Here is a 124,651-nt window from a genome sequence, read left to right on the forward strand (position 1 = left end):
ATCTTGACTTTTTGTTGAAGGGCGTGTCCGTGGCGGCCTGGCAAAGTGTGATGTTTCACCATGAAACAGGAAGCTGTTGTAATTCAGACATACATAGTCCGATCTGCCCCCAACTTCACACGTTTCATAAGGGTCCCGGCCTGAACACATCAACATGGCATAATTCAGTATCAGTCATAGCGCCACCTAGAGGAAGCAGGAAATACCACCTTTTATGCTGTGATTTACTGCTCTTGGAGATTTGATTATATCAACATCATATTTCATCTGTCTAATCTCAAGACCTTGTGTGATGATAAATAGCAACGACCTTGACTTTTCGTTAAAGGGCGTGTCCGTCGCGGCCTCGCAAAATATCGCTAAATGAATCCCATTTTTGACAGCCTAAACGAGCTCAAAAAGTCATGAAACCTTGCACACGTGTCAAAAGTGGCGAATATTTTCATGTGATATAGGCTTCAGAACTTGGGGTGTTAAAATGGCTCTATAGCGCCACCTACAAAAATTCAATAGAGCAGCCCCCCCCCCGCTACGTTAATCGCACAGATACGAAATGCGGTAGGATCATGTATCACCCCAAGACCTACAAAAAAGTATCTTGGAGCAAAGCTCTAAACCCCACAGGAAGTCAGCCATTTTGAATTTTCTCTGTAATTTGAGTGCAAATTTTGCCATTTCTGGCCTTCGTATTTTAACAAACTCCTCCTAGAAATTTAATCAGATAATCATCATATTTGGTGAGTGTCATCTAAAGGGCTTTGCAATGCTAAATTGCGGAGATCTTGACATTTCAATGGAGGGTGTGTATGTGGCGGCTTGCCAAATTTCTGTTTCTCAATGAAACAGGAAGTTGTTCTAACTCAGGTTTAAAATGTCCAATCTGACCCACGCTTCACAAGTTTGATAATTGTCCTGTCCTGAACACATCAACATGGCAATATTCAGTAAAAGTTATAGCGCCACCTGCTGGAAGCAGGAAATGACATGTTTTACACTGTGATTTACTGCTCATTGAAATGTATTCAGATCATCATCATATTTGGTCAGTCTGAACTTAGGGACTTCACAATGATACATTAAATTGTGAAGATCTTGACATTTCGTTAAAGGGGCGTGTCCGTTGTGGCCTATCAAAGTTTGATTTTTCGCCATGAGAAAGCTGTTGTAACTCAGACATGCAATGTCCGACCTGTCACAGACATCATACATTTGACAAGGGTCCTGGCCTCAACACATCAATGTTACAACAATCAATTACAATCATAGCGCCACCTGCTGCATAAAGAAGTAGTGGCACTTCAAAGTTCCTTTGAATATCCACCTATATTTATCCACGGAAATTTCAATCCCCCTGGTTTATTGCTTTACTAAGGCCATAGAGTGGCGGTGCACATGAGTTGCGAGGGCCCTTCCATCACTGCTTGCAGTTTTAATTAGGGCCCGAGCACACCAGGGTGTGAGGACCCTATTGTTTTTGCTCCGTTTATTATTCTTCTTCTTCTTCTTCTTCTTCTTCTTCTCCGAAATGGATCACATTTTTGAATGCCTAAACATACCCGAAAACTCATGAAAATTTGCACACGCGTCAGAAGTGGCGAAAATTTACATGTAGTATATGCGTCAGAAGTGGGCGTGTAAAAATGGCTCGATAGCGCCACCTGCAAAATTTCAAGAGAACAGCCCCCCCACTACGAAAAACTTACAGATACGAAATTTGGTAGGATCATCTATTACTCCAAGACCTACAAAAAAGTCTTTTGGAGCTAAGCTCTAAACCCCACAGGAAGTCAGCCATTTTGAATTTTCTCTGTCATTTTTTGACATTTCCAAGCGTCGTACTTTAACGAACTCCTCCTAGAGATTTAATCCGATCATCATCATATTTGGTCAGTATCATCTAAAGGCCTTTGCGATGCTAAATTGCGGAGCTTTTGACTTTTCATTGGAGGGCGTGTCCGTGGCGGCCTGGCAAAGTGTAATGTTTCGCCATGAAACAGGAAGCTGATGTAATTCAGGCATACATTGTCCGATCTGCCCCTGACTTCACACGTTTGATAAGGGTCCAGGCCTGAACACATCAACATGGCATAATTCAGTAACACTCATAGCGCCACCTAGAGGCAGCAGGAAATACCATGTTTGACGCTGTGACTTACTGCTCTTAGGTATTTAACCATATCAACATCATATTTCACCAGTGTAATCTCAAGACCTTGTGTGATGATAAAAAGCAACGACCTTGACTTTTCATTAAAGGGCGTGTCCGTGGCGGCCTGGCAAAGTATCGCTATCTGAATCGCATTTTGACAGGCTAAACAAGCTCAAAAAGTCATAAATCGTTGCACACACGTCAGAAGTGGCAAAAATTTACATGTGGCATAGGCGCCAGAAGTGGGTGTGCAGAAATGGCTCGATAGCGCCACCTGCAAAATTTCAAGAGAACAGCCCCGCCGCTACGAAAATCCTACAGATACAAAATTTGGTAGGGTCATATATCACCCCAAGACCTACAAAAAAGTCTCTTGGAGCGAAGCTCTAAACCCCACAGGAAGTCGGCCATTTTGAATTTTTGCTGTGATTTCTGTGCAAATTTTGTAATTTCCAGGCTTCGTACTTTAACGAACTCCTCCTAGAGATTTTGTCAGATCGTCATCATATTTGGTCAATCTCATCTAAAGACCTTTGCGATGTTAAATTGCGGAGCTTTTGACTTTTCGTTGGAAGGTGTGTCCGTGGCGGCCTGACAAAGTTCAGCGTTTTCGCCATGAAACAGGAAGTTGTTATAACTAAGGCATACAATGTCCAATCTGCCCCACACTTCACATGTTTGATAAGAGTCTTGGCCTGAACACATTTTAATGCCAATATTCAGCTTCAGTCCTAGCGCCACCTAGAGGTAGCAGGAAATGCCTTGTTTTACGCTGTGATTCACTGTTCTCAGAGATTTAATCAAATCATTATCATATCAGGTGAGACTGATCTTAAGCCCTTTGCGATGATCAATTGCGAAGATCTTGACTTTTCGTTGAAGGGCGTGTCCGTGGCGGCCTCGCAAAGAGTGATGTTTCGCCATGAGAAAGCTGTTGTAACTCAGGCATGCAATGTCCGACCTGTCACAGACATCATACGTTTGACAAGGGTCCTGGCCTCAACACATCAATGTTACAACAATCAAATACAATCATAGCGCCACCTGCTGCACAAAGGAGGTGTGGCACTTCAAAGTTCCTTTGAATATCCGCATATATTTACCCACTGAAATTTCAATCCCCCTGGTTCATTGCTTTACTAAGGCCATAGAGTGGCGGTGCACATGCGTGCGAGGGCCCTTCCATCACTGCTTGCAGTTTTAATTAGGGCCCGAGCACACCAGGGTGTGAGGACCCTATTGTTTTTGCTCCGTTTATTATTCTTCTTCTTCTTCTTCTTCTTCTTCTTCTCCGAAATGGATCGCATTTTTGAGGGCCTAAACATACCCGAAAACTCATGATAATTTGCACACGCGTCAGAAGTGGCGAAAATTTACATGTAGTATAGGCGTCAGAAGTGGGCGTGTAAAAATGGCTCGATAGCGCCACCTGCAAAATTTCAAGAGAACAGCCCCCCCACTACGAAAAACTTACAGATACGAAATTTGGTAGGATCATCTATTACTCCAAGACCTACAAAAAAGTCTCTTGGAGCTAAGCTCTAAACCCCACAGGAAGTCAGCCATTTTGAATTTTCTCTGTCATTTTTTGACATTTCCAAGCGTCGTACTTTAACGAACTCCTCCTAGAGATTTAATCCGATCATCATCATATTTGGTCAGTATCATCTAAAGGCCTTTGCGATGCTAAATTGCGGAGCTTTTGACTTTTCATTGGAGGGCGTGTCCGTGGCGGCCTGGCAAAGTGTAATGTTTCGCCATGAAACAGGAAGCTGATGTAATTCAGGCATACATTGTCCGATCTGCCCCTGACTTCACACGTTTGATAAGGGTCCAGGCCTGAACACACCAACATGGCATAATTCAGTAACACTCATAGCGCCACCTAGAGGCAGCAGGAAATACCATGTTTGACGCTGTGACTTACTGCTCTTAGGTATTTAACCATATCAACATCATATTTCACCAGTGTAATCTCAAGACCTTGTGTGATGATAAAAAGCAACGACCTTGACTTTTCATTAAAGGGCGTGTCCGTGGCGGCCTGGCAAAGTATCGCTAATTGAATCGCATTTTGACAGGCTAAACAAGCTCAAAAAGTCATAAAACGTTGCACACACGTCAGAAGTGGCAAAAATTTACATGTGGCATAGGCGCCAGAAGTGGGCGTGCAGAAATGGCTCGATAGCGCCACCTGCAATATTTCAAGAGAACAGCCCCGCCGCTACGAAAATCCTACAGAAACGAAATTTGGTAGGGTCATATATCACCCCAAGACCTACAAAAAAGTCTTTTGGAGCGAAGCTCTAAACCTCACAGGAAGTCAGCCATTTTGAATTTTTGCTGTGATTTCTGTGCAAATTTTGTCATTTCCAGGCTTCGTACTTTAACGAACTCCTCCTAGAGATTTTGTCAGATCGTCATCATATTTGGTCAATCTCATCTAAAGGCCTTTGCGATGTTAAATTGCGGAGCTTTTGACTTTTCGTTGGAAGGTGTGTCCGTGGCGGCCTGACAAAGTTCAGCGTTTTCGCCATGAAACCGGAAGTCGTTATAACTAAGGCATACAATGTCCAATCTACCCCACACTTCACATGTTTGATAAGAGTCTTGGCCTGAACACATTTCAATGCCAATATTCAGCTTCAGTCCTAGCGCCACCTAGAGGTAGCAGTAAATGCCTTGTTTTACGCTGTGATTCACTGTTCTCAGAGATTTAATCAAATCATTATCATATCAGGTGAGACTGATCTTAAGCCCTTTGCGATGATAAATTGCGAAGATCTTGACTTTTCGTTGAAGGGCGTGTCCGTGGCGGCCTCGCAGAGTGATGTTTCGCCATGAGAAAGCTGTTGTAACTCAGGCATGCAATGTCCGACCTGTCACAGACATCATACGTTTGACAAGGGTCCTGGCCTCAACACATCAATGTTACAACAATCAAATACAATCATAGCGCCACCTGCTGCACAAAGGAGGTGTGGCACTTCAAAGTTCCTTTGAATATCCGCCTATATTTACCCACTGAAATTTCAATCCCCCTGGTTCATTGCTTTACTAAGGCCATAGAGTGGCGGTGCACATGCGTGCGAGGGCCCTTCCATCACTGCTTGCAGTTTTAATTATTATTTATTCTTCTTCTTCTCCAAAGTGAATCGCATTTTTGAGGGGCGAAACATGCTCGAAAACTCATGAAATTTTGCACACATGTCAGAAGTGGCGAAAATTTACATGTGGTATAGGCGCCAGAAGTGGGCGTGTAAAAATGGCTCGATAGCGCCACCTGCAAAATTTCAAGAGAACAGCCCCCCCCCCGCTACGAAAAACGTACAGATACGAAATTTGGTAGGATCATCTATCACCCCAAGACCTACAAAAAAGTCTCTTGGAGCGAAGCTCTAAACCCAACAGGAAGTCCGCCATTTTGATTTTTTGCCTTGATTTTTGTGCAAATTTGGTCATTTCCAGGCTTCATACTTTAACGAACTCCTACTACAGATTTAATCCGATCATCGTCATATTTGGTCAATCTCTTGTAAAGGCCTTTGCGATGTTAAATTGCGGAGATCTTGACTTTTCGTTGGAGGGTGTGTCCGTGGCGGCCTGACAAATTTCTGCATTTTCGCCATGAAACAGGAAGTGGCTCTAACTCAGGCATACAATGTCCAATCTGCCCCACGCTTCACATGTTTGATAAGAGTCTTGGCCTGAACACATTTCAATGCCAATATTCAACTTCACTCATAGCGCCACCTAGAGGTAGGAGGAAATACCATGTTTTACGCTGTGATTTACTGCTCTTAGAGATTTAATCAAATCATCATCATATTCGGTCTGACTGATGTTAAGCCCTTTGCGATGATAAATTGCGAAGATCTTGACTTTTTGTTGAAGGGCGTGTCCGTGGCGGCCTGGCAAAGTGTGATGTTTCACCATGAAACAGGAAGCTGTTGTAATTCAGACATACATAGTCCGATCTGCCCCCAACTTCACACGTTTCATAAGGGTCCCGGCCTGAACACATCAACATGGCATAATTCAGTATCAGTCATAGCACCACCTAGAGGCAGCAGGAAATACCACCTTTTATGCTGTGACTTACTGCTCTTAGAGATTTAACCATATCAACATCATATTTCATCAGTCTAATCTCAAGACCTTGTGTGATGATAAATAGCAACGACCTTGACTTTTCGTTAAAGGGCGTGTCCGTCGCGGCCTCGCAAAATATCGCTAAATGAATCCCATTTTTGACAGCCTAAACGAGCTCAAAAAGTCATGAAACCTTGCACACGTGTCAAAAGTGGCGAATATTTTCATGTGATATAGGCTTCAGAACTTGGGGTGTTAAAATGGCTCTATAGCGCCACCTACAAAAATTCAGTAGAGCAGCCCCCCCCGTTACGTTAATCGCACAGATACGAAATGCGGTAGGATCATGTATCACCCCAAGACCTACAAAAAAGTCTCTTGGAGCAAAGCTCTAAACCCCACAGGAAGTCAGCCATTTTGAATTTTCTCTGTAATTTGAGTGCAAATTTTGCCATTTCTGGCCTTCGTATTTTAACAAACTCCTCCTATAAATTTAATCAGATAATCATCATATTTGGTGAGTGTCATCTAAAGGGCTTTGCAATGCTAAATTGCGGAGATCTTGACATTTCAATGGAGGGTGTGTATGTGGCGGCTTGCCAAATTTCTGTTTCTCAATGAAACAGGAAGTTGTTCTAACTCAGGTTTAAAATGTCCAATCTGACCCACGCTTCACAAGTTTGATAATTGTCCTGTCCTGAACACATCAACATGGCAATATTCAGTAAAAGTTATAGCGCCACCTGCTGGAAGCAGGAAATGACACGTTTTACACTGTGATTTACTGCTCATTGAAATGTATTCAGATCATCATCATATTTGGTCAGTCTGAACTTAGGGACTTCACAATGATAAATTGTGAAGATCTTGACATTTCGTTTGAGGGGCGTGTCCGTTGTGGCCTATCAAAGTTTGATTTTTCGCCATGAGAAAGCTGTTGTAACTCAGACATGCAATGTCCGACCTGTCACAGACATCATACATTTGACAAGGGTCCTGGCCTCAACACATCAATGTTACAACAATCAATTACAATCATAGCGCCACCTGCTGCATAAAGAAGTAGTGGCACTTCAAAGTTCCTTTGAATATCCACCTATATTTATCCACGGAAATTTCAATCCCCCTGGTTTATTGCTTTACTAAGGCCATAGAGTGGCGGTGCACATAAGTGCGAGGGCCCTTCCATCACTGCTTGCAGTTTTAATTAGGGCCCGAGCACACCAGGGTGTGAGGACCCTATTGTTTTTGCTCCGTTTATTATTAGGGCCCGAGCACACCAGGGTGTGAGGACCCTATTGTTTTTGCTCCGTTTATTAGGGCCCGAGCACACCAGGGTGTGAGGACCCTATTGTTTTTGCTCCGTTTATTCTTCTTCTTCTTCTTCTTCTTCTTCTTCTTCTTCTTCTTCTCCGAAATGGATCGCATTTTTGAGGGCCTAAACATACCCGAAAACTCATGAAAATTTGCACACGCGTCAGAAGTGGCGAAAATTTACATGTAGTATAGGTGTCAGAAGTGGGCGTGTAAAAATGGCTCGATAGCGCCACCTGCAAAATTTCAAGAGAACAGCCCCCCCACTACGAAAAACTTACAGATACGAAATTTGGTAGGATCATCTATTACTCCAAGACCTACAAAAAAGTCTCTTGGAGCTAAGCTCTAAACCCCACAGGAAGTCAGCCATTTTGAATTTTCTCTGTCATTTTTTGACATTTCCAAGCGTCGTCCTTTAACGAACTCCTCCTAGAGATTTAATCCGATCATCATCATATTTGGTCAGTATCATCTAAAGGCCTTTGCGATGCTAAATTGCGAAGCTTTTGACTTTTCATTGGAGGGCGTGTCCGTGGCGGCCTGGCAAAGTGTAATGTTTCGCCATGAAACAGGAAGCTGATGTAATTCAGGCATACATTGTCCGATCTGCCCCTGACTTCACACGTTTGATAAGGGTCCAGGCCTGAACACATCAACATGGCATAATTCAGTAACACTCATAGCGCCACCTAGAGGCAGCAGGAAATACCATGTTTGACGCTGTGACTTACTGCTCTTAGGTATTTAACCATATCAACATCATATTTCACCAGTGTAATCTCAAGACCTTGTGTGATGATAAAAAGCAACGACCTTGACTTTTCATTAAAGGGCGTGTCCGTGGCGGCCTGGCAAAGTATCGCTAATTGAATCGCATTTTGACAGCCTAAACAAGCTCAAAAAGTTATAAAACGTTGCACACACGTCAGAAGTGGCAAAAATTTACATGTGGCATAGGCACCAGAAGTGGGCGTGCAGAAATGGCTCGATAGCGCCACCTGCAAAATTTCAAGAGAACAGCCCCGCCGCTACGAAAATCCTACAGAAACGAAATTTGGTAGGGTCATATATCACCCCAAGACCTACAAAAAAGTCTCTTGGAGCGAAGCTCTAAACCTCACAGGAAGTCAGCCATTTTGAATTTTTGCTGTGATTTCTGTGCAAATTTTGTCATTTCCAGGCTTCGTACTTTAACGAACTCCTCCTAGAGATTTTGTCAGATCGTCATCATATTCGGTCAATCTCATCTAAACGCCTTTGCGATGTTAAATTGCGGAGCTTTTGACTTTTCGTTGGAAGGTGTGTCCGTGGCGGCCTGACAAATTTCAGCGTTTTCGCCATGAAACAGGAAGTTGTTATAACTAAGGCATACAATGTCCAATCTGCCCCACACTTCACATGTTTGATAAGAGTCTTGGCCTGAACACATTTCAATGCCAATATTCAGCTTCAGTCCTAGCAACACCTAGAGGTAGCAGGAAATGCCTTGTTTTACGCTGTGATTCACTGTTCTCAGAGATTTAATCAAATCATTATCATATCAGGTGAGATTGATCTTAAGCCATTTGCGATGATAAATTGTGAAGATCTTGACTTTTCGTTGAAGGGCGTGTCCGTGGCGGCCTCGCAAAGAGTGATGTTTCTCCATGAGAAAGCTGTTGTAACACAGGCATGCAATGTCCGACCTGTCACAGACATCATACGTTTGACAAGGGTCCTGGCCTCAACACATCAATGTTACAACAATCAAATACAATCATAGCGCCACCTGCTGCACAAAGGAGGTGTGGCATTTCAAAGTTCCTTTGAATATCCGCCTATATTTACCCACTGAAATTTCAATCCCCCTGGTTCATTGCTTTACTAAGGCCATAGAGTGGCGGTGCACATGCGTGCGAGGGCCCTTCCATCACTGCTTGCAGTTTTAATTAGGGCCCGAGCACACCAGGGTGTGAGGACCCTATTGTTTTTGCTCCGTTTATTCTTCTTCTTCTTCTTCTTCTTCTTCTTCTTCTTCTTCTTCTTCTTCTCCGAAATGGATCGCATTTTTGAGGGCCTAAACATACCCGAAAACTCATGAAAATTTGCACACGCGTCAGAAGTGGCGAAAATTTACATGTAGTATAGGCGTCAGAAGTGGGCGTGTAAAAATGGCTCGATAGCGCCACCTGCAAAATTTCAAGAGAACAGCCCCCCCACTACGAAAAACTTACAGATACGAAATTTGGTAGGATCATCTATTATTCCAAGACCTACAAAAAAGTCTCTTGGAGCTAAGCTCTAAACCCCACAGGAAGTCAGCCATTTTGAATTTTCTCTGTCATTTTTTGACATTTCCAAGCGTCGTACTTTAACGAACTCCTCCTAGAGATTTAATCCGATCATCATCATATTTGGTCAGTATCATCTAAAGGCCTTTGCAATGCTAAATTGCGGAGCTTTTGACTTTTCATTGGAGGGCGTGTCCGTGGCGGCCTGGCAAAGTGTAATGTTTCGCCATGAAACAGGAAGCTGATGTAATTCAGGCATACATTGTCCGATCTGCCCCTGACTTCACACGTTTGATAAGGGTCCAGGCCTGAACACATCAACATGGCATAATTCAGTAACACTCATAGCGCCACCTAGAGGCAGCAGGAAATACCATGTTTGACGCTGTGACTTACTGCTCTTAGGTATTTAACCATATCAACATCATATTTCACCAGTGTAATCTCAAGACCTTGTGTGATGATAAAAAGCAACGACCTTGACTTTTCATTAAAGGGCGTGTCCGTGGCGGCCTGGCAAAGTATCGCTAATTGAATCGCATTTTGACAGGCTAAACAAGCTCAAAAAGTCATAAAACGTTGCACACACGTCAGAAGTGGCAAAAATTTACATGTGGCATAGGCGCCAGAAGTGGGCGTGCAGAAATGGCTCGATAGCGCCACCTGCAAAATTTCAAGAGAACAGCCCCGCCGCTACGAAAATCCTACAGAAACGAAATTTGGTAGGGTCATATATCACCCCAAGACCTACAAAAAAGTCTCTTGGAGCGAAGCTCTAAACCTCACAGGAAGTCAGCCATTTTTAATTTTTGCTGTGATTTCTGTGCACATTTTGTCATTTCCAGGCTTCGTACTTTAACGAACTCCTCCTAGAGATTTTGTCAGATCGTCATCATATTTGGTCAATCTCATCTAAAGGCCTTTGCGATGTTAAATTGCGGAGCTTTTGACTTTTCGTTGGAAGGTGTGTCCGTGGCGGCCTGACAAAGTTCAGCGTTTTCGCCATGAAACAGGAAGTTGTTATAACTAAGGCATACAATGTCCAATCTACCCCACACTTCACATGTTTGATAAGAGTCTTGGCCTGAACACATTTCAATGCCAATATTCAGCTTCAGTCCTAGCGCCACCTAGAGGTAGCAGTAAATGCCTTGTTTTACGCTGTGATTCACTGTTCTCAGAGATTTAATCAAATCATTATCATATCAGGTGAGACTGATCTTAAGCCCTTTGCGATGATAAATTGCGAAGATCTTGACTTTTCGTTGAAGGGCGTGTCCGTGGCGGCCTTGCAAAGAGTGATGTTTCTCCATGAGAAAGCTGTTGTAACTCAGGCATGTCCGACCTGTCACAGACATCATACGTTTGACAAGGGTCCTGGCCTCAACACATCAATGTTACAACAATCAAATACAATCATAGCGCCACCTGCTGCACAAAGGAGGTGTGGCACTTCAAAGTTCCTTTAAATATCCGCTTATATTTACCCACTGAAATTTCAATCCCCCTGGTTCATTGCTTTACTAAGGCCATAGAGTGGCGGTGCACATGCGTGCGAGGGCCCTTCCATCACTGCTTGCAGTTTTAATTATTCTTCTTCTTCTTCTTCTTCTTCTTCTTCTTCTTCTTCTTCTCCGAAATGGATCGCATTTTTGAGGGCCTAAACATACCCGAAAACTCATGAAAATTTGCACACGCGTCAGAAGTGGCGAAAATTTACATGTAGTATAGGCGTCAGAAGTGGGCGTGTAGAAATGGCTCAATAGCGCCACCTGCAAAATTTCAAGAGAACAGCCCCCCTACTACGAAAAACGTACAGACACGAAATTTGGTAGGGTCATCTATTACTCCAAGACCTACAAAAAAGTCTCTTGGAGCTAAGCTCTAAACCCCACAGGAAGTCAGCCATTTTGAATTTTCTCTGTCATTTTTTGACATTTCCAAGCGTCGTACTTTAACGAACTCCTCCTAGAGATTTAATCCGATCATCATCATATTTGGTCAGTATCATCTAAAGGCCTTTGCGATGCTAAATTGCGGAGCTTTTGACTTTTCATTGGAGGGCGTGTCCGTGGCGGCCTGGCAAAGTGTAATGTTTCGCCATGAAACAGGAAGCTGATGTAATTCAGGCATACATTGTCCGATCCGCCCCTGACTTCACACGTTTGATAAGGGTCCAGGCCTGAACACATCAACATGGCATAATTCAGTAACACTCATAGCGCCACCTAGAGGCAGCAGGAAATACCATGTTTGATGCTGTGACTTACTGCTCTTAGGTATTTAACCATATCAACATCATATTTCACCAGTGTAATCTCAAGACCTTGTGTGATGATAAAAAGCAACGACCTTGACTTTTCATTAAAGGGCGTGTCCGTGGCGGCCTGGCAAAGTATCGCTAAATGAATCGCATTTTGACAGGCTAAACAAGCTCAAAAAGTCATAAAACGTTGCACACACGTCAGAAGTGGCAAAAATTTACATGTGGCATAGGCGCCAGAAGTGGGCGTGCAGAAATGGCTCGATAGCGCCACCTGCAAAATTTCAAGAGAACAGCCCCGCCGCTACGAAAATCCTACAGATACGAAATTTGGTAGGGTCATATGTCACCCCAAGACCTACAAAAAAGTCTCTTGGAGCGAAGCTCTAAACCTCACAGGAAGTCAGCCATTTTGAATTTTTGCTGTGATTTCTGTGCAAATTTTGTCATTTCCAGGCTTCGTACTTTAACGAACTCCTCCTAGAGATTTTGTTAGATCGTCATCATATTTGGTCAATCTCATCTAAAGGCCTTTGCGATGTTAAATTGCGGAGCTTTTGACTTTTCGTTGGAAGGTGTGTCCGTGGCGGCCTGACAAAGTTCAGCGTTTTCGCCATGAAACAGGAAGTTGTTATAACTAAGGCATACAATGTCCAATCTGCCCCACACTTCACATGTTTGATAAGGGTCTTGGCCTAAACACATTTCAATGCCAATATTCAGCCTCAGTCCTAGCGCCACCTAGAGGTAGCAGGAAATGCCTTGTTTTACACTGTGATTCACTGTTCTCAGAGATTTAATCAAATCATTATCATATCAAGTGAGACTGATCTTAAGCCCTTTGCGATGATAAATTGCGAAGATCTTGACTTTTCGTTGAAGGGCGTGTCCGTGGCGGCCTCGCAAAGAGTGATGTTTCGCCATGAGAAAGCTGTTGTAACTCAGGCATGCAATGTCCGACCTGTCACAGACATCATACGTTTGACAAGGGTCCTGGCCTCAACACATCAATGTTACAACAATCAATTACAATATAGCGCCACCTGCTGCACAAAGGAGGTGTGGCACATCAAAGTTCCTTTGAATACCCGCCTATATTTACCCACTGAAATTTCAATCCCCCTGGTTCATTGCTTTACTAAGGCCATAGAGTGGCGGTGCACATGCGTGCGAGGGCCCTTCCATCACTGCTTGCAGTTTTAATTAGGGCCCGAGCACACCAGGGTGTGAGGACCCTATTGTTTTTGCTCCGTTTATTCTTCTTCTTCTTCTTCTTCTTCTTCTTCTTCTTCTTCTTCTTCTCCGAAATGGATCACATTTTTGAGGGCCTAAACATACCCGAAAACTCATGAAAATTTGCACACGCGTCAGAAGTGGCGAAAATTTACATGTAGTATAGGCGTCAGAAGTGCGCGTGTAAAAATGGCTCGATAGCGCCACCTGCAAAATTTCAAGAGAACAGCCCCCCCACTACGAAAAACTTACAGATACGAAATTTGGTAGGATCATCTATTACTCCAAGACCTACAAAAAAGTCTCTTGGAGCTAAGCTCTAAACCCCACAGGAAGTCAGCCATTTTGAATTTTCTCTGTCATTTTTTGACATTTCCAAGCGTCGTACTTTAACGAACTCCTCCTAGAGATTTAATCCGATCATCATCATATTTGGTCAGTATCATCTAAAGGCCTTTGCGATGCTAAATTGCGGAGCTTTTGACTTTTCATTGGAGGGCGTGTCTGTGGCGGCCTGGCAAAGTGTAATGTTTCGCCATGAAACAGGAAGCTGATGTAATTCAGGCATACATTGTCCGATCTGCCCCTGACTTCACACGTTTGATAAGGGTCCAGGCCTGAACACATCAACATGGCATAATTCAGTAACACTCATAGCGCCACCTAGAGGCAGCAGGAAATACCATGTTTGACGCTGTGACTTACTGCTCTTAGGTATTTAACCATATCAACATCATATTTCACCAGTGTAATCTCAAGACCTTGTGTGATGATAAAAAGCAACGACCTTGACTTTTCATTAAAGGGCGTGTCCGTGGCGGCCTGGCAAAGTATCGCTAATTGAATCGCATTTTGACAGGCTAAACAAGCTCAAAAAGTCATAAAACGTTGCACACACGTCAGAAGTGGCAAAAATTTACATGTGGCATAGGCGCCAGAAGTGGGCGTGCAGAAATGGCTCGATAGCGCCACCTGCAAAATTTCAAGAGAACAGCCCCGCCGCTACGAAAATCCTACAGAAACGAAATTTGGTAGGGTCATATATCACCCCAAGACCTACAAAAAAGTCTCTTGGAGCGAAGCTCTAAACCTCACAGGAAGTCAGCCATTTTTAATTTTTGCTGTGATTTCTGTGCACATTTTGTCATTTCCAGGCTTCGTACTTTAACGAACTCCTCCTAGAGATTTTGTCAGATCGTCATCATATTTGGTCAATCTCATCTAAAGGCCTTTGCGATGTTAAATTGCGGAGCTTTTGACTTTTCGTTGGAAGGTGTGTCCGTGGCGGCCTGACAAAGTTCAGCGTTTTCGCCATGAAACAGGAAGTTGTTATAACTAAGGCATACAATGTCCAATCTACCCCACACTTCACATGTTTGATAAGAGTCTTGGCCTGAACACATTTCAATGCCAATATTCAGCTTCAGTCCTAGCGCCACCTAGAGGTAGCAGTAAATGCCTTGTTTTACGCTGTGATTCACTGTTCTCAGAGATTTAATCAAATCATTATCATATCAGGTGAGACTGATCTTAAGCCCTTTGCGATGATAAATTGCGAAGATCTTGACTTTTCGTTGAAGGGCGTGTCCGTGGCGGCCTTGCAAAGAGTGATGTTTCTCCATGAGAAAGCTGTTGTAACTCAGGCATGTCCGACCTGTCACAGACATCATACGTTTGACAAGGGTCCTGGCCTCAACACATCAATGTTACAACAATCAAATACAATCATAGCGCCACCTGCTGCACAAAGGAGGTGTGGCACTTCAAAGTTCCTTTAAATATCCGCTTATATTTACCCACTGAAATTTCAATCCCCCTGGTTCATTGCTTTACTAAGGCCATAGAGTGGCGGTGCACATGCGTGCGAGGGCCCTTCCATCACTGCTTGCAGTTTTAATTATTCTTCTTCTTCTTCTTCTTCTTCTTCTTCTTCTTCTTCTTCTCCGAAATGGATCGCATTTTTGAGGGCCTAAACATACCCGAAAACTCATGAAAATTTGCACACGCGTCAGAAGTGGCGAAAATTTACATGTAGTATAGGCGTCAGAAGTGGGCGTGTAGAAATGGCTCAATAGCGCCACCTGCAAAATTTCAAGAGAACAGCCCCCCTACTACGAAAAACGTACAGACACGAAATTTGGTAGGGTCATCTATTACTCCAAGACCTACAAAAAAGTCTCTTGGAGCTAAGCTCTAAACCCCACAGGAAGTCAGCCATTTTGAATTTTCTCTGTCATTTTTTGACATTTCCAAGCGTCGTACTTTAACGAACTCCTCCTAGAGATTTAATCCGATCATCATCATATTTGGTCAGTATCATCTAAAGGCCTTTGCGATGCTAAATTGCGGAGCTTTTGACTTTTCATTGGAGGGCGTGTCCGTGGCGGCCTGGCAAAGTGTAATGTTTCGCCATGAAACAGGAAGCTGATGTAATTCAGGCATACATTGTCCGATCCGCCCCTGACTTCACACGTTTGATAAGGGTCCAGGCCTGAACACATCAACATGGCATAATTCAGTAACACTCATAGCGCCACCTAGAGGCAGCAGGAAATACCATGTTTGATGCTGTGACTTACTGCTCTTAGGTATTTAACCATATCAACATCATATTTCACCAGTGTAATCTCAAGACCTTGTGTGATGATAAAAAGCAACGACCTTGACTTTTCATTAAAGGGCGTGTCCGTGGCGGCCTGGCAAAGTATCGCTAAATGAATCGCATTTTGACAGGCTAAACAAGCTCAAAAAGTCATAAAACGTTGCACACACGTCAGAAGTGGCAAAAATTTACATGTGGCATAGGCGCCAGAAGTGGGCGTGCAGAAATGGCTCGATAGCGCCACCTGCAAAATTTCAAGAGAACAGCCCCGCCGCTACGAAAATCCTACAGATACGAAATTTGGTAGGGTCATATGTCACCCCAAGACCTACAAAAAAGTCTCTTGGAGCGAAGCTCTAAACCTCACAGGAAGTCAGCCATTTTGAATTTTTGCTGTGATTTCTGTGCAAATTTTGTCATTTCCAGGCTTCGTACTTTAACGAACTCCTCCTAGAGATTTTGTTAGATCGTCATCATATTTGGTCAATCTCATCTAAAGGCCTTTGCGATGTTAAATTGCGGAGCTTTTGACTTTTCGTTGGAAGGTGTGTCCGTGGCGGCCTGACAAAGTTCAGCGTTTTCGCCATGAAACAGGAAGTTGTTATAACTAAGGCATACAATGTCCAATCTGCCCCACACTTCACATGTTTGATAAGGGTCTTGGCCTAAACACATTTCAATGCCAATATTCAGCCTCAGTCCTAGCGCCACCTAGAGGTAGCAGGAAATGCCTTGTTTTACACTGTGATTCACTGTTCTCAGAGATTTAATCAAATCATTATCATATCAAGTGAGACTGATCTTAAGCCCTTTGCGATGATAAATTGCGAAGATCTTGACTTTTCGTTGAAGGGCGTGTCCGTGGCGGCCTCGCAAAGAGTGATGTTTCGCCATGAGAAAGCTGTTGTAACTCAGGCATGCAATGTCCGACCTGTCACAGACATCATACGTTTGACAAGGGTCCTGGCCTCAACACATCAATGTTACAACAATCAATTACAATATAGCGCCACCTGCTGCACAAAGGAGGTGTGGCACATCAAAGTTCCTTTGAATACCCGCCTATATTTACCCACTGAAATTTCAATCCCCCTGGTTCATTGCTTTACTAAGGCCATAGAGTGGCGGTGCACATGCGTGCGAGGGCCCTTCCATCACTGCTTGCAGTTTTAATTAGGGCCCGAGCACACCAGGGTGTGAGGACCCTATTGTTTTTGCTCCGTTTATTATTCTTCTTCTTCTTCTTCTTCTTCTTCTTCTTCTTCTTCTCCGAAATGGATCACATTTTTGAGGGCCTAAACATACCCGAAAACTCATGAAAATTTGCACACGCGTCAGAAGTGGCGAAAATTTACATGTAGTATAGGCGTCAGAAGTGCGCGTGTAAAAATGGCTCGATAGCGCCACCTGCAAAATTTCAAGAGAACAGCCCCCCCACTACGAAAAACTTACAGATACGAAATTTGGTAGGATCATCTATTACTCCAAGACCTACAAAAAAGTCTCTTGGAGCTAAGCTCTAAACCCCACAGGAAGTCAGCCATTTTGAATTTTCTCTGTCATTTTTTGACATTTCCAAGCGTCGTACTTTAACGAACTCCTCCTAGAGATTTAATCCGATCATCATCATATTTGGTCAGTATCATCTAAAGGCCTTTGCGATGCTAAATTGCGGAGCTTTTGACTTTTCATTGGAGGGCGTGTCCGTGGCGGCCTGGCAAAGTGTAATGTTTCGCCATGAAACAGGAAGCTGATGTAATTCAGGCATACATTGTCCGATCCGCCCCTGACTTCACACGTTTGATAAGGGTCCAGGCCTGAACACATCAACATGGCATAATTCAGTAACACTCATAGCGCCACCTAGAGGCAGCAGGAAATACCATGTTTGATGCTGTGACTTACTGCTCTTAGGTATTTAACCATATCAACATCATATTTCACCAGTGTAATCTCAAGACCTTGTGTGATGATAAAAAGCAACGACCTTGACTTTTCATTAAAGGGCGTGTCCGTGGCGGCCTGGCAAAGTATCGCTAAATGAATCGCATTTTGACAGGCTAAACAAGCTCAAAAAGTCATAAAACGTTGCACACACGTCAGAAGTGGCAAAAATGTACATGTGGCATAGGCGCCAGAAGTGGGCGTGCAGAAATGGCTCGATAGCGCCACCTGCAAAATTTCAAGAGAACAGCCCCGCCGCTACGAAAATCCTACAGATACGAAATTTGGTAGGGTCATATGTCACCCCAAGACCTACAAAAAAGTCTCTTGGAGCGAAGCTCTAAACCCCACAGGAAGTCGGCCATTTTGAATTTTTGCTTTGATTTCTGTGCAAATTTTGTCATTTCCAGGCTTCGTACTTTAACGAACTCCTCCTACAGATTTTATCAGATCGTCATCATATTTGGTCAATCTCATCTAAAGGCCTTTGCGATGTTAAATTGCGGAGCTTTTGACTTTTCGTTGGAGGGTGTGCCCGTGGCGGCCTGACAAAATTCAGCATTTTCGCCATGAAACAGGAAGTTGTTATAACTAAGGCATACAATGTCCAATCTGCCCCACACTTCACATGTTTGATAAGAGTCTTGGCCTGAACACACTTCAATGCCAATATTCAGCTTCAGTCCTAGCGCCACCTAGAGGTAGCAGGAAATGCCTTGTTATACGCTGTGATTTACTGTTCTCAGAGATTTAATCAAATCATTATCATATCAGGTGAGACTGATCTTAAGCCCTTTGCGATGATAAATTGCGAAGATCTTGACTTTTCGTTGAAGGGCGTGTCCGTGGCGGCCTCGCAAAGAGTGATGTTTCGCCATGAGAAAGCTGTTGTAACTCAGGCATGCAATGTCCGACCTGTCACAGACATCATACGTTTGACAAGGGTCCTGGCCTCAACACATCAATGTTACAACAATCAATTACAATCATAGCGCCACCTGCTGCACAAAGGAGGTGTGGCACTTCAAAGTTCCTTTGAATATCCGCATATATTTACCCACTGAAATTTCAATCCCCCTGGTTCATTGCTTTACTAAGGCCATAGAGTGGCGGTGCACATGCGTGCGAGGGCCCTTCCATCACTGCTTGCAGTTTTAATTCTTCTTCTTCTTCTTCTTCTTCTTCTTCTTCTTCTTCTCCGAAATGGATCGCATTTTTGAGGGCCTAAACATACCCGAAAACTCATGAAAATTTGCACACGCGTCCGAAGTGGCGAAAATTTACATGTAGTATAGGCGTCAGAAGTGGGCGTGTAGAAATGGCTCAATAGCTCCACCTGCAAAATTTCAAGAGAACAGCCCCCCTACTACGAAAAACGTACAGACACGAAATTTGGTAGGGTCATCTATTACTCCAAGACCTACAAAAAAGTCTATCGGAGCTAAGCTCTAAACCCCACAGGAAGTCAGCCATTTTGAATTTTCTCTGTCATTTTTTGACATTTCCAAGCGTCGTACTTTAACGAACTCCTCCTAGAGATTTAATCCGATCATCATCATATTTGGTCAGTATCATCTAAAGGCCTTTGCGATGCTAAATTGCGGAGCTTTTGACTTTTCATTGGAGGGCGTGTCCGTGGCGGCCTGGCAAAGTGTAATGTTTCGCCATGAAACAGGAAGCTGATGTAATTCAGGCATACATTGTCCGATCCGCCCCTGACTTCACACGTTTGATAAGGGTCCAGGCCTGAACACATCAACATGGCATAATTCAGTAACACTCATAGCGCCACCTAGAGGCAGCAGGAAATACCATGTTTGATGCTGTGACTTACTGCTCTTAGGTATTTAACCATATCAACATCATATTTCACCAGTGTAATCTCAAGACCTTGTGTGATGATAAAAAGCAACGACCTTGACTTTTCATTAAAGGGCGTGTCCGTGGCGGCCTGGCAAAGTATCGCTAAATGAATCGCATTTTGACAGGCTAAACAAGCTCAAAAAGTCATAAAACGTTGCACACACGTCAGAAGTGGCAAAAATTTACATGTGGCATAGGCGCCAGAAGTGGGCGTGCAGAAATGGCTCGATAGCGCCACCTGCAAAATTTCAAGAGAACAGCCCCGCCGCTACGAAAATCCTACAGATACGAAATTTGGTAGGGTCATATGTCACCCCAAGACCTACAAAAAAGTCTCTTGGAGCAAAGCTCTAAACCTCACAGGAAGTCAGCCATTTTGAATTTTTGCTGTGATTTCTGTGCAAATTTTGTCATTTCCAGGCTTCGTACTTTAACGAACTCCTCCTAGAGATTTTGTTAGATCGTCATCATATTTGGTCAATCTCATCTAAAGGCCTTTGCGATGTTAAATTGCGGAGCATTTGACTTTTCGTTGGAAGGTGTGTCCGTGGCGGCCTGACAAAATTCAGCGTTTTCGCCATGAAACAGGAAGTTGTTATAACTAAGGCATACAATGTCCAATCCACCCCACACTTCACATGTTTGATAAGGGTCTTGGCCTAAACACATTTCAATGCCAATATTCAGCTTCAGTCCTAGCGCCACCTAGAGGTAGCAGGAAATGCCTTGTTTTACGCTGTGATTCACTGTTCTCAGAGATTTAATCAAATCATTATCGTATCAAGTGAGACTGATCTTAAGCCCTTTGCGATGATAAATTGCGAAGATCTTGACTTTTCGTTGAAGGGCGTGTCCGTGGCGGCCTCGCAAAGAGTGATGTTTCGCCATGAGAAAGCTGTTGTAACTCAGGCATGCAATGTCCGACCTGTCACAGACATCATACGTTTGACAAGGGTCCTGGCCTCAACACATCAATGTTACAACAATCAATTACAATCATAGCACCACCTGCTGCACAAAGGAGGTGTGGCACTTCAAAGTTCCTTTGAAAATCCGCCTATATTTACCCACTGAAATTTCAATCCCCCTGGTTCATTGCTTTACTAAGGCCATAGAGTGCCGGTGCACATGCGTGCGAGGGCCCTTCCATCACTGCTTGCAGTTTTAATTAGGGCCCGAGCACACCGGGGTGCGAGGACCCTATTGTTTTTGCTCGGTTTATTATTATTATTATTATTATTATTATTTATTCTTCTTCTTCTCCAAAGTGAATCGCATTTTTGAGGGGCGAAACATGCTCGAAAACTCATGAAATTTTGCACACATGTCAGAAGTGGCGAAAATTTACATGTGGTATAGGCGCCAGAAGTGGGCGTGTAAAAATGGCTCGATAGCGCCACCTGCAAAATTTCAAGAGAACAGCCCCCCCGCTACGAAAAACGTACAGATACGAAATTTGGTAGGATCATCTATCACCCCAAGACCTACAAAAAAGTCTCTTGGAGCGAAGCTCTAAACCCAACAGGAAGTCCGCCATTTTGATTTTTTGCCTTGATTTTTGTGCAAATTTGGTCATTTCCAGGCTTCATACTTTAACGAACTCCTACTACAGATGTAATCCGATCATCGTCATATTTGGTCAATCTCTTGTAAAGGCCTTTGCGATGTTAAATTGCGGAGATCTTGACTTTTCGTTGGAGGGTGTGTCCGTGGCGGCCTGACAAATTTCGGCTTTTTCGCCATGAAGCAGGAAGTGGCTCTAACTCAGGCATACAATGTCCAATCTGCCCCACACTTCATACGTTTGATAAGGGTCTTGGCCTGAACACATTTCAATGCCAATATTCAGCTTCACTCATAGCGCCACCTAGAGGTAGGAGGAAATACCATGTTTTACGCTGTGATTTACTGCTCTTAGAGATTTAATCAAATCATCATCATATTTGGTCTGACTGATGTTAAGCCCTTTGCTGTGATAAATTGCAAAGATCTTGACTTTTCGTTGAAGGGCGTGTCCATGACGGCCTGCCAAAGTGTGATGTTTCGCCATGAAACAGAAAGCTGTTGTAATTCAGACATACATGGTCCGATCTGCCCCCAACTTCACACGTTTGATAAAGGTCTCGGCCTGAACACATCAACATGGCATAATTCAGTAACAGTCATAGCGCCACCTAGAGGCAGAAGGAAATACCATCTTTTATGCTGTGAATTACTGCTCTTGGAGATTTGATTATATCAACATCATATTTCATCAGTCTAATCTCAAGACCTTGTGTGATGATAAATAGCGAAGACCTTGACTTTTCGTTAAAGGGCGTGTCTGTGGCGGCCTCGCAAAATATTGTTAAATGAATCGCATTTTTGACAGCCTAAACGAGCTCAAAAAGTCATGAAACGTTGCACACATGTCAAAGGTGGCAAAAATTTACATGTGGCATAGGCGCCATGAGTGGGCGTGTAGAAATGGCTCAATAGCGCCACCTGCAAAATTTCAAGAGAACAGCCCTGCCACTAAGAAAAACCTACAGATACGAAATTTGGTAGGGTCATCTATCACCCCAAGACCTACAAAAAAGTCTCTTGGAGCGAAGCTCTAAACCCCACAGGAAGTCGGCCATTTTGATTTTTCGCTGTGATTTCTGTGAAAATTTTGTCATTTCCAGGCTTCGTACTTTAACAAACTCCTCCTAGAGATTTTATCAGATCGTCATCATATTTGGTCAATCTCATCCAAAGGCCTTTGCGATGTTAAATTGCCGAGCTTTTGACTTTTCGTTGGAGGGTGTGTCCGTGGCGGTCTGACAAAGTTCAGCATTTTCTCCATGAAACAGGAAGTTGTTATAACTAAGGCATACAATGTCCAATCTGCCACACACTTCACATGTTTGATAAGGGTCTTGGCCTGAACACATTTCAATGCCAATATTCAGCTTCAGTCATAGCGCCACCTAGTGGTAGCAGGAAATACCATGTTTTACGCTGTGATTTACTGTTCTTGGAGATTTAATCAAATCATCATCATATTTGGTCAGACTGATGTTAAGCCCTTTGCGGTGATAAGTTGCGAAGATCTTGATTTTTCGTTGAAGGGCGTGTCCGTGGCGGCCTGGCAAAGTGTGATGTTTTGACATGAAACAGGAAGCTGTTGTAATTCAGGCATACATTGTTCAATCTGCTCCAGACTTCACACGTTTGTTAAGGGTCCCGGACTTAACACGTCAATATAACAATAATCAGGTACAGTCATAGCGCCACCTACTGCACACAGGCGTTGTGGCACATCAATTTTCCTTTAAATATCCACCTATATTTACCCACTTTAATTCATATCCCCCTGGTTCACTGCTTTACTAATGCCATAGGGTAGCGGTGCACATGCGTGCGAGGGCCCTCCCATCGCTGCTTGCAGCTTTAATTATTATTTATTCTTCTTCTTCTCCAAAGTGAATCGCATTTTTGAGGGGCGAAACATGCTCGAAAACTCATGAAATTTTGCACACATGTCAGAAGTGGCGAAAATTTACATGTGGTATAGGCGCCAGAAGTGGGCGTGTAAAAATGGCTCGATAGCGCCACCTGCAAAATTTCAAGAGAACAGCCCCCCCGCTACGAAAAACGTACAGATACGAAATTTGGTAGGATCATCTATCACCCCAAGACCTACAAAAAAGTCTCTTGGAGCGAAGCTCTAAACCCAACAGGAAGTCCGCCATTTTGATTTTTTGCCTTGATTTTTGTGCAAATTTGGTCATTTCCAGGCTTCATACTTTAACGAACTCCTACTACAGATTTAATCCGATCATCGTCATATTTGGTCAATCTCTTGTAAAGGCCTTTGCGATGTTAAATTGCGGAGATCTTGACTTTTCGTTGGAGGGTGTGTCCGTGGCGGTCTGACAAAGTTCAGCATTTTCTCCATGAAACAGGAAGTTGTTATAACTAAGGCATACAATGTCCAATCTGCCACACACTTCACATGTTTGATAAGAGTCTTGGCCTGAACACATTTCAATGCCAATATTCAGCTTCAGTCATAGCGCCACCTAGTGGTAGCAGGAAATACCATGTTTTACGCTGTGATTTACTGTTCTTGGAGATTTAATCAAATCATCATCATATTTGGTCAGACTGATGTTAAGCCCTTTGCGGTGATAAGTTGCGAAGATCTTGATTTTTCGTTGAAGGGCGTGTCCGTGGCGGCCTGGCAAAGTGTGATGTTTTGACATGAAACAGGAAGCTGTTGTAATTCAGGCATACATTGTTCAATCTGCTCCAGACTTCACACGTTTGTTAAGGGTCCCGGACTAAACACGTCAATATAACAATAATCAGGTACAGTCATAGCGCCACCTACTGCACACAGGCGTTGTGGCACATCAATTTTCCTTTAAATATCCACCTATATTTACCCACTTTAATTCATATCCCCCTGGTTCACTGCTTTACTAATGCCATAGGGTAGCGGTGCACATGCGTGCGAGGGCCCTCCCATCGCTGCTTGCAGCTTTAATTAGGGCCCGAGCACACTAGGGTGTGAGGACCCTATTGTTTTTGCTCCGTTTATTATTATTAGGGCCCGAGCACCGAGGAGCAGGCCAGAATGGCCTGCACCGAAAGTTGCGAAGCCCTATTGTTTTTGCTCGAATTTATTATTTTTTTTTTGTTTGTTTTTATTTTTTTTATTTTTATTTTTTTTAACACTTTTGGACTTTTTGGGGGCCTTAACATACTCGAAAACTCTTGAAATTTGGCACAGACGTCAGAGTCGTCCGTCATCGCAGAAATCCAAAGGCTGGAACACGGGCGTGGCACAGGGGCTCTGTAGCGCCCCCTGTAATGCAAAAAAAAACATTGATGCACAGATCGGGCAAAAATGTACGCACATGTACGGGACTTTGTACGCTTATAGATCTCATCGACCCGAACAACTTTCGCCCTCTAACATTTAAGCTCCGCCCAACAGGAAGTCGGCTATTTTGTATTGTTTCAAAAATGCATGCGGTGAACTTTTAAATACTCCTCCTAGGGGATACGTGCAAATGACACCAAACGTGGTGATCATGATGCCGAGACATTGTACTTGCTAAATTGCGAAGGGATTTTTGATATCTTGAACGGTTCTGCCATGGCGAGGCAACAAATTTATGGCGAAATCAGAGAAACAGGAAGTGTCTAATATCTAAGGCAAAAAATATCTTATTGTAATGCCATACGGGTAGTTTGTTCGTCTGAAGATTCCGATCGCATCGATGTGCCTATTGTGACTCCCGGGTATAGCGCCACCACCAGGCGCCAGGAAGTATGTCAGTCATGAACTTTTAAATACTTCTCCTAGGGAATTCATACGATTGACACCAAACGTGGTGAACATGATGCTGAGACATTGGACTTGCTAAATTGCGAAGGGATTTTTGATATCTCAAACGGTGTTGCCATGGCGAGGCGACAAATTTATGGCGAATTCAATGAAACAGGAAGTGTCTAATATCTAAAGCAAAAAATGTCTTATTGGGATGAAACGCAGTGTGTATGTTCGGCCAAGGATTCCGATCCCATCGATCTGCCTATTTTGAGTCTCGGGTATAGCGCCACCAACAGGCACCAGGAAGTGTGGCAGTCACAAAAGGTGGATTTCTTGACAGTTGCATGTGGTGAACTTTTAAATACTCCTCCTAGGATTTTCATGCGATTGACACCAAAAGTGGTCAACATGATGCTGAGACATTGTAGATGATAAATTGCGAAGGGATTTTTGATATCTCTAACGCTGTTCCCATGGCAACACGTCAAACTTTACTTTCATTTTCAGGCATATTTAAGCTCTTGGCGTGCACTTTGGGTGCCTTAACATGCTCGAAAACACCGGGAATTTGGCACAGATGTAAAAGTCACGTGCCACTAGGCTCATGCAAAGGCTGGAATATGGGCGTGGCAAGGGAGCTCTGTAGCGCCTCCTGTAATGCAAAAACAAACATTGGGGCACAGATCGGGCAAACATGTACGCACATGTACGAGAGTTGGTATGCATATAGATCTCATCGACCCAAACAACTTTTGCACTCAAACATTTTAGCTCCGCCCAACAGGAAGTCGGCTATTTTGGATTGTTTCAAAAATGCATGCGGTGAACTTTTAAATACTCCTCAAAGAGGATTCATGCGAATGACACCTAACGTGGTGAACATGATGCCGAGACCTTGTAGATGATAAATTGCGAAGGGATTTTTGATATCTCGAACGGATCTGCCATGGTGAGGCGACAAATTTATGGCGAATTCAGAGAAACAGGAAGTGTCTAATATCTAAGGCAAAAAATGTCTTATTGTGATGACACGCGGGGTGTTTGTTCATCTGAAGATTCCGATCGCAGCGATGTGCCTATTGTGACTCCCGGGAATAGCGCCACCACCAGGCGCCAGGAAGTGTGTAGGTCACAAAGGTGAATTTTTTTGTCAGTTCCATGCGATGTTCTTTTAAATACTCCTTCTAGGATTTTCATGCGATTGAGACGAGAAGTGGTCAACATGATGCCGAGACATTGTAGATGATAAATTGCGAAGGGATTTTTGATATCTCAAACGCCGTTCCAATGGCAATGCTGCAAACTTCACTTTTATTTCAGGCATATTTAAGGCTCTTGACTCGTTTAGATTAACATTAATGTTGACACACACATCAGAGTTTTCGGCTGTTAAGTGTGCACAAAAAGGTCAGACATAGGCGTGTCTCTTAAGTGGCTCACTAGCGCCCCCCTTTTGTCTAAAGTCTGGGGTTTCTTTTAGCTACAGTCCCCAAATGGCTCAGTAACAACATTAAATAGCCCACTGATATTTACCCACTTGATGCCCTTGCCCACCGTGCATCGTTTTCTCGGACGCACCGTGTAGCGGTAAAAAAAACGTGCGAGGGCCCGCCATTGCTGCTTGCAGCTATATTTATTCTTCTTCTTCTTCTTCTTCTCCGAAATGGATCGCATTTTTGAGGGCCTAAACATACCCGAAAACTCATGAAAATTTGCACACGCGTCAGAAGTGGCGAAAATTTACATGTAGTATAGGCGTCAGAAGTGGGCGTGTAAAAATGGCTCGATAGCGCCACCTGCAAAATTTCAAGAGAACAGCCCCCCCACTACGAAAAACTTACAGATACGAAATTTGGTAGGATCATCTATTACTCCAAGACCTACAAAAAAGTCTCTTGGAGCTAAGCTGTAAACCCCACAGGAAGTCAGCCATTTTGAATTTTCTCTGTCATTTTTTGACATTTCCAAGCGTCGTACTTTAACGAACTCCTCCTAGAGATTTAATCCGATCATCATCATATTTGGTCAGTATCATCTAAAGGCCTTTGCGATGCTAAATTGCGGAGCTTTTGACTTTTCATTGGAGGGCGTGTCCGTGGCGGCCTGGCAAAGTGTAATGTTTCGCCATGAAACAGGAAGCTGATGTAATTCAGGCATACATTGTCCGATCTGCCCCTGACTTCACACGTTTGATAAGGGTCCAGGCCTGAACACATCAACATGGCATAATTCAGTAACACTCATAGCGCCACCTAGAGGCAGCAGGAAATACCATTTTTGACGCTGTGACTTACTGCTCTTAGGTATTTAACCATATCAACATCATATTTCACCAGTGTAATCTCAAGACCTTGTGTGATGATAAAAAGCAACGACCTTGACTTTTCATTAAAGGGCGTGTCCGTGGCGGCCTGGCAAAGTATCGCTAAATGAATCGCATTTTGACAGGCTAAACAAGCTCAAAAAGTCATAAAACGTTGCACACACGTCAGAAGTGGCAAAAATTTACATGTGGCATAGGCGCCAGAAGTGGGCGTGCAGAAATGGCTCGATAGCGCCACCTGCAAAATTTCAGGAGAACAGCCCCGCCGCTACGAAAATCCTACAGAAACGAAATTTGGTAGGGTCATATATCACCCCAAGACCTACAAAAAAGTCTCTTGGAGCAAAGCTCTAAACCTCACAGGAAGTCAGCCATTTTTAATTTTTGCTGTGATTTCTGTGCAAATTTTGTCATTTCCAGGCTTCGTACTTTAACGAACTCCTCCTAGAGATTTTGTCAGATCGTCATCATATTTGGTCAATCTCATCTAAAGGCCTTTGCGATGTTAAATTGCGGAGCTTTTGACTTTTTGTTGGAAGGTGTGTCCGTGGCGGCCTGACAAAGTTCAGCGTTTTCGCCATGAAACAAGAAGTTGTTATAACTAAGGCATACAATGTCCAATCTGCCCCACACTTCACATGTTTGATAAGAGTCTTGGCCTGAACACATTTCAATGCCAATATTCAGCTTCAGTCCTAGCGCCACCTAGAGGTAGCAGTAAATGCCTTGTTTTACGCTGTGATTCACTGTTCTCAGAGATTTAATCAAATCATTATCATATCAGGTGAGACTGATCTTAAGCCCTTTGCGATGATAAATTGCGAAGATCTTGACTTTTCGTTGAAGGGTGTGTCCGTGGCGGCCTCGCAAAGAGTGATGTTTCTCCATGAGAAAGCTGTTGTAACTCAGGCATGCAATGTCCGACCTGTCACAGACATCATACGTTTGACAAGGGTCCTGGCCTCAACACATCAATGTTACAACAATCAAATACAATCATAGCGCCACCTGCTGCACAAAGGAGGTGTGGCACTTCAAAGTTCCTTTGAATATCCGCCTATATTTACCCACTGAAATTTCAATCCCCCTGGTTCATTGCTTTACTAAGGCCATAGAGTGGCAGTGCACATGCGTGCGAGGGCCCTTCCATCACTGCTTGCAGTTTTAATTATTATTTATTCTTCTTCTTCTCCAAAGTGAATCGCATTTTTGAGGGGCGAAACATGCTCGAAAACTCATGAAATTTTGCACACATGTCAGGAGTGGCGAAAATTTACATGTGGCATAGGCGCCAGAAGTGGGCGTGTAGAAATGGCTCGATAGCGCCACCTGCAAAATTTCAAGAGAACAGCCCCCCCACTACGAAAAACGTACAGATACGAAATTTGGTAGGATCATCTATCACCCCAAGACCTACAAAAAAGTCTCTTGGAGCGAAGCTCTAAACCCAACAGGAAGTCGGCTATTTTGAATTTTTGACTTGATTTTTGTGCAAATTTGGTCATTTCCAGGCTTCATACTTTAACGAACTCCTCCTACAGATTTAATCCGATCATCGTCATATTTGGACAATCTTATCTAAAGTCCTTTGCGATGTTAAATTGCGGAGATCTTGACTTTTCGTTGGAGGGTGTGTCCGTGGCGGCCTGACAAATTTCTGCATTTTCGCCATGAAACAGGAAGTGGCTCTAACTCAGGCATACAATGTCCAATCTGCCCCACGCTTCATACGTTTGATAAGGGTCTTGACCTGAACACATTTCAATGCCAATATACAGCTTCAGTCATAGCGCCACCTAGAGGTAGCAGGAAATGCCATGTTTTACGCTGTGATTTACTGCTCTTAGAGATTTAATCAAATCATCATCATATCTGGTCAGACTGATCTTAAGTCCTTTGCGATAATAAATTGCAAAGATCTTGACTTTTCGTTGAAGGGCGTGTCCGTGGCAGCCTGGCAAAGTGTGATGTTTACCATGAAACAGGAAGCTGTTGTAATTCAGACATACATACTCCGATCTGCCCCCAACTTCACACGTTTCATAAGGGTCCCGGCCTGAACACATCAACATGGCATAATTCAGTATCAGTCATAGCGCCACCTAGAGGAAGCAGGAAATACCACCTTTTATGCTGTGACTTACTACTCTTAGAGATTTAACCATATCAACATCATATTTCATCAGTCTAATCTCAAGACCTTGTGTGATGATAAATAGCCACGACCTTGACTTTTCGTTAAAGGGCGTGTCCGTTGCGGCCTCGCAAAGTATCGCTAAATGAATCCCATTTTTGACAGCCTAAACGAGCTCAAAAAGTCATGAAACGTTCCACACGTGTCAAAAGTGGCGAATATTTTCATGTGATATAGGCTTCAGAACTTGGGGTGTTAAAATGGCTCTATAGCGCCACCTACAAAAATAAAATAGAGCAGCCCCCCCGCTACGTTAATCGCACAAATACGAAATGCAGTAGGATCATGTATCACCCCAAGACCTACAAAAAAGTCTCTTGGAGCAAAGCTCTAAACCCCACAGGAAGTCAGCCATTTTGAATTTTCTCTGTAATTTGAGTGCAACTTTTGCCATTTCTGGCCTTCGTATTTTAACAAACTCCTCCTATAAATTTAATCAGATAATCATCATATTTGGTGAGTGTCATCTAAAGGGCTTTGCAATGCTAAATTGCGGAGATCTTGACATTTCAATGGAGCGTGTGTATGTGGCGGCTTGCCAAATTTCTGTTTCTCAATGAAACAGGAAGTTGTTCTAACTCAGGTTTAAAATGTCCAATCTGACCCACGCTTCACAAGTTTGATAATTGTCCTGTCCTGAACACATCAACATGGCAATATTCAGTAAAAGTTATAGCGCCACCTGCTGGAAGCAGGAAATGACATGTTTTACACTGTGATTTACGGCTCATTGAAATGTATTCAGATCATCATCATATTTGGTCAGTCTGAACTTAGGAACTTCACAATGATAAATTGGTAAGATCTTGACATTTCGTTAAAGGGGCGTGTCCGTTGTGGCCTGTCAAAGTTTGATTTTTCGCGATGAGAAAGCTGTTGTAACTCAGACATGCAATGTCCGACCTGTCACAGACATCATACGTTTGACAAGGGTCCTGGCCTCAACACATCAATGTTACAACAATCAATTACAATCATAGCGCCACCTGCTGCATAAAGGAGTAGTGGCACTTCAAAGTTCCTTTGAATATCCACCTATATTTATCCACGGAAATTTCAATCCCCCTGGTTTATTGCTTTACTAAGGCCATCGGGTGGCGGTGCACATGCGTGCGAGGGCCCTTCCATCACTGCTTGCAGTTTTAATTATTATTATTATTTTTTTTTTCTTTTTCTTCTCCGACTTCAGCGGGACTTTAGAGGGCCTAAACATACTCGAAAACTCATGAAATTTTGCAGAGATGTCAAGAGTGATGAAAATTTACATGTGGTGTAGGCTTTGGAATTAGGCGTGGGAAAATGGCTCTATAGCGCCACCTACAAATTTTCAACGAAGCAGCCCTCGGACTGTGTTTGACGTACAATTACGAAATTCGGTACCCTTCTGTAGCATGACAAGACCTACAAAAAAGTATCTTGGAGTGAAGCCGTAAATCAAACAGGAAGTCAGCTATTCAGAGTTATTTTTGTGATTTGGGCGCAGTTTTTGTCATTTCCAGGCGTCATACTTTAACTAACTCCTCCTACAGTTTTCGTCGGATCATCTTCATATTTGGTGATTCTCATCTTAAGGCCTTTGTGATGCTAAATTGCGAAGGATTTGACTCTACATAAAAATTTGTGTTGGTTCTGGCCCGACAAAGTTTGATGTTTTCCAATGAAACAGGAAGTTGCTGGAACTCATGCATACAATGTCCGATCTGTCCCAAATTTCACATGATTGCTAAGAGTCCTGACCTGAACACATCTACATAACAATTTTCATTTATAGCCATAGCGCCACCAGCTGGCAACCTGAAGGAACATGTTTTAGCGCCACTTTCAAATATTGAATGAAGCAGCCCTTGGACTGTGTTTAACTTACAATTACGAATTTCGGTATGCTCATGTATTATTACAAGCCCTACAAAAAAGTCTCATAGAGCAATGCCCTACACCAAACAGGAAGTCAGCTATTTTGAATTATTTCTCAGATTTTGGCTCAGTTTTTCTCATTTCCAGCAGTCATACTTTAACTAACTCCTCCTACAGTTTTCGTCGGATCATCATCATATTTGGTGATTGTCATCTTAAGGCCTTTGTGATGCTAAATTGCAAAGGATTTGATTCTATATTAAAATTTGTGTCTGTTTCGGCCAGCCAAAGTTTGATGTTTCGCTATGAAACAGGTTGCTGGAACTCAGGCATACAGTGTCCGATCTGTCCCAAACTTCACATGATTAATAAGAGTCCTGACCTGAACACATCTACATGTCAATAGTCACTTATGGTTATAGCGCCACCAACTGGCAACAGGAAGTGACATGTTTACACTGATTATGCAATGTCCGATCTTTCCCTAACTTTACATGATTAATAAGAGTCGTGGACTGAACACATCTACATGTCAATAGTCACTTATTGTTATAGCGCCACCAGCTGGCAACAGGAAGTGACATGTTTACAATGATTATGCAATGTCTGATCTGTCCCGAACTTCACATGATTAATAAGAGTCCTGGACTGAACACATCTACATGTCAATAGTCACTTATGGTCATAGCGCCACCAGCTGGCAACAGGAAGTGACATGTTTACACTGATTATGCAATGTCCGATCTTTCCCTAACTTCACATGATTAATAAGAGTCCTGGACTGAACACATCTACATGTCAATAGTGTTGGGCAAGTTACTGAAAATTAGTAATTAGTTACAGTTACTAGTTACTTCTTTTAAAAGTAACTGAATTACTCTACCAGTTACTGTATATCAAAAGTAATTAGTTACTTGTATGTCTGCTTTTTAAATGTAAATATGAACAGTACAGAACAGTCAAACTATAAAATGATATGGATGGGCTATTTTACACGTAAGACTCTAATATATCACATACTGTAGGAGCCTATTTTGCTTTAGATTCATCCTTTGAATATTTTTGTTAGAAATTATCTTAATATGTAAACTTAGTTTATTTATGTATATCATTTAGACCATTTAGACAAATATTCTGCATGTTTACAAAAATATATAATGTGTTAAAATTGTGTAGTGTCTTTAAAAACTTGGAGACAATTGTGTCAACATGTCATATTTTCTAAAATAAATTATAATTTTTCTGATTTCATATTTATTTTAATAAGTTAGAAACGTCTCCGCTGTGTCCTGCTAACAGGCGCGATGCGCGTGCACCAGTTGAGGCAAATTATGGGTCCTCCGAAGGTTAGACCGTCTCATTTCAGTTCTATTTGCGAACTTCTGAGCGCCTTGAAAGGCCGAGTGCTCACCTTTTATCACATGCTTAGTAGGGTGCAGCCCTTGAATTGGAACACAGCTTGTGAAGCTTGCCGCAGGGACTGCGCTCTTTGGTCATATATTGTTTGATTTCTGTTGGATTTAAATGATACACAGGATTAAAGGAAGATATTTAATCAGAAAACGGAGTAGGCTACGTGGATTGTTTTGTCGGACGGACACAGAGCGAGTGGATTGTTTTGTCAGATGGACACAGAGCGAGTGGATTTTTTGTTCGGATACGGAGAGACTGAAACTAAAACTAAAAGCGAGCTCACACATACTATGGAGTTTTAACACGGGTGTACACCGCCGTGTGAATATTTTAGTGGAAACAACAATCGCGGATCGTTCTCTTCCATGAAGCCGATGTAAACATCTAAGAATATATGAACATTTCTTAGATTTATTACCTTTGTGGACTACAAATGCAAGTTGATGTCATACTGCGATTGCTTGGTGAAGATAATTTACAAACATGAACCTGGATGGATTATGACTTGCGCACAATTTTTAAACAAAGGTATGTTGTCCCGTTTAGATTTTTCATGTTCATTCTATATGCACTGTCAGCTATGATGAAGTGTAATGAATCATTGCGCCGCCAATTACGGTCCTGCGACATCAGATATGTCTTGTCTATTTTTTACAAAATAGAGTAACGCGAGTAACGAACTCATTTAAATTTCAGTAAATGTAATTGCGTTATTTGATAAAAAAATACTTCGTTACATGCTCGTTACTGCTAAAAGTAGTGGAGTTACAGAAACGCGTTACTTTGTCACTATGATGCCAATAGTCAGTTATGGTCATAGCGCCACCAGCTGGTAACAGGAAGTAACATGTTTACAATGATAACGCAATGTCGGATTTGTCCCAAACTTCACATGATTGATAAGAGTCCTGGACAGAACACATCTACGTGCCAATATTTACATGTAGTCACTCATACACACACACACACACTTGCTCACTCACTCTCTCTCTCTCTCTCATGCTATCTTACACGATGCTACCTCGCTGTCATTTGTAATTAGCAACAGGAAATGTGGCACATTATACTACACTTTTAAATGGTTCACCTATGTTTACATGCTTAAATGCCTATTTACTACTGTTCCCTTTAATTCTTCTCATGCCACGGCGTGGCGGTGTCATGTGTGCGAGGGCCCTTCCATCACTGCTTGCAGTTTTAATTCCCTCTTGTTCCTGTGTTGCTCGCCCCCCCTGTTTGTTGCCATGGACATTCATTTATACTTAATGTGTTCCTGAATCTTTTGGGTTCTTAATAATCTCTAAAAACTGCAGTTGGACCCGCTTACCTTGTCTTGCCTCACCGTGACAGAATGATTGACCATTTATGGATCCAGCAGTTGCCCTAGTTACTCTACGTCAAGGTAACTGATCCTTAGAGGACCACACCATAGACTTTTTTAATATTGTTCACCTCAACAACTACCCCGATTTCGCACTGCCGCATCTGAGTCAGTTTCCAAGATGGCTGCAGCCTCTGAGTCAGTTTCCAAGATGGCTCCCACATCTGAGTCAGTTTCCAAGATGGCTGCCACATCTGAGTCAGTTTCCAGGATGGCTGCCACATCTGAGTCAGTTTCCAGGATGGCTGCCACATCTGAGTCAGTTTCCAAGATGGCTGCCACATCTGAGTCAGTTTCCAAGATGGCTGCCACATCTGAGTCAGTTTTAAAGATGGCTGCCGCATCAGAGTCAGTTTCCAAGATGGATTCTTATTATTGTATAACAACTTAATTAAAGCAGGGACAATGACCAGGGGTTATGACTACCACTCTGATAGCCCACACATGGTACAACTACATAACAACTAGTTTAGGTTAAATAATTAATCTGACCATACAATAACCAGAGGTTTTAAGTAAAGGAATTTAACAATATCTCTCCATGCGACTGTCCCAAGTCGAAGGCTCTTTCACATGCAGCCTCCAATGGGGCCTTTCTTTTCCCTGAAACCAAGGATTCATATATGGATCCTTCACAGCCTTGGTGTGACGTCTGGGTATTTTAAAATAAAAAATTAGAACTGAAGTTAAATAAAAGTGTATATTTTGCAAATTAAAGGTCCTTGTCACTGTTTTATTATTATAAATTATGTTTTAGTGTTGTGAATATAATTGCTGCAATATTGTGCATGTGGCATTTTGTATATTTCTAAGGTTGTTAAATTTAACATACTGTTTAGTAGTTTAATCTGCTAAAGTAGTGTTTAATGTTCATTTATGTTGGCGATTTAGAAGAGTTTGCTATGTTTTAGTTTTGTGGTTACCATTGTTCAGAAGTGTAGTGCCACACTCACATGAATCATATTTTCTGTTTCTGTTACTTGTGAACAAAAATAAATAGTAAATATTACTTATGGCAAAACAGTAGTTTTAAGTATAGTGTACTTAAATATTAAATACAATAAAATAAAAACTTTTAAGTTTGGATTAATTGTAATTTATAAAGGTTTAATGGTTTGGTTTACTTAAACACAAAAGTCCACAAATGTTTTGAGTTTTCTGAATTTTTCAGGTTTTGCAGTCTACCATGAAGTCCTTAGGTGCAAAGGTGTACTTTTTAAAGGGCACTGGACCATTTTGGACATTTTTTTCTGACAGTGTATAATCCTTTATATTGCACGCTACTCCTAAAGATGGTCAAAAACTACATGCTGCTTACCCATTACCAACACATCTGTGCCTCAATACACTTGACCTCTATGGGGTGATTTCCCAGACTGGGTATAAATTAGCTAGGACAAGGTCGAAAAGGCCTACATTTTCATGTTCATTCCCTAATCAAACCCACAACCTTTGATAGGCTAATGCAATGCTACCAATTTAGGCATTTATTGTGGTTTAGATAAGTGGTTCTTAACGTTATTCCTGGAGGTCCACTGCTCTGCACATTTTGTATGCCTTCCTTATTTAACACACATGCTACAAATCATCAGCTCATTATATCTCTATGAACTGAACTGATTGTGTCAGATGAGAGAAACATCTTCAGGAATGGAGTTGAGAACCACTGGTTTAGATAATAGGCTACATTTAAAAACATGATCTCAGTAAGTTCTCAATTAGGACTACATTTTGAGGTTTGTTTCTGCTTAATATTTTTTGTCTCTAATACAAGAGTGTGAATGACCTTACCATTGTATTGTTAGGGTGTGAGTCAACACATCCTGTTCAAATAAAGACAATCAAACACACACATCGGTTTTGACTCTAATGTTCTCAAAATGTTTAAATTTTGATGTTTTCTTTAAATTAGGTGATCTTCTAAGTGTTGCTTGCTAGGGCAGAAATGTTTCTATTAGTTTGGCTTTATGAGGTTGCAATGTGTTGGACCACACATTTTGCACTATGCCATGTGTGAAAGGCCTAAAACTTTTTCTGTCATTTCTGACTTTTGACTCACAAACTGTTTCTGTTCTGTCTTTATTTTTGCCTTTAAAGAACTTACTCTCATTTCCTTTATGACCCATGAACAGCGTTTATGTGCTATGAGGAGTTAAAATTATGCTTTAATTGTTTATATCAAACACAAGCTTTACTGGACATGTGGTGTTAGGTCTTTTATTCACATTGCAGTAAAAGTGAACGTTGATAAATTGTAAATGCATCACAATGTATTTGTGCTACTGACAAAAATAAGACCTCAAATTCTTCAACATCTTCAGCAGAAATGTGCTGTTCCTATTCTCAGTAATTGTGGTAATTTTGGTAGATGATAATGAAAAACAAACTTGAGACCGTAAGCAGCAACCATTTTGGAATTTTTTTTCTGACAGTGTATAATCCCTTATATTGCACGCTACTCCTAAAGATGGTCAAAAACTATATAATGCTTACCCATTACCAACACATCTGTGCCTCACTAGAACTCTATGGGGTGATTTCCCAGACTGGGTATAAATTAACTAGGACAAGGCCGAAAAGGCCTACATTTTCATGTTTGTTCCCTAGGAATCAAACCCACAACATACAAATGAGAGAAAAATAGAAACCAGAACAATGTGCTATTTTAATAATACATTGTGTGACAATGCTGAACTTCCTTTATCCAGGATTTGCTTTATATTCCTATATTATTATACTATAGATTTTACCTATTATGTACACTTAGGATGCTATAGAGACCGATGTGAACATATAAAGTAAATTAAAGGCAGGGTGCATGATCTCTGAAAACCAATGTTGACATTTGAAATCACCTAAACAAACACGCCCCTATCCCAATAGAATCTGGGCCTTCTTTTGATAGACCACGCATACACAATCCTGCGTTCAGCCCCGACAAAATGTTGCATAACGTTTTTTAAACAGAAACGGGGATGCTTTGAACACACTGTTCTGATGATGCAAGAGTTGCAACTCATTAATGAATTGCGTAAAAACAGAAACAAAGAAAGAATGCAATGGCGCGCGATGCGCAATGTACGAGTGTTATGGGCTGGTCAGACAAAAATAGTGTGAGGTATAATAATGTATTGGTCCAAAAATTACGTCAGCCCCACCAGGAAATTGTCCGGTCTGCCAGATGGCCAGTCTGACCCTAAAAATACATAACGCACCGGCCCAACTAGACCACGGCCCACCGGGAATCTCCCGGTAGTCCCGATGGCCTGTATGCCTGCCATCCAGAATGAAAGAGAACATTCCAACTTAGACCCAATGTGCAAGCTGTCTCTTTATTACCGCGTGGTTTATTTACATGTTGCTCCTGATTGGACTGCAGTTTTGACACACCCACCAAACAAGAGAAAACATATCTCAAACCCCATTGCACACCAGTGCACGCCGTTTCCAGGAAACGTGACGTACAACCCAGAAACCGTAGCAAAACGTTGCGCACCGGTTTGAACTTGAACGTGCCCCAGGCAACCATGTTGGTTAGTAGACACGCCCCTTACTGCTGATTGGCTACAAGTGTGTTTTTGTAGTCAGCCCGACTACCTTTTCAAAGTGTTTTTCAAAAATCATGCACCCCGCCTTTAAAAATACACAGCACAACAACAAGAAAACTATTGTAAAGCTAATACTGTAAAAATAATGCAGCAGGAAATTAAAACAACTTGTTTGCGAGTCAATTCAAGCTACTATTTTGAGGTTTTGGCTTGTAAAAAGTTGACATATAAACTTATAGAAAACTTAATTAAGGGAACATAAAATACATATGTTGATGATTTTACAAAAAAAAAAAATGCATATTTTTAACAGCATATAGGATGTGATTTTGATCTTAGTAAGAGAAATGATGTCATGCATGTGCCAGAAAGGAAGTTTTTTACTAAAGCTCCTCACATCTTCTGCATATCAGCTTAGACACTGTTTGAGGACACACTAATGTAAGTGACAAGATTTTTTTTACACTTTCTATGTAATCAAGGCCCATATTCATAAAAATTCTTAGTGTAAAGAGTTGCTCTTAGTGAAAAAATCTGAGAAAATTATTTTAGGCATTTCCCCTTAGAATAAATGAGAAAATTGTAAAGATAAAAGTTACTCACAACGCATCTTAAGCCTTATAAGAGCTATTAAGGTCAAAAAGTGTTAGGAGTAGGACTTTCAGAAGGCTTAAGAGTTTCCTTAGTAAAAGAGCAAATGGATGAAAGACGAAATGTGTTGCAGACATTGGATGACAGTGAGTTAATAAGACGCTACAGATTAGATTGTGCAGTGGTGTTTATGACTGATTTTATTAGACATGCTAACATCTACGCCACAGTGCCAGAAATAAAAGTAATCATTACATTAAAATATTTGGCAACTGTAAAAAATGCATCTATGCAGTAGTGTTAATTTTAAACAATTTTAAACAACTATTATTGATATATAATGCATTGTTTGTTTTGGTACAATGTAGCCATTTAATTGCTAAAATCCCCTTACAGCAGGTGCTCCATTCTGACGTAAAGATGGTGGTCTTCCCGAGCAGTTTATTTGCATTCGTTCTCTGCCTAAGAGGTTAGTAAAATAAAAGTATTTATCTTTTAACTTTAATATTATTTATATTATTTATTATTATTATTATTGAGACAAGTAAGTTATTATTTATTATATAAAACTATTATGTGTACAAGTAATGACTGAGACGCATGTCTGGACCTACAGTACGACATGACAAAGTCTGCCAAAAAGAAAATGTTTAAATGTGATGGTTTCATCAGTTAACCAATACGACTGGCAATGTGTGAAAAAGCAATATTGTTCCTGTAATATATTTAGTAGATTGGGGATTGGGGGAAGAAAAAGAGCCAATTATGATTTTGTCGGAGCTATTAATGAAATAGAAATGAGAATATATATTTTTATATTTCAGTATAATATTTTTAACATCATTTAAAAATTAATTTAAACCATATTTAAAAACCATAAAGCCACACTCTCTTACTAATTTCAAAGAATTGCAGTATCCTTGTTTGCCGGCAGGTCTCCCTCAAGCACAAACACAAAACTCTGCCTAATTGGAAAAGTACTGAAAAAAGTGGACTTTGGAGAAAGTGTCTAATGCATAAATGTAAATGTGAATTTCTTTTCAGCATCATCTGCTGGTGTTGACTCTTGGAATGCTGAAATACCAAATTCAGTAGTGGGTCTGTCTGGATCATGTGTGGTGATCCCTTGTAAGTTCAACTACCCATCAGATAGAAAGTCATACTACCAATTTACAGGAATCTGGTACACAGATAAATATGACATAATCTATCACAAAGAGACTAACAAAATCATCAGCAAATTCAGGGGTCGCACAACTCTTCTTGGTGATCTGCATCAGAAAGACTGCACTTTGAAAATCAACTCTTTACATCACAGCGATGGTGGAACGTACATGTTTCGCATCGAGATCAAAGATTTAGACAAGGCCACATTCTTGAAGAATAAAGTTTCTATTTCAGTGAAAGGTATGAGTTTCTGAGGATATTCATGAATAAAATGTTCACCCCAATATTCAAAATCACATTCAGATGAGCTTTAGGATATCTGCTTAAACTTTAAACATTAAAAATATTCAATCTGATTCACCAGATTTACCTGAACAACCCACCATATCGGTGAAGGAGGAAGTGATGTCACAAAGAAAAGCGACTGCTACTTGTATCGTGTCACATTCCTGCTCGTCTGACCCGCCCCGTCTCACCTGGAGCCATGAAGGCACTCTCACGAGTCTCTCTCATCCACAAGATCACGGTCAATGGAGATTAACATCATCTCTGACCTTCACACCCTCCAGAGAAGATCATAATAAACCTCTCATCTGCTCTGCAGACTTCAGTGGTGGGAATAAAGTGACCAGCAGCAAAACACTCAAAGTTAAATGTAAGCTTGAGAAAAAAAGGATAGGTCTTAGTTATATTAGTTTTTACAAACATATCCAAAAACATTACTGATTTGCAAATCAATTAAAACAATGGCACTGATATCATTGATTTATCAATGGAAGATATGTTACAGCTGTTTTTAGTTAAGACGGCTCAAACTTGCATTTTAGTCAGGGACTAGGATTAAGCCTAAATCCTACATTTTCTCAGACATGAAAATATCCAAATAAATGATTCTTCTATGACATTGCTGTAAAGAGGCACCCTATTTTTAAGTGTTTACTCACAGTAATGTTTGGCAATTTTACACAATGGGATACTCAGAAAGTTGGTGATGTAAGAACTAACTCTTGGCCACATTTTATCTCACTCAGATCCTCCATATAATGTAAATATGATGAGTTACTCGCCGGTGAAGGAGAACACATCTGTTAAACTGATCTGCTCTTGTGACAGTAATCCACCTGCTAGTTTCCAGTGGATTAGTTTAAATGGATCTTTGTTGGCAAATGGACCCACCTATAAACTGAATCAAGTGTCCCGGTATACTGAAGCCATATCCTGCACCGCCAATAACACAGAGGGACAAAACAACTCCGGGCCTCAGAAGATTAATGTGTTGTGTAAGTATGATGTACTACACATTAAGGGCCTCATTTAGTTGAGTATAATATATTCTTTTTTTTTTTTTTTTTTTTTTTTTTAAAGTATTATTAAAAATAAAGGTGTTTTCATTTTTGTAGACTTTTGTAAATGTGACCTGAATTGATGACTTGCTGGAGGAGAATGATTGTGTAAAGTGTTAGTGTTGGGTGTAACTAGTTAGTAGTTACCAATTACTTTTTCCTAGAAAAAATTAAGTAAGGGATTACTCTTATTTTTCCAGTAATTTAATTACAGTTACTTTTGATGTAATTGAATACTGCGTATGGACTGTAGATCAATTATATATAATACAATAGTGAATTTAACATCAAAATTTAATGTCTAAGGTGCACACTGTAAAAAAATATTTTTGTTGAATCAACTCAAATTTACAAGTAATTTAAACTTACTATTCTTTATCTTGACTAGAGATGAGTTGTTATAACTACAGATTAGTTCTTATCAGTGATGCGCGGGTCAATGTATAAACAACCTGACCGACGTTTTCAACTAACCCGCCCGCCCTTCGGACCGCAAAAAAAAAATATTGTATCTGACACGCTCCCTGGCCGCATTTTTTAAAAGTAGCAATTGTTTTAAATAGATAATTGGCATCTTTATTTCAAACGACCCAACTGACCGCGACCCGAATATCATTACAAATATTTTTGGATGACTCGTAAACTCGTAAATTATTATTTACAGTATATAGTCAGGAGTATTACTTCAGTCAACTATTTAGGGGGGCAGACTCTGTGTCGTGTCATAGGCTGTATGATTTAAAATTGTTGAAATAAAATTTACACTTTTATTTTGTATTGTGCCATGTTGGTTGATGGCTATTTTCTCATTAAATAACAATCTCTCAAACGAGTTCTTTAGTAAAATCATTACCTGTTGAATCTGTCGTATCCTATGATGCTTTCACATCATTCATTTTGCTGACGAGGAATGACATATCATTGTTCGGAAACTACGTTCACGTAACGTAAATAACGTAAAAACTAATTCTGGTAGTAATTCAGTTTATATTGAGTTCTGTGTTTTCAAGTGGATTAATAATTTGGTGGGGCACCTGCCCATTTACTGTAGACAAGCTACTGTTGGTTATTTATAAGTTGAATGCTTTTAAACGCGGCTGAAAACGCCTGGAGGACACAAAATGCCAGCTGTTTTTTCAGCCAAGCACTTTGTTTGCTGTGATACTTGATCTGTGAGTCGGTTGATTGTTGTGATATTTGTCCCGCACTTCGTCCACTGTGATTGGACAGCTGTGTGAGAACTTACATTGACGAGATGAGCTTTTCACCCAAAGTTGAATATTTTTCGACCACAGCGCGGAAAAAACGGACAGCTGCTGGCTGTTTTGAAAAACGCCACGCTTCAATTGGGAAAAAAACAAACGCCGGCCACTTTGTTGAGCACAGTTTATGTACATTCTATGCTTTGCCCACCCTGTTTTATAAAGGCCCACCCACTTGAACATTTCTGGCTTTCGCCACATTTCAAGCCTAACTTTGTATAATTTCCCGAATAGGATTCAGAAAGTAATTAGTAATAAATAATTAAAAACTTTTTTTGAGAGAGTAATTTGTACAGTAATCTAATTACATGATTACGGGTTTTTGCAGGAAATCAATGATGATGTGCAGTTTGTACAAATGAGAAATTCAATTTGTTCTGAGAAATGCACTTATTATTTTACAAATTTTAAAAATATTTGAGAAATGCTCTAAAGTAACTGAGAAAAACTGTAATGCGTTGTATCTTTATTTATTTATTTCATTATTTTTAATTTGAAATAGACATTTGACATTTACAAAGCAATGACATTTACACAGACTACCCAGAGGACCCACATGTTTATAAAAAAAGGGGGGGGGGTAGGTACAAATGCTTTTATACAGTAAGTGCAGTCCTGTGTGCATTCAGTTTGTGAGCAGTGTGACAAAATACTTTAAGGTGTTGCTTTAGGTGGCAACTTATGTTTAAAGTTTTGTTTGCACTAACAGCAGAAAATAAACTTTCCAAATGTACTTATATCTTGTTGATCCGTGCAATGATGGACATCTGTCATGTAAATGAGATGAAGACGAAGCAGCTACGCTAACACATAAAAAAATTCAAGCATTACAATGAGAGTTTATAGTGTATCCAAATGGCTGACTCTGATGACATTATTCTTACATGTCAATATGTTATTATTTATTACTCAGTTAGCCAATAGGATACGTTAACATTCAGTATAATGCCTGTATAAATGTTTACATGTTAGCGTAAATTGCTTCCATCTTCATCTGGCTCACATGGAAGGTGTCAGTCATCACACTGATCAACAAGATAAAACGTACATTTGTAAAGTTGCTTCTCTGCTGTTAGTGCAAACAAAACTTTAAACACAAGTTTCCACCGAAAGCAACACCTCCATTGAATGCAACCTACCCCCTAGTTCATATTAACATGTGGTCCTCTGGGGTAGTTTGTGTAAATGTCATTGCTTTTCTGTCTTTTGCTAATAAAACAAAATAAATAAAGATACAAAGCATTACAGTTTTTCTTAGTTGCTTTCTCGAATCATTCTTAAAATTTGCATAATAATAAGCACATTCTCAGAACATTCTCAGAACATTCCTGCGTAACATGTTCAAAATCCTTAGTTCATCCCTCAAAAGTAAATTTTATGTCAGTGTGAGTGAACATGTCAGTCCCATAAAAATGGCAAGTCCTTGTGTCTTTGTTCATGAACAAGACAGTCAAAAAAGCCATGTTGTCAATATGACAAGAGTATAAAATTATAGGTGTCAGTGTGTTACTCATTAGTGAGAGAGAGAGAGAGAGAGAGAGAGAGAGAGAGAGAGAGAGAGAGAGAGAGAGAGAGAGAGAGAGAGAGAGAGAGAGATTTTTTTGATTTTTCAAAAAACATTTATTACATAAAATGGAACAGACTACAACACATCACCTATTCCAGAAAAGGGAGAGAGAGAAAAAAAATCAACCTAACAAAAAGAAAAATGCAACTCTTCTTCAACAATCTCACAGAGGGTCCCATTAATGCACCAAATTGATTCAAACAGTGAAAGATCATGCATCAATTTATAATAATGGAAATCAATCAAAATCCTGGCCTTCACAAGTCTTGAAAAAACAGCTACTAGGTCACAGAAAACATTGGTCTCAATTTTTTCTTTTCTAGAGGCATAAATTGCCATTTTTGCTTGACCAAGCAAAAAATTCAACAACTGAGATTTTTGTTTACAACTTCTTAAATACTTAAAACCACAAATAAATATTTTCATTGAAAACATCACATTAAAAGACATAAAAAGCATTTCCAATGTGTCAAATAAAGGTTTTAGCCTTTCACAGTGCATGAATGCATGAAAAAGAGTTTCTTTTTGTAGACAAAAGGGACAACCTTCATTACAATCATCATTAAACAAAGACACAAAGGCATTAACTGCAACTGCACCATGCAACAGTCTCCACTGTAAATCACCCGTTTTTTTGATCAATGGTGACTTGTATAAGACTCTCCATTCTGGTTTTTCATTACCATCAAGTTTAAGAACCTCTCTCCAAGGTGTATCACACCTATTATTTAAAAAGTTCTTATTAAGCACTTTAACACAAATCTTATACAATTCTTTCCCTGATGCAACCTCAGAGTTCACAATCTTCAAATCATCACAATTAAGTAACATACCATCACATTCTCCCATGACAGGATATACACTTAAATCAGGAAAAGGATCTTTACAATCAGGGTTTTTAGACCCTTTTGAATATTGTTCCAACAACTCTTTTTCTTCATCAGTGAGAGCTGATCTCCAACTTTCAAGTGCTTTTGTTACAATGCGGCATGATTTGAGCTTTAAATGCTCAGCAACTGTGTACACATCTTTAAAATCAAGTCCTGCTATTTGATGTAAGTGACCAATTGTTGTCACTTTGTTATTCAGTAAAGTTCTTTCAGGTACAGCAAATGATGCTTCATGTGTTAGGTCCAAACGTGAACCAAAGACCAAAGGTTCTTGGAGTAACCAAAATAGAGAGGGAGCACTGTTGTCCTTGTTAGTCTTAAATAAAGACCAGACTTTGAATAAGTTGCGATAAAAAACTGGAGAGTCACAAAGTCTTAGTCTATGAGAGTCCAGCCAAAACAAAGCTTTGTCCAAGCCTAGGCCTTCAATGTTCCGAAGAATTGCACCAGCAACGCCCATCCAACTTGACTCTGTGGAACACATTAAAAGTCTTTGCACATACTGTAGACGAAAGGCAGCCGTTCTGCTCTGCAAGTGTACTAGACCAAGTCCCCCTTCCTCTTTTGACAGGTACAACACACTTTTCGGCACCCAGTGCAATTTGTCCCAAAAAAAGTCAATTAAAATTGACTGGATTTTTGTCAAAATGACAACTGGGGGGTCTATACAAGCCAAACGGTGCCAAAGGGCAGATGCAACAAGATTATTAATAATCAAAATACGTCCCTTATAGGACATTTTAGGAAGTAAAAACCTCCACTTGTCCAGTCGCCCTTTTACTTTTTCAACAGTGTCTTCAAAATTCATTTTCACAACATCATCACTCCCCAAAAAAACTCCAAGATATTTAAAACCATCTCTGGTCCACTTTAAGCCTTCGGGAAGCTTTGGTTCACCTCTTAGCCATTTACCAACTAATATGGCTTCACTTTTTTTCCAGTTCACTTTAGCGGATGAAAGAAAATTAAAATCATTTAAGGTCTTTGACAACACATTTACATCATTAGATCCACTGATTATAACAACAACATCGTCAGCATAAGCTGATAACTTAAAATTTTGGGTACAATTTGGTATACACAGTCCACACACAACAGTTCTTAATTTATTTAACAGAGGTTCTATAGCCAAAGTATATAATATTCCTGATAGTGCACAGCCTTGTCTGACACCTCTATATACTCCAAAAGGAGAGCACAAGTCACCATTGATCTTTAAAACACTCTCAACGCCACAATATAAAACTTTAACCATTGAAATAAAACCTGAACTAAAACCAAATGCTTCTAAGACGCTCCATAAGTACATGTGCTCAACCCTATCAAAGGCTTTTTCCTGGTCAATTGATATCAGCCCAAAATCTAAATTAAACAGTTTTCCACAGTCTAAAATATCTCTGACAAAAGAGACATTGTCAAAAATTTTCCTGCCCGGAACACAGTATGATTGATCTGGGTGGATAATATATTCAAGAGCTTTACCTAATCTAACCGCTAAAGTTTTAGAAAGTATTTTGTAATCATTACATAATAAACTTATCGGTCTCCAGTTAGAAATTTCATTTAAATCTCCTTTTTTGGGGAGTAAGGTAATAATCGCTCTACGGCAACTCTGTGGCAAACGCCCTTCTTTTAAACTCTCATTAAAAACTGTAAGTAATTCTGGGCCAACCTCAGGCCAAAAAGATTTATAAAATTCAATTGTGATACCATCTATACCAGGTGTTTTACCACTTTCCATTTTACTAAGGGCATCTTTAAGTTCACTTAAATTCAGTGCTTTACTTAAATCCTTATCAAGATCTTTAGTTATATCTGGTAAATTCTGAAAAAAACCCAAATTATCATCCTTTACTTCTGAAATTTCATTCTTATATAAATCCTTATAAAACTGTACTGCTCTTGTTCTAATATCAAAAGCATCAGTTAATAAAACTCCTGTGTCAGACCGCAAGCCATGAATAAATTTTTTCTGACCGTTCTTTTTTTCCAAATTGAAAAAAAACTTTGAAGGAGCGTCCATTAATTCAGCACTTTGAAATCTAGATCTAATTAAAGCACCTTGTGTTGATAATCCTAACAATTCACCCAATAATTTTTTCTTTTCTTTAACTTGTTCCATAAAATTAACGTCTTCTGATAATTCAACACGTTCTTGTAACTTCATTAAATCTTCTTCTAATACACTCACTGACCCTTTAATATCTCTTGTAGCGTTGAGGGTGTATTGTTGACACAGCTGTTTAATCTGCAACTTTACAAAATCCCACCACTGCTGTAAAGTCGAAAAAGAAGATTTCATAGCTTTAGCATTTAAAAAAAACTCTTTAAAAGCTTCTCTAAAAAGAGAGTCACATAGCAGGCTATTATTAAAATGCCAATAGGCGCTTTTTGATTTGACACAGTTTTTTGCCATAACACATTTTACCAAATTATGGTCAGAAAAACATACAGGAAATATTAAACATTCTCTAAACATACTCGATTGATGTTTAAAACCATAAAATCTGTCAAGCCTTGCCAAAGACACCTGCCCATCATGAACATGGGCCCATGTATATTGTCTCTGTGTGTCATGAAAATTCCTCCAAACATCAAAAATACTGTGAGACTTAATCAGTTGAGTTAACCTCTTTCTTGATTGCATGTGTGGTTCAACATGATTTCTATCCAAAGCACTTTCCGTGCAATTGAAATCTCCTCCCAATATTAAAAAATCATCAGTATTACAATCCTTTAAAACATTGTCCAGTGTATTCAAAAAAAGCATTCTTTCCAATGCCACAGTTGGGGTATACACACAAACAAAAACAAAAGAGCAATTTTCAAATAAAGCTTTAACTTTCAACACCCTTCCTTTAATTACTTCTTCAACATTATAAGAGTGTGGAATAAAACTCTTTGAAAATAACACCGCAACTCCACCACTTAAAGAGGTATAATGGCTTAAAATCACCAATCCGTTAAATTCTTTAGCCCAGTCTACACCATTTAAAACATCACTGTGAGTTTCTTGCAAAAACAACACATCAATCTTTTTACTTTTCATTTGTTCAAAGATTTGAGCTCTCTTCTTGATGTCTCTTGCACCATTAACATTTAAAGATGCAAAATGTATTTCCCCCATCAAAAAGGAAAGAAGAGAGCAAAAAAAGCAAAAAAGCCAATAAGAGTTATTCAAACTACCCATTCTAGTTATTTTCACCTGGCTCACTTAACTGGGTGTTTAACTTTGTAAGGATTTTCTTTAGCCGATAACCCTCTTGATCAGTAAAGCAGCTTTCACTTCTAAAAAGCTTTACTTTTTCAATGAACTGCAATATATCAGGAAAATACTCTTCTATTTTCACCTTCCTCAGATTTTTGGTCACTTTTAAGAAAGCCTTTATATCATCAACAGTGTAAGTTCGGCTGGAGAAGCCACCTTGAGGCAGACTGGCACTAAAACTACACTCTGAGATGTCACTTTCACTGTCAGTGTCAGTCTGACTCACACTGAGGTTATCTGTTTTTTTTGCTTGCTTATCAGAATGACAAGTCATAAGTTTTCTTTTTTGGGGAGTTTTAAAAAAACATCCTTCATCTTCTAACACGGGGGTATCAACTAATAGATTTACCTGTTCAATTACCATAGCACTATTTTCGCCATTACTGTTTTCTGACTCGTCAGACTCGCATTCAGTTTCCTTTTCGACAGACGGGGCTTTGATTGTTTCAGCTCCCTCTGCAATTATTCCATTCTTAACAACGTTTGTATTCTCTAAGCTCTCAGAACTGGCGTGTGCATTTTCCAAAACAGCAACTGGCGCTATACTCGGACCAGGCATTTCAGCGTCACGTTCATTAACAACATTCTGTACTTCAGTCACATTATCAGAAGCAACATCATTCACTTTTCTCGGACAGGCACGGATAAGATGTCCATTTTCGCCACACCCAAAACACTTCATTGTGTTTGTTGAGGCGTATATGACATAATTAAAACCTTCATGACGAAAGTTGAGAGTCAAGTCAAGTTCATCAATATTATCTTTCAAAACCATATACACATATCGCCTGAAAGACACAACATGTTTCAAAATAGAAGACTTGCTTCCTATTGGAATCATCTTTATTGGTGATATCAGTCTTCCGTATCTGGCGAGCATTTCGGCCAAAGTGTCATTTCTAATAAACGGCGGCACATTTGATAGCGTGACTTTCTTTGAAGGTGTAGAAAGGGGAAGCACTGATGTAAAAATACCACCAATCTCAATACCACTCTCAACTACCAAATTTGCCAAATCAATCGTCTTCAGAAAAATGACAATAGCACTATTCATCCGTGATGCTGATAATACATTCTCATGTCCAACTAAAGCAGCCACCGCTAAAACACACTCTTCTACATTAGCGGTAGTATCAATTTTCACTCCATGACGTCTCGTTAAATACTCCAAACTCTCCGCACCTGGAGCAGCCATGCTCCCAGTGCACAGACTGGGAGCGAAAAAACTCCCTTAAACAATCACCTCTTACTACTATCTTTACCACAAAAACACAGTTTAAACGCTAACACTACTAAAAGAGAGATAAAGATAGAAAAAGTTTTCAAACACTCACACCGCGATCAAACGCTCCCCATGCACGCTCCACGCTCACGCTCACTCAACGCATGCGCACAGAGAGAGAGAGAGAGAGAGACTGTGGTAAATATAAAGAGCTTAGAGCAAAATCTCATACCAGAGTTTCACAGCTCTTCAGAATCAGATCAAATAAATGTTACTGGGGGAAGACAGACACCCATTGGCTGCTGCTAAATTTATCTATCAGTTAAACACCATCAAAAATAATATAATCTACAGCTCTGATCTTGTACAGTACTTTTATTCTCCCTCTTATGTGCCTCCGTAAATGTAAATTTGTATAGCCTTCAAATGTTTGTATTTCAAAGTCTATTTTATATTGTAACAAAAACAAATTTATGAGAATTAAATGTCAAAGCAATAAAACAATTAACCGTCATAACCGTCACAATTTATTAAACAAATGTGTTAAAATAACACATCTTGTGTCTAGTTACGGACAACACGTTTAATGTGTTGTTCTTAATTTAAAGGGACAATGTGTAGGTTTTTTAAGTATTAGTCAAAATCAATGTCTTTATTCATAAATATGTCCTCATTGTTGTCAAATTACCTCTGCCGATGATCTGAATTTTCTTTGTAAGTTTAGAATGTCTTCTCTTAATTTACATTAAACGGGTAAGTCCTAGGCTTTCATGTTGTTTTGCCATATTGAAAAACTATAATAGCAGAGAGGGACAAAAAAGCAGCTTACCGCAACACGTTTTCGTTCAGAACATGTGAACCAACTGAAACGGACAAGAAGATGAGTGAGTACATAACGGTTACCCAGGGGCGTCAGTTTGTGTTGAAAAGTGGTGGGGACAAAATATCAGATGAAAAAACATTACAGAAGGATGGGAAAAAAATGTGCATAGTGTAGGCCGGTCAACAAGACAAAAATACTCACCATAAAACCCTCAACAATGTCGACTGCACATGTAACAATCCCTGCGACACCAGCTCAACCGAACAGTACCAAAGCACCATACCGTAGAAAACAGCAGCATGTTAAGTAAATGATTACAATTCATAAAAGAAAACACACCATAAGCATACAATGCAACATATGTGACCCTGGACCACAAAACCAGTTGTACACTGCAAAAAAATGATTTTCATGAAAAAATGCTTAGAATTTTTGTCTTGTTTACATTAAAAATATCAAAAAATTATTAAATTAAGATGCTTTTTCTTAATCTAGTTTTTAGACTAAAAATATCAAATTTAAGTGATTTTGTTCATAAAACAAGCAAAAAATCTGCCAATGGGGTAAGAATTTTTTTTCTAGAATTTTTCTTAAATTTTGTGTTTAAGAAATTTTTTTACGATTTGCACAAAATCACTTAAATTTGATATTTTTTGTCTTAAAACTAGATCAAGAAAAAGCATCTTAATTTAATAATTTTTAGATATTTTTAATGTAAACAAGATAAAAATACTAAGAATTTTTTTCTTGGAAATCTGACTTTCTTACTTAGTAGTTTTGTCTTGTTTTCAGTAGAAATATCAAAACATTCTTAAATCAAGATGTATTTTCTTGAATAGCAAAATGATGTAAGAAAATAAGTCTAGTTTTAAAACAAAAACTATACAATTTAAGTGAATTTGTGCTCAAAACAAGCAAAATGATCTGCCAATGGGGTGAGAAAATTTTGCTTAAATTGTTTAAGAAAAAATCAATCTTATTTTTAGATTTTTTGGTCACCCCATTGGCAGATATTTTTTGCTTGTTTTAATTACAAATTTACTTAAATTGTATATTGTCTAAAACTAGACTTATTTTCTTAGGTCATTTTGCTCATCAAGAAAAAACATCTTGATTTTAAAAAAAAATAGATATTTCTACTGAAAACAAGAAAAAAAATTCTAAATAAGAAAGTCATTTTTGCAATGTAAGTCGCACAGGTATTGTTTGATTTTTCATAACATTTAAACCAAATGCTTTCAAAAAGTGGTGGGGACAAAATCAGCCATTTCAAAAAGTGGTGGGGACATGTCCCCTGCGTCCTCAGTGTAAATGACACCTATGCGGTTACCGTAGTTGCAACACGCATTTGGAAAAAATAGGTGCTAGAGAGCACTATTCGTTTGAATGCAAAATACAATTTCGCCACTAGATGGGGGGAAATCCTACTCACTGTCCCTTTTACACATCTCTGTGTTATTTTTGGAACAACACACACTGGGCCCTATCTTGCACCCAGCGCAATTGACTTTGTCAGTGACGCATGTATCATTCGTATTTTGCGCCGGCGCACAGCGGGGTTTTTCCCTCCACAGATGCACGTCAGCAAACTAGGGAATGAACTTGCGCTCCCTGGGCGGTTCAGCGCAAAAAGGAGGCGTGTTGCGGCGCAAACCATCTCTTATGCTATTTTGCAGTTTCAAAAAACAATTGCGCTACTAACAAAAAAAAACTAGTCTAAAGTCAGTGGCGCGTTGCGCGTGGTTCATTATGCTATTTTAAGGGCGCATGCTTGACAATAATGTATAGCGTGCACAACGCGCACACACTTTGCTTATCTAATCTACACAGATGCAACAGTTATTTTTGCAAATCATAAATTGTTACACTTAAAAATATTAATACACGAGATAAGGGGAATCATAGTGGTGAGCATTGTGGTGATAGTTTTTATTTATTCTCATGCAAATAACGATTAAAATATTTTCATAACTTTGTTGTGTGGCTGTATTACGTTTATTTTATGTAAATAATAGTTAAAATGTTTTCATAAGAAACCTTAATGTATATGAACTTGATTTGTAAGTGTACTTTGGGGTTGGACCTTGCTTGCGTTTCTTGGGTCCGATTTCAAAGCCCCCAAACCCTTTCAGCGGTGAGGGTGGGCGATGTCCTCTGCTGGCGTCAAGTCCTGAGGCAGATCCACCTCCCGTTACACGGCGTGCCCGATTTATGCTGGCAAGCGTGGGATTCCCCCGTACAAGGACGTTGGTCTCCTCGGCTGTGAACCGCTCCTGGCGTGCGCCTGGTAAATCCGTCATAATAATAGCAACCCGCCATGGAACTTGCGCCCTTGCGTTTAAAGGGAATGTTGGATAGCGTTCTGATTGGTTTATTTGACGTTACGCCCAAACCACACCTATGAATAATGAACCTACTTCAGACCAACCCCTTATTGATTTGCGCCCGGCGCAAGAGTTATTTCTCACGCCGGGAAAATAGCAACAGCGCCCAAGATCCGCCCACAAACTCACTTGCGCGTTGCGCTTCGCACTTGCGTTTCAGATCGTTAAAATAGAGCCCACTATGTTGTTTTAACACACCTTGTGTTGTCCCTTTTATTTACTTGAACTCAAAATCAAAACTAAATTACACATAATGTGTTAAATAGGATAACACAAAACAATGTGTTAAAATAACACATCCTTTCTTAGAGTGTTGACAGTTAACCATCAGCCAAATATCATAATCGTGACAGCCCTAAGTGACACAATCATGCCAATAAAGTTCATTTAAATTGAACATTGAAAAAATCTCAAAGAATAATTTACAAATATGCAAGTAAAGGTTTGTACTCTAAAAATACTTCAATTGTAACAAACTTTTGGAGAGCCTACAGTACAGCACTCGGATAGCACCGTGGGTCCTTTTAAAAGCATTTATGACATTAGACTTTAGATCGGGTTTTAGTTGGTAAACTAGAAATGCGCCCTGATCACACCTTGTTTTCAGACCAGCACGCCCATGGGCGCAAAAATGGGTGCAAATCCATTTGCTATTGAAACAACGTGACGCTAGACGTGAAAATGATAACTACGTTGTGTTGAAATTAGCAATACACACTTGCGCCACGCTTTGCGCTGCATTGTGCCATGTGTATGATTGGGCCCCTAGCCCAAAATGTGTAATATCTTCCAATTGATAACACCATAGGTCATTTGTTATTTCTCTGAAATACGACCCATGAAGCGATTTCTAAATACGAGTCCCTAGTTAACAACAGCTAATGTTGATCAACATTTTGTCTCACTCAGATCCTCCATATAATGTAAATGTGAAGAGTAACTCGCCGGTGAAGGAGAACACATCTGTTGAACTGATCTGCACCTGTGACAGTAATCCGCCTGCTAAATTCCAGTGGATTAGTTTAAATGGATCTCTGTTGGCTAATGGACCCACTTATAAACTGAATCATGTGTCCCGGTATACTGAAGCCATATCCTGCACCGCCAGTAACACAGAGGGAAGAAACAGCTCCGGTCCACAGAAGATTAATGTGTTGTGTAAGTATGGTGCATTCATTTAATTTATAGTTTAAAAAGTATATCTATCTATCTATTTAATATCTGTCTGTCTGTCTGTCTGTCTATTATAGATCCTCCTGAGATAAAAAACGAGTCTTCCTGCAAATCAGGGCCTCTTACAGTCTGTGTTTGTATCGTGGACTCCAACCCACCCAGTGAAGTCAAGTGGCTTGGTCTCTCAACAACTTTCCCCAGCTCCAGCATTGAACAAAATGGTTTTCTTAGCACCTTTACCCTTCAGGGGTGGCTGGGTTTCCCTGACGCTATCAATTGCTCTGCCAGTAACAGCGAGGGAAACTCTGTCATAACTATGCAAGTGCCGCATCGTGGTGAGACTTCATATTTAAATGTGTTAATGTCTTATTTAAACATTTTATCACTGGTTTTATTTTAAAAAATAAATATTTTTAAATTATTCTTATGTTTTACAGGTATGATCATATATATTGTGGTCGCCACAGCTGCTGTTTTGGTTACTCTAGTGGTCATTTCAGTTTGTGTAGCCAAAAGACACCGGTAAGAATCTCTCTCTCCCTCTCTCCCATTGTTAAGTGTGTTTGTATCAAAACACACATTTATTATTTTATTTCACACATTAATTAATCCTTTGTATCTTTTCTGTACCTAACCCTAACCCTTCTTTATCAGCAAAGAAGAGAAAATCAATGACATTTACACATACAACAAAGATGACTCAAATGATTATGAGAACTGGGAGGTAGGTAAAAATGCTTTTCTTTTATACAGTAAATGCAGGAGTCCTGTGTGCATTCTGTTTTTAAGCAGTATGACAGTTCATTCGAAGTTTATTAACACTTTAATTGAGGTGTTGCTTTGTATGCTGCATGTGATTAAAGTTTAATGTTATGCCTATACACTAACAGCCGAATAGCCATGTCACTTATCGACTTTACTAAACAGTTGTTCATTAGTATAGCAATAGTTAAAACTGTGACGTTAAATAATATCTATTATCAGGTCTGACTGTATTTCCCACAGCACTTTTATAATTAAGAGGGGGTATTTGAAAATAATAAAATTATCTATGATATATGACTTGCTATTTCTTGTTGACAGTGTGATGACAAAGACCTGCCACGTGGGCAACATGAAGATGAAGCAGTCTATGCTAACACGTCAAAATAAATTTTCTGTAACTCAAGATTCACTTGGCAGTATCCTTTATGAATTCAGTTCACATTTACAAAAGACTAAAAAAAAAAACCTATGGAACACATGCTTAGAGTAACAGATGATGACAAAAAGGTCAAGAATTTTGCATGATTTATGGGATGAACAAATTTCTAAATGTTTTGAGGTGAAATTCTATTCAACAGAAAGAAATATAACGTATTTCGATGATATAATTAAGCAATTAAAAATGTAGGAAACAGCAGACTATTGTATCATCTGCATGATTGTATCAAAGCATTTGCTTATATGTTACCACAACTGACTTGACGATGTGAAGGTTGAACAAAGATCTAATAAAATGTTCCAAAGCGACTAAGAAAAACTATAAACATAAAGGTATTTCCTTGGGCATGCAATTCATTTCTAATGAGTTAAAAATATTTTATTAAGTGTTTGCTTTTTATATATCATATTCCTTAATTCTATAGCAGTGTAGTATACCAAAACGTTGTTGTTGTTTTTTTGTGAGGGCAAACGTTTTATTTCCTCTTATAACAGTTTTGCTCCTAACTACTGTTGATTTATTTTGCATTATATTTAAACTATCTCTGTAACTAATACACATTTGCAGCTGTGATTTGGCTCTAAAGCTTGTATGGTCTCTGAGCAGGTGCAAAGCAATTCTTGAAACTGATTTGAAGACTTTATATGAATTAGTGTGGTGTTACAGAAGGAGTTTAAACAGTGCGTAATGTGCTTTTTGGAATATTCTCATATTATGCACAAATATTATTCTCATATTATGCAGAAAAAACATGAATCATAATCGATATAATTTATGAAAATAATGCAAGCTTGAAAGAGTCTTTAAATGTGACACATACCAAATACTAAAGATTTATTTTCAATCACATTATTTTTTGCTGACATGTTTATGTATTTAATTAATAAACTATTAATTTGTGTGAACAACCAAGCTGTATGTGTGTACTGTGTGTACTGTGTGTAAGACTGACCCCTGGTGGTCACTGGAAGGACCTTCCGAAGATTTTGTGTCGAGTGTTTGATTTATTCCTCACACTAAGACTAAGTTTACACGTGGGCGGCTATTTTCATAAAGGACATTTCAACCTCTCCGGTTTCAAAAATAACTTTGCATGTCAGTTTTCAGAATTGACACGTACCCGTGTATATATGGTGTAACGAGAAGCTCAAGCCCACGTAAGCCAATCAGAATCCCGAAAACAGCAACAAATCACTTTCTGTTCCACTTTTGAACAAGGTCGCACTTTTGACGTACAGTAGGTGCAAGCTCTGGCGCATGCTGTGATGTTGGTTGTCTAAACATCCGTTTGTCTCAGTTTACATGCAACTGTGTAACTGAAGATTTAGGTCTGAGTTTTTAGAAAGAATCTGTTTCCGTTCTCCGTTTGCGTGTAAACGAAGGGCGCAAACGAAGGGAAATGTCTCTGTTTTTCAAAATAAACATGTACGTGTAAACAGGGCCTAAGCATTCAGTGACAAAGTTTTGGCCAACGAAAAATATTTAATTCAAAATTTGTAAAAACTACATATATTGAAAAAAATGATAAAGCCAAAATTAAGATTTGATTGTAATTCATCAACACTGTAAATAGTGAAAGCTGCTCTTCTTAAAAAACTTCAATTGGTAACACCTGAAATATTTAAACATTTTCAACATGGAATGATTTACCAAACAATGTTTGAGTATCAGACACAGTTGATCAATTTAAATCTAAACTTAAGACATTCTTCTTTAACAAAGCATTCACATAAAATGTCCAGTAAATGTACTTATCCCCCAATAGTTGGTTTGTCTAAAACAAAGCACTCACATAACTCATCTGGGTAATATACTTATGCTGCAATAGCTAGCCTGCCTGGAACCAAGCTGACTTAAACCACTATAATGTATCCCTGACCAGTGACCACCGGCGGAAACAGTTTAATTCGCTTACCCGTTCACATACCCCAATAGCATTAATGTATATAAATATATATGTATCTCTCTCAAGGGTATTTCTCCTCCTACGAGTTTTCCCCCTGCCAGGACGTTTTTTCTCCTAGGGGTTTTTTCATCCCCCGGAGAGTCTGCCACCTTTGGCTTAACCCTCGTGTGGTGTTCATATTTCTGTTACTTAGACAATGTTTGTGGGTCTAGTGGACCCACTGTATTATTCGTATCTTAAACCAATGCAGTCATACTAATTTATGTATAACTGTTTACAGATGATTACTTTAGCCTTATTGCAAGTAATATAGACATAATTTATGGTTAATATTTGTCATTTACCACTGGTACAGGACTATTTATAGATTAAAGTGCCATTCGTTTTTGTGATAATATGAAATAAGAGAAGAAAGTTCTATTCTCCCCCAGATGTTTATATAAAATAAGTATTTTCATCACTTTTTCATCTCAAATAAGTTTTTCATCACTTTGACATTTAATTATTTGAACTTCGTTTGAAATTGTACACATTTGTGTCCGTCTACACAGCACAAGCCTCATCTGAAAAGATGCGGTATTATAACACATTATCTCCACTGAACACATAACCTGTTCATGTCAGCCTACACAACACATAAGAAGCAGATTTTTACTGTGTAGCTGTGTTGCATGTGCATTTCTTGCATTTTATAGACGTGTACTGTGTCTTCCTGTCCATCTTATGTCCACACACACTGCAGTACAATGTGTTGCTTTTGGCTACAACCCTAAATGATGAAAATGCTTGGATATGAAATTATACTTTCTCTATTTCTCAATCTTTCTCACACACTCATACACACACAAACACACACACACACCATAGGTTTTGTGGTAAACTCATGTGTTCAGGCAAGGAATGGTAATCAATACACCAATTTACCATGATTACTACACGTTTACTGTAATACAACCATGGTTATTTTTTGTAAGGGATATAATGGTAAAATGTAGAATGGTTCCTGTTAGACAAAAGGTAAAGTTTTTGGGACATTGGGGGCAGACAAGTGTTCATGCTTGATATATAACATGTTGTATCTTTGCGCTGTTACAGCAAGTGCAGAAGGACAAAACTCTGCCATGCATCCATCACATATCTACAGACAGATATACAAACACACTTATGGACTCACATCAGTCCCAGATAGAAGAAAAACAGAGTGAAGTTACATAGCACATTCAATTTTCACTCTCTTATTACCCCCGGGTCCAGTGGACCCGAACACCACATATGTAATATAAATGTGTAGGGGGGGTGTATAGTGTACAATCATTATAAAGTTGTTTATTTTTATGTTCTTTATAGAAAATGAGCCAAGGCCAATGAATCTGAGGTTGAAACAACAATTAATTGCATATTTTTTCTTTAAGTAAACATTAAAAACGGGTCCCACAGACCCGAACACCACACAAGGGTTAACTTACTACTTTACTGTATACGTAACATTATTACTACACTTGCCTTTCTATGCTTTTTCCTACATCTATTAATGTAAAGCTGCTTTGAAACAATTAACAATTGTGAAAAGCGCTATATAAATAAAATTTGAATTGAATACATTTTTCATTTCATAAAAAAATGTTTTATGCCTTCCAACTGTTTTCTGTCTGCTTTTTAAGTATTGACTTGAGAATCACAATATATTGATATCGATACTACATTTCTTCAATTTAGAAATTCAGACTGAATATTCAGTTGTGGTGTTTCAAAGGCACATGTATTTCCTGTTATCACCTGATAAAAGAAAGACAATCTGTTTGTTTCATTTTCCTTTCTTCACTTTCACTGTCATTTATTGTCAACTTACAACAAAAACCGGCAAACAGATGTTGCTTTAAAAACATTTTGTAGACAAAACATGTCTTTATTTTGAGTATCAACAGCATCAGACAGCACTTTAGGGTCTGTAACTTGCAGATGAGCTGCAAGTTACAGATCAGCGACAACAGGATGTAAAACTAAATGTGTGAAAGCCACCTCACTGAGTCGGATGTAAATGTTTTTCTAAAATCAGGGTAAGGTATAGGAGAAGCCCCCTTATTACTGAGAAGACCGGAGTTCAACAACAACTAAAGTGTTTCACTATTTATTTCTAATAGTAACAGAGATTGTTGTTAATATTTTTTTCCTGTTGTACAGGGAGTGAAGGAGATGTTATTTCATGATGTTATCCTTGCTGCTTTTATCTTTAGTCTTTGTCCTTCAGGTAACACACTTATTTTGTGTCTGTATTATATTTTCAGAGAATGGCTTTATTGTAACTGTTGTTTTTTATGTGTCTAACTCTCTTTTTGCGGTGGTAAGTCTTTTAGTTTTTGTCATCCCAATCCTGTATTTTATATTTTCCCTGTGAAACACAAATGAGTAAATACAGTTTAAAGTGACCATGATTGTCAAGCTCCTAAAATACCATGAAAAGAAATAATAGTTCTTATTTACATTTATGCATTTGCCAGGCACGTTCATCCAAAGCGACTTACAGTGCATTGCCATTTTTACAGTGCCAATCTTTTTCTTTGCTACAGGAGATGGTCTCACTCAAAACTGGGTAAAACAGTGGCCAGATGAGGTTTACGGTACACCTGGAGAAAACATCACCATACATTGTCAGATTCATGCAGATGTACAGAAGACCATCTCCAGGTGCCGTGTACAGTGGTACACCGTGGACAGAAATGGGACATATGCAAGAGTCGACAAACATTCCCAGTTTAGTGGCAGACATTTTGAGAACAGTAACGAAAGCCATTGGAGCTCAAGTCTCACTGTGAACTCTCTGGAGATGAACGATACGGGAACGTTCTGCTGTAATTATATCTGCAAAATTAATGGCACTGCTCGACAGCACTATGGAACCAGGACACGACTTGTTGTACATTTTAAGATTGAAAACGAAACTGTTACTCAACAGTACCCACTGCTGGCCACCACTATTACAGGTAAGAGGATGAGAGGAGGAGATTTGTGAAAATAATGCATTTTAGTTACTGACTTATAACATTTTTTATTGCAACCAAAGTGAATTTACTGAACCTAAACATAAGTGAAGTATGATGTCAGATGCACTTAGAGGGTTTTGCATCCAAGCTCTTTTAATTTCTTTCCTCTAGAGGTTTATTAGCAAAATAAAGATTATATAGACGTTAAAGTCTTTCTAACTATAACGAAAAGGTAGTTTCTTTCAATATCTTAAACTTCTGCTTTTCTGTTTTCAGATGGAGTAAAGGGCAAATCCAGAGTTTGCATGCTCTGCTCATTTCTTGTTTCAATTGTCTTATTTTCTAAATTTGTTGTATTTATATTTTTTACTTTTGTTATACTTCTTTCTCCATAATAAACCAGACTCTAGATACATATCTATACACATTATGTTCACATCCTACTCGTTACATTATTACTGAGATTTTCTCTTTGGTGGAACAATTGAATCATCGTGTGGGCTGATTGTTAATTCTCACACATGTGTGGTTATTAAATGTTGAACGGTCCTGCCATTTATTTCACACAAAAAAAATTTTTTTCCATCTATATATACCAGCAGCGACAGAAGGATTTGTTTTCCGACAGTAAGTTTACAGGGGTGTGAACCACCCCCGTTTGAGGTTTCTTATTACAGTTTTTTTTTTCAGTCGGTTTGGTGCATTTCACAAATCGCTTTTAAAATGTGCAAAAGAACAATTCGTACAAACTGCACAACATCATGGATGTCCTGCAAAAGCCTGTAACTTATATTGAATTTAAAAAATGTCATCAGTGAACATGCCAATGCCATCAAAATGGCAACTCCGTGTGTCATTGTTCATGAAAAAGACAGTCAAAATATTAAGCCATGTTTTCAATTTAAAACAAGTGTACACAATTATGTGTCAGTGTTTTCTGATGTAAACTGTGGAGAAATTCACTTTTTCACTTTTATTTTTGTTAACAAATTACACACGTGATTTTGAAATAAAATCAGATTTTTACAGTAATAATAAAAAAATACAAAACTAGAAAGGTTAACTGTACATTGTAAGAAATATCACGTTTTGTAACTCATAATTTAAGCTTCACAGAAATGTATCAATTCAGTTCACATTTATAAAAGACAAAAAAAAACTATGGAAAACATGCTTACAGTAACAGATTATGACACAAAGGTCAACAATTTTGTAATGTGCCTTGTACGATGAACCAATTCCTAAATGTTTTGAGGTGTAAGACTATTCAGCAGAAACCAGTATAATGTATTTTAATAAAAATGACATAAGCAATTTAAAATGTAAGAAAAAGTAGACAATTGTACATAATCAGGTGGCGGAGCCAGACATTGTAGACATTGGGGGCTTAGCCCAAATCTAGGGGCTCCAAAGCATGGTCCCCTGCTAATATTTTATCTCCATTTACCGCAGCTTTATAAACCATGTTTTAGTCTAAGTGTTCTCTGTATTGTCATTTTGAAATTGTAACATAACAATTTTTTTGACAATGACACTTTAACTTCTTTTATCCAAAAATGGGTTTGCCACCCCCTTGCTCCGCCCCTCAACATATTTATCTGCATGACTGTACCAAAGCATTTGCAATTTGTCCAAAACAATGAGAATTTGCTTTTATGTTGTGCACAACGGCCTTGATTATGTGGAGGTTAAACAAAGTGTTTTGAAAAATTTATTTCTGATCCAGAAATCCAGAAATGGTCCAAAGTCACTGAAAAAAAACTGTAGGCTAATACAGAAACCTATGTGATCTTTTATTGAAAATTTAAGTAAATATTCAGTACTGTGCAAAAGTCTTAGGCATGCCACAATTGATTAGTGTTTTTTGCAATTTAGTGATCATATATAATTGTTTCTCAGTCTGTTTAATGGAATACATCCAGAAAATACAGGAAATGTGTATATATTATATAAAAAACTGTATAGGAATGTAAACTGATGTGTCAAGTTTTTAGGGTAAACTCCACTTTCACTAAACTGCACGATCTCTTAAACCTAAATAAAATTAAATCCTAATTTCTAGTTTTAAAGAAATTAGTCTTTTTACTTCAAGATGTGTTTTGTGCAAAGATAGGTCTCACTAAACACCAACGATGCCTAAAGAAGAATTTTTTTGTATATGTATTTTTTGTTCATATTTCATGTATTTTCTGTTTGTATCTTAAAAAAATAAATTGAAAAACAAATATGGATGGACATTAAAACTTTTAAAACAACAAGTTTGGTGGTGATGGCCTAAGTAAATGGCCTAATAAATAAATGTTATACTTTGATAGACGAAAGACATTTATACTCGTCCACCCACTCTAAAAAGCTTGTGTTGTTTCAACCCATAGTTGTGTAACAACAAACTTTATTTATAAAAGCTTATTTATAACCCAACCGTTTAGTTTGAAGCAACCCAGCATTTTTTAGAGTCTGAGCCAACCACTGATGTAAAGTGGCAGGGTGTAACCTAAGTAATTTTTCATTAGTTGCCACTCCTAGAGTTATTTTTACCAAATGAATGCAAGGTGGTACACATTGCATTGTGAACAGACTGTGCAGTTACAAACCTTTCGGCCTTGTATCGTATTAAAATCAACATTAGCCAGCTGTCTGGTGAATAAACAGCGTGACCAAAGCAGAATATGCTGAAATCTGATAATGCATGTTAGTTTTTTATTAGTGTATAGAGTTCATGCATGCAGCTGTGCTAATAATAAATAAATAAAAATAGCAATTAAGAATGTTGCCTCTCTAGTGTAACCTGTGATTTTGTAAGACGCTTGTATGCAGATACACCCGTTTAACCTGTTTGTAGGCTATATGGCTGTTTTTTGTTGTACATATGTGTCATAGCCTACAAAAATGCTTTGCAGCTCATTTCAGATTCTTTATTTATTGCAACTTAAATAAAAAAATTCTCCTTCAGACATGAATAACTTCCCTAATGCTATTTTACACAAATATGAATATAACAGCAGACTATGATGCAGTAGCCTAGTATTTCACCACCAGGGGGAGACACAAGAGACCGCCCGAAGGTTTTTATACGCTGATAAGTACATGTCATATGACAAGAGGAGGGGTGTGTGCTCACTGCTCACTTCAAAACACACACACAAAGCTGAATGAACTATCTTAAAGTCTGCTGAGGAGTTATAGCCTACATATTCATCTCCAAACTATGATTTCATTACAATTTTAAAAACAGAGTCTTTACCGAAGCAATGATCGCATCTTGTGATGAATCACATGTAGTCGAGAAAAATAAACCCCATTTGGATTGTAATGGACCCGTTGGGAGAGTTAAGGGAATGGACATCTGTCGGTCAGTCGCACCTCTGATCTCACCTGAGTCCACGTGCCCGCGCATCTCTCTTCCTGGTGTGATGGACTCCGAAGGGCGCGTGGACGAGTCCAGACTCAGGACGTATATTTTTAAAAACGGTAAATTTATGTGGTGGTCTTGAACTGACACCATCATCAATCATTTAGGTACTTACACATTATTATTATACTGTTCAATGTAATATAAAAGTAACTTACGTAGCCTAATGTTAAAGTTTTAATGTAGTCTAGAACTGAAAAGATTTTAGTCATACTTCAAATCAAACGTGACAGCAAAAAGCATGGTTAATAAGATAAAATAATTGCTCAATTTTAATAAGTGGTGTTAGTGTTGTAGTTTATGCTGAAAACTTGTAGGCCTACTGTATGTTTTTGCTTGGCTTAGTCTGGTTTAGGAGACTAAGCCAAGCAAAAAGTAAGGCGCAGATATAAAAAAAGTTGTTAGGTTTGATGCTTTGATCTTTTAATCATTTTAACTATTAAGGACACTGTTAAGGATGTATTATGTATTTTTATAGAGTAAATAAACAGACCTTGATATTACTGTAGTTTAGTAGTTACAGTATACTGCAAATATAAGCTTAATGACGCAAAGTACCGCGTGAGCGATTCTAGAAATCATACGGAGAAGTCTAATTTCGATTCGCTCTCGCGGTACTTTGACGTCATCGGCGTGTCATTTCTTGCGCCGCCATGAAGTCGATCACACTTATCGACTTATTTATTTGTTGTATTTTTTTTTTTCTATTTGCGTACAAAAACAATGTTATTAGTCTCACGTTTTAACAATTACAGGGCTTTTTTTCTAAGAACATTATTTAATTTTTTTATTTATTTAAATTGATTTAATCCAAATATCTCGGGTTTGTTTTGTGTTTTTCATCACCACTCTTAAGATCCAATCACATTTCTAGCAGAAACGCACCCTAGTGACATCACAACTATGTGGCACAGGCGTGTGACGCATGATTACATCAACTGCAGCGTTTAAAAACACACACACAACCATTACATGATAAGTTCCTCTCAGGCTGTGTAAAAAGAGGATTAGAAGTTGTTTTTGTTCTGTGTGGACCCTTAAACCCCCCTGATCTAATCATGCATTAAGAAATTCCTTTTAAGTGATGCAATTAAGTGGTGATATCTTAACAGTGATAAAACTCTGTCTGTTTGTGTAGTAAGGCTTTAGTGTTTACTGTGAGTATTGTACTGAATGTAAAGACACAGCAGAATACCTCTGATACTCTTTAGTCAGTAAGATATCAGTTCAAAAGAAAGATAATGCAAGGGGTATTTTTCTAAAAACAGTTTAACATTACATTTATGCATTTAGCAAATGTTTTTTTTTTTCAAAGTGAATTACATTGCATTACAAAGTATACATGTTTATTAGTATGTGTGTTCCCTGGGTTCGGACCCATCACTTTTGTGCTGCTAACGCAATGTTTTACTCACAATAGTTTTACCTTTCCAGCAAATTTTTATTGAAATGCATTGCACTTTCTCAAATCTAAGCACATTTGTGACATAATGAATGAATTAATTTAATGAAATCATTAATTTAAAAATATTTATAGATTAATAAATATCACATGTTTGAATATATACTGATTCATTTACATATTGTATTTTCATTGTGGAACTTACTGGTAGAGCATTGTGTTAGCTGTGCAAACGGTTGTGGGTTTAATCCCTGGGAACATACATACTGAGAAAATGTATACCTGCCAAATGCATGAATTTAAATGCTTGCAACCTGTTTACGTCCATTTATTGCTAATGTACAGTAATGTACTGTAAATCTTTCACCTCTATGTGTCTTGTCATCTTAATACGTATGCATGTCTTCTGTATGACATGTGTTGTATTTGGGTGATTCAGGTGGCATTTCACCGGAGGAACGGGGTCAGGTATGGCGCTTTCTGTTTGGCATGTACCCCTGCAGCTCTACGGCACTGGAGCGCCCCCTGATGCTGGAGCAGATGGCAGTGCGCTATCGGCACATGAAGAGGAAGTGGCAACAGCTGCTTCCTGGAGCCGTTCGATTACGACTTAACGGCACTGATGGTAAGTAAAATTTTGGGGCAGGACTTACACAATCCTGCATGTATACAATATTAAATCATGCTTAACATGCAGTATATATGTGAAATACGTATATGTGTTATATTATGAAACTTACAGTGTGTGTTTAACAATTTGTGTGTTGCCTGGGAATCGAACCCATGACCTTTGCACTGCTAAGGCAGGGCTCTACAAGTTGAGTTACAATAAAAACAGATGTCTGTGTTTTTGTCTCCCATTGTTTTTTCTAGCCGAGCTGTTGGCTGCTGTGAAATATTTTGATCAGAGGCAAGACAGAGAACACAACAGACAGCATGCTCATTTAGACGAAGTCAGTGAGCGAATGTCTTTTTTGGAGCTGCAGTCTCAGGTATAACCAAACATTTTTCAATTTTACGTAACTTTTTGATTTACATATTCATTGTGAGACCAAACAACAGACATTTCAGCTCATGCTTTCTTCAATGCTCACATAAACAGTACCATCACTCCTATTGCTAACCTAAGCTGACGTAAGTCTCTATTAATGTTCAGGTGCTGTTTGAACGGGTAACCTTTGACTTGGAAGAGCTTCAGGAGGCCATACGCATCATCGATAAAGATGTTCCCAGAACAGACAGAGATTTACCATACTACCGGTGAGAAGTAACTTAGTTTGTATATTTAGGGGTGGCTTCCCGGACAGGGCTTAAAGGGGACATATTATGAAAATCTGACTTTTTTTCATGTTTAAGTGCTATAATTGGGTCCACAGTGCTTGTATCATCCTAGAAATTTTGAAAAAGATCAACCCAGTAACTTAGTTTTGGTAAACCTTTCTATGCAAGCATGTGAAAAATAGGTCATTGAAATTTAGCTCCCCTTGTGATGTCAGAAGGAGATAATAACGCCCCTTAATCTGCACTATCCAACCACGGCACTGCCATTTAGAATGCATAGATCAGCTCATTTGCATTTTAAAGGCCATACCTACAAAGTGGCAATTTTATCTATATGGTATTTTGATCTAAAACATCACATACATACTCTGGGGACGCCAAAGATTTATTTGACCTCTTAAAAAAATGCATGTTTTAGTTGTCTTAACTTAAGACGAGCTTGCACTGACATATCTTAAAATATATCACTGCCATTGTTTTGTCTAAAGGTCACACCAGTAACATTGTTTGTAAGGTTTGTTTGTAAAAAACGACTTTAAAATCCTAATATAATATCCTAATATAGTCCTGTCTTAATCTAAACCCTGTCTGGGAAACCACCCCTAAATGTGCTTAATAATAAACATAATATCCATGTGTTGGGATAACATCAGTAGTTCTGTTTTTAAAACCAATGACTTTTCTCTTGGCTCGTTTGGTTGTTTTGTTTGTTTTGTCAAATAGTACAGTTCCGCTTCGTCCAAATACTTTTTGTGCTAAACAAACAAAGTGTTGTGACATCACAGATGTCATTTTCCAGTGCTGCACATACACGTCATTGCCATTGCAATTTTTCATTATGCATTTTGCAGAAGCTTTTATCAAAAGCGACTTACAGTGCATTACAAGGTATAGATTTGATCAGTATGCATGGGTTCGAACCCACAACCTTTTGTGCTGCTAATGCAATGCTTTACTACAGGAACACAACCTATAAAACAACATTGGAATGATGACCAGCAGCTGTCAGACCAAACTAGAAAACTTCAGTCTTATTGTGGTTAAACACTAACCAGTTAATGATTTGAGTCTTGTTAGCTCAAGTTGTTTGCATAATTCACTTTACAATGACTCATATAATATCAAATTTACTGACGGTTTTAAACCAAATGTAAATATTCAAAATAATCACAGATGCTGAATAAAAAACACATTTGGAGAGTTTAAAAATTTAGGTCAGCAAAAGTCATAAGACAGGATACTGGCCCCTCACTTATTTTGAAACCATATCTTGCTTCATATAGTAACTTTTATTTAAGTTGAACATTATTGAAGTTGTTTACTCAGTTAAGATACTTCTGCTTTTTTCTTGAAATAATCAGGTGTGTAATTTTATTATATATTTTTATACAGGAAGGAAGGCTTGGGTAACCTGCTTGTGTTGAGAGATATCTTAATCACATATGCTGCTTTTCACCCAGGTATGTGGCTTTTCATTTTTTGAGAAGGGAAATGACGACATCTAGTGGTTAAATTGGGAACTATTCTTTATTTTGTCCTATGTTAACAGCATCTCTCTCTCTCTCTCTCTCTCTCTCTCTCTCTCTCTCTCTCTCCCTCTCTCTCTCTCTCTCTCTCTCTCTCTGCAGAAGTGAGTTACGCTCAAGGAATGAATGATCTGTGCAGCCGCTTTCTGGAGGTTCTGGACTCCGAGGTGGACACTTTCTGGAGCTTTTCCTGTTATATGGAGAAGTTTTCCAAAGACTTTCGTGCCGATGGACTTTATCGGAAAATGGGTGGGTTTTCTTTAATGTTTTTCCACATATTAAAAACATGTCATCTAGTTCACATATCTATATTGTTCTTATTGATGTCTTTGGTTTTCCTCAGAGCTGGAAGCTGCTTTGCTAAAGGAACTGGACCCTCAGCTGCATGCTCATCTGGTAACAGATAACTTCGATAGACTCATGTTCTGTCACAGGTTTGTATTTATTCCTGGTAATCTGACTTGCTTGTTTAACTTTTTTTCTCTACTTTTTGTTCATCCGTCTTTCATCCTTTCAGTAGTTTATACATCTCTTCATATTTTTTATGTCTCCCCTTAAAAACATTTTTACCCAAAATGAAATATTTTTATATTATTATTTGTTGTCAATCAAAATGACTTTCCTCTATGAAACACAAAATGCAGAATGCATTTAAAGGGCAGTAAATTTACTTAAACTACATTTATATGTTTGGCAGACACTTTTATCCAAAGTTGAGGTCTTCTCAGGTCCAAAGAAAAGAACCCAACCCAAATAACTTTTTACCCGAACCCGATGTGTATAATTTATATATATATTTTTTAAAGAAAGACCTGACCCAAGAAAAACCTGACAAAAGTAGGCCCGGGCCTGACCCGATACAGTGTAATTTTTTTATAGTTTGGGTCTTCTCGGGTCCGTTCAGGAAAAAAACACGTTCATTTTAAATTACCTGAGGATGCTAATATTATACCCGACCCGAGTCCGAGTCACACATGAAACTTTTAGACCTGAACTTACTCAGGTTGGACCTCTGGTTTCTGGATCTAAGTGGACCCGTGAAGACCTCTAACTCACATTCAAGTGCATACATTTTTGAACAATATGTGTGCTGGGAATCAAACCCACAATGTTTGTGCCTGTTAACACAATGCTCTACCTGTTGAGCTACACAAATATTGTTTTTAATAGAAAGCTTTCTGTATTAAATGTTGCAGGTGGCTTCTGTTGGGTTTCCAGCGCGAGTTCGAACACAGTGATGCTCTGCGTCTGTTTGAAATTTTTAGCTGTGATCATTTAGAGCTCATCTCACAGCAGGTGGATCGCGCTCGATATCAGGAGAGACTGTCACGAAAACAAAGTCTAGGTAAGAGTCGCCTAAATCTGCTTTATTAAAACCTAACTATTACAGCGTTTGTGTTTTGGCTATAATTATGATTTTGAGTCATATGAGGCTTATTGAAGAGGTGTATGATTATTTTTTTTTTTATGGACTCTGCTGGAGATCAAAGTGAGAATTAATTAGAGGAATGAACCAACCCATATGTTGGGACGATAATATATCCTAGAGCTTTAAGGATTTTAACTCTTTCCCCGCCATTGACGAGTTATCTGGTCAATTAAGAGAAAATGGTTCCCTGCCAATGATGCTTCCCGTGACGAGTTTTTATGGCATATATATCTTTATTTCTGCTATTATCCACTAGGTGGTGCTCTCATCCATCTTATAAAACACTTCCACGCATCCACTGATTCAGAAACAGTAAAAACGCTGTGTATGTTTTAATCATTCCAAATTTGATTGGTAACAAAAGCCTTTACAAAAATGCTAAATATGTGTATTTTTGAAGAAACCTACCCATATTTGAGAGATGATAAAAAGAGAACAATGAAGATAGGATGAAACTTTTTTTCCTGTTTTTGTTTGTTTGAAAGCAGAGGGTCTTTAATATATTGTATATTTATATATTTATAGATAAAATTTTTCTGGAAGGCATTCAACTTTTGTGAAAATCATAAAAAAAATGGCTGGCTTGCAACTTAAAAGAAAAACATTGGCGGGGAAAGAGTTAGCTTGGAGACTTTATTCATAGTGTTAAAGTTACTTGCAGCAGCTCTTCTAGGAAAATTTTGATGATTTGTTATCCTTGTTTTGATTCATGCATCTGTTTTCTCCAGAAGATGAATCTGTGACAGAGCTACATGCCGTAAATACAGATTTCACATTTGAACTCTTCATGTGCGCTACCATACTGCTGGAGAACAGGGACACTCTTCTCAGCTGCAAAAATGAAGCTCAACTCATCCAATTTACAAGCAGGTTTGTGTTTATAGCATCTATATGTGTGTGTCTATGCTATAAAGAGGTAAAGTTTTATTTGGAGATGTGACTCATGTCTCAGCTGTGTTTGCGATTTCCACTTTTTAAACCTCTGTGCATATTTTTTATATTTGGTTCAATGACGTGACATTAATTATTTTGTGTCCGCATGGTTCAATTAAATGTAAAAGGGTTAAAATTTCAAAATAAATTTGCAGATTACTTGCATACATTCTCTTTTTTGAGGACCAAGTCTAAAATTTCTGGTTTTATTTCCCTTTGAAAAATAAATGCAAAAATGTCAATGTGGTGTAACCGGACTGTGTCAATTTGGTGTAACTAGTATTTTTTTTTAAATTAAAATATATATTTATATTTATAAAAAAAGTGGAATAAAAATATAATCTTTTTTAGTGTGATATGATTTTTTTTTACATAAATTTTTACATCATTCGTCACAGATTATTTAGAAAACAGAGCTGTGTTCAGCATATGTCCGGACATATATTACAAAAACGCATAAAAATTTACATTTAAAAATAATGAATAAAATTATATTTTAAATTTTTTTATGATTATGCGTACATGCCATGAAGGTGGATAAAATATTTAATATTTCTAATTCTTTATCGCTATTGAAGGTTACACCATTTGACATTTTTAGGTCCAGTCTTAACTTCCATAAAAATGGTCCAAATGCAACATAAATACACTTTGTGCATTGAAATATACCTGATGCATGCTTTGAAAACAAGATTTTTTTTTAAGATTTTTGAATTTCTCATCTTGCCAAACTGTTTTTGTCACTGACCCATTTATGTTAATTTATTTACTCATTATTAAAATCAAAGGTTAAAGGTATGTTGATATCCTCATGATTGTATTGTATAACCAGGATATTTCTATATCAGTCTGCAGGGCAAGCTGGACCTAAACAGCACACTGAAGAAAGCCGAGGAACATTTTTATGACTATTGTAAAGGATCGGCCTGGGATTATTTGAGCGGCCGCTGTCATGTGCGCAAGAACAAGGAGGATTTCTTATATCACCTGAGACACCTTTTCTCCTAAGACCAAAACGGCCTAAATGGGATTTTCCTGGAAAATGTGACGGATACGTTCCTGTGGAATTTTAACCGGAAGAATGATGCTGCTTTTAAATCAGTGTTTGTTGCATGAACAAGATGAAAAGAGTTTGCTCGTTCCAAACACTTGATCTGCTGGATTTATTTGACATTCAGTACAGTAGCTTACTCTGAGATGATCTTTCATCACTTATGATCCAAACATTTACTGTAATTTGGTGTCATTTTAATTCGTTTTTACCTGACAGTGCCTAAAAATGCAGGTACAGTATTGTTTGTAAATTATGTTTTTTTTTCTTTTGCTAAGACTTGACTAAGCCCTTTACTGCAGATATCACAAAATACAGTAAGAGCTAATGTCAGAAGAGACAGAAAGGTTTGCCGCTGATTTAAATGAGATTCGACCTTTTATACCATCTACGAAACATCTGGTGCACATATAAGTCACAATATAATAATAGAAACGCGTGCTGATCAGAAACCCGGTTCTGAGAAGCTCTAGAAAATCCCTTGTGGTCTTCTCACACCAATTTCAAACAGTTCTCAAGTATCATCTGATCAGAAATAGCTCAGTGAATGGAGACACCGGGACCCCGTTTACCCCGAGATCACAGTGCCGTTGTTTTATTATGCAGAGGGCATGAAACACGTTTACACCTTGTTTGCACACATAGGAGTATGGAACACTAAACATTTGCATATTTGATATTTTATTATTATTATTATTATTATTTATTAGTTACTGTCACCAATTGACGCTGTGCACATTCACTGAAGGAGGGTTTGTATTTTGCATAGGTTTTCTTTGAACCTACTGTATGAGTGCCGTAGCAGGTTTATGCATAATTTCTTGAAATTTGCACATTATTTTTATGCTGTTAACTAATGTAGCATGATAAAAAAAGATTTCATAGTAATGTTAAACTGAATGAACTGAGAGAGAGATTGAGAGGGTGGGGCGGTAACCATTTTATTTTAAGCTTTACTCTGACATTTAAGCGCTCTCTTTCTAGTGAGTCATGGACACTACACTTTTAGTTTGTACTGCGTGCTCAGTACAATGTTATTCTGTAATAAAATGTGATACTACTTATATAATTGTATTGTTTGCCCTCTTTTCAAGCTGATTTAATGAGCTGTAAAGTATGCATAACATCTGTAAACACTGTAATGCTCATTAAAACCTGAATCCGTCCAATTGGGTAAAGATTTTTGCACGTCTTTTAGCTTTAAACGATAGTTAATCTCATAATATTGTTTCTGTACATGGTTAGGCAGTGAACTCCAGTTTCAGATGCAATTAATTTACTATAAAAATGGGGGGTTGGTTTAACCCAGTTGGGTACATATTGGACAGAACCAAGACTGTGCTGGGCTGTTTCAACCCAAATACTGGGCTGTTTCAACTCATGGTTGGACAACAACAACCCAGTGTAGGATCATTTATAACCCAGTAGTTAATTATGTCAAATATTAAACCATCCATGTGTTAACCAACCCAAATTTTTAGAGTGTTCATTTAAATGGACACTCCACTTTTTTGGAAAAGTCTCATTTATCAGCTCCCCCAGAGTTAAACATTTGGTTTTTACAATGTTTAGCATAGCTTAGCACAATCCATTGAATCGGATTAGACCATTAGCATCGCACTCAAAAAGCTTAGATATTTTTCCTATTTAACCCTCATATTATGTTCCGTGTCAATTTGACCCGTTTTGATATTTAAGCTGTCGGATAAACCAGTTAACCTGTGATTTTATTCTTGAAATTTTGTGACTTTTTTTCATTTATGGCCATGAACATGCATGCAAAGTGTAGCAAAATAATTTTGTAATGATATTGAGGTTCGGCAGTCAATTTGACCAGCATTTTGTTTTGTTTCAAAGCAACTGTATAGCCATAAATACAATATATATTTTTAGTGTTTGTTGCTATATTGGTGTTTTACTTTCCTGATATGGGGGTAAAAATGCTTCTCCTCACTCTTTTGAGTGCTGAAAAAGGCTTTTACAGACACAGATGGTAAAAGTGACCTATCATTTCTATTTACAATGTATATCGTTATCGTTTTCTTCCAGACATTTTGTCACTTTTTCTCATTTAGAGCCATGAACATGCATGCAAAGTTAGGATAAACTGATGTGTTTTGAAGTTTTTTTTTTTAAGCACAAATAATGATTTTTGTTACGATTTTTATGTTCGCGGGTCAATTTGACCCAAATTTGTTTTTTCCTGGCAACTGTATAGACCCAAAAATCGGACACAATACAAGACCACCGGAAAATTAAAAGTTGCGATTTTTTTTTTGGCAGAAATGGCTAGGAACTATACTCTCATTCTGGTGTAATAATCAAGGACTTTGCTGCTGTAACATGGCTGCAGGAGGTGCAATGATATTACGCAGTGCCCGAAAATAGTCCTTTGCTAGTCAAAGTTACCAAGGGGACTATTATGTCAGTTACCAAGGGGCTGCTGCGTAATATCATTGCGCCTCCTGCAGCCATGTTACAGCAGCAAAGTCCTTGATTATTACACCAGAATGAGAGTATAGTTCCTAGACATATCTGCCTAGAATATCGCAACTTTTAATTTTCCGGTGGTCTTAGTACACAATGTAACTACATTAGATTTAACCCTTGTATTGTGTTCGATTTTTGGGTCTATACAGTTGCCAGGAAAAAAACAAATTTGGGTCAAATTGACCCGCGAGCATAAAAATCGTAACAAAAATCATAATTTGTGCTAAAAAAAATAAAAAAATAGTTCCTCGCCATATCTGTCTAGAGTATCGCAACTTTTTATTTTCTGGTGGTCTTAGTACACAATGTAACTACATTAGATTTAACCCTTGTATTGTGTTCGATTTTTGGGTCTATACAGTTGCCAGGAAAAAACAAATTTGGGTCAAATTGACCCGCGAGCATAAAAATCGTAACAAAAATCATAATTTGTGCTAAAAAAAATAAAAAATAGTTCCTCGCCATATCTGTCTAGAATATCGCAACTTTTAATTTTCCGGTGGTCTTAGTACACAATGTAACTACATAAGATTTAACCCTTGTATTGTGTTCGATTTTTGGGTCTATACAGTTGCCAGGAAAAAACAAATTTGGGTCAAATTGACCCGCGAGCATAAAAATCGTAACAAAAATCATAATTTGTGCTAAAAAAAAATAAAAAATAGTTCCTCGCCATATCTGCCTAGAAAATCGCAACTTTTAATTCTCTGTCTTAGTACAGAATGTAACTACAAAAGAGTCAAGTTTTCAATAGGAAAAATATCGAAACTCTTTGGTTATTTTTTTAGCGTGATGCTAATGGTCTAATCAGATTCAATGGATTATGCTAAGCTATGCTAAAAGTGCTAGCGCCAGACCAGGAGATCAGCTAAACGAATTCCAAAACTTTACAAATCAAATGTTTAACTTTAGGGGAGCTGGAAAATGTGCATATTTTCAAAAAAAAAAAGTGGTGTCTCACTTTAAACAATTAGGATTTACCCCAGGTCTTTTCCAAATGAAAACTATGCTACTTAGTTAACACACAATAATGCTTTTACAAACCTTATATAATATTTTAATTATATAAATATTATTAATTCGTTTTCTTTGGTAAACTCCAGTCACCTAGGGTACCAAGTATGCCAGGACCATCACATACAGTATATAAGAGCAAGACACCACAAGGTTTCATTCACAAATCTAGCATTGTATATGATGGTTAAGCGTGAAACATCAATTTTACTGCTCATTCTTCAGCTGACGCCCATGTGACCTAACATGTGCGTATCACCCTTATGTGTTTCACTTTTAATACTTAATGAAAAACTTATCTTGCCAGAGCATATGTTTATCTAGCACACTACAGCACCACCAGTCTTTTTAAAGACAGAAATCTTTACATAAATGTACTGTAAGTATTTTTAAATGTAAAGTAACTGATGAAGACTTTAAATCCTTTGCATGGGAACTATAGCGTCTGGTCTGTGTTTCTTTGTGCTGGTACTAACAGTCGGTTGTTACGTTACTGCTCTTTCTCTGAATAGCAGATATTGGGCTGCTGAGCCAGAGCACATGAGTAGTGCAGTCTGGAAGTTTCTCTGGAGTCAGGTGACCTCACGCTGCTGCCTATAAACGCAGATCAGTGTGTGTGAGTGCAGAATACACCAGAACAGACTCCAGACTGGTGCTGAGGGACACAACACACATTTCCTCTCACTTTTCTATCAACTTAATCAGTCAGGTAAAAGTTTTCTTTGAGGCATTGCAAGAAGCTCGCAACAATTTTGCTTGCCGTTCTGTGTGTCTCCTGCTTGTGCGTTTTGGATTTGAACACTTTTGGCAGTGATCAGATCTAAAACGTTGCCAAATGCATTTTATCTTTGCATTTGTACACAGCTGATTAACACGCTTGTCAAGCAAGGCAGTGTAAAAACCATGAAAATGAATAGGTTAACGAAACGTAACTCTTTGCAACAAACAAGGTTGTATTTGTTAATGGATTAGCTAACATGAACTAACAATGAACAACACTTCTATATCACTTATTGATCTTAGTTTATGGTATTTTCAGCGTTTACTAATACATTTTTATAATCAAAAGTGGTTACTGCTAACATAACTTGGGGTTAATGGACAAGAAACTAACACGAATAACAGAACTGACATTAACAAAGATTAATAAAGGCTGAAACTATATTCCCTAATGTTAGTTCATGTTAGCCAATGCATTTGCTCATGTTAACAAATACAAGTTTATTGCAAAGTGTTACTGCTGTAGTATATATATATATATATATATATATATATATATATATATATATATATATATATATATATATATATATATATATATATATATATATATATATATATATATATATATATATATGTTAAATGGGCACGCTTTCCAGATTACAGATCTGCAGGGCATTCACTCACTCAGTCAGCAATTTTAGCACTCGTCGGACGGCTTTTTATGCAAATGTCAGTTATGGGAATGTTATAAACCTTTTAGTTGGCATAATGTATATTTGTCTACCAAATTATTAATTATACATTAATATAGGCCTTAACAGTTAGATCATAAGGTGTTAATGAGAAACAATTTCATTCAATTGTTTCAGTCATCTACTATGAGAAAAAGATGGGGGTGACACAGTGGGTAGCACTGCCTCACAACAAGAAGGTTCTGAGCCCTGGCTAAGTCAGGTGACCTTACTGTGTGGAGTTTGCATTTTCTCACTGTGTCACCGTAGGTTTAATCCAGATACTCCGGGTTCCTCCCAAAGCCTAAAAATATGCAAGTTATGTGAATTGGAGATGCCAAAATGCCCCTTCCCTAACCTGTGTATTTCAACATTTGTATGGATTAACCGATTCTTACCATGAATTTAGCCATAGATGTTGGGATGGCGTAATGAATAAATAAAGCAGAAGAAATTATTTCTTTTTTTCAAAAATGGTCCCTATTTGTCACTGGGCTAAAGAATTTGCATTAGTACATCAGTCAGAGGCACATATTGGTACCAAAGAGTGCATATTATTGCACAAAGCTACATGTTGGTATTAAATGTGTATCTATTAGGATATTTTTCAATTGCACTGCCACAGTGAAAGCTTGGGACAATTTTTGACCTTTCTTTTGGACAGTGTATAGGCCTAAACTAAAATTCCTCCCTCTGGATACATTGTCATGCATTCAGACCAAATAATGCAGCTATTGCAGGTCACATGAACTCTACATTACCTTTATATCTCTTTGTATTGTTTTCCCAGTGTGCTCTTATCTCACAATGTTATAAACAACTTTGTGCTTTATGTTGGCCAGTTTTTCTTTTTAGTTTGTAAACATCTTTCATCTGAGATACTAAGCTGTACAAAGTTAGTAAGTGCACTAAATGCTTGTTTATTTCTGTATTTAATATAGACAAATATAAACAACTAGGTAAAGCTGAACAGTGTAAAATAATAATCTAATTACATAAAATTAATTTTGAGTCAGCAGTAGGCCGTGCATGGTGACATAACTTCACAGTAGCTGTGCCACACATACACACCCTTGGTCATGGCATACAGCCAGTTCAGGGTTTTTTAAAGCAGCTGACGGTTCAAGCATGGTGGCGTGACCACATCGGTCAAAAATATGGTGGTAGTTACACTACGTGCCAGTATATTTATACACATGTACATTTTATTCATTTAATTCACCTTTTAATCACATGTACACATATTTAATGATTGACAATTATTTTTATAAATGATAACAGTGCTTATTATTTAGATGTTAAAGTCCAATATACAAAAATAAAATATTAGTTAGATTGTATTGCAGTACATGTTTGTGACAGGTTATCACAAGGTTTGTTTGGACATAAAAATGTGTATAGCTTAATATACCATGTTTTAAAAGTCTTATAACCAAAATGCATATTTTATAACAGTATTTAAAAAAAACTGTTAAAGACTATTAACCTTAAGTCATGGTTTTCGTGTTCAGGCAGGATGTCAAAAGGTCCAGCTGTGGGTATTGATTTGGGCACCACCTACTCCTGTGTGGGCATCTTCCAGCATGGAAAGGTGGAGATCATTGCCAACGACCAAGGGAACAGGACGACCCCCAGCTATGTCGCTTTCACTGACACGGAGAGACTCATCGGAGATGCAGCCAAGAACCAAGTGGCTATGAATCCCAACAACACAGTGTTTGGTAAGTCATACAATATAAGATGTGTATAAACATAATGTACATAATATCCATAAATTCATACATAGTGAAAAGAACATTCTGGGAAAATATAACGTTGATGCTCCTAATCTCATTATTTAATCAGTGTCATATCATTATGTGACTTTAGATTGGCTTTGATAGGATCAATAAATATTAATGAAATTAATGTATTACACTTTTAAACCATTAGATGCCAATGAAGTTATACAACTATATATTTGTTGAGGTTTGATCTCCATTTACACCCTGAATAAAATCTGCTGCATGGCCATATATGGACATATACTGTATGTGTATAAAACCACTGCTTTGCTGTCTTTGTCTTTCAACAGATGCCAAGCGCCTGATTGGTCGACGCTTTGATGACGCGGTAGTTCAGGCTGACATGAAACACTGGCCCTTTAAAGTCATCAATGAGGGCAGCAAACCCAAGGTGGAGGTGGAGTACAAAGGAGAAATCAAGACCTTCTATCCTGAGGAGATCTCCTCTATGGTCCTCACTAAGATGAAAGAAATTTCTGAGGCGTATTTGGGCAAGGTGAGATGAGAGCAACATAATACCACTGTAGTTGAGTTACAGAAGCAATTCATTTCACATTATAAAGCCTTTTGCATTTATGTATTTATTTTTCAGACACTTTTTGGCCATGCACACACCCACACAGGAACCACAAATTATGAGTTTTTACAATGTGGTTGTCAGTTATGAATAATATGTCAAGATTATGTTTGTGATAAGTGCACTTCCTAAAATGGTGATGTATAAGTTATGGGATCACTACTTTCATACTGATCTTGCACAATTCTTCTCCATTATAACTAAATTGCAAACAAAATAGTATAAAAGGATTAAGAAAATCTGTGATTTAAAATATATTTTGAACAGAAATGAAATGAAATATTACAAATTTTGGACAAAAGCACATTATTATGTACATAGTATAGCAAGCATTTATTATTAATTATATAACTACTATTTTGTAGAATGGACCATGTAAAGGTCATTTTTTCGCCTGAAGCACGGAAACCTTGTTTACATTAATGTTTAAACATATTTTTCATACCTGCAGATCCATCCAAAAGCATGCAATAACTTGTCAAATACAGTTACACCCATGACATATTTTATATCATAAACAACACCACAACACAATCTAAAGGCCTCTCATTGGCTGGAGGCCATGATTTTGCAATACCATTTTATAAGGCTTGGGTTCAGTTTGAAAATCTGCTTTTGTAATTTTAAAATGATTGACATGAATACAAATAGAAAACGAAAGCAGACAAACAAACGTTTTGTGGTCAGGTGGTGAAGTGCAAAGATTCGTAATCAGTTTTATCTAATAACACGTTATAAAGTGGTTTTGAGAACTTCACCACAGATTTATATCTGATTGTATGTCAGCCAATGATCTTCAGAAGTTTGCAGAGAAATATTACAGATGGAAAAATAGAAATGTTTGAAGATGAAGCATTTGCTAACACTGCAATATAAAGCATCCCTTTGATTACAGGAAGGTCATGAGTAAATTTTTTAGAATTTGATTTGTGAAAGATCCTGTTTTTGTGAACCTTTATTGCATGTTTGCACATTGCATTCCACGGTTACTTACTGTAAACTGTTAGATGAGATCTGTCGTGAAATAAATTACACTAATGCATATACTTTTTGTCACAAAGTGAGGATTTCTAAACACATGTAAGCTGGCATCTACAAACCATTGGGTTTTTCAAATTAAAACCAATCCCAGACAGCACACGACTCTGTGCCAGATCATTACCGAATCTGTGCCGAAGTCAGCAGATCTGGTGCGGATCTGGCACGGCGTTGTCTGCTAAAAATATTTAAACAAACAAACTTAACATCTTTGGGTGATTTATTTTAAAGGTCAATATAATATGATGTATATAAAAACCTCCCTGATGCATTTTTCACAGTGAATGTAAATGTGCCTACTCAACCTCTGATGCTCATCAGATCTTTTCATTTGATATTGATATGTTAGGCTGTGACAAACGCAGTTATTACAGTGCCGGCTTACTTCAATGACTCTCAACGGCAAGCCACCAAAGATGCTGGAACCATTTCAGGCCTGAATGTGCTTCGCATAATCAACGAACCAACAGCAGCTGCTATCGCATATGGGCTGGACAAAAAGGTACACGGATATTCTGAGTTTAGCTTTGACAGTTAAAAGCTTTATATGGTATATTACTTGTTTAAGAGCATGAAATTGGTTGACCAGAAGAACATGTCTTGAGTACATTGATACAGTAATGATTGTTATATTGTTTATTGTAGATATTTGTACAGTTAGTGTCTAGTTTATGGTAAAAATCAGGTTTACATACAGTAATGTGCTCCTGAATAGCTCAGTTGCATAGCATTGTGTTAGCAGCGTAAAAAGGACTCCCAGGAACACACATAATAATCAAATGTATACCTTGTAATGCAAGTCGCTCTGAAAAAAATGTAATGATAAGCATCATAGTTGGACTAAGCCGTTTACATTAGCAGTTCAATGGTTACTAAATTAGTGTATTGTTACAGGTTGGTAGTGAACGCAATGTTCTGATCTTTGACCTGGGTGGTGGCACCTTTGATGTGTCCATCCTGACTATTGAGGATGGCATATTTGAAGTCAAGGCGACTGCCGGTGACACGCACTTGGGCGGTGAAGACTTCGACAACCGAATGGTCAACCACTTCATTGGCGAGTTCAAGCGCAAGTTTAAAAAGGACATAACCAGCAACAAACGCGCAGTCCGTCGCCTGCGAACGGCATGCGAGCGGGCCAAGCGCACCCTCTCCTCCAGCACGCAGGCTAGCATTGAGATCGACTCTCTCTATGAAGGTTCCGACTTCTACACGTCCATCACCAGAGCACGTTTTGAGGAGCTCAACGCCGACCTCTTCCGTGGAACGCTGGAGCCGGTGGAAAAGGCCCTGCGGGATGCCAAGATGGACAAGGCGCAGATCCACGACCTCGTGCTGGTTGGCGGTTCCACTCGCATTCCCAAAATTCAAAAGCTGCTGCAGGACCTCTTCAACGGCCGGGATCTTAACAAAAGCATCAACCCTGATGAAGCAGTTGCCTATGGAGCTGGTAGGTGCTTTTATGAACACCACGGACGCATCAGGTTTCTTAATCCTGGTTTTGAGAACCTCAAAGTTAACAGAGAGATCCATGAACTGAACCATGAACCAGGATTAAGAACCACTGATTTAGATTCTAGTAGTTTAGAAGTCTTGCTGGTGTGTAACATATTTTTATTATCTACGTTCCCTTAAAACCCATCCAGCGGTCCAGGCAGCCATCTTAGCGGGAGATAAATCCGAGAATGTCCAAGACCTGTTGCTGCTGGATGTTACTCCTCTTTCTCTGGGGATTGAGACAGCTGGTGGTGTCATGACTGTGTTAATCAAGAGGAACACCACCATCCCTACTAAACAAACCCAGACGTTCACCACCTACTCAGATAACCAGCCCGGTGTACTGATCCAGGTACTATAAATAAAAGAGTTGCAAGAATTGATAACCGTATTCCGAGTTGGCAAATTCATGAATTTCAACTTGATTTGTATGAACACACAACTGACACCTGCTTTACGTTTAATTAGGTATATGAAGGAGAGAGAGCCATGACAAAGGACAACAACCTTCTTGGCAAATTTGAGTTAACAGGGATCCCTCCTGCTCCTCGTGGTGTGCCGCAGATTGAAGTTACTTTCGACATTGACGCCAACGGCATCCTCAATGTCTCTGCAGTGGACAAAAGCACTGGCAAGGAGAACAAGATCACAATCACCAATGACAAAGGTAAGATCATTTCCACAAATGAGACCTTTAAGATCAGGACAAACTCTCAGTTCTTCTAACGCTGTCCCTTTCTGTAGAGTTCATTCCTTACTCAGTTTACTTCAGAGCTTTCTTGAGTTCAAAAACCAACTCAGTTGTCCACCCTGAGTTTTCTCCTAATTTCTCTTGCTTCTTTTAGGTCGTTTGAGCAAGGAAGACATAGAGCGTATGGTTCAGGAAGCTGACAAGTATCGTGCAGAGGACGAAATTCAGAAAGAGAAGGTCACGGCCAAGAACACATTGGAATCGCTGGCCTTCAACATGAAGAGCACTGTGGAGGATGAAAAGCTAAAGGACAAGATCAGCGCGGATGACAAGAAAATCATCATTGACAAATGCAATGAGGTCATTTCTTGGCTGGACAGAAACCAGGTAGGTAACAATAAAAAAATTTGAACTGCACACAAGCGCTAGAGGTTAAGACTAACTTTGTCGGTTATGAGTTTGTCATTGAAGAATCTTTGATACAATTAAATTTCCTTGCCTTATGGAAACTTGACTAGTCACCCAGAATGTTTCACCCAAAAACACAAACACCATTAACCCGCATGTCAACAAAACATGTGTTGCAATAGCAATGTTAATTGGCCAGTATCTCTCTCAGTCATTCTTAAATTTCTTCAGTGAACTGAATGTTAACTCTTGTGCGACAGACTGCAGAAAAGGATGAGTATGAACATCAACAGAAAGAGCTGGAAAAGGTTTGCAACCCCATCATTACCAAGCTCTATCAGGGTACTGGTGGCATGCCCGGTGGAATGCCGGGGGGAATGCCTGGAGGATTTCCTGGAGGGGCAGGAGGTGGTGCAGGAGGGAGTGCATCCGGTCCTACCATTGAGGAGGTTGATTAATCCACAAAAAAGAAGAGGGATATTAAGGCACACACACAGACACAAAGCACCTAAAGTTTAATTTAATACATTTCAAACAGGCTTATTATGATGCATTTAATATCTTGTACTCACATTGACCCAGTGTGCCAGATGAGACCAAAGCAATATGTCACACTTACATATCTGAGGTGTTACCGTTTAGTTACTTGTATTATTACTCAATAGGAATGGCGATTTGATTCATTCATGTTTTATGACTTATTTCAGGGTGTTTACCTTATGACTCAAGATGCTATAATAAACATTGAATTTATCAAATCTTGTCTTCTTGTGATATTTGAATGGCTTTTGAATGGATTTAAGGAGAAACATTCAGATCCTTGCTACAACAAAGACACTGTCAATAATATCGTACTGTTGAGATTGTTGTTTCCAGCACAAATCACGTGTCTCTTCTGTGAAACTAGTTACCTCCTCCAGCATTATCCCTTCTGTGACTCTTTGTGTCACCACTGGTTAAAATAAAATTTTAATTTCTATTATAACTCATTTAAAGGGGTCATATGACGTTGCTACAAATAACTTTATTGGGAGAGCGGGGCACAATCTAACGCTTTTTGACTTTGGCTCTATCATACAAAAAATATTTAAGTTAGATGAATAATTTTTTTACACAATCAACACACACATCTCTGCTACAAATAAACACTTAACGTTTATTTGTGGGACCTACCGTTATCGTACAATTACACAGACATTGACAGGAGTGGAAACGTTACAACTTACCCCATAGGTGGGGTTTATTGTAACAAAGAGAGGGTTTGTTGTAACACCTGCTAAAAAACTTTGTTAAAACACAAATAACTCAATAAACACAAAACTCAATAAAATTCTGTCTTTTTACTAAAGGTGGATATTGATTATATATCTGCTTATAATAGACACACATTCATCCATCCATGATCCTCCATCTAAGAAATGACCAGTGTTGGGGAAAGTTACTTTTAAAAGTAATGCATTACAATATTAAGTTACTCCCCAAAAAAGTAACTAATTGCGTCGCTTAGTTACTTTTCATGGAAAGTAATGCTTACATTACTTTTAAGTTGTTTTTACGTTACTTTTTCTTACTTTGCAGGTGTTTTTTATGACTGAGAAGTATAAATCGCAAAAATGTCAAGCTCTGGTCTGCTATCTCCATTTCTGACTGAAACTGTTCACGCAGAGTGTGTAATTCTACGTTAATACGTTCAGTTTAATGCAGTACATTGTTTTTTCCATCTAATTAATTAAACTGAAAAGTAACTCTATTTTAAAAAAGTGACTCAAATATTAATGTCTACATTTATAAAGTAATGCGTTACTCTACTCGTTACTTCAGAAAAGTAATATAATTACGTAATGCATGATACTTGTAATGTGTTTCCCCCAACACTGCAAATGACTGCAATGTCTTCTTGACACAATAATCTTTAGAGTATATACAATCCCTACCATCTGGGAGTTTTTCTCAGTAAAAAATATCCACTTGTGGAGAATAAAGAACACCATTCCATTGTATCACTTTTACCATAATGACAGTAGGAATTATTATATATACGAAATTATTAAATACAATTATTTGATTTTGTTTTGCGGTGCGGGATTAAACACTTTCTGCCTATTATAATTTCTCTCAGGTAGGCAATAGAAAGTAAAATCTACACTGATTGATTTTCATACACTGTCAGAAAAAAAAGGTACAAAGTTGTTCCTTTTTCTGTCGCTGGGGTGGTACCCTCAAAGGTACCTTTTTGTACCTTTATGGGTATACAACACATTAAAATGTTGTACATTATGGGTTACAATATTATACCCTTAGGACCAATTGTGTACCTTAAGGAACAATTTTGTACCAGTTAAATTTTAGGTGTACAAAACAGTTAACTGTACCTTTAAAGGTACACAATAGATCCTTAGGGTACAATAATGTACCCCAAAAGGTACAACATTGTATTATGTTTATATACCTGTAAAGGTACAAAACAGTACCTTGGGGTACCACCCCAGCGACAAAAAGGTACAGTTTTGAACCTATTTTCTGACACTGTATACTTACACAAAATTTCATAGAAGCCGTCCTCAAGTTAAGGTTAGAATATTAGCACACAGAGTTCTTCTTGTCTTTTAGTAATAAAACGTTTTATTATTACAATTGGTGGTATTACAATTATACATTTTTTCTAAATATAAAATAAATGCACAAAGTTAGCAGCTAATAGGCTAAATCAAAAGCACACTAAGTGTTCAGCAAACCCAGGAGAAGCAGTTTCTGTCAAACTCATTGAGCTTCATCCTCATATAGTCATCAAATCTCAAAATACCCTTACACACTAGTGACCTCTTTCTCTTCATTTTTTTTTCACGATGCATGAGCTCTCCACCATCCTCTTGGTCTGTAAGACATGCTCCCTTATCTAATGGTAATGTGTTATTTGTTCTTATAGATTAAATGCATTATTCTTTCTAATACATATTTCTTTCTTTCTTTCTACTCTACTCTACTAAGCTACTACTACAATACTGTATATGTGTCCTACATTTCTTTAAATTCAGTGGTTATAATACTGGTGAATAAACATAGTAATACAACTTGCTGGTGATTTGCATAATAAGTTGTCTTGTATTACATAACAATTGTCAATGGTCGATGACATCTATACTTCATGTCTGAGTTTTTGTAGCTCCAACTGCAGCTTAGTTTTTTCCAATTCTAGTTTTTGTATTTCTAATCTTAGCTTAGTCTCTTCCAGTGTTAATACGTCATATTTTTTCTGAAGTACATGGTACATTATATTGATTGCAGTGGCTGGCTGTGTCTCTGTGTCTGATCCACTTGCCACCGGTGTCATTTGGGTCTGGGTCAAATTTTCTAAAAAAAAAAAAAAAACAAGAGAAACATTAGAAGGTGACAGGAACGATTTCCCCAAATATGTGTTTTGTCAGGTTTTGATAAATTCTGGGTACAAAAATAATTCAGTATACAAACACATACACACTGGCGCCAGTTGCCAAAAACTGCTTTTGTGAGGAAATAGCTAACAATCAATACATCGACATCCGTTTAAAGGGACACTTCATCGATTTGCATAAAGCTTTGTATCGTTAGAACCCCAGTCATGTCTTTGAATGGTCGTTCATCATTCCCTCAGTTTCCCATGAGACGGGAAAAATACAGATTTCAATGTTGCACTTCCTTCTTTCAATGATGTAAAAATTGTCATTTTGCGTCATTGAAAGAAGGAACTGCTTTATCTTTCTCGAGGGTGTAAGACTACAGACACTCATTCCTCATTTTTTCAAGGTGGGAGCTATGGGTGGGACCCACTCACGCTACAGACCTATTACAGATTAGCCGCCAAATTTATGATAAGCTAAGCTAAGCTAACAGACGTTGTGGAGCGAGCCAGACTTCATGCAATAATAGCAAAAGGTAATCAATATGGAAGCGGGTGATTTCGCAAGCGTGATGCTCTAATCCGCACCTTTTTGAGCCACAATACAGCAAAGAGCTGAGGCAGATGGAGAAACAGAAGCCCGAGGAGTAGGCTGGAGCCTGGGCTTCAGCTGAGTAGAGAAGCTAAACTGGCTAGAGCTTGGACGGACTAGTAGTGCCTGTACTCTCGCTGTGTGCTTTCTGTATAACATTTCCGCATCAGATCAGGATATGGATGTTTGTTTGGTGAATGTTCCCGGGCCAGAAGAGGTACTTTGTGCTTGTTTGGGCGTGTTTATTTCACAGACGTGTTTTGGCTTACGAGCACAAGTGCTGAGCCAGCGTGTCTGTGGAGTATATTGTGCGGTGGACGTATTTGTGTGCAGGATGCGGCATTTTCTTCTTTGGGAATATGTTTGGCCAAGCGGCGTCCTGGATACATATTTTAAAATCCTAAACTGAAAGCGACAGCCAAAGCCTGCAGGGATAAACGGACGTCTGACTATAAAGTGAGTGTTTCTACTTTCTTTGTTATACTAACATGGCATGTACACAATAGCATATCTGAGCAGTGTTCTGATAATAATGGGGGTGGCTTGCAGAGCTGTGCATTGTGGTGCTTTGTGGGAGTTGTAGTTTTTCATACAAATGTGCCCTAAGGTTACGTTCTGTGTATTCTCGGTCAAATAGGCACAAAATTCTTAATTAATGTTACATTTCAACTACAAATATGACCCACTTTTAATAAAGATGAATGTTTCTACCGGTGAAATGGCCCTTTAACTAATCCTCAACATGTTTAAGACTAAACAATACTATTGTTAAAAACTGTATATGATTTATTTATACTAAACTTATACCACGGGCCTGTTGAATGCTTTAGTCTGATTGGCTGAGAAATGTTTCATGTTTATTTTTCTGTAAACTGCACCCCTAACTTGTCAAATGTCTTAAAAATAGGCACCATAGCAATGTTTGTGGTACCGTGGTATAAGAGGAATAATTGACTCCGGTCCTTGCAAACCAAAGTCTGTAAATCACGCTGCTTACTTTCTGTTAAATAATTTATATTCTCTAATGATTAAATCAATGATTTCTATCACCCTACCCCATTTGCTGATTATTGGTTCTTGTAGTGTTTTGTGTGTCACTAAACAATCATAATCTTCTTCGTTTTCATTCTCCATGAGTTCCAGACTCTTCCGCAGCTGGTATGTTACATCATGATTTGGTCTGACTCCTGTGGTTTCAATCTTATCTTCAGCCAGGGGTTCACGATTTTTCCTAATGATCAATGATATATCTTTGCCGGAGAAGCCAGTGGCCATACAGGTGAGTCTCAAAGTGTTTTTGTCACTGTGAGACCTTGAAAACACACGAACCTCTGGTGGAGCTAAGAACACAGGAATTCATTTATGAATCAGTTCCAGCACTACAGTACAAAAGCTGTAGATGATAAAATGTTAATTTAAGTATATTTACTTACAGCTTTTTCTGAGCTCCTTATCTCCATATTCTAAGAATTTGCTGAGCCAGTCCACACACTCTTTTTCCAGGTAACCTTTGACGTACTGGCTTAATATGGGCACATTATCCCATTTCCTCTTGGTTGGGGCAGCTGCATTAACTGGGGCAACCCACTGTGAAGTCTTATCATCAAAGGAAAGGAAGTTCTCACCGTCATAGGCGTACTCATTGATGCCTTTAGAAAATGTCGTTTCATTCCCTTCTTTCTCAATTTCACAACCATGTCTCCACTGAAGAACATGAACATCTGAAATGAATACAAAGTGTTTGCAAGGTAACAATAACATATGATCATCGGCATAGTGTTGGGGAAACGGCAACTGGCATGTGGGCACGCGAAGATCTTGAAATTATACTTATTGTTTTACAATAATACTGCTCTTTCGTGCTACATCTGTGTTCTGCGCTCGTTTGCCACCCTTGAGAACACCTTGAGACACCTCTCATGCGCACAGCATGCATGCAATGTGCTTGATTTGATTGGTTATCGAGGAACAATGCAAAGAGCTGATTGGCTATGACTCAATGCAACGGAGAGAAGCCATTTGAGAGTGTTGATTTCAGGATTTGTGACTCTGCCGTATGTAATGTGCAAACAATAATAAAAAACTTTAATAAAAAATAAAAAACTATTAAAGGTATATGCATATCATAAAAAATAAACTTCCTCACCTGACCCACTGTGTCCCATTCGCTCCATCAGAATGTTGATATTCACATTAAACCACTGCTCTTTGCTCTTACGTGATTGGGTGCCTTTATCCCAGTAATCTGTTTTCAAATTCTCTTTCATCCACTCCTGTTTAGGAATCTTTTTCTGTTCCTTGCTATCGTAGTAATCAATCTGTCTGTCATCCAGTAAACCCATGCCAATAAAATCATAGATGCCTGGAAGATTTAGAGGTTTGGATAAACCTGTGTATATGTAGTACAGGGAATGTGTTTCTGTAATGTGAAGAAAGGGAAAAAAATGAAGAAAGAAAGAAAGAACCATTTTAATTTACACAAACAGATAGTATTTAATAAGTATTATATATTAAATTATCCTTTGATTTCCCTTTATCAGTATGGCTTATACTTTTTGTTAGATTATTGATTCTTACATAAAGTTTGATCAGTTAAAGCACAATTAACTTTTCACAGTAATATATAGCCTACTGTAATATTACAGTGTAGTCCTGTCCAAAATCAGCATTAGTGGCACGCATTTACCTTTAAAAGGCAAACACATTAGCAGATTACATGTATGCCAGAAAATTAATGCATTTTAATTACAACTCAATGCCCTCGTTTAAATACTAGATGTTTTCAAGAAAGCGCAATGTTTTACTTTCACTTTCATTATCGGACAAAAGCAGCGCATTTAAATGCAGTTTACCTGCTTGAACTGACGGTGAAGTCCCAAAATGAAGAAAAATACAAAGCAGAATAAAACACTTTGTTATGACATCCATGATTAAAAAAAAAAGATTTAAGCTGTTTAAACCAACGTGTATGTCCCTTCAATTATTATATAACAAAATGTCCAATAACAGGAAACTGATGGGAGGACAAATGCGCACGCTATTTTAACCAATAACAAAATAACCCACATCTGGACAGATGAAAGACTCTTTAGTATCCAGGCAAGCAATCTAGAATATAAAGCGTAATGCTGACCAGAGAATAACCGGATTTTAATGAATGCCATAGTGGAAAAAAAAGGCTTAAAGCACTAAAGCAGTGTCTATACTGTATATGGATAGGAAATAAAGTAGTGCAGTTGTTTAAATAGTTTCATACACCCCACTCTTTCCACAAAAATAAGCTTTCCCATGTTTACCCACATGTTATGGTCAACATTTCAATCTTCTATACATGTGAGAAGATATGAGATATGAAAGTTACTAAGCTGTGAGATCCTTGCAGCTGCTTTGAGGCACCTTGATAATTTCCCAGTTTTATCAGTTGTTGGAGGTAATATAAAGCAGCCGAGAGATCATACGTTGACATCAGGCATTTGTGTACAACATGCTCTGGATCATTAGCTGTCTGGCTTTGGTGGCCTCCACTTTGGGTGAGAATATTTTAGTATAGTACACTGAAAAAAATGATTCATTCAATTTATTAAATTTTTTTAAGGTAAGTGGTTGCAATCAATTATTTAAGCTACAATTAAACAAAAGTTTTTTGTTTTGTTTTGTTTTTCTAAATTACCTTAAAAAAATGAGTAAATTAAATGAATATTTTTTTTCAGTGTATTGTCTTTGTAGCCAATACTGAACAATTAGATACTAATTATTTTACAAACTTGTTTTGTTTAAAGAATATGTTTTCACACATCTCTAAATGACAAACATTGCCTTTCTATCCATTAGTGTGTTTATGTTTTTATTTATTTATCATAGGCTGTGGAGTGCCTGCAATTAAGCCGAAAGTTAGTGGCTACAACAAAATTGTAAATGGAGAAAACGCGATCCCTGGCTCTTGGCCCTGGCAAGTTTCACTACAGGTAGAGTTACATTTTTGTAACTGAATAACGGTGATTTAATGGTTTTTGCTTGTACAGTATAAGCTTGAAAAGATTATGAAGATTTATCCATTATAGTATGCCTTTATTCTAAATGTAATGTTATTTATATTTTTATGAACCAGCAATCTAATGGCTTTCATTTCTGTGGAGGATCCTTGATTAACTCGTATTGGGTTTTAACTGCAGCTCACTGCCGTGTACAGTAAGAACCTTTAAATCGTTCATACTTTGTGTCTTTCTCTCTTTAAAAAGCCCATATTATGTAAAATCCACCTTTATAAGGTGTTTAAAATAGGGCTGTCAAAAGATCATTAGTGAATAAACGCCTACAAAATAAGAGTTTGTGTTGGAATAATATATATGTGTGTTTATTTTGTGTAATAATTTTTAAAATGTATATGTAATATAAAATATATAAAAAATATATATATACATGTAAATGTTTCTTGAGTACATACAATGCACATGTTTGTATTTATATATGCAAAATAATTACACACAGTGCACACACATATATTTTGCAAAAACAAACTTTTATTTAGTTTGCGATTAACCACGATTAATCTTTTGACAGCCCTAGTTTAAATATAAATATGTGTTGGCAGTGTGTGAACACAACAACCCTAATGAAAAGATCCACCCACTACTCATTTGTTAATCCTCATTAAACCAGAGCAGTTTTCTCTTGTTATTTTCTTGTTAATGTGATGTCACACTAACAAAGCCCCACCCACTGCCACTGACTGACTGGTTCACTTTACCCAAAAGCTTTTCTAAATGTGTTTGTTAGCACGTTGTATCACTAATGAGGCAAAATATACTATTGTCCAAGAATATATTATAGACTAAATTTAATTTGTTTTTAATAGAAATCAGTATCACATTTGCATTTTAAGGTGCTCTAAGCGAATTGACGCGTTTTAGACCATAAAATTTTTTTGTTACATACAGCAAATATCTCCTCACTATCTGCTTGCTGCCTGTCCGCTGATCAAACTGTAAAAAAACGCAATCTCTGTAGACAGCCCAGGCTTCACAAACGGCAATAAAAACACAGTGGCCAAACCTAGCAGCACAAAACAAAACAAAATGTTCCAGCCAATAAACGACAAAAAGGATTTAGGGGTGGGGGTTGGGCGCGTTCATGACAGCACGGAAGGGAGGGGAGGGGAGGGGGAGGAGTTAGCTACGCTCCGTCTGTTTGAAAACAATTCAAACGTCAACAAAAACTAACGTCTCGCAGATTCGCTTAGAACGCCTTTAAAGGTACAAACAGCAATTTTTGTAGTGGTATTTTTGACAGGTTGTAACAAATGAGTTGTGGGGTATTTTTAGCTAAAACCTCACAAACACATTCTATGCACACCTGAGACTTTACAAAGATATTACATCTTTTGACCAAATATTGGCCCTTTAATGCATCTATTGTAAACTTTTATTTTCTTTCTAGGGCCGGATATCACTATGTTATTCTTGGAGAGCACGACCGTTCCTCCAACGCTGAACCTGTTCAGGTCATGAGAATTGCCAAGGTATCTGATTTAAAGTATTTGGCAAGGCATCTACTGCACGTCACAGTAGATTGTGTTGTTATTGTTGTATGGTATATTTTTTGCGAATTACTAAAAACAAAATAGTAAAAAAATGGACTACTATTATAATATTGATTTAATAAACTGAAGCCCGATTGGCTTTAGTCTTGAATTCTCATAACCTTAAAAAATAAACATTTAATTCACAGCCTTGTTTTGCTTTAAAAAAGTTTTTAGTGTAGATATGTACACGAAAAAAAAAATCCTGAAATGTTTATGGTCCTGAAAATGGTCTCACGAAACATTTTTTTTCTCCCATACTTGTAGGCCATCAGCCATCCTTACTACAACAGTCAGAACTTTAACAATGATGTCACACTGTTGAAACTGGCCACTCCAGCCCAACTGACTCAAACCATCTCACCTGTCTGTCTGATGAGCTCCAGCGACGTTATAAACGCTGGCACTATTTGCGTCACCACTGGCTGGGGCAAAACCGGACTTACATGTAATTTATCCTTCTTGTGTCAAAATCATTGCATTGCTTTGAGAAACAAGACAAAGTTGTCATGAAAGAGCTTAAAGCAATGAACCATGTTCATACATGAACTGTAGATGTATTTGAGACCTTGTCCTTGAGATTTGAAGTACCCATAAATATAAAAAAATAGGTAATGTGTGTTCATTGCTATAGATTTCAAGATACAATAGTTGATTTGTCAACATAATTTTGAATGAATGGTTTTATTGATATTTTGCATTAAAAATCCCAGATGTTGGCTTCCTAAAAATTGATTTTAATCATTGACATAGCTGGGTTTTTACAAACATATTTTTCTCTCGCTTTGTTTTACAGCAAGTCCTCGTTACCTGCAGCAAGTTGCACTGCCCCTATTAACCAAAGCTCAGTGCCAGCAATACTGGGGACAAGGAAGAATCACAGATGCCATGATTTGCGCTGGGGCATCTGGTGTCTCCTCCTGCCAGGTATGTGATTAAATAGAACCCCTGAATATATTTTCATTCATACCTGCACGTTTCACATAAATTTGTAAGTGCTGCCATAATGCTTGGGGCTTGTAACCCGATGGTCGTTGATTCAATTTCCAAGACTTGCAGGTAACGACTAAGCCACCCTTGACCAAGGCACCTTATCTTCAGTTGCTCCCTGGGTGCCGCAGGGATAGCTGCCCATTGCTCACTGGATGGGTTAAAAGCAGAGGTCACATTTCGAGTATGGGCTACCATACTCGACAAACATGCACTTTCATTTCATTCAGTTCTTATAGCTCAGTTGGTAGGACATTGCTTTGGCATCAGCAATCATACTGTACATGGTGCCAAAAATGGATTGATTGAATTAGTCACTTAATGTCAGCTTAATGTCTGGTTTTGTGTATCTTGTCTTAAATGTAGGGTGATTCTGGTGGTCCTCTGGTGTGTGAGAGTCGAGGTACTTGGTTCCAGGCTGGTATTGTGTCATGGGGCACCACAGACTGTAATGTTCGCACTCCAGCGGTCTACTCTCGTGTCACTTACCTGCGCCAGTGGATCGACCAGATCGTGGCATCCAACTAGAGCTCCAACTTGAGTGTTTTCTCTTCAGACAGAACAATAGGCATCTGTCATCTTTTAAATTTACTTCGTCTGTTTGGAGTCACTGGTCCCGCTATGTTTTCTCGGAAAAGAAAATGCTAATAAAAGTTTTTAAAACTACTGATGAAGATGATGTTTAATGACTCAACCTATTATTAAACCGCAAGCAAGTTAAACATACAGTACAATATCATTTAAAGGTGACATAGAATGATTGAACGGGGTATTTATCCTTGTTCTGTGATGTGACATGTAGACATTTTTTTTTTGGGGGGGGGGTCTGTAATGCCTTAGAAACTTCCTATATATCTCTCTCAGACAGCTCTATTAGGGTGTGGGATTTTAAACAAGTGGTTTTGCACCTATTTGGCTCCCCCTACTGGCTTAACTTGCAATCTCATTACTGATTGGCTGACTTTGCTGCCACTCAAAAAATGTAGCCAATTATTTTAAAGTGGGGGGGCAGTTAGATGCCCGTGATGTCATAAGCATCAGTTTTTTCAGATTGGGTCGTTTTCTGGCTGACATTTTTAAAAGAGGAATTTCTATGAGACTGAGATGTTTAGCATGTCTAGAACTTTTTGTATGTTCGTGAATGCGGGTAGACTACCATTATTCAACAAAGACAGGTAAAAATGGTTTTTCATTCTCTGTCTCCTTTAAAAGTTGTACACTCTGACTCATTTTTATTGCTAATTTTTTTTTCTTTAAGATAACAGTGTAATCAAAACTTAAAAATTATAGCAATTGCATAGTGACCGAAATGTTAAATAAATTAAAACTATATGTATTTTTTCAGATTGCAGATTCATATTTTTTCCCTACATTAGTCTCTGCATTATCTTAACAATGCATTCTCAAAAACAAAACAAAAAAAGGTATAAAAGTTGTCACTGTGACAATAACTTTTTAAAAAGTAAATCTTTTGTACATAAAAGGTGCATATTGGAACCTCAAAGGTACATATCTAGAAGAGCAAGTGTTGATCACTTCTCGAATTTGGTTTCTAAAGACGGCTGGACTTTAAAGCCACTTGTCCAAAAAGTGTTGGCCTTCTTTGTGAGAACATACACTTGTGCCTCAACATTCTTAACCATGAACACTGTAAAGAGGAAACACAGAAACCGCCTCACCAATGAACATCTTGCTTGCCTCACAAGGATTGCAACAACAAGCTACAAATAATGCATGCATGCTTCTGCTCATCTCAGGTAATCCTGAGAAAGAATGACCCCCCCTTTTTATTTAATGCATTGGATATTCTATGTTCAGGGATGACAGACTGATACTCAGACATATTATGACTGGATGTAACTTTTGATACTTTGCATTAAAAGTGTCTCTCCTATTGAATTTGTCCTATCAGTGTAGTTCTCATGGAAAAAATAATGAAGATCTCTGCTGTTTATGATTAACCTATTAAAGGGCTGTAGTATTAGTATAATTATCGTTCTCTGTTAAGTTCCTTTTTTTTTTAACCACAGAAACCACATACTGTACTAGTGTGAAATTCTCAGGCTGTTTCAATCATTATTGTGAAATAAATAAACAATTTCAGCCCACAATGTACTTTAATTCAAACATATTCACATTAACATACATAACAAACACGCTTAATACGCAACACACAGTGCACTGCAGTTATTTGCAAATAGTTTGTGTGTTTATTGCATTGCAAGTGCACACAAAATATTAAAAAAATTATGGTTTTGGAGATTAGCATATTAAAGCTTCTTACATCATCACCCCACCCCTAATTCCCTTGATAAAAGAGGAAATCAGCAATAATTGTTCATGCAAACATTTTCAGCCTTGACAACATCTACCTGATGACATAAGGACAGCAATAAAGAAATTTAAAAAGATAACGGTATTTACATCTATTTACATCTATCTAACAGTTTTATGTTTTTGTGCCTCTTTAAATAAAGACTTTCACAGTCAATGTGAAAAGTCTCATTATATGACCATGTTGGGGACAATTTACTTTCATTGTAATTGATTGAAATTATTTCTCACTTTTTTGTTTATGTATTTATTGCTCAGGATTATGCAACATGAAAACTTACATTAAAATATGAACTATTGCCACACTGTAAAAAATACTTTGCTGCCTTAAATTACTCGGATTTACAAGTCATTTCAACTTACTATTATTTATCTTGACTAGAGATGAGCTTTTATAACTACAGGTGAGTTGTTCTAACTTATAAAATTAAGTTGACTTTTCTCAACTATATTTTATAAGTTGTGACAATTCATCTCTGTTGATATGACTTGTAAATCTGAGTTGATTTAACAAAACATTTTTAAGGCAGCAAAGTATTTTTAACAGTGCAGTCTTTCAAATACATGAAATGTTTAACAGGGATTGTTAGCATGACTTTTTAAGTTGATCCAACTTTTCAATTTTACAGTGTACATGAGCTCTAAGAGAAATTAACACTTTAATCCAGAATGATTTACAGTGCATCCAAGCTACATCAGCATGTCCTGAAGATTAAACTATATTGCTAGCACCAAAACTGTAATTCACCATTATCTACACAATTATTACATTAAATATCAATCAGTCAAAAACTGAATGGAAAGTTTAAACTAATTGTGAATGAATAAAACAGGTTCACTTTTCACTGTGCATTAGTTTGTAATCATGAGTCATTTCTCTCTATTTTCTTTCTGCAGTGGGCACAACTATGGGACATCAAAATCTGACTGAACTCCAAACAACAATTAGTCCAAACAAAATGCAGGAGAAGAGCTTTTCAAGCATTGAAATCTTCAAGATATGCATTCATTTTGTCACCTTAGTCATAGGTATCATTGGAAATGGACTCGTCATCTTTGTGACCGGCTACAAAATGAAGACGACAGTCAACTCCATTTGGTTTCTCAACTTGGCGATTGCAGACTTCGTTTTGCTTTCATTCATGATTTTGGAAATTGTTGTTACCTTTGACAAGAGTATACTTAACATCAACCAATTTATTCTGGCATGTTTGACTTTTGATATTTCTCTAAATATGCATGCAAGTGTTTTCTTTCTGACAGTTATCAGTGTGGATCGATGTCTGTGCACATGGTTTGTTGTTTGGGTTCAGAACAAACGAACTTTAGTCAAAGCCAGAATCATCAGTGTATTTGTGTGGATTTTAGCCATCTGCTGCAGCATCCCTGTTGGCATTGCTCGTTATGTACTTAACAATGAAAATTACATCAATGTCTATATGCCCCAGTTCACATACAGGTTTATTGTTGGATTTCTAATTCCCTTTATAATCATTGCATCTTCATACATAGCAATTGGTGTGCGGGTAAAACGTCTCAAAACAGGAAATAACTTCCGGCCTTTTTGGGTCATCATATCTGTGATTCTGGCTTTCTTCATATGCTGGTTTCCTTTCCATGTTCAACGACTGTGTAACATACATGCAGTGAAGTATAACTGGAGTGACAGTGCTAGAAAGAAATGTACTCCATTTGCTTTTATAGCCTGTCTGGCTTATCTAAACAGTTGTCTGAACCCCATTCTCTATGTGTTTATGTGTGATGAGTATAAGAAGAAACTTAAAAAGTCTCTCTTGCTGGTTTTTGAGGGGGCTTTTACTGAAGAGCATCTGGGTTTGAGATCAACTCCACTTCCTCAAACCCCTCAATGCCAGCAGGTAGTAAATGTTCAGACAGAAGAAACAACCATCTGATCATTTACTGGCAGCAAGAGAACAAAACCATTTTTTTTAGTCTTTAGATGATTGGAGATATAAATTTGTAATTTGAAGATTACGATTTCTCAAGTGCTCCTCCATTCTTCTGTGTTTAGACAAACAGAAAGTCTCACTCCAAACTCTTGCCAACAGCTCAATGTATCGATGAAGAGGAAGTGAAGAATCAATCTACAAATCTCTTAAGTTAACTCTCTCACTGAATGTTTATTTTTTTGTTTTGTTATACACAACCATTATGTTATAACGTTACTAGAGTAAACCTTTCTTTTTTAAACATCTTTTTTAAGTCGTCATAGCTGATTTTTTTATTTATTTCAAGTTTTTGAACATTTTGTAACATTTCTCAATATAAAGATCATTTTATGCTAAAATTGTTTCTTTATCTTATTGTTTCCTACAAACTAAGGTACAGCCTTAAAGGGGACAGAGAATGAAAAACTATTTTACCTTGTCTTTGTTGAATAATGGTAGTCTACCCCACATTCACGAACATACAAAAAGTGCTAGACATGTAAACATCTCAGTCTCATAGAAATTCCTCTTTTAGAAATGTCAGCCAGAAAACGGCCCAATCTGAAAAACTGATGCTTATGACATCACAGGCATCTCCCTGCCCCTCCACTTTAAAATAATTGGCTACATTTTTTGAGTGGCAGCAAAGTCAGCCAATCAGTAATGAGATTGAAAGTTAAGCCAGTAGGGGGAGCCAAATAGGTGCAAAACCACTTGTTTAAAATCCCCCACCCTAATAGAGCTATCTGAGAGAGGTTTTTAGGAAGCTTCTAAGGCATTATAAACCCAAACAAAAAAAATTTTGTCTATATGTAACATCACAGAACAAGGATAAATACCCCGTTCAATCATTCTATGTCACCTTTAAACCTCTACATTTACTAGATTAAAATATCAGGATGAACATAACAGTTACAGATTATTTATAATAGTGAAGTCATTAAATGTTGCAAATGCTGTTACAACACTTAGGAGCGGTTTTCCAGATAGGCTTTACTGTATCTTAGTCACAGACTCAGCCTGCAATTAAACCAGATATTCAAGAGTTCACACTGATATGCGTATTTGGTGTGCTGTCCGAGGAGAGGGCTCTGAGCCCGAACCAGAACAAAGTGGTTTACATAGAAATGATAAAACAATCTAAGAGAACCCACTCGTCCCGTCGTCAATTATTGCTCTGGTAGATATTTTAAATGGTAATGTAACATTTCTCAACCAATCAGAATAAAGCATTTAAATCGGGGCGCATGATCTCTACACGGCAGTGTCAATGCAAATAGTTTTTGTGTGAAAAATAGACTTGTGATCCTGCAGTTTAATTGGTAGTTGCTTTAACAGTGCAAAAATTCATGGGTTTAATTCCCAGGGAACACAAACTAATAAAGCATTACCCTTCACGGCACTGTAAGTCACTTTGTTTAATAAATGTAATTGTCAGAAACCAGTCTTTAAGTTTTTGTTAACATTTAAAGTCACTGTCGGTTTTTATTGCTTTTTTAGACATTGCATCTTCAAACATAACTATTGGCTTTATTTAAAAGGTTCTTTATGGAACCATACAGCCTGACAAAGATAATTTTAGGAAACTTTTTTTTAAAAGTGTACGGTAGGTGCACACAAAAGTTTTACTCCATTAATTATGGTAAATAAATCAAACTTTTCTCCCTCTCATCACTAATAAAACATCATAAAAACTATAAACACTTATAAAGTAAATGTGTTTTGCTCAACATGCCTGTAGTTCTGTTTGCTGTGGAAGTTGATGGTTTTATAGATTAGCATCTTATAGCTTCTAACATCATCACCCCACCCCTAATCTGCTTTATAAAAGAGGAAACAGCTAATAATTTTTGAGCCTTGACAACATCTACCTGAAGATATAAGGACAGAAATAAGGAAATAAAAAGAATATAACGGTATTTACACCTATTTACATCTATTCAACAGTCTTATGTTTTTGTGCCTCTTTCAATAAAGAAAATTGATTTCTGTTTTTAAATACAGTCAATTAAAAAAGCATGTAGATTGATTGATTGACATTTTACTTTCATTGTAATTGATTAAACTTATTTCTCACTTTTTGTTATTGCTCAAGATTATGCAGCATGAACGCTTACAATAAAAGTATGAACTATGCACATCTTCCTAATACATAACATTTATTAGCTAACACCTGAGATGGTGTAACTCCTAACCCCCTTTAAATCTCAACACATATGTTTGAAGGCTTTGTTGATTCATAATCATCTCATATTGAAACTAAACTAAGTGAACTCTTGGAGACATTGAAACTTTAATCCAAAAGGACTTACAGTGCATCTACACTATACATTGTTTATCAGCATGTATTGAAAATTAAACTCATATTGCTAACATCTAAACATTTTTCCCTTATTATTTAGATAATAATTACATACAAAATCAGTCATTTATAAACTGAACAGATAATTCAAACTAATATACTTTAAACAATTTTAAGCTTTTTTGTTTTGTGAATGAATAAAACAGGTTCACTTCTTTTCTTTCTGCAGTGGGCACAACTATGGGACATCAAAATCTGACTGAACTCCAAACAATGAATTTAACCACACAGGAGAAAAGCTTTTTAAGCATTGAAATCTTCGAGATATGCATATATTTTGTCATCTTAGTTGTAGGTGTCATTGGAAATGGACTTGTCATCTTTGTGACCGGCTATAAAATGAAGACGACAGTCAACTCCATTTGGTTTCTCAACTTGGCAATTGCAGACTTCCTTTTTATTACACTCTTGGTTTACCCAATTGTTGTTGCCTTTGATAGAAGTATATTTTCGGACTTGAACAAACTCATTAATGCATGTTTGACTTTTCTTTGTGCACTAAATTTGTCTGCAAGTGTTTTCTCTCTGACAGTTATCAGTGTGGATCGATGTCTGTGCACATGGTTTATTGTTTGGGTTCAGAACAAACGAACTTTAGTCAAAGCCAGAATCATCAGTGTATTTGTTTGGATTGTATCTATCTGCTACAGCATCCCTTTTGGCTTTGTTAAGTATGTGTATGAAGCTGAAAATTACATCAATGTCTATCTGTTCACATTGATGTTTATTTTGGGATTTGTAATTCCCTTTACAATTATTGCATCTTCATACATAGCTATTGCTGTGCGAGTAAAACATCTCAAAACAGGAAAGCAGTTTCGGCCTTTCCGGATCATATCTGTGATTCTGGCTTTTTTCATATGCTGGTTTCCTTTCCATGTTCAAAAACTGTGTTTCATAAGTGCAGTGAAGTATAACTGGAGTGACAGTGCTAGAGAAAAAATTAATGCTGCATATCCTTTTGTAAAGTGTCTTGTTTCTGTGAACAGTTGTCTGAACCCCATTCTCTATGTGTTTATGTGTGATGAGTATAAGAAGAAACTTAAAAAGTCTCTCCTGCTGGTGTTTGAGGCGGCTTTTACTGAAGAACATCTGAATTTAAGATCAACTTCACTTCCTCACAACTCTCAATGCCAGCAGGTACTAAATGTACAGAATGACGAAACAAGCATCTGATCCTTTGCTGGCAACAGGAGAACAGCACCATTTTTAGCGTCAGTCTTTAGATGATTGGAGATATACATTTATAATTTGGAAAATTAAAATTTCTCAAGTACTCCTCCATTCTCCTGTGTTCAGACGAACAAAAAGTCTCAGTCCAAACTCTTGACAACAGCTCAATGTATCGATGAAGAGGAAGTGATAAGCCAGCAGAAATAGACAAATAATCACAATAAAGAGACTAAAGTGAAAAAAAACCTACAGGGCATAAACACACATGCTCCTCTCATCCATGAAGGCAGTAAATATGTTTGCAAGCATTTTATTTATGACCATCATTAGACAGTTATTAGTTAGTTGACAGTGTGATTGTGTGGGTTCAGAATTAACTAACTCGGTTTCAGTATGTTTACTGAACTGTTAATAAACTGAACTTAAATACCTCGTCAAAAATAACAAATGTTTTGGTTTCCTAGGGTAATCTACATGTTGTTAATTTTGCTTGTTATATAAATAAACTACTTTGAAAGGACTTAGTTGTTATTTATTCTAAACGGGGTTGACCGGAATTTACGTGATGATCACGAAAGCCGTCTGTTTATGTTGTTACTGCTGACCGCCAATAAGCTGCATCAAGGATAAAGACTTCAAGTCTCTGTTCACATACAGATATACTCAAACGCCTCAAAAGATGAAGCAATTCAGACCACTCTGGCTGTAGTTCTGGTGTTTCTCGTACTCCATGCTGGTTCCCATACCATATTCATTAAGTGCATTAAATGCAGTGGAGAACAAGCAGGGAAATATCTAAAACAACACATTTTGTTATCTGCCTGATTTATCTAAAGAGCTGTCTGAACTCAATTCTCTCGGTTTTTATTTGTGATGAGTACAAACAGAAGAAAAAGCTTTTACAAAAAAAAATCTTAGTTAAATAGTAAGAAAGAAGACAAAGAGCACCAGCTGACAAGACAAAAACATCTATTTAATACCACCACTATGGATTAAAATGAATTCGCTGTGAGAAACGGTTTGATCTGTTTTACAGGTTACAGTGAAATGCAGTCGTGAGTATAATATATTAATACTACAATGTAAAAAAATTATTTGCTGCCTTAATTTTTTTAGTTGAATTAACTCATGTCATGTCAACTTACTATTATGTATCTTGAAAAGAGATGACGCTATGGGTACTGACAGTGGTACAGACAGATATGATCATTTCAAGATTTCTATAAGATTGGAGTGCAAACTCTGAAATGTTGATGCTGCTTAATCTTGATCGAGGAAAGATGCAAAAGTCAAGATAATGTAGTGGTAAAACAGAGAAGTGGAGGAAGAAAATTAAACTTAAAAAGTAATAAACTGACACTTCAATCGAAATGTTTTATTAACGTATACTGAAAAAAATGATTCTTTCAATTGTTCAATTTTTGTAAGGTAAGTGGTTGAAATCAATTTATTTAAGCTACATTTAAACAAAAAAGAATAGTAAAGTAAAATAAAATAAAAAAAAATTTGTTTAAATGTAGCTTACCTGTAAATAAATTGATTGCAACCACTTACCTTTAAAAAATTGAGTAAATTGAATGAATCATTTTTTTTTCAGTGTAGTTCAGAAGGAAAAAATCAAATGAGCCATGCAACTCTTACGGAAATTAACCATGGTTTTATTACGGTAAAAGTGTAGTAACCATGTTTTTTTGGTGTATTGATTACTATCAGCAAAACTATGGTTTTACTACACTAACCATGGATTAACTATGGTTTTTGAAAACCATAATTGTCAAAACCATGGTTAATTTGTGGCTACCATGGTTTTACTACAGTAACCATTGTTTTTTGGTGTTAACTGTAGTAAAACCATGGTTAATTTTCGTAAGGGAAGTATCACCAGCTGTTAACAATAAGTAATCAACAAAACTACCTAAAGCAAGAAGGCAAGCCCATATATAATCACAGTCAAACTCACTTAAGGATCCTCTACAGTCTTCAGAATCTATCCATCACCCCATCTCCTCTCACTCACCAGGTTACTTCCTAAACCCAGTTACCAAGCTCAGAGCCCTCTTCCCAGAGAGCACGCCAAATACATTTACCAATTTAATCTATCTAACTTATTTGTAAGTGCGAACTTGTGAGTTGATAATGAAAGTAAATGCTGCACACACACTTACATTACAAGACTTTTCACACTAACTGTCTTTAAAACAAAAATTATTTTGCTACATAATTAGAGGCAAACTTTATATTATTGTATTGATGCAAATTCTTACCCATTTGTATCTTTATTTTCTGTCTTCAGGTAGATGTTGTCAGGGCTCAACAATTAATATACAAGATCTACATGAACAATAAGTCATACAGGCAGTTTCCCTTTATATGAAGGAGGATTAGGGGCAGGCTAGTTTTTTTTTTACAAAATCAACATGGAAATCATCTTCAACTATGACATCTTCAATGTTACAGTTTTATCACCTCTAAAAAAAAAGACATAGGATTCATTTGTAGGTTTGGTACTGCTTTTTTGCTTATTGTCTATTAGAGTTTTTAATTACCATCTACATTTAGTGTAAAATGATTTGTGTATTAGGGAATCTTGTCATAGTTTGCTTGTCACAGTGTTAGACTGTGTTCTGTGTTTGTCATGTTGTATTAGTGTTGTTCCCCAAGTAGCCACCAGATGTCTCTTCCCCTCACTGTCACATGTACCATGAACTGCATCTCCCATAATCCTGTCTGTGTTATCATTGACCACTGCACTCAGCTGTTCCCACTCACCTTGTTAAGTGTTTGTGTATTTAAGCCCTGTCTGTTCAGTAGTGATGGGCAGTCCGGCTCTTTCCATTGATTCGGCTCTTTCGGCTCAAGCTCCGGCACTACATTTTAGTGATGGCAGTCCGGCTCTTTTCATAGATTCGGCTCTTCTGGCTCGTCTTCCTTAGAAGAGCCGGCTCTTACGGTACCACCCCTGCCTGCGTCTGAAGATTCGGCTCTGCTCGTTCGCTACAAAGAATCAGCTCTTAGACCCGGCTCGTTCGCGAACGACCCATCACTACTGTTCTGTCAATGTTATCGATTCCTTATTGTAAGTCACATCACTGGCTGTGTTTTGATATATGGTCTGCATTGTGTATTTGGATTGTGTTTATGGATATTGACCCTGATTATGATTTTGGATTACCCTTATTAAACTTCTTATGGATCTAACTTTTTCTGTGTGCAAGTCGTGACATTGCTATACTGGGTTTAGTATATTTTTTTTTAAACCCTTTCCTGTTGATCTGATCTCAGTGTTGAACTTCATACTGCTTGTAGCTGGTAAAATGCGACAAGACTGAAACATCAACAATCCAACATTAGTGCAGGTTCAGATTTTGCATTCTGTCACACAGTTTATTATAATATCAAATTTATATTGTAATTAAAATTCACAAGTAAATGAAGTTCACTTTATTGGTGAAACTTTTAAACTGCAGTCTAGCAGAAAGCGGGAAAGACAGATATGATCACTTCTATTAGAGTGCAAAATTTTAACTCGCCTCATACCACAAAATCTTGATTAAAACAAAAATGCTGAAGAAGTCAAGATAGTAAAACACAACGGTGGTAGCTTCAGATTAAAATCAAGAACACTTAGGGGCAGTTTCCCAGACAAGATTTAGGCCCAATCCCATTTCTCTGTCTCACCATACCCCTTAGTTTTGCACGTTCACGAGAGCAAAAGGGCTATCCCGATTGGTTCTTACTCTCACGTGAACATGCAAAACTAAGGGGAAGGGCTAAGACAGAGAAATGGGATTGGGCCTTTGACTAAAAAAGGACTAGGCCTTAGTTATATTAGGACATTTAAGTAATGAAAACACATTATTCACTTCACGTCAGTGCACACGCACCAGCAGGCACAGTGGCGGGGAGTAGAGCGAGACCTTCAGCCTATTTGCAGAGGCTCAGCCCTGGACGGCCCAGCCCAATATACACCTTTTTTAAAATCTGTTTTACCAGTAGATTATGATGTTTTTGTCAGCCACCTGAGCCCATTAGGGTTTGGGCGTGCACAACTATATTCTAGAAAACTAAGTTTGCCTTTTTATAAACATAATAAACTATCCCAGTTACAGTAAATGTAAAATGTCCTGTGTTACAGGCTTTTCACACTTGAGGTTGTCATTCAGTCTAACCAATGCGTGCAGTCCTGGTTATTCTTACAATAAAACAAAATATATAATATGCAACCACGCATTCATACTGTACTCATACTTTTTGGGGTGGTTTTCCGGACAGGGATTAGACAAATCCTAAACGAAAATAAATGTAAGAGCTGCACTGTTTTTGCACTGTTAATGCTGATTAAGCTGCAGGAACACAAGTCTTAACTTTTACACACAAACTATTTGCACTGACATTTGCAGCCAGAGGAGGGCCTCTGGGTTTTAAGAGCTTGTGCTGCAGAATCAGCCACAACAAAGCCTGTGAGTAGTCCATGTTTTCATATTTAAAGAATTTACTTCTGACTAAACAATGATTCAAACGAAAGTTTTTAGCCGTGCAGAGTAGCACTTGTTGTTTGTCATTTTTATGATCACAAAATGGATGTAATGTTTTAATAATCCTTACTTTAATAATCCTTACGTTAATAATCTTTAATAATTTAAAGATTTAAAGTTATGTTCTTCTCAAGCCGCGCTGGAAAAGTTGATCGATCAGTCAAAGACAATGTTAACTCCTGTCGGTTTAGGCCAATCACAGTGTACTGGTTAAAGTAGCTTGACCAATCACAGGACACTGTGCCTTTCAGAACAATGAGCTTTGTGCCAAAGCAACGCTTTCAGGGAGGCCGGGCATAGAGGAGCAACATTAATATACAGCATGTGGAAAATAATTATGTGTTTTAACCATAAACCACACGAACATATTGTATTACACCACATACACAAAATACCAATGTAATAGCAATGTAATAAGTGCTCTTTAAACAGTCACATTTTTCTCTGTCTCTGACACTAAATGGTGGCGGTGTGGTGAAAAGCACAGATGAAGGAGCGGTATTATTATAATAAGATCCCATTACTACATCACATTGAGAACGAAATCTAAATGACCAATTTTTTCACATGCTTGCAGAGAAAGGCTTACCAAATCAAAGTTACAGAGTTTCTCCTTTTCACGTTTTCTAGGTTGGTAGAAGCACTGGGACCCAATTACTTAAAACCAACCATCATCTGCAGTTTACCAGTGTTGGGAAAGTTTACTTTCTACATGAACTAGATCAGTTCACAGTTCACAAATTTTAAAATGAACTAGTTCAGTTCCTAGTTCATATTTTAAATGCGTCATGTAAAAAAAATGATGGAATAGTATGGCAGCCGCGGAGTCCAATTAATAATAAACGCAAACAAGAAAAGACCTAGAAATTAGACATTACACAGAAATAAGAAATCACTACACATGATATGCATACAAAAATATATTTATTGCTGCCAAATTTTTTTTTATTTTTTTATTTTTTTATTAAAAGCTGGGGAAGGGCCCATTTGCACATACCCTGCATGCCCAGACCCTAAGCCACTGGCTCAGGACAGAAACTTAGTAAAAGCTTTTATATTCAAATTAATTTCTAATTGGATTTCGATTGTAAACCATTTTTCAACAGACTTTTTCACCAATTCAACACAAAAAAGCTAAAAATACACACCATTATCATATTAGTTGTTTGGCAAATCTGCCCTTCAAAGGCAGAGTGCAGTATCTACGCAAACACTGAAACAGAGAAAAAATTTTTACACTAGCCAACCAAACATGTTGTGTGTAGATTAGTGGTAATGCATTCATGTAATGCCTTGTTAGGAAGAAATTTTTATAGAAAAAAACCATGACCACCGATGTGACCTTTGACTCCCAAAATGCAGATACTGCACTCTGGATGACCTTTAACAACTAAAACACTATTGTTATAGCAAAGTGCAGTATCTACGAACTAAATGTGTTCATTCAACTTTTTCTTATGCTTCTTAATACATTTTGATTGTTTTTAATAACTGTAATAGTTTTATTGATGTTTGCATGTTGTGAATGCTAAAAATGCTCCTTTTACCACAAAGAGTATTTTACTCGTTTTATTAATTTTTATTTATTAATTTACATTAGAAGAGGTTTGCTTTAAACAACGCATTGATCGTTTTTGTCACCATGTGCTCAGACGCAGCTCCGCGTCTCACTCAGAACCTCAAGAACGTGCATTCGTGCAGGATCATTTGACATAGAGATGAGAGATAGAGGGAGAGTTAAGAATGGTGCCCATGTCTAAAAAACTTAGAAGTCTAGAAGTATTAAAGTATGTATAGCCATGTCACTCATCTCATTACAATGTTAACTAGATAACTGGATACAACTTATTGTATAGTTTAATAAAATAATGTATTTTGATTATACAAATTAATTACGATTTAACTATAGTGATTGTTTAACTAACTGCTGACCAGCTTAGGGAATCTCTATGGCTATTTTATATGACATATTGCTGAATCAGTATGTTGTTTTTCTTGTTAATTGGGTCTTTTTGGGTAGTCTATATTATGCATAGAATTAGTCAAGGAGGTTGATTCTTATAAATTCCTTCAAAGTTTGATCAATTGTGCATAATGACATGTGCAACAAATGCATATAGGATGATAGACTCACAGATTTGCATAATTTAAAGTTCAGGTTTTAAAGTTTGGGTCAACATGTGGCACAGCTTTAAAGCTGAAACTTATAAAATCCTATCAGAGGTACAAAATTTCATTGAAACACACCAGTGGCTTTGCTATCATCAGGATTAAACATGTTACCCCTCAAACCCCCCCCCCTCCTAACAGAGCATCCCCACAAAACAAACCCCAATTTAACCCCTGTACATATACTATAGAAGTATCGGATCGGGACTCCGTATCGGCAGATACTCAAAATCAAATGACCCGGACTCGAGGGCAAAAAACCTGATCCGGACATCCCTACTTTTTACACATTTTAATTGCATTTCTAGTGAGAAATTAGTATAGCAGTTTTCAAATATGTGATTAGTTATCACAATAACGATCTCTGTTTATATTTCAAACACGCTGCCTGTGAAGTGTGTCTGAAAGTGTTTCTCTGAGCTGCCTCCGAAGTGATTCCCTCATGGGGCAGCGAAGGGCAACAAGTTTTTGGACGCAGCCGTTATTATGGAAAATAATTTGTTTCCGTTACAGATTTGTCCCGTAAATGATAAAGAATGATCCTCTTTTGTATATAATGCATTGCATATTGTATGTTCAGGGATGACAGACTGATAAGCACACGTGCTATTTATGACTGGATGTAACTTTTGATACTTTGCAGTAAAAGTGGCTCTCCTATTGAATTTGTGTAGCTCTCATGGAAAAAATAATGAAGATCTCTGCTGTTTATGATTAACCCATTAAAGGGCTGTAGTATTAGTATATCGTTCTCTGTTATGTTCCCTTTTTTTTACCACAGAAACCACATACTCTAATACTTGGAAGTTCTTAGTCTGTTTCAATCATGAATTTTGGTGATTTCAAATGTCAACATTGGCTTTCAGAGATCATGCACCCCGCCTTAAATGAACCCTGTGAGTTTTATAATCCTGTGTCCTCATCCTTCAGAGTGTTAGAATATACCGTGACAGAAAGACCGACCTAAAAGCAGAGGCTATTCCAGAAATAAATGGGGTTGCCAGGGGGTGACCAAGGCTACTTTATAGGCCCAATAGTCCATGAAAGAAAGCTATGTGCATAAAGCATCAAAAAGCATGATTCTCAATTCTGCTGATAACTCCATATTACCCCACATAAAGCTTGAAAGTATCTTGAAATAAATTATGCATATTTTATCAGCATAATATTAGATGTTTTTAAACAATTATTGTGTTTATTGTTTACTGGCAGTTTCTATGAAAGGTTTTACTGGATAGATTTGTAAATGTAGATCATGAGTACATCAGTTCTTGTGCATGGATTATGGTTAAAACAAATGTTTTGTAGAGATTTACTGTGTTTGAATTAGCTATTATGGTTACACCTTACTGCACAAATTATGTCGGTCTTCTTGGATTTCATAATAAACATTAAACAGCCAGTCAAAACAGCACACTTGTGTCCATCGTAATAGACTACCATTAGCTTTAGTGGCTCACTGGAAGTCATAAACAGGAAAGCTTGAAGATGGCGGCGCCCACATTTACATCAAGAAACAGGTGGGTAGCAAAATTGTTTCACTGTGTGCATAACCATTGTTCTCACTGAAATGTTTTTATGACATTGCAATTTAAAAAAGAACATTTTGAAATATCCTGTAACACCAAGAATGTCACGTACAAGTGGTACCTAAATACACTTGTATGAATACATTTTAGTTCATAGTGTCTCAGAATAGCACAGATAAGTACACTTAGAAGTTCTTATACTATCTTAAGTATGGTATATAGAAGTATATGGACGTGTACTTTTTTCACCTGGGAAGTCTCAACACAAACTCTTACCAGTAGATCAATGTATTAATAAAGAAAGAGAAGAATCCTACTTAACATTGAAATCTTCAGGATATGCAAATTTTTTTCATCTTAGTCGTACGTGTCATTGGAAATGGACTTGTCATCTTTGTGGCCGGATGCAAAATGAAGATAACACACTCTAAAAACAAACGGTGCTAAATAGCACTATAAGTGCTTCTTGGCTCGTAATCATAGAGGAACCATTTTAAGTGGCATATAACACCGATGAAGTAGCACCGGTGTAGAACCATATTGTAATTGAAAACCTTTTTTTCTTAGTTTGTAACTTTTCTCAGTTTGTACTAAAGCATGTCTTTCACTTATTGAAAATGAACTGAGGCCAAGCCTCAAACCTCCACATTCACTAAAATAAAAACAGATCAAATATTTTAGGATAGGTCAAACTTTTTTTTATATTAATGTTGTCTGTTGTTGAAGATGATTTGGAAATAGATTTTTACAGCAACATTTATCTTCCTATAAAATCATCACTCCGCCCCTAAAACTCCTGTTTGCATAAGAGGAAACCAGCAAAAAAAATTATTATACAGAGACATTGCTGTGGGCTTTGACAACATCTATCTGTACATTACCTGAAGACAGAAGAGAGAAAATAAAGACAAAGAAAATGGGTAAGAATTTACATGTGTGCTATACACTCTTAAAACTAAAGGTGCTTGAAAGGTTCTTCACAGTGATGCCATAGAATAAAACTATTTTTTGTTAAAGGTTCTTTAAAGAACCATTTCTTTCATACCTTTTTATTGTTATCTAAAAAAAATTTTAAAGCTCACGTAACACACGCTGTTTCTGCATTTCTGATATTAATCTGGAGTACCTATGGAGTAGTATGACATCCTTTATATCTCTGAAGAGTCTTTAGTTTAATCAGATTTATAAAAGAAAGATTAGCTTTACCGAATCTTTCCGATAACGTACGAAAAAATGAAGAAGGAGGAGTTATAACACGGGAGGAGCGAGTACGAGTCATGCAACACTATACAACACTGTTTTAACTTATGATTCACTACATGTTCGTGTCATTTATATAATATACACGCGCCTATTTCCAACATAATACAGAAGTCTTACTTACCGCGTGTAACTCGTCATGAAAATCCACCGCATCAAACACACACACGCAAAACTCCGCTGCTAATCCGGATAATAAACTATATCCATTGTTTCCATAAGGCTGGATGTCTTCTCCTTACATCCAAAAACACACTTCTTGTTGTGCCATTGTTGACTTTTGAAATTAAACAAAGCTGAGTGGCGTGATAAGCTGTTAGCAAGCTCTAGCGTCTCCCGCTGACTGACGGCTGGGCGGGGTTTTCCAGGGGAAGTTTTCCGGCGGAAGCCCATATAAAGAAGTGATACGTATCGAAAACCCCTGAAACGTCAGTTAGAACCGTAATCGAAAAAAATTAGCCGAAACTTGTACGAACCCTGGCGAAGTGCATTCGGCACAGAAATACTCTGAAACACGCCCAACTGCATTTTTGACACTTTGCCTACATTTAGCATGAGGAAACAACTCTATAACTGTGTTAATAAGTCAGAATGCTTGAAATACCATTAAACCCCCCCTTTAACCTAAAAGAAACAGAAAGGCTCTTCAGATGTTAAAGGTTCTCCTACAGCATCATGAAGCGCCTTCATTTTTAAGAGTGTAGTTGTATGTTTTCCTCCTATAATGTAGCAAATTAATTTTGTTTTAAAGATTGTAAGTGTGTTAAGACTAGTTAGCACTGAATAGAGCCAAACGGGCTGAAACATTTTTGACCCAATGCTGGTTTGAAAATAACCCAGCATTTTTTCAGAATGTAATATGGATATAGTAAAATGTATACTGTATATGAAATAAATCCATTATATGTTGCTTATTATGCATTTACGCACACACATACATAAATATGTACATTAGTCAACATTTAAAGTGGATCAAAACATTTTATAAAAGTTGTCAAACACAATTCATGCATAACATGTTAGTCTGTTATTAGTCATTGTCAGGAATTTGGGGAACACAGAACACGAACCCAGATGCGGACGTTTACCACAAAAGGAATTTATTAAACATGAGGGGAAACAGGAAAACAAAACCCACGAGGGGGCAAAACAAGACAGGGAAAACACGACGCTAACTAACACTAAGCTTGACAAAACTAACATTAAACTTATCAAACACAAAACAGATCTAAACTAGGGTATAATACAAACTTACAGGAACCGACAGGGCATGAGACAAGGCATCAAACAAGGCAGGAAACAAGCATGGGACAAGACGAACGTGCACTGGACAACAAACACAAGGACTCTTAAATAGGGAGAAAGTAAATTACATACCTGAAAATAATCACGAGTAAGGGATCGGGGAAAAAGTGACGAGACCCGGGAAATGCGTGGTCGGAATAAACCAATACTACAACCACACATTTCCCACATAGAACATATGTACTGTCAGAACCCTGCCATGCTAACTAGATCTAAATACCAACAGGATCCGGCAGGATTCTGACAGTACGCCCCCCTCCGAAGGCGGCTACAAGACGCCCTCAAGGGGGAACACTAAACACGGACAAGACCGACTGACAGACAGAGAACATCCAAGAAAACATAACAAATAACATTAAGGGCAAACAGGCAAAAATGACAAAAGGATTAGGGTGGGATAATAAAAATAATAAACAAGGGAGGGGGGGTGGGGGAACACAAGAGTTCATAGGGGGTGGTCCAGGGTGGGAGGGTGGGAAAAGAGTCTGAGTGGACTTCGGGTGAGTCCAAGGAAAGTTCTGGCCGAGATCGGCAAAACCTGGCTGAGGTGGTGCTGGCTGGGCCCACGGCTGGGGTTGCGCTGGCTGGGCCCACGGCTGGGGTTGCGCTGGCTGCGCACACGGCTGGGGTTGCGCTGGCTGCGCACACGGCTGGGGTTGCGCTGGCTGCGCACACGGCTGGGGTTGCGCCGACGTCTGAGTACACGGCTCTGGGCGCTCTGGCGACTGCGTCGGCGGCTCTGGGCGCTCTGGCGACTGCGTCGGCGGCTCTGGGCGCTCTGGCGACTGCGTCGGCGGCTCTGGGCGCTCTGGCGGTCGCGTCGACGGCTCTGGGCGCTCTGGCGGTCGCGTCGACGGCTCTGGGCGCTCTGGCGGTCGCGTCGACGGCTCTGGGCGCTCTGGCGGTCGCGTCGACGGCTCTGGGCGCTCTGGCGGTCGCGTCGACGGCTCTGGGCGCTCTGGCGGTCGCGTCGACGGCTCTGGGCGCTCTGGCGGTCGCGTCGACGGCTCTGGGCGCTCGCGTCGGCGGCTCTGTGCGCTCTGGCGACTGCGTCGGCGGCTGCGGCGACGGCTCAGGGCGTTCTGGTGGCTGAACAATCTCCCCCTTCCTCCTGTTCTTCCTTCGGGGTCGCGGAGCAGATAAAGGGTGTGGTGGAACTCTTAAGTCGGAGGAGGACCCCCGGACGAAGACTCCCAGGAGATCCTCCGCTCACGCTTCCCTCGAAGGGACAGAGGTGGGGAGCGGCTCTCTGGAGCCAGAGGAGAGAGTTCAGGGTCGCCGAACCCCCACATCCCAACGGTCCTTCCCTCTCGGATGGACGAGAGTCGATGGGGTTCGGCGGTTCGGTTTGGGTTCCGCCTGGTGTTGACCTCGGGTCCGCATACGAGCGGGTCAAAAAACTCGTAACCCGACTCGTATGCGGGGCGGCAACCCTTTCCCCGTCTCGCCAGGCGAGTACCGGTGAACATGTCCGCTGGGTTCTTTTATGGCACGTTCGTTCTGTCAGGAATTTGGGGAACACAGAACACGAACCCAGATGCGGACGTTTACCACAAAAGGAATTTATTAAACATGAGGGGAAACAGGAAAACAAAACCCACGAGGGGGCAAAACAAGACAGGGAAAACACGACGCTAACTAACACTAAGCTTGACAAAACTAACATTAAACTTATCAAACACAAAACAGATCTAAACTAGGATATAATACAAACTTACAGGAACCGACAGGGCATGAGACAAGGCATCAAACAAGGCAGGAAACAAGCATGGGACAAGACGAACGTGCACTGGACAACAAACACAAGGACTCTTAAATAGGGAGAAAGTAAATTACATACACCTGAAAATAATCACGAGTAAGGGATCGGGGAAAAAGTGACGAGACCCGGGAAATGCGTGGTCGGAATAAACCAATACTACAACCACACATTTCCCACATAGAACATATGTACTGTCAGAACCCTGCCATGCTAACTAGATCTAAATACCAACAGGATCCGGCAGGATTCTGACAGTCATGTCATTAATGAAACATCATCCATCACAGCTTTTGATAGTCTCTAGACATGATTGTTTGTCATTAGGTACCAGTTGACCCATCACAGGTGTCTGTTATTGGGAACTGGTGATTGTTTAAGGCTCTGTAAGCTTCACTTGAGGTCAGAAAGCATTGAAAATCCATGTTTAGTGAGATTGCAGGATTCTGACCTGAACAGGGATGCTGCATGGAGGCATGACTCAACGTGAAGTGGCATATGTAGGCGTAGGAGGGTCTGGCGTCACCTTGGGGAGAGGAATTTGCCACAAAATGTTGTACAGCATGACAGTTCTGGTGGGTCATCAGTCATGGTTTGGGGAGGTATTTCCATGGGTGGAAGGACTTGTCATCATCAAAAATGGCAGCCTGACTGGCCAAATGTATAGGGATGAAATCCTGAGACCAGTTGTGAGACCATATGCTGGTGCAATGTGGCCAGATTTCATGCTTATGGGTGACAATGCCTGCCCACATCGAGCAAGGGTGGTGACGGAGTTCTTGGAGGAGGAGGGCATCTCAAGAATGAAGTGGCCAGCCCGATCACCCAACATGAACCCCATTGAACACACTTGGGAGCAGTTACAGTCAAGAGTGCAAGCACGCCAGGTCCCTCCAGGAACCCATGTGAAGTTGTGAACAGCGTTGCTGGAGGAATGGCAAACCATCCCTCAACAGAATATCTCAAAACCTGATTTCAAGCATGCAGAGGCATGTGAGGCTATGATCAATGTCAGAGGTGGTAACACTGCCTACTGACTGGTTGTCTCAATGCAAAACATATGCTGTTCATACCTTGTTTGTCGCATTTGTTAAACCATGCAAATTAAGTTTGTTTTACAGTATGAACTTAGATTTTTGATATGCTGTAAGATGGGTAGTAACATCTTGTTTTGTTGAACTGAAAAAGCATTCTTTCCTGTTTTTGAGTTCAGCTTCAAGCGCTGACTGCAGTACAGTACAGTGTCCAGTGCTTCACCATTATAACTATTGTGCTGGCTTATTAAGGCACTCCAAAGGCACCACACGGCTGTACTGCAGGTGGTAATGTTAAAGAGGCATTTCTAGTCCAGCGTGACTTCAGTTGAATCACAGATTTTTGGTACACTCTTGTCTTCACGAATGTGTGATGAGCCCAGGGACGGATTGGCAATCTGTGCGTTCTGGAAAAGTCCAGAACGGCCGTTCAACGGAGGGCCGTCGCCCGGCCGATGGCAAAAAAAGTCTAATAAATATGAACAGCCAACAGCAGAGGCACTAATACGATCACTTATATGCTGCTACGTGTAAAAAAAACGAGGGAGAAGAGTCGGCCTACTAGTCGTGATTGGTCCACGGATTCCCGGAATTCGCGAGCGTCTATGTTTGCGAGCCTGAGCATCCACAGCCTGGTCATGATGAGGGACAGACCGAGTTAACTTTACATCAGCAAGAGCTAAGTGCCAGTAGTAGCAGGACACGTGACATTATAATATAATATACACGATATAAAAATAAATAAAACTCGCGTGAAAATTAACGTAATGCGCAACTAGTGTTAGAGAAAGACGTGATGTGAGTGTGTGCGCACGCGCGTGTGTGTGTGTGTGTGTGTGTGAGAGAGAGAGAGAGGCGCGGGCGCGATTGAACAGTGGAAACATAAAAACAATACATACTCTGTCATTTTGTTCATATGGGACAAAATTCAAACGGCAAAGTGTTTGCTTAGATTTGTATACAGTCGCAATAAAACAAAACATTTTGCTTTTGTCTAACTGTAAACTCTTGTCAAACTGTAACCTACAACTGTCATCTAACCAAAATCACACACATCAAAGCAAAAAATATTTATCCAACCCCGTTTAAAAACAGTCTGTGGGTGGACATTAATCGTATTGCATTGGTTTTCATTTCTTTCATTGACTTTATTGTATATGAGAGGTTGTAGTGAGCTCACATTTTCTGCTACAATGAAGACTAAAGTATTGAATTAAACGGGTAAATATCAGGCATGCATTGCAACCACTCTAAAAGTGCTAATAAGAAAGGGGGCTAAATAATTGACCAAATATTAGTTTAACAAAAAAATCCTAGCTTGCACTTTCTGTCTGTCTTCCATCAGAGTACAGTTTTTCCTTGTCTTTCATATGTGTTTAGTATTGTGGAATTGGCAAAGACCTGGTGGTTGTTTGTGAAAGCTGTACAGACAAAATTAATAGGCCTAGCTATTTTCATTATTTCACAGCCTTATTATACATCAAAGTTTAATATGACATGGACAAAATATTAAATATCCTTGTCTAATATTCTGACAGTATTGTGGCATAGTATCAGGACATCCTTGTGTCTGTTGTGCACGGCTAGGGGCGAATGGCCGGATGATGGGCCTATTTGGGAAAAAGTCCAGGGCTGTTTTTTAGCCCCAGTCCGTCCCTGGATGAGCCATTTTACACCTTGTGATAAACAATCATGTCTGGACATTAAAAGTGAAGAGTCATGAAATTCCATTGATGATAACATTGAATAATAGCAGACTTACGTGTTTTACAAGAGTTTTAAACAATACCTGTTTCTTGTTTTATGACAATTTTGATGATCCAGTTCAAATGTTGACTAGTGTATTTATGCATTTTATGATCAAATGTACTGTAGATTTTGCATAAATTGTATATTGTGAGACTAACCAACTACACAACCTCCCGCCCAAAAATATAACTGTTAATAGTGAAATTTTTTATGTGTGAACAGACTAAAAGTATACTCACAATTCATAATTAGTTGTCTATTCCTATGGTCTGTGAGCCAGTAGGCATATTTTCCGAAAAATCTGCACCTCTTTGTGGCTTTAATTTCATAATGATCCTTACTCTAAGAAGTCAAGCATCAGAAATTAAGTGACAATGTGAAAATACTACTATAGCTCATTTTGTGGTAATCTACTTGCAAGACTATTTACATGCCTTTTATAACAAAGGGCATTTATCTATTGCTGGGACGCTTTAAAAAAATTGGGGGCAAATTTAAGAGTATACCCACTTCTCCAGGCACCACTACACCACTGATCTCTACTCCACCTCGTCGCTTTACTCTCTGCTGGTACATCTATCCCAGTTAAAGAGGGGGGAGTACTCTGGGTTTAAAATTCTGAGCTCGGAGCCCTGCCCTTGGACAGCACGCCAAATATGCTTTATCTGACATTGATTACAAAAATGCGAAATTGTAAAAAAGAATAAGGTAATATATACTGACTGAAAAGTACCATCATCAACATTGTTGAGTTATCTTTTCTTTTTGCAGTTGGCACAACTTTGGGACCTCAAGATCAGACCAAAGGAAACTTACCAAACAATAAAATCTTCGGGATATGCATATATTTCGTCATCTTAGTCGTAGGAGGCATTGGAAATGGACTTGTCATCTTTGTGACTGGCTACAAAATGAAGAGGACAGTCAACTCCATTTGGTTTCTCAACTTGGCGATTGCAGATTTTCTCTTAATTACAATCTTGGTTTACGAAATTGTTGTTGCCTTTGACAGTAGTTTACCCTTGAACAAACACATCAGTGCATGTATGAATTTTATTTATGCACTAAATATGTTTGCAAGTGTTTTCTTTCTGACAGTTATCAGTGTGGATCGATGTCTGTGCACATGGTTTGTTGTTTGGGTTCAGAACAAACGAACTTTAGTCAAAGCCAAGATCATCAGTGTATTTGTGTGGATTTTATCCATCTGCTGCAGCTTCCCTATTGGCATTGCTGAGTATGTACATAACAAAGAAAATTATAGCAATGTCTATATGCCTCAGTACACATTCAGGCTCATTGTTGGATTTGTAATTCCCTTTATAATCATTGCATCTTCCTACATAGCTATTGGTGTGCGGGTAAAACGTCTCAAAATAGGAAAACAGCTTCGTCCTTACCGGATCATATCTGTGATTTTGGCTTTTTTCATATGCTGGTTTCCTCTTCATGTTCTCAGTTTGTGTTTCATAAGTGCTGTGAAGTATAACTGGAGTGACAGTGCCAGAGAGAAACTTAAGACTGCATATCCTTTTGTAAACTGTCTGGCTTATCTTAACAGTTGTCTGAACCCCATTCTCTATGTGTTCATGTGTGATGAGTATAAGAAGAAACTTAAAAAGTCTCTCCTGCTGGTGTTTGAGGGGGCTTTTACAGAAGAGCATCTGAGTTTAAGATCAACTCCACTTCCTCACAACTCTCAATGTCAGCAGGTAGTAAATGTACAGACAGAAAAAACAACCATCTGATCCTTTGCTGACAGCAAGAGAACAAAACAATTTTGAGCTTCAGTCTTTAGATGATTGGGGACATAAATTTGTAATTTGGAAATAAAGATTTCTCAAGTACTCCTCCATTTTCCTGTGTTCAGACAAACAAAAAAGTCTCACTCCAAACTCTTGCCAACAGCTCAATGTATCGATGAAGAGGAAGTGAAGAATCAATCTACATTTTGGGGCTTTTTACACCTGGTCACTTCATGCGTTTTCTCTGATCGGATAGCTATCTGATCGTAAAAAGACCAGGTGTAAATGCCCTCTGAAACGATTTCGAGACGGATTTAAATCCGATCGCTCAAACCACTTCAGGAGGTGGTCTGGGACGCATTTCAGAGAAGTGTAAATGCATCTGGTTGATGAAACCACATAAGTCGCGCTTTACTCCTCCCAAACGTCAGCACGTCACTCGCAAGTAAGCTGGAAGAGCGCCAAACACACAAAGCTGACACGCCTATTGCTTTATGGAGAGATGACAGCGGGTAAAAAAGCTTCCTAGAATCAATAAAAGAGTCTAATGACAAATTCAAATGATATCAAACAAAGAAATATAACGTTAAGAGAGAGTTTTGTGAATGCTTTTCCCGTCATGGACCTGCATTAAATCATCGCGCTGTCACTCTCCTGCTGCGCTGTACTGCGAGCTTCAGCTCATGCCGAGCAAGGAGACGCGCGTCCCCTGCCCAACATTCAGTACAACATACAGTAAGTGCTGCATATTGTTGCGTAAACGTCATCTTAAGTTTTTTAAGGCGGAGTAATAAATAGTGTATTTGCATTTTGGGCGGGGGTAAAAGATCAGATTCATATTCGTTTTGCCAAGACGCATTTATGTGGCCAAATGTAAATGGAACTGTTTTAAGAAATCAGATAGCTATCCGATCAGAGAAAACACATGAAGTGACCAGGTGTAAAAAGGCCCTTTCTTACGTAGGTTAAAGTTTACCTCAATGAATGTTTATCTTTTTTATGCACAACCATTGTGTTGTATTGTTATTAATACAAAACTGTTTATTTTATTTATACAGTTTTCGCTTTTATTAAAATTTAGTTTATATGTTACAAAATTCTTGCAGGGTTTTAAGGATTTCAGGGGTAATTGTGATGGGGTTGGTGACATATAGTAACAAGTCATCTGCATACAGCGATATAGTGTGAGTTAGGCCAACACGTGAGATGCCTTGTATATTATTATTGCATTTAAGAGCTATGGCAAGTTGCTCTATAGCTAAAACGAAAAGCAGTTGACTAACTGGATCCCCTTGTTTTGTCCCTCTGTGAAGAGGAAAATACTCAGACGAGATACCGTTGGTATAAACTGAGGCGGTTGCAGTTGGTAAGGTAATGAAAATAGCAAAACCAAACCTGCCAAGTGTATGAAAAAGTTAGCCCCACTCAACCCGATCAAACGCCTTTTCGGCATCGAGCGATATTACTGCCTCTGGGGATGGAGTTCTGGATTCAGTATAGATAATGTTAAACAATCGTCTCAGATTAAAATAGGATTGTCTGCCCTGGATAAACCCAGTCTGGTCCTCTGAAATGACCTGAGGAAGAATCGTTTCAAGCCGAAGTGCAATGACCTTTGAGAGCACTTTATCGTCACAATTTGTCAAGCTGATTGGTCTATAGGATGAGCAATCTCGAGGGTCCTTATTTTTCTTTAGTAATAGCGTAATAGATGCCTGGAGGAGCGTACGTGGAAGAATGTTATTCTCCAGAGCTTCTGTATAGACTAAGAGAAGAAGAGGGGCAAGTTTATCTTTAAATTTTTTATAAAAATCAGTTGGAAACCCATCCGGGCCAGGGGCTTTTCCACTCCAAAGGGACATTATTGTGTTATTGATTTCTTCCAATGTGAGATTCTATTCCAAGTATTCTTTAGAGTCAGGGTCAATTGTCGGAATGTTTTGATTAGAGAAAAAAGCGTCATATTAGTGGTGATCCGGTATTGAGTCTGAGGATGAGGAATATAATTTAGAGTAGAACTCTTTAAATCAATTGTTAATAGCCTGATGGTCCTCTGTCAAAGAACAATCAGGCAACATAATTTGCGAAATAATACGAGACGCCTTTTTTGGTGGAGTTGATTAGCAAGTAATTTGGAAGGTTTGTCCCCCTCTTCATAGAATCTACTATGGGATTTAAAGATGAGCCTCTCCGCTTGGGAGGTAGTCAAGAGATCAATTTCAATTTGTAAGCCTACTCTCTTCTTATTCAAATCAGGAGTCGGAGAACCAGATATGAGTCCGTCCAGAGCCTTAATTTCTGAAGATAGCTCCTCAATATTCTTATACTTCATTTTCCTAATATAGGCAGAGCAAGAAATAATCTGTCCCCTGAGATATGCTTTAAGTGTCTCCCAGATTGTTGAGGCTGAGACGCCATCAGTCCCATTCACCTGCAGAAAGAAATCTATTTGTTCTGCAATGAACTTCACAAAGTCTTCAAAAATGTCATGTCCGTTTTGTCCTCTGAGTCGGAAGAGCTATCTTAATACTGACCTGAAATAATGATCAGAAATAATGATTGGATCATATTTACAATCTGTAATAACATTAAGCAAATATGGGTCAACAAAAAAATATATATATCCTAGAAAACAATTTGTGCACATTAGAATAATATGAGTACTCCCTTTTAGCGGGATTTTTTATTCTCCATGGATCTATAAGTTTATGTATATCTATGAACGACTGGATTGTTTGCACAGACTTATATGGTCTTGTTACAGACTGAGAAGAGCGATCCCAGACAGAGTCCACCACAAGATTGTAATCCCCAGCCATAATCAGGTGATAACTATCCAGATTAGGGATAGAGCTTAGCATCTTTAAAAAAAAAAACCTATCATCACCAAAGTTTGGGCAATAAATATTGACCAACACTAAGCGAAGTTGACATAGCTCTCCCACAACCATCACATATCTGCTGTTTGGATCTTAAATAGTGTTTGATACAATGAAAGGAATCTTTTTATGTATGAATATAGCTACTCCTCTACTTTAACAGTTAAATCGTGAATGAACCGTTTGCCCCACCCACTGTTTGTGAATTTTAGACTGGTCTCGATTTTGAAGGTGGGTTTCCTGTAAAAAAGCAATACTAACACTCTTCTGGGATCGCTCTTCTCAGTCTGTAACAAGACCATATAAGTCTGTGCAAACAATCCAGTCATTCTTGTTGGTCGTGGACCCTCCACATTTTCTGATATCCCCACAATGCGTATATTTGCCGTCTAGAGTAGTTATCCAAATACGCCACCTTCTCCCTCAGAGCATCGTTCTGTTTAACCAGCTAAGTTTGGGAAGTTTCCACATAGCTCAATCTTTTATCAAACTCATTCAGCTCGTCCTCCACATCAGTAATTGGCAGAGATGGGACCAAGTCACACATGTGTAAGTCTCAAGTCTGAACCTTCAAGTCTCAAGTAAGTCCCAAGTATTTTTTTTCTTGGGCAAGTCAAGTCAAGTCGAGTCACAGGCTATGTCAAGTCAAGTCAGGTCCTGTTGTAGGTCAAGTCAAGTCCAAGTCAAGTCACCTTATTATTGTAATTTTACCTGCAGAATCTGGTCTTAATAAAGTGAAAAGACAAAATAGACAGTAAGTAACTATCAGTAAATTACAATAATTTGGATTTGCATTGTAAATACTCATGTTTAGTAATACATCATGGAATCAAACAAAATTGTAATCTCTTCCGTTCGCGCGCCTACATTTGAAATAACGAACTTGAATGTGAATCGCTCCTAACATTGTAGAATCCAGTCATTTTTCTGTGTGTGTGTGTGTTCAAGTGGCAAACTTAAAAAAAGTAGCCAAGTCTCGTACCACTCAGATCAAGGGAAGTATTTAAAATAATAATAATTTTGCCCACATTTGTCCCCAGCACGGTATGATGAGGGTTAATGGCTACTTTAGCTATTATTACATTAGCTAACTACCAACTAACCAGATATTAACAAATTGACAAGCACTTACTGGGCAGAATGGCTCTTTAAATGACAGACGAAATTCAAGGTTGTCGTCTGGCTGCCCGTGATTTTAATGTTGCATGTCTTGCAATGCACTATTCGTCTTTTGCCATCTTGTTGAAGCCGAAAGCGATAAACCTACGTACCCCTCCGGCTGACATGTTGATATCTGATCTAAGTGGGCGTGGTGTGCGTAAGGTACGCGAGGGCATGACTGATGATAGTGTCGTGATTCAGTCATGACAACGCCCTTCTCAGCCTGCGCTCCAGCTGGGTCAACTTTATTTTATTTTTTAAAATATTTATATATTTTATATTCAAACTGAAAACATGATGTGATTAACACTCAAGTCATTCAAGTCATCATGTCTCAAGTCAAGTCAAGTCCCGAGTCTTTAACTTCCAAGTCCGAGTCAAGTTTAAGTATTTTATTTTTTGTCAAGTCAAGTCACAAGTCATAAAAATAGCGACTCAAGTCGACTCGAGTCCAAGTCACCAAGTCAAAATTCCCCATGTCTGGTAATTGGTTGGCCAAACACACTCAGGATCGCATGTAGCAATAGACGCCCGGTTCTCCTCCTGAAATGAGTCGATAGAGGCTTGCACAGAGGTAACTGCGTTTGCCAGCGCGTCCATGTTGCTAGCATCACCTGTTTCTGCGCTAGCGCTAGCTGAAGAGGTTGAGTCGCCTTGTGTTGTGGTTTTCCCCTTTGTTGTTTGGCTGATTTGGGAGGCATTCATCCACTCATACAGTAATAAAGTCACGTAATGTGTATTTCCAACTAAATTTGAACGGTTACGAGGTCCAAAATGTATAATTTTAATAGATTTACGCGGGAGCTGTCGAGGACACTTCGACTCACTAGTCATGCTCAAGTGCGCCCCACAACTGGAATCTATTCAAATTAATTTCTAATAGGTTTTAATGCCCTGATGAAAACTCTGTTGTTGAAACGCGTTTGGCATGTAGCCATTTTTGATTAAAGGCTTTTAAATATTTATCAGGAGTGCCTCATTCTTTTTATTTTCTTAATTTCTAATTGGATTTGGATTGTAAACCATTTTTCAACAGACTTTTTCACCAATTCAACATAAAAAAGCTAAAAATACACACCATTATCAAATAAGTTGTTTGGCAAATGGTTACTTTAGTAAATAACTAAAGAAATAATAATGAGTCTTTAATAATCATTAAGTAAATAATAATAATAATTTAATAAACCCCCAAGATTCTATGCACCCTGGACACCCCCTCCCCCTGGTAACCAGCACCAAACCAAAGCATGATCCATAAAATACTGTAAATGTGTGTTGCAACAAGTCCAAACCTAACAGAGCAAATATTAGCAGATATATTATAATACAACGTAAAATTATAAAACACCATGACATTTTACACCACGATGTATTGTGGAGTGCAAAGCTCTTCCTGAACTTAAAAATCTGTAGATTTTTGCGTGTGAAGCTCAATAAGCTGACGATAAGCCATGATTTTGTCCGCATGTCATCATGATCGGATTTATGGCTCCATTCAACACAAGCATTTTACCTTACCTATTCATGTGTAGCTATTTATTTATCATCGAATGGTATGTAACTAGCTTACCTTTTGATGCATTACCATGTTTTTGTAGCACATGCTTGTGCTTTATTGCAATGTGCCGCTTCAGATTCCAGGAGGATCATTAACTAAAATGGATTTATTCTTTAGTGAACGGATGTTTTTACACTAAATATTCACACAGTATGAAGCTTGATTTTTCACTATCTTGACAATTTTTTTATCTAGATTATGCAATATGACCTCTTGAGTTAAAAGTTTGCACTCGGTTCTCATAGAAATCTCAAAATGATCATATCTGTCTTTCCTGCTGTCTGCTGTAGACTGCAGTTTTTTTTAACCATGAAGTTAACATGACTTACAGTACTTCAATTGCAATATACATTTGATTCTTACAGATTCTTTCATCAGGTAAGTAGTGAATATGAAAAATTCACAATAAAATAAGAAAATTAATTAAGCTAATTTGAACTGACAAAATGTCTGGGTTTTTGTTTTTACCCTTTCAGTTTCCACCAATCAGCAATTAAGCTTGCTTTGTTTGCCACAGAGGAAGATATTTCTGTTTCCATGCAACTGCACTTTTCTCTGAAACTAACGATGCACTTGCAATGAACTTAGTTCAAAAGGGCAATGCACTTAGTGTCCTTTTGATGAACCAAAACTTAACAGCAAAACAGTTTTATTCAGGTGACAGCAGACACATTAATATTCCCCTTTAGACCCCTCAGTAAAAAGCTGCACCTCACAAAAAACTTTAAATAAATTTCAAATCTCCCCTTTCTTTCTAAAATATTAGAAAAAGCAGTGCAAAGCCAATTATGCACATTCTTAGTGAATAATAGCACGGATGAAAAGTTCCAATCAGGATTCAGGCCCCACCACAGCACAGAGACAGCATTCTTAGAGTAACAAATGACCTCCTTTTAACATCCGATCGTGGTGAAATCTACTTTCTTATATTACTAGACCTTAGTGCAGCCTTGGACACAATAGATCACACAATCTTACTCAATAGACTAGAAAACTACGTTGGCATCAGACGTCAGGTGTTAGCCTGGTTAAGATCATATTTAACCGACCACTATCACTTTGTTTATGAGTGATATCACTCTTAGGGGTTGTGCACACCAAAACTTTTAAATGCGGCTGAAAATGCCTGGAGGACACCGATTGCCAGCTGTTTATCAACTTAGCGCTAGCTTTCTTCAGCCGAGCGCTATGGTAGCAGTGATACTTGAGCTGTGAGCCGGTTGGTTGTTGTTGGTTGTTGATACTTGTCCCACCCCTCCACCACTTTGATGGATGCCCGTGTGCGAAATGACATTGACGAGCGGTGCGGAAAAAAACGTTAACTGCTGGCTTATTTGAAAAACGCAGAGTATTCATTGGAATCAATTGAAAAAAATGTGCCGGCCACGGGCATAACAGCTTTGGTGTGCAGGCCCGTTAGTCTTAATCATGTCACTCTCAAGTTAAATATGGTGTACCACAGGGATAGTTTCTAGGGCCTGTCCTTTTCTCATTATATAGGGGCGATTCCAGAAATAAATGGGGTTGCCAGAGGGTAACAAAGGCTGCCTTGCGGTGCCAAAAGTCCATGAAAGAAAACTATGTGCATAAAGCATAAAAAAGCATGAATCTCAATTCTGCTGATTACTTCATATTACCCCACATTAAGCTTGAAAGTATCTTGAAATAAATTATGCATATTTTTATCAGCATAATATTAGATGTTTTTAAACAATTATTGTGTTTATTGTTTATTGGCAGTTTCTATGAAAGGTTTTACTGGATGGATTTGTAAATTCAGATCATGAGTACATGTGCACATACACATTCAGATCTTGTGCATGGATTATGGTTAAAACGAATGTTTTGTAGATTTACTGCTTTTTAATTAGCTACAATGGCAACCCCTAACTGCACAAATTATGTCGGTCTTCCTGGATTTCATTATAAACATTAAACAGCCAGTCAAAACAGCACACTTGTGTCCATCGTAATAGACTACCATTAGCTTTAGTGGCTCTCCAAAGTCATAAACAGGAAAGCTCAAAAATGGTGGCGCCCAATTTACATCAAGAAACAGGTGGATAGGGCAGCAAAATTGTTTCACTGTGTGCAT

The 124,651-nt window shown here is 38.4% G+C and overlaps 8 protein-coding genes and 1 long non-coding RNA gene across 13 annotated transcripts; 8 read left to right on the top strand and 1 right to left on the bottom strand.

Annotated features, from left to right (window-relative positions):
* Positions 1-38,018: 38,018 nt before the first annotated feature.
* Positions 38,019-55,497, top strand: LOC135770796 (myelin-associated glycoprotein-like). Its single transcript, XM_065280604.2, has 10 exons — positions 38,019-38,192; positions 38,739-38,811; positions 39,387-39,749; positions 39,874-40,164; positions 40,541-40,789; positions 53,178-53,426; positions 53,519-53,776; positions 53,879-53,963; positions 54,096-54,165; positions 54,525-55,497. Exons 2-10 carry the CDS (start codon positions 38,763-38,765, stop codon positions 54,591-54,593), a joined length of 1,683 nt encoding a protein of 560 aa, XP_065136676.1. The 5' UTR covers positions 38,019-38,192; positions 38,739-38,762; the 3' UTR covers positions 54,594-55,497.
* A 3,117-nt stretch (positions 55,498-58,614) lies between these two features.
* Positions 58,615-61,640, top strand: LOC135770355 (uncharacterized). Its single transcript, XR_010542604.1, has 3 exons — positions 58,615-58,799; positions 59,119-59,532; positions 59,809-61,640. It is a non-coding gene; the product is annotated as an uncharacterized lncRNA (long non-coding RNA).
* A 1,045-nt stretch (positions 61,641-62,685) lies between these two features.
* Positions 62,686-71,642, top strand: LOC135770802 (TBC1 domain family member 15). Of its 3 annotated transcripts, none has more exons than XM_065280611.2 (10): positions 62,686-63,003; positions 64,786-64,971; positions 65,220-65,338; positions 65,503-65,606; positions 67,020-67,087; positions 67,256-67,402; positions 67,497-67,587; positions 68,350-68,498; positions 69,311-69,452; positions 70,364-71,642. In XM_065280611.2, the coding sequence occupies exons 1-10, from the start codon at positions 62,784-62,786 to the stop codon at positions 70,521-70,523; spliced, it is 1,386 nt and encodes a 461-aa protein (XP_065136683.1). In that variant the 5' UTR covers positions 62,686-62,783; the 3' UTR covers positions 70,524-71,642. The 3 variants fall into 3 exon arrangements, with proteins under 3 accessions (XP_065136683.1, XP_065136684.1, XP_065136685.1); XM_065280612.2 differs by having other exon boundaries at positions 69,314-69,452; XM_065280613.1 differs by having other exon boundaries at positions 62,862-63,051.
* A 2,986-nt stretch (positions 71,643-74,628) lies between these two features.
* hsc70 (heat shock cognate 70) lies at positions 74,629-82,277 on the top strand. Of its 3 annotated transcripts, none has more exons than XM_065280608.1 (9): positions 74,629-74,779; positions 77,036-77,245; positions 77,599-77,804; positions 79,273-79,425; positions 79,818-80,373; positions 80,570-80,772; positions 80,889-81,087; positions 81,266-81,498; positions 81,780-82,277. In XM_065280608.1, exons 2-9 carry the CDS (start codon positions 77,041-77,043, stop codon positions 81,975-81,977), a joined length of 1,953 nt encoding a protein of 650 aa, XP_065136680.1. In that variant the 5' UTR covers positions 74,629-74,779; positions 77,036-77,040; the 3' UTR covers positions 81,978-82,277. The 3 variants fall into 3 exon arrangements, with proteins under 3 accessions (XP_065136680.1, XP_065136681.1, XP_065136682.1); XM_065280609.2 differs by having other exon boundaries at positions 74,659-74,779; positions 77,040-77,245; XM_065280610.1 differs by lacking the exon at positions 74,629-74,779 and adding an exon at positions 76,409-76,423.
* A 1,821-nt stretch (positions 82,278-84,098) lies between these two features.
* LOC135770803 (major histocompatibility complex class I-related gene protein-like) lies at positions 84,099-88,510 on the bottom strand. The gene is made up of 5 exons (XM_065280614.2): positions 88,340-88,510; positions 87,634-87,906; positions 86,921-87,208; positions 86,543-86,827; positions 84,099-84,870 (listed from the first exon to the last, which is right to left on the bottom strand). The coding sequence occupies exons 1-5, from the start codon at positions 88,413-88,415 to the stop codon at positions 84,656-84,658; spliced, it is 1,137 nt and encodes a 378-aa protein (XP_065136686.1). The 5' UTR covers positions 88,416-88,510; the 3' UTR covers positions 84,099-84,655.
* Positions 88,511-88,872: 362 nt separating this feature from the next.
* On the top strand, positions 88,873-92,721 carry LOC135770800 (chymotrypsin-like protease CTRL-1). Its single transcript, XM_065280607.2, has 7 exons — positions 88,873-89,017; positions 89,349-89,452; positions 89,596-89,675; positions 90,924-91,005; positions 91,333-91,513; positions 91,862-91,992; positions 92,422-92,721. Exons 1-7 carry the CDS (start codon positions 88,972-88,974, stop codon positions 92,581-92,583), a joined length of 786 nt encoding a protein of 261 aa, XP_065136679.1. The 5' UTR covers positions 88,873-88,971; the 3' UTR covers positions 92,584-92,721.
* A 2,627-nt stretch (positions 92,722-95,348) lies between these two features.
* On the top strand, positions 95,349-97,522 carry LOC135770193 (C3a anaphylatoxin chemotactic receptor-like). Its single transcript, XM_065279932.1, has 2 exons — positions 95,349-96,222; positions 97,464-97,522. Exons 1-2 carry the CDS (start codon positions 95,349-95,351, stop codon positions 97,520-97,522), a joined length of 933 nt encoding a protein of 310 aa, XP_065136004.1.
* A 687-nt stretch (positions 97,523-98,209) lies between these two features.
* LOC135770356 (C3a anaphylatoxin chemotactic receptor-like) lies at positions 98,210-100,251 on the top strand. The gene is made up of 2 exons (XM_065280060.1): positions 98,210-98,254; positions 98,870-100,251. The coding sequence occupies exon 2, from the start codon at positions 98,881-98,883 to the stop codon at positions 99,874-99,876; it is 996 nt and encodes a 331-aa protein (XP_065136132.1). The 5' UTR covers positions 98,210-98,254; positions 98,870-98,880; the 3' UTR covers positions 99,877-100,251.
* Positions 100,252-108,961: 8,710 nt separating this feature from the next.
* On the top strand, positions 108,962-117,048 carry LOC135770357 (C3a anaphylatoxin chemotactic receptor-like). Its single transcript, XM_065280061.1, has 2 exons — positions 108,962-109,026; positions 115,985-117,048. The coding sequence occupies exons 1-2, from the start codon at positions 109,023-109,025 to the stop codon at positions 116,959-116,961; spliced, it is 981 nt and encodes a 326-aa protein (XP_065136133.1). The 5' UTR covers positions 108,962-109,022; the 3' UTR covers positions 116,962-117,048.
* The last annotated feature ends 7,603 nt before the right edge of the window (positions 117,049-124,651 follow it).

This window comes from Paramisgurnus dabryanus, chromosome 8 (genome assembly GCF_030506205.2).
Source record: "Paramisgurnus dabryanus chromosome 8, PD_genome_1.1, whole genome shotgun sequence".
NCBI lineage: Eukaryota > Metazoa > Chordata > Actinopteri > Cypriniformes > Cobitidae > Paramisgurnus > Paramisgurnus dabryanus.

Coding starts and splice junctions, on each gene's coding strand:
- LOC135770796 (XM_065280604.2), top strand. CDS start 38,763: ATGGTGGTCTTCCCGAGCAGTTTATTTGCATTCGTTCTCTGCCTAAGA. Junction 53,427..53,518: donor ACAGAAGATTAATGTGTTGT/GTAAGTATGGTG, acceptor TGTCTATTATAG/ATCCTCCTGAGATAAAAAAC. Junction 54,166..54,524: donor ATGATTATGAGAACTGGGAG/GTAGGTAAAAAT, acceptor TCTTGTTGACAG/TGTGATGACAAAGACCTGCC.
- LOC135770802 (XM_065280611.2), top strand. CDS start 62,784: ATGATCGCATCTTGTGATGAATCACATGTAGTCGAGAAAAATAAACCC. Junction 64,972..65,219: donor ACGACTTAACGGCACTGATG/GTAAGTAAAATT, acceptor TGTTTTTTCTAG/CCGAGCTGTTGGCTGCTGTG. Junction 65,607..67,019: donor AGAGATTTACCATACTACCG/GTGAGAAGTAAC, acceptor ATTTTTATACAG/GAAGGAAGGCTTGGGTAACC.
- hsc70 (XM_065280608.1), top strand. CDS start 77,041: ATGTCAAAAGGTCCAGCTGTGGGTATTGATTTGGGCACCACCTACTCC. Junction 77,805..79,272: donor CTGAGGCGTATTTGGGCAAG/GTGAGATGAGAG, acceptor TTGATATGTTAG/GCTGTGACAAACGCAGTTAT. Junction 79,426..79,817: donor CATATGGGCTGGACAAAAAG/GTACACGGATAT, acceptor GTATTGTTACAG/GTTGGTAGTGAACGCAATGT.
- LOC135770803 (XM_065280614.2), bottom strand. CDS start 88,415: ATGGATGTCATAACAAAGTGTTTTATTCTGCTTTGTATTTTTCTTCAT. Junction 87,907..88,339: donor TTCACCGTCAGTTCAAGCAG/GTAAACTGCATT, acceptor TTCACATTACAG/AAACACATTCCCTGTACTAC. Junction 87,209..87,633: donor AATGGGACACAGTGGGTCAG/GTGAGGAAGTTT, acceptor TATTCATTTCAG/ATGTTCATGTTCTTCAGTGG.
- LOC135770800 (XM_065280607.2), top strand. CDS start 88,972: ATGCTCTGGATCATTAGCTGTCTGGCTTTGGTGGCCTCCACTTTGG. Junction 89,018..89,348: donor TTTGGTGGCCTCCACTTTGG/GTGAGAATATTT, acceptor TATTTATCATAG/GCTGTGGAGTGCCTGCAATT. Junction 89,453..89,595: donor CCTGGCAAGTTTCACTACAG/GTAGAGTTACAT, acceptor TTTATGAACCAG/CAATCTAATGGCTTTCATTT.
- LOC135770193 (XM_065279932.1), top strand. CDS start 95,349: ATGCAGGAGAAGAGCTTTTCAAGCATTGAAATCTTCAAGATATGCATT. Junction 96,223..97,463: donor TTTTACTGAAGAGCATCTGG/GTTTGAGATCAA, acceptor TGGTTTACATAG/AAATGATAAAACAATCTAAG.
- LOC135770356 (XM_065280060.1), top strand. CDS start 98,881: ATGGGACATCAAAATCTGACTGAACTCCAAACAATGAATTTAACCACA.